We start from the raw sequence: 144,179 nt of genomic DNA, 5'->3' as shown, positions 1-144,179 counted from the left end.
AGCCGTCTGATTTTGCACAAGTCTTATCTGTAAAGTGGGTCTAGTAGTATCTATTTAATAGGGGTATTAAGAAGATTAAAAGCATTGAGATACACAAAGTGTTTTACACAACGCCTGGATTTTAGTAAACATCAGTTATTATTATTAGCATTCTTCCAAGATCTGCACACAAAGTGACTTACTGCTAATCCGTCAATAAACTCCTAGCAGAGCAGGTTATGTGTGTCGTGATGTTTAAGTGGTACTGGGAAACTTTGGTTGCCGTGACGTTCTGAAATTCTACTGTATCAGATGGGTTCCTCTAAACATTGCTCTCTCTACGGGTCCTGTTTTCAAAAGCATGCACCTTCTGGAGGGCATCTCTTCAGCCTTGTGTGGTTTAGTTTATCAGGTACTAGGTATTTTCCTCACGATGGCAGCCTGAGAACAGGGGACACCCAAGGGCTGGGATTTGTGTTCTCCAGAAGAAAACGGGGCATAGGATTGGGGCGTCTGAAAGAGGGCAAAAAGGCAAGGAAAAGGAGAAATGTTGCACAGTCTTATGGTCTCTCCCCGGCCATTCTGTTCCCCTGAGGTGTCAGAACAGCTTCTCTGTCTTCCCAGGGATGAGTTTACACAGACATTCCCTGTGGGCCCCGCCGCCCCGAGGCCTCCACCTTTGAAATCTGCAGAGCAGCCAGGGAACAAGCCCAGCCCATGGCGCCACCTGCTGCCTGCCTGGCTCTCTGCTCGTGCACCCTGGGCTGGGATGGAACTTCTGTTCGTCTGGCACTACTGCCCTTGCTCATTTACCGGCAGCCCTGGGCCCCTCCTTGCTCTTCTCCGTGACACTAGGACTCCCTTGGTCTTGAAGCCGGGTGAGATTATCGGGGTTTGTTTCCCAATGACTTTGAGGTTTGACAGCAGAGCACATTCTCTGGCAGATGAGGGGGCCTGAGGCTTAGTCTTATTCCTTGATTAAAAGCATTTCTTGTATGTTTGTGCTTCCCAGCCTGGAGTGGTGGGAATAAGGCCGCTATGTTGACTTAGTGGAAGGAAGGGCTGACTCACTGTACACCTTCCCTGTACGTTACTAGCTCGAGATCTCAGGATGCGTTGGACCCTATTTTGGTCTCCGGAATTTGTCATCATTCAGTGCTATTTTCCCCATTATGCAGAGGTGGAGAGGGATTGAGGCGGGGGCGGGCCCCTGTCTCCATGGAGACAGTGACGCTGCCCCGCTAGGGGTTATTTGGAAGTGGGGCAGACCTAGGAGGCTGAAGAAGGCCTCGGACTGAACTCCCCAGTCCCTAGTGTTAGGGCCTTTCTCTTTCTTGTGCTTGGGAACATTAGCCAGCTCCATTTTAGAGGGGAGAACTGAGGCTCAGAAGGGGCAGCGAATCCCCTTGGGTCACAATGCGCCCAAGGGAAGAGGCAGGATCAACTGAGCCTAAGATCTCGCGTCTTAGGCTTTCCCCCAGAACCTGGGAAGCCCTTCTTAGCTCCATTCTTCTTTGAGCTTACCGTCAAACAAATCCTAGGGCCCGTGGCCTTTTTGAGCGCTCCTAGAGTCGACTCTCCAAGACCTGCTCTCTAAGGTGCTCTTCCCCTTTAAGACTCACGGCTCTTCCCGTCAGGCTGCAACGCAGTCTTAAGGCCCCGCCTCTTCAGACAGCTTCCGCTGGGCCTGGGCCGCAGCAGGGCGGTCACGGCCCCTTTAAGTTTGAGCCCCGCCCCCTGACTCCCCGCCCCCCCTTCTCCCCTCCCCCAAGCCCGCACCTGGTGGCCCGGCGGGTCGTGCGGCGCGGCGCTCGGCGGTGAGCGCATGACCCGGAGGGGGCGCGGGACAGCGTCCCTGGGCCCTCCCCACCCTTGCGGTGGTCTCGCGGATCCCAGGGGCGGGGCTGGAGCGGCAGCAGGGCTGGGGAGATGGGCGGTGGGGAGCCGGGAGGGACCGGGCGGAGCCGGGGGAAGGGCTCCGGTGACTTAGGGGGAGGGAATGCCCCTCTGCTGTGCTCACCGTATGCTGGGGCTGCGGGGGCCTGGGTATGGTCGGGCTGTTTTCCCATTCTCCCTTGCCCGGGCAGTGTCCCCGTCCAGCCCGGTTGTTGAAGCGTCCCCGTAGTCCCCCGGGTTCCAGGCCCCTTTGTGGGGGCGGCTGCTGGCCCCCAGCCCATGAGACCGTAGTCGTGGAGGCCGCTGCAAAGGCACAGGCTGGAAGCGGTGGCTTTTGAGGGGGGCGGCAGGAGAGAGTACCGACCTCCCTCGAACTCCTGGCAGAGGTGGGGGTCACAGCAAAAGGCACTGGGGTGGAGGGCGGCCAGTGCGGGGCAGACGCCTGTGTGCCTTCCTCAGGTGCGGGCAGAGTTGTGGGTCTGGGAAGAGTCTGGCTTCGGTACTTCAGTTCCAAACCTCCTGTGTCCATCAGAGAGCTGGCGGTCACCATGGCAATGCGGGAGCTGGTGGAGGCCGAATGCGGGGGTGCCAACCCGCTCATGAAGCTAGCCGGGCACTTCACCCAGGACAAGGCCCTTCGGCAGGAGGGATTGAGGCCTGGCCCCTGGCCCCCTGGAGCCCCAGCCTCTGAGGCAGTGAGTGTTCTTGAGGTGGAAAGTCCAGGTGGTGGTCTGAGGTGGAGGGGCTGTTTGTACATGTTGGTATAACTGCTTTCTCTATTGTGTTGCAAATCATAGTAGTTACCACTTAATGAGCGTTTACTAAACACTAGAAAACCTTGTGCACCTTTAAATAAAGGCAACCATCTTATGGATGGACAAACCGAGGCTCAGATGCCTGTGGTCTTCATGAGCCCCTCATTTTAGAGGAACTGCACCATTTTGCGTCTCTGTCTTTCTTTCTTAGGCCTCCAAGCCTTTGGGAGTAGCTTCTGAAGATGAGGTAAATAGACCAGTCTCTTTTCTGTCCCATTTTTCTCTTGCCCATTGTGTTTTTACCTTTAAACTTAGTTCACCCATATTTCAATTTTTGGGCTTTCCTGACCAAATGAGAATGCCTGCTTGTTTTTAAATGTATTTTTTTGTGCTTCTAAATCTATGCAAAGACAATTTCTGTTGGTGTGTCTCCAGTTTCTGTGTTTTCCTTTCCTTGTATCTGACATTGGGATCCCCCTCCAGTAGGTCCTGTCTTTTGCTGGGGCCTCCTGACCCTATGGGTTCATTTCATCATTTCTCTTCTGGCAGTTGGTGGCTGAATTCCTGCAGGACCAGAATGCACCCCTTGTGTCCCGTGCCCCTCAGACCTTCAAGATGGATGACCTCCTGGCTGAGATGCAGCAGATTGAACAGTCAAACTTCCGCCAGGCTCCCCAGAGAGGTGAGTCCGGAGTCTAGTGGGAGGGGAGATTGTTTTCCATGTAGCCAGGGCCAAGGAAGGGGGTTCCATTGGATGCTGCTGGCATTGGGGAACTGAGATGCAGAAGGAGACAGAAAAAGTCACAGAGTGTTTTCACGTGTACTCAGGGTTCTTTAGGCATGATGGAATGGTATGTATTGCTTCTGTCTTAGTTTTCTTTCTCTCTTTCTCTTTTAAGCCCCTGGTGTGGCAGACTTGGCCTTGTCTGAGAACTGGGCCCAGGAGTTTCTTGCAGCTGGAGATGCTGTGGATGTAACTCAGGATTATAATGAGACTGACTGGTCCCAAGAATTCATCTCTGAAGTTACAGGTGAAGCTTGTTATGGGAAAATCTATACTGGCTTCTATGGGGCAGAATTCTATGCCCTTCCCCTGTTCAGGGTGTAGCGTGATTATGATTTTTCTGGCCTCATGACTCATTTCTAGAGGGTTAGGGTACTGAACTCAATTTCCCTTAGGTGATAACAGAATGAAATGTATATTAAACAGAGGACTGGGTTTGTACTAGATAAGAGCTTTTGGATAGAGAGAACGAAGAGGTAGGTTGTCCTTTTTGTTACCTGGAGCTTTATCACTGTGGTTTGGTGGAGAGGATCTGCAGATTGGATGGATGGCAGTGTTGCTGAAGAGGAGAGTATTCACTGCGGCACCTGGGATTCTGGCATTAAGTTATTTTGAACAGAACTGGGGCCTTCAGAGTATTGTGACGTTCAAGTGCCTGAAATATGTGGTTTTAGAAGGTAAAGACCATACCATGATGATCATAATAAAAATTAATAATGATAGTTATGTTCTAGGCCTTGTGTTACATGCTTTGAATGCATTGTCTCCTTACTCTCCTTGAGAGTAGTTACTGTTTTTAGACCTAGTTTAAAGATAAGAGAATTGAGGCTTAGAGGTGAAGTGTGCCCAAGGTTACACAGCTTTGTCAGTGGTAGAGTTGGGATTTGATCCTGGATTTGAATGATTCCTGACCCTGCGGCCTTAACTGTGATGCTATACTGCCAGGCCTGCAATTTATGCTCTTCTTGCTTTGCTACAGATTTAAAGGTCGCAGCCTAATTTTTCCTCTTTGAAAGCATCCATTGCTCCCTGCATCTTTTATGATTGATTCTTCTTGCCCTAAGCCTATCTAATCAGGGACATGGTGGGAAGGGCAGTCTCTTCAGCTTTCCTCTTCCTGCTTGCTCTCAAAAGTTAGCCTTTTTCCAGTTTAAGAAATCAAGAATAACAAGAGATACACATGGAGAAAGTTACAAAGTTCCAGGATCTCGGGGAGTCCCATCATCATGGTTCCTGAATTTTTCTGAGGTGATTAAAGGGACTGGATTGGTTTCTACCCCCACCATTTTAATTTATGTTCTGTCTTGCTTTGCTACAGATTTCAAGGTCTCAGCCTAATTTTCCTTGAGAGCATCCATTGCTCCTTGCATCCTTTAGGATTGATTCTTCTTACCTTAAGCCTATCTGATCAGGGACAAATGTGTGTGAAGGAGGCCCATGTTTAGGATGGGCTTCTCCGCACACAAGAGAAAAACCCCAAATCTAAAAACTAAAACTCATCTTTAATAAGATCTGTGGGTCTGTTTTATCATGTGTCTCTTTCCCACCCATAAGTTGGAGGTAAGGTAGAACAGTAGGTGCTCTTGGCTTTGTTAATAGTGCTGAGCATTTTATCTTCTTAAGCTCATTAGAACTTCACAGTAACACTTACAAGGTGGATATTTTCCGCTCATTTTATAGATGAGGAGACTGAGATTTGGAAAAAGTTAAATACTTTGTGCAAAATCATTGAATAATAGAGATGATACTCAAACTCATGTCTGTGTGACTCTTGAGATTCTTTTTTTTTTTTTTTTTTTTTTGTTGAGACAGGGTCTTGGCTCTGTCACCCAGGGTGGAGTGCAGTGGTGTGATCTCTACTCACTGCAACCTCTGCTTCCTGGGTTCAAGGAATTCTCCCATCTCAGCCTCCTGAGTAGCTGGGACTACAAGTGTGTTTCACTATGCCTGGCTAATTTTGGTATTTTTAGTAGAGACAGGGTTTCACCATGTTGTCCAGGCTAGTCTTGAACTCCTGACCTTAAGTAATCCACCTCAGCCTCCCAAAGTGCTGGGATTACAAGTGTGAACCACTGCACCCTCCCTCAAGTTGAGATTCTTTGTGAAATTGCCACAAGTTAAAAATCTGAACCTCTCCTAGACAGAAACTCAGTTTTTCACATAAACCATAGACTTAAGTGCTATCTCTTATCACAGAGGGGCTTCTGTTGTAATGTGGGCATTAGTCATTTTTGATAACTCAAAAAAATCATTGCTACTATGAGCATTGAGATGGATGAAATTTTTGTTATAATTGCCTGAATTGCGTGCAGCCGGTAAAATCTTCCTTAACTTGAAATGCAAAACAACTTTAGAAAAACATGTTGGATCTGTCTCACTATTAAATGCTCTTAGTAGAGCTCTTCTAGTATTTTGTATATTCTTTGGGAATTGTGCCTGTTTCACAGAGGCAGAGGCATGCACACCTTAGAACTGGAATTGAGCTGTTTGAAGTCTGCCTTCATAAAAATGTCTTCTTGCAGCAATATATTGCTTTGCATGTAGCAGGCCTCTGGTATTGAATGAATGAATGGAGGTCTGGGAGAAAAAGCTAAAGGAAAGGAGTTGGTTTTCTCATAACTGACTTTTTTTTATTATCCTTCATTTTTAATTATAGCATTTGTGGCTGATACATCAATTGTGTAGGTTAACTGTGGTTTTATAGATAAGTAGATTTTGAGATGAAAGAAGGCTATACTTTTTAAGTTCTTATTTTAAAATCTTCGTTGTTAAGAGTAAAAATCAACTTTAAAAAGAACTTTGCAGCTCAGTTATTTAAATTTAAATTTTTTATTTGGAAGTACTTAGTTTCCCTGGAAGTTGCAAAAAAAAAAAAAAGTATAGGAAGGTTCTGTGTACCCTTTACCCAATCTCCTCCAGTGGTAACATTTTACGTAACAGTTATGCAGAGATCAAAATCAAGAAATTGCCCTTGTTTCAATCATCAGAGTTCTTTAGGTTTTACCAGTTTCACATGCCCTTATTTGTGTGTGTGTTTTATGCAATTTTATTAAATGTGTAGATTTGTGTAAGCACCATCACGATCGAGATACAGAACTATTCTCTCACCACATGAAGCTCATTTTTTTAGCTTACCTTATTTTGTGATGGAATTCCCCTGTCTTAAGTCTCCTGGGCCAAAAAATCTTGTGTTTGCTCAGATCTGGAGATAAAACACATCTTTCAGGGTTCTTAAATTTAGACAGCTTCGGTTGACATGGTATATGAGGTTCATAGGATAATCGTGAGAGATAAACCTGCACTTTCATGGGAAAAGCCACAGATAGCAGTAGCAGAAGATAACTGGCAACAGATCTTTTCTGGATGGTGGAGGAGAGGCTTTGGAATAACAGTCTCATTGTGATGTTTTCTGTTTTTGGTACAAGTTTGCCATGAGCAGACTAATGATAATAGCTAACATTTGTTACTGTGTGCGTTGGTCTTCACAGCAGCCCCTACTGTTATCTCTGCTTTAACGATAAGGACATGGAAACTTAAGAAGGTTGAGTAACTCGTCTGAAGATGCACAGTGAATAAATGATGGAGTTAGGATTTAAATGTGGGTAGGCTGACCCTAGAACCTGTATTCTTCTCCACAGTGCTGCTATTTAGCAGACACAGAAACTTTCATGAGTAAGAGTAGTAGCAAGTTCTGAGTTTTTGAATTTTGAGCTTGGGAAAGATGTGCCTAGAAGGAATGAGTAAACAATGAGAAATTATATGAGGCGCACATTTTGAGTGGGATATTTGGTATCTAGGTTGTTCTCACTCTGCTAATCTATGACCTCAGGCAGGGGCGTCCCCTCTTTAGACCTTAGTTGCCTTGATCTCAGATGTATCCACGTGGATCTGATTTTCTGTAGAAATTTCTCAAAGGTTGTGAAGGCAATGTGTTACTCTTCTGATTCTTTTGGTTATTTGACTCTTTTGTTGGAGTAGGTTCCCAATGCCAAGAAATTCTGAGTCTTGTGGCTAATATGGCCAAATACCAAAATTTGAGGATGGCTTTTCTCAGCTCTGGGATTTTTTTCCCTAAACTGCCTCATATCTATTGTTAAGTCCTCATGTCTGTTGTAAAAATTCAAAGGTGCTTTGTATTTTTTCTGTTTTTTTTTTTTTTTGTCCTTGAGAGGACCATTTCATAGCAATTTGAAATATTTTCTGTGAATTTGAGGAGCACTTAGGACCAGAATATGCTTTTGTAAAATACTGTAGTTGAGAGTTAGGAGCGATTGGAGAGTTGAGGAGGGAGTAGTTATTTTTCAACAGAATGGAACTAAGAATTTCAACTAAGAATGGAACTAAGGAACTAGGAGATCTTAAAGTCTCTTTGAGTATTAAGCATCTCCTTTCTGTCTCCACACTTGAGGCAACAGTCTCATTGGGGCAAATGGAAGAGAAATGCTTCCTGTAAGAGCTAGTGAGCAGAATCTGCATTGAATTTTTGAGAGTCCTTGAAATTAAGAGACCGGATCTATGGTCAAAAAACGATTGCCAACCATATTTCTTATTACATTATACATTATATATTATATATAAGGTATATGTATAATGTATAATGATGTATGTGTATAATGTCTTATATACATTATAATATATAATGTAATAAGTAGTAATTATTTTTTATAATTAGGGGTATTCTGAGAATCTTGATCCTTTGTTTTTCACATTTGACATTTCATGCTCAGATTTTGAGACTACTTTGTTGACATTATTCAGGCAAAGTCTCAGTTAAAATGGAGTAAAAGTTTTTATACTTTAATACCAAAGGGGTAAGTTGACTTTCTCACTGTTAAAAGCAAGGGCAGTCAGATCTTGAAACTAGGGACAGACTGCTAGTATCAGCTAATACTTTCATAGCCCTGCCCAAATGTCCCTCTTTAATGCAAATTGGAGTTAGTAGGTTCTCAATAAGAGAATGGAGTTCCCCCTTGGGAACTGTCCTTGTCATGGGCCAGGAGGGGGGAATAGCTGGGGAAGATGGTGGCAGACTCACGAGTAAGATTAGTTCTGGACACAGGGCAGAAGGAAAGAACACTGCAGGCTTGTAGCTTCTCTTTGTTTCCTTGTTCTTTAGGGCCCGCAGTCAGTCTCCTTGTTTTTTTTCTGGCCTCAGGATATTAAGGGCAAAGTCCTGGAGGTTGAAAAACAGTTCAGCACCCTCATTGAGTTTGTTGCCTTGATAGGTTTATTCTGATGTTGCAGCAGTCCCCTTCGTCACTAGAGCTTCTGAGACAGTTTCTAGATTTAGACTGAAAAAACATAGCTACTCAAAGATAATCAAAAGTGAGAAAAGTCAGAATAGTGTTTACTTCTGCGGGCTGGGAGACTGAGGTAGCCTGTGAGGGAACTGTAAACATTCTGTGTCTTGATCCGGGTGGTGGTTATGTAAGTGTATTCATATGTGGACGTTAGTTTAGCTGTACACTTACGTTTGGTAGACATTGTATGGTTTCATATTTGTATGTTACATTTCAATTAAAAAATGAAAAAACCCACCAGACATCCATAGGGAAGAGCAGATCCATGTATCTTTCATTCTAGCCTAGCATTCCACTTCTCTGGTTCTCTTGGTAGGCAAATTACAATGAAATAAGGCTCCTTTGGCCGGGATTATGTGAACTCTGGGTAGAGGGAGAACAAACCAGAGGGTTGGTTAAGGAACAGGAGCCCTTCTGTGCTCCCTTCACTCCTTACTGGCTCTCTGCTGTACTTTTGAGGAAAGTGAAGGCCCTTCTGCTTCCTATTTCTTACTGAAATATCTTGTACTTCAAGCAAAAGAGTTTGGTTCTTAATCCTTTCCTGAGCTTCCTTATTTGATCTCCCGTTCCCAACTCTCGGTAAATTTCTGCCCCAGGCTCCTTGAGAATGGGTTGGATATTGAGTTTGTTGAAAATTTAGTAGTATATTCTTTTGACCAGGGGTTTCTGAGGGAGTCAACAGAGCTTTGTCTGCTTTGGTGTGGCTAAGAGGGTCAGTTGAATGTGGACATCTCTTTCCCTTTCCCTGAGCCCACACTGAATGAACCCGTGTGATTTCCCCACCTCTCTGCTCCTTGCAGACCCCTTGTCTGTGTCCCCCGCCCGCTGGGCTGAGGAATATTTGGAGCAATCAGAGGAGAAGCTGTGGCTGGGAGAACCTGAGGGAACAGCCACCGATCGCTGGTGAGTTCAGCTGCCCCTTTCCAAATCCTGTGAAAGGAGTATGGAGAGTTTTCCAGCCTCCTCTAACCTCCTCCATCCACGTTCTCAAACCAACTTACTTTATTACTTAAGATTTCCCGTTGGATTATTACTCTTGTGAATTTATGGTTCAAATGTAGTCAAGGACTGGGTGGTTGTGTGCCTGTACTCGGGAAACTGAGGTAGGAGGATTACTTGGGCCCAGGAGGTCAAGTCTAGCCCGAGCAACATAGTAAGACTTTGTCTTTAAAAAAAAAAAAAAAGCACATGCATGTGCACACACAGAGCCACACACACATACACATATGTATACATGCATACATATATACATGTATATGTACATGTGTATATATACACATACACGTATACATATATACACATGTAGATACATACACATGTATATATGCCTGCACATACACATATACATGCATACACATACATGTATATACATACATGCACATATGTATACACACATGTATATATACATATATACATATCAGCTGTATTTGGGAGGAAGGGAGTTTTCAGGTCATTTAAAAATATATGTATATATGTAAATATATATATTTTTCAAGAATCCTAACTATCCTATATGAAGTTCATAACTACATCTTAAAGCTCATAATTTTACCTTGTTCCCTTCTTAATTTTGAGCCTGCTACTATCCCATCTATATGCAAAGATATGTTTGGGAAAGGGAGAGGTAAAAGGATGTAGCTAGTACTTTCACACTTCTGCCCAAATGTCCTTCTATAATGCAAATTGGAGTTTGTAGGTTCTCAACAGAAGAATGGAGTTCCCCCATAGGAACTGTCATTGTCATGGGCTAGGAGTGGGGAGTCGCATGGGGACGGTGATGGCAGACTAATGTGTAAAATTAGTTCTTACCCGTTCCAGGTATGATGAATATCATTCTGAGGAGGATCTGCAGCACACGGCCAGTGACTTTGTGGCCAAAGTGGATGACCCCAAATTGGCTAATTCTGAGGTGAGCCACATCCCTCTGCTGCTTTGCCAGCAGAGCTGGTTTTGGAAGGCAAGAATCTTGCTTCCCTTACCCCAGTTTAAAGAGAAGGAGAAGAGATCCTGGGTCTCTTCCTTCCTGTCTGTAGAACAGAGACTTAAGATCCTGCCTCTTCCTTCTAGTGTTCATTCCCTCAACTCCTTGCCTACTAACTCTTTTTTCTGATGCCTTTTCACGTCTTTAGAGCCAGAAATCCCTTTCTTTTTGCTCTCTACTTCTTTTAGCGTCTTTAGCATATCTTGTCTGCAGCTAGAGATGGTCAGGGGAGGGGTGAGTACAGGCTCCTCTTGGGCATGATTGAGAGTGCACACCTGGAAGTCCTTTCCCAAGTGGCCTGTGTGTGTCTCTGTGCCCCAGTTCCTGAAATTCGTGCGGCAGATTGGCGAAGGGCAGGTGTCCCTGGAGTCCGGTGCAGGGTCGGGCCGAGCTCAGGCAGAACAGTGGGCAGCAGAGTTTATACAGCAGCAGGTAGGACATTGTCACTTTCCAGTCCCACTTCAGAGCCAGCTGATGGCCCAGGCCATGGGTTCAGTGGTCAGTGGTCCCCGATGGGGAAGGATGAGGCCAGCTTGTCTTGATAGCACCCAGGTCCCAAGTGGGTGGGAAAGAGATTCTGAGAATGGTTTTCTCAGAAGTACCCAGGTTGGTGGTGTTTAGTGGGTATTTAGTGTGTGTCTGAAGGGTGGAAAGTTGGTGGTAGTGGTACTGACCATCCTTTTTTGTCACAGGGCACATCAGATGCCTGGGTTGACCAGTTCACAAGACCAGTAAACACATCTGCCCTTGATATGGAGTTTGAACGAGCCAAGTCAGCTATAGAGGTGAGAGCAGATAGTGCAGGAGGAGGCAACCTGAAAGAAAACACTCCTTGGAGTGAGTGGGTGTCTTGGAGTGAGTGGGTGCCTTGGAGTGAGTGGGTGCCTTGGAGTGAGTGGGTGTATGAACATCAAAGATGGTGCAAACTGTCCTGGATCATCTGTGTCAGAGTTGCTTGGGGATGGGGTGGGTGCTGTTCAAAAATGCAGATTTCTGGGCCACACATGGTGGCTCATGCCTATAATCTCAGCACTTTGGGAGCCCGAGGTGGGTGGATGACCTGAGGTTAGGAGTTTGAGACCAGCCTCAACAACATGGAGAAACCCCATGTCTCTACTAAAAATACAAAATTTGCGTGGTGTGGTGGCGCATGCCTGTAATCCCAGCTACTTGGGAGGCTGAGGCAGGATAATCGCTTGAACCTGGGAGTTGGAGGTTGCAACGAGATGAGATCATGCCGTTGCACTCTAGCCTGGGCAACAAGAGCAGAACTCTGTCTCAAACAAAAAAGTAAACAAAACAAAACAAAACTAAACTACAGATTTCTGGCCATCACCCCAGACTACTAAATAAGTATCTGGGGATAGGATCCGGCCATCTGCATTTTTAAAAAGTTATTCACATGATTCTTAACCATGTTGAAATTCAAGAACTGCTGCCTTAGGGAATCAGTCCCAGCAGAGCTGAGAGTGGGGTGGGGTGGTCATGATGGATCTCCTTTTTCTATCCGCCTTCCCTTCCTTACAGTCTGATGTCGATTTCTGGGACAAGTTGCAGGCAGAGTTGGAGGAGATGGCAAAACGGGATGCTGAGGCTCACCCCTGGCTTTCTGACTATGATGACCTCACGTCAGCTACCTATGATAAGGTAAGGTAAAAACTCTTAGTTTTTCAGGTTCCAGAACTTCCTTCTTTTTAATATGTTTCCTTTAATCCTGAATTTGAAGGGTGCTTTTAAGTATTTTCTTGAGTCCCTTTCCATGAAAAGAAGTCTGAATCATTCCCTTGCCCTTCCTCTTCAGTGATTGAGTATATACTTTATTCTTGGGATATAGATGTTATTGAGACTACCTTTGTCAATAACGACGATCCAGTACACAACACCTGTGAAGGAGGTTTGCACTTGCTTGCCGCATTAAGAGCACAGAGGAAGTAGCTGTGCTTGGAGGTCAGATTGGGAGCTTTTTGAGAAGACTGCTGACTCCTTTGGTGGGGAGTGTTAGTGGGCAGACTATCCCTTTGCCTCCACATCTTACTATCTGTTTACTTTTTAAACTCACATGTTCATTTTAAGTTCTTATCTTTTATAGGTACTATCCACTTGCCCTAATTTAGGGTTTTCAAATAATTTATATTAAATAACTTAAATATTAGGGAAATTTCCTACTAGTATGAAAGATGATTGCATTTTGCATATGGTGCTGTTGACTTAGAAGCATATGTTACTTCTGGGGTCTTGCTAAAAAACAAATCTACCTGTGGGTTGTAGGATATTTGGGGATGTGTTTAATAACTGAACTCCTGAGTTAAAGCATGAAGAGGGGAAAGAATCCCTCGGTTTTAAAAAAAGGCAAAACAGGAACTGGGGAGGTGAGTAGTGATGTCTTTTTCTCAGTTCAGATATGGCTGGGAAAGTATTCTGGGGCTGGAACCAGGGCCTGAGATGCAAACTAGGGTGCTGGAGATGGATCTTGATGTAATAAGGGAGCTATGCAAAGACGGGAAGATGCAGTTCAGAAAAAGGCTAGGGTTTGAGAGCCAGTGAAGAACAGTATTAGGAAAAATATGATTGTGTTTATTATTCCAGTCTGATCTGGATTTTTCTAACTATCCTGTGTGATATAAGGGAAAAGATAGCTGGGACCTTACCATATATTTCACCAATCTATGAGTTAATTGTATATAATTTTGATAAGGAAGAACTGAAGGAAATGTAGATAACACTTTTGTTATTATTTTGTATTAACAATTTGATAAGTCATGTAGGCCCCATCAACTTATAAATGGAAATTTATATATTTATGTAAAAATGTCCATGCTTTTGATACATATAGACGTAATACTAGTTTTGTATGAGCAGCATTTTCTTTTATCATTTATTACTCTCATATTTATGACATGCTGGCGAGAATACATTTTGTAATTAAAAACTTTAAAAGTATGTTTGTGGATTCTTGAGCCCTACTTGATATCATTGATACTTTGGGATATTGCAAAATTAGGACAAAAACACTTGCGTCAATGTTCCTCAAAAAAGTGATGTAGTAAGCAATTCCGACAGTATCTGGCTTTAAGCTAATATTAAATTCCTTGTCAATAGCACTTTTTAAAAACAAAATGAATTTGACTCTTGATTGTTAGATAAATTCATGGGTCTCTTTGAATGTACTGTTTGTTTATTGATAGCCCTTAAATTTTCAGAGGCAATTGACATTGCAGCCCAGGCAGATACTAATATACTATTATGAGAAAAGAGAAGTATGTGATGGGACAAACTCTTTGTAGTGATCATTTGTGCAGTTTGATCCTATGATATTTTGGAGCAGACCAGACCATGTATCAGATAAAATTAATGACGTGGGTTTGGCTTTTCAGGATGTAACAGTGAAGCCAAGCTTATCCTGTGTTCTGTGGGTTTTTGATGTATCCTCCAGAGTACTCTTTTTCCATCATCTCTGCAAATATTCTAATTTTGGAAAATTCCTCTTTGATCAGCAATTGATGAGACTTCAACGAGGATAGATAATATGGATGAGAGGAAACTTAGAGAATCTTGTGGTTGCAAGATGGTGTCTTTGGGTTGTTGTGTTATCTAATGAAGACACCTGAAGAGCATTCACATCACTCCTGGCTGTCATATACAGGCCATTATATCTTAAGGAGGTAGCCAGAGCAGGATAATAGCTATTTACACATAGGAGCTTAATCTTTTTGGTAAGGCATTGGTGAAGATTCTCATTTGGTGTCCTCTGTAGCTCTGAGAGGCAGGAATTACTTTTATTAGGAAATTGCATTATAGATGACAGTAATCTCTGTTTTCTGTAGAGTGGCTTAAAACACACATAGTAATGATGAACAATAGTTGAGATTGAATGCGGAAGGATTTGTTTTATTGAACTGTAACAGTCTAGGGCAAGGGCCAGCAAACTGGCTTCTGGAATAAATCTTTATGTTTTTAATGATTCACTAGCTGAGGATGGTTTTAACATTTTTAAATGGTTGGAGAAAATCAAAAGAAGAGTAATACTTTGTGACAAGTGAAAATTATATAAAATTCAAATTTTAGTGTCCATAAATAAAATGTTATTGGAAGACAGCCGTGCTCATTTGTTTACTTATGTCTGGCTGCTTTCACACAACAACAGTAGAGTTGAGTAGTTGCAGCAGATCCACAAAGCCTGAAATATTTATTATCTGGCCCTTCGCAGAAAAAGTTTGCTGATCACTGAACTAGGGTCATTTTCTGCCTTCTGAGTTTTTATATTTTACAGACATGTCCAAAAACACACTTGTTTTCAATATAAATTACTTTCTATACATTTATCTCAAATCGACTGTAGCATCTCTCTCTTCTTAAACACAGGATAAATAATTTTGTGACAAATAATTTGCACCTGATCATGACTTAGAACTTTGCTGGTAAGATTTAAGTGTTTTTCATTCTTTATCATTTTCACAATAACAATGAAAAAGGGCCTCATGTCTTTATTTTGTACTGTTTTATCTGAATGTATTCTTAACTGCATTTAGAAAGACCTCCACCTGGCATTTTGCATCTTGTTTTCATTCTGGTGTATTATTCTGTGATGGTAACCATTTACTCTCCAAAAAGGGACTTTTTATTTGCATGTCCCAAATTTTGCAACTTACTAGTGACCTCCCCTTTACCTTATTTCTTCTCTGCCTAGTGTAAAATGCTAGTTGACAAAGCTTTGCAGATAGTATTGGAACTCTTCTCTAAAGTGAGAAATCCTCAGCTGGAGGAGAACGGTGTCTTTCTGAAGTATTCTCTGCCATCTAGATTTTGGGATCCAGGTTTTGCTTACTGTCAGACACAGATTCATATTCATAATTATTAAGAATGAAATTGGGGAGTAAATTAACAATTTCAAAATGCTTGAACATGTTTCATCTAGTGGACATGTGGAACGACTGTGAGCTAAGGAGGAGTTATATTTGAATGGCAGGGCTCCAAACGACATTTCCTTTATACACTAATTATTGAAGGATAACAAGAAACGCACTTTGAATAGCTAGAGACACTTTATCTCATTACTATAAGCAGATCCTGTTGAGATGTTCTGCCTGATGGTGAGAAATCAAGGTGTGGGAATGCAAGCCTGTGATGACTTCCTAAAATAAACTTATTTCCAGTGTGGATGAGTTTGTAGACTTGACTAGCTTCCCAGGTGTCATGAACAGGAGATGGCAGCATGAGCCTGATACCAAATGATTTTACTTTGTCATACATGATCTTTATAATATGGAGAATTTGCCAGCAATTAATTCAGGAACCTGTTTGGAGGCCCTCAGCTTCTCCGCCTGTTGGTTGTCATCCTCGCAACCCTGCTGTTCTGACTGTGCCAACTCTCAGTCCGTCTCTCACGTGCTTTTCTTGTAGGGGTACCAGTTTGAGGAGGAGAACCCCTTGCGTGATCACCCTCAGCCTTTTGAAGAAGGGCTGCGGCGCCTTCAGGAGGGGGACCTGCCAAATGCTGTGCTGCTTTTTGAGGCAGCTGTGCAGCAGGATCCTAAGCACATGGAAGTGAGTGACTCCATATTCTGATTTCTGACTAGAGACTGCTTCCTCCATCTTGAGAAAGGCCCCAAGGAGGGTAGTGCAGATGGGTTAGGGCCTGGGTGGTGGCCTAGGATAAGGGCTTGAGAGCGAGATGGTGAGTGGGAGAAGCCAGGGGGAAGGGCGAATGGAGAGGTGAATATGGGGTGATGGAATCTGTCAACTTCCCTCTAGGCTTGGCAGTATCTGGGTACCACCCAGGCAGAGAATGAGCAAGAACTATTAGCCATCAGTGCGTTGCGGAGGTGAGTACACCGAAAGGTGTGGGTGAGGTGCTTCCAAGTCTCTGCATATAACCTTTTGAATGACAGAAGTGCAGACCTGGATCCTTGTCTGCTTTCTGGGTGCTATCGAGAGTGTTTTCTCATGCTGAAACTGAGGGTTGGAGTGAATTCCATTCCTTCATCGGCTTTTGACTTTATTTGAAGGGCTCTGGTTGGTTCCTTGGCTGCTAAAACTTTCCCCTTAGATCTGTAACTTTTTTATTAACTCATGTCAGAGGAGTCACAGGTGAGGGAGGCCATTGTGACTCTGCAGTTCAAAGCTTGGCTTGGATCCCAGGGTGCTCACGTGTGCCAGTGTCATTGCGGATATCAAGTCTGCCCATCCCTGATCAAACAGGTGTCTGGAGCTAAAGCCAGATAACCAGACAGCACTGATGGCTCTGGCCGTGAGCTTCACCAATGAGTCCCTGCAGCGACAGGCCTGTGAAACCCTACGAGACTGGCTGCGGTACACACCAGCCTATGCCCATCTGGTGACACCTGCAGAAGAAGGGGCTGGTGGGGCAGGACTGGGCCCCAGCAAGCGTATCCTGGGGTCTCTGTTGTCTGAGTGAGTATGAGGGGTTCCTAGGATGAGGAATTACAGTAACCTAAGTCCCAGTAGGAGGGTGGAGGGTGACCTTGAGTTTGGAAGTTTGGATAGATTGAGACTGAAGGGTCCTGAGAGTGGGATAGGAAACCTAGGATCACCTTGAAGGAGGTCTGAATTCTACAGTTCAGTGCTAGGATGAAATAGAAAAACAGGCTTCTATATTGGACTTTGAGAGTAGAAGGGATGACTGATAGATTGATGAATGTTGGGGATATGATTGATCAATGAAGGAATTAATTTGGGGGGATGGGAATAGAGACATTCATCTACCTACTTTTTTTGTGCTTCTTTTCCTTTTCATCCAGCTCCCTGTTTCTTGAAGTGAAAGAGCTCTTCCTGGCAGCTGTGCGGCTGGACCCTACCTCCATTGACCCTGATGTGCAGTGTGGCTTGGGAGTCCTTTTCAACCTGAGTGGGGAGTATGACAAGGCCGTGGACTGCTTCACAGCTGCCCTCAGCGTTCGTCCCAATGTGAGCCCGGGGAGGAATGGAAATGGGACATGATTCTGTACCTTATTGAAGAGCCATTTGTTGGGAAGCTGAGTGTGATGGCGCATGCCTGTAGTCCCAGCTACTTGGGAGCCGAAGTGGGAGAATCAAGGCCCTGCCCACCCCCACAAAAAAAGAATAATTTGTTCAGACTTTTGGAGTCTTGGGGTATTTCATTCCAGTGTTCTATGTACTGACTGCCTTCGGAGGGTTGGGAAAAGAAGGGTGGGAGTGTAGAGTCATCTGGACATAAGAGAGTCTGCATAGGGTGAGAGGGGCTACATTGTAGCCACACAGTGAACTGTTCAGAATGGAATGGGATGAAACATGTTAGCTAAACAGAATAGTGAAACAGGTGGAGTGAAGGGCAGAATTTGATCTGAGTCAAGCTGTTCCCATCCCTTCTGCCTCTCTATTCCCAGGACTATTTGCTGTGGAATAAGCTAGGGGCCACCCTGGCCAATGGAAACCAGAGTGAAGAAGCAGTTGCTGCTTACCGCCGGGCCCTCGAGCTCCAGCCTGGCTATATCCGGTCCCGCTATAACCTGGGCATCAGCTGCATCAACCTTGGGGCTCACCGGTGAGAGTATCTATTGAGAAATGAATGAATGAGCTTTTTCTCCCTGCCTTTGGCCCTAGCTCCTTATTCTCAGATCCTGTTTGACTAACCAGCCCTAGCTGCTAGGTGACCTGCTTCCTTCCATTGTTGTTCAGCTTAATAGCTCTCATTCCTCTTCTTCCTTACAGGGAGGCTGTGGAGCACTTTCTGGAGGCCCTGAACATGCAGAGGAAAAGCCGCGGCCCCCGGGGTGAAGGAGGCGCCATGTCGGAGAACATCTGGAGCACCCTGCGTTTGGCATTGTCTATGTTAGGCCAGAGCGATGCCTATGGGGCAGCTGACGCACGGGATCTGTCCACCCTCCTAACTATGTTTGGCCTGCCCCAGTGACAGTGGGATGGGCTGCCCTGTGAGTGTCCACCTGGAGGGATCCCTGCTTTGGATGTGATTCCCTCTCCCCAAATGGGCCTACCAAGGGGGTGGGCTGATGACCATAAGCGGTACGGCCTTTCAGGAGCTGCCTCAACGTAGGGGTGGGTAGTCTGTGTTCTAGTTCCTACATAATTGTAGGGAAATGAGCTGTGTTATCTCTGAATCCCTTGGTAATTCAAGGGCTGTACATCCAGCTACAGATCTCTCTGCTCATCATGCCATTTCTTGGTGCTGCTTTTTGGGTAGGACCCAACGATTTAGGGTAACTGTTATCATCAGCTGCCATTTCTAATAGGGTCTACCAAATTTGTAATGTCTGTCCTTTCCCCGCTTTTACTGGGAATTGATAGTAGTCCAGCTTCCTTGGGCAGTGGAAGTAGGGGGTTCATCTGCTGTGCGCCTCTAATGTCTGTCTGGATGGGATGTGTTAGGAGTTGGCCTGTTTGGTTGAATTGTTGATTTGGTTGAGCAGAGCTGAGTTTTGGTGGGAGTGCTCATAGTTCTGTCATTCTGGGACCTCTCCTGGCTGAGCTCTGATTCCCTGTGAGCACGGTGCTGATGCAATAGTCCTGTGTCATCACTGCTGCGGTCCTCAGGAGCTGCCAGGGCCAGTTGCTACAGAGTGTCTGAGTGTGTGGTGTAGGAGGAAGGTTCCCTTGTGAAATGAGGCTGGGTGGGAGCGGGGAGGGACTAGATCAGAAGAGATCAAGAGCTCTGTTCTGGAACGTTGGTGGGAGGACAGAGCCAGTGGGAAGGGGGTGTGGTAAGTGCGGCAGTCCCTCCTCCTCTTAGAAGTACCTGTGAATGGGAATTGAGCTAACTCTTCTAGAAAGTTGGTTCAGAAATTGCGATCTTGCCAGATTTCTAGCAAAAAGGTTCAGTGTTACCATAAGCCTTTGCTGTACTTCTTGAAATGTTTCTAGGGGAGAGCATTGGAAAATCCCCTTCCCCCATCTTATCTCCGGAAGGTGAAGATTGAAGGAAGATGAGGGAGCAGCTTGGATTCTTCTCAATTGTCCCCTGCATGGGGAGATACACTAACCCCCGGAAATGACTGCTAAGCCTCTTGCCTTGTCTTCAGTAGCTAATGATCAGAGAGATTTTTTTTTTTAAAACTACCATGGTCCCAAGATTCCATCCTGAAATTTATTTTTCTTTGTATGAATATGTGTAAATGATTTAAAAATAAAACTGTAAAATATTTGTACGAAGAATAAATGGAACTGATGTGGGTATGAGTTCTGCTGGCCATGAAGTGGGGTGGCAGGAGGTGAGCTGGCGTTTGGAGGACTGGGATTCAATGGTTTTTGTCTTTGAAATTCTCATTGGTATATTGGTTACCCGCTCATCCCTCTAAAAGTGATAGAGCACAGGGGACAGGCTCCTGTTCTGTCGGCTAGCAGGAGAAAGAGATGTCGATAATCATGAATTTTTACTCCTGTTACTACTACAAAGGAAAGTGTGCAGTGCCATATGATTGTCAGGTCATTCTGTATGATGAATTACATGGAAGGATTTTGATAGTAGTTTTTCAACGCTTCGGGTTTCTAAAGGTTTTCATCTGGCTCTGCCTGCCTTTATCGGGAACTGTATCAAGTGCCATATCAAGATGGGTATTTATCCTGAGGAAAAATTTTAAAATATATACAAATATTTATACTTGGAGATAGATGTCTATGGCCACATTAGACATGGAAAAAAGTTTTTTTTTTTTTTTTTTGAGATGGAGTTTCACTCTTTTTGCCCGAGCTGGAGTGCAGTGGCGTGATCTCGGCTCACTGCAGCCTCTGCCTCCCAGGTTCAAGCAATTCTCCTACCTCAGCCTCCTAAGTAGATGGGATTACAGGCATGCACCACCACGCCCAGCTAATTTTGTATTTTTAGTAGAGATGGGGTTTCATCATGTTGGTCAGGCTGGTCTCGAACGCCTGTCCTCAGGCAATCCACCCACCTTGGCCTCCCAAAGTGCTGGGATTACAGACGTGAGCCACCGCGCCTGGCCAAAAAAGGTCTAACTTTTAAATTTATTTCAAAAGTTTTTCAAATACAGACTAGATCTCACTGTGTTGAACAGGCTGGTCTTGAACTCCTGGCCTCAAGGAATCCTCCTGCCTCAGCCTCCCAAAGTTCTGGGATCACAGGGATGAGCACCATACTTGACCAAAGTCTAATTTTTTTTTTCCAGTTGGCTCAAAAGCTGCCAAAAAAAAAAAAAAAAACCCAAAAACCCAAAAACAAAAGAAAACAGGTCTAAAACACAACTGGGTAAGTAAATTGTCCAGACAGTGAAATATAGCTATTGCTATTTAATCATTTATGGAATAATTTCCAGTGACAAATAGATGCTAACAATATAGTGAGAAAAATGGTTAGTCAATTATTTACAGATCGTCTCAAAAAAAAAATGCATTGAAAAGACAATAGGGAACTATCTCAATGTGCTAAAAGTGGGGAGATCATACTTCTCTGTAATTCTCAAATTTTCTTGGTGCATGTGGTACTTTTCTAGAGGAGAAAATTAAACACCTGGGGGAGGGGAGCAGGAAGCTGTGATGGCACCTGTAGCCACCTGGGTGATCATGAGGCAGCTGGTGTCTTGGGCTCTGCAGGGTGGTGGTGCAAAGACCCAGGCGGGAAGTGGGCTGGGCAGGTGGAGGAGCAGTTTCCACCCTACACAGGTGCAGGACATGACAAAGTCTGGCTGTGTAAATGACTTAAGAATTAAGCTAACACTTGGTTTAAGCCAAGTCTCCAGGTTTGTCTGTTTCACCTGATTTTGGTAGCATTAATGTGTCCAAGAGGATGCTTTTCTTGCATGGCTTGTGCCAGGTACATCTTTTGAATCCAGTAAAATTTAGCCAACATTTGCTGACCCCCTACCATATGCCAAGCACCAGTTCCAGGCACCAGGGCTATGATTCACAAAGCAGATGAGATCCCTGCTCTTGGGGCTAACATACTTGTTGGAGACGAGACAGTACACAAGTAAGACAATTTCAGTTCTAAGTGCTCTGAAGAAACAAAAATGTCACTGTGTACTAGAGAGTGAAGGGGAGGGTTAGTGGTGGCAACATTAGGGTGGTGAGGAAAGGCCTTTCACATGAGGTTATCTGCGTGATTGGTAGGAGCCAGCCCTGGAGAGTTTCGATGGAAAAGGAGTCCAGGTCCTGGGAGCAAAGGCTCTGATCTGTACATTCCAACAGCAAGCACAGAAGCTGCAGCAGACCTGAACACTCCCCCAGCCCACCCTCCCGCTCACAGCCAAGCCGCTTCAGCAAGTGGGCCGTGCACGCTGCCTCCACTCAAGGCCATTTCATTCACGTCTTCTCCCACGGTACCGTTCCCTGCACTCACCAATGCAACTGCTTTGCCAAGGTCACCTGACTTCACAGATAGCCAAAGCAGGTGGACACATTGATCTCTGATCTTGACCGTACTGTGAGCTCTGCCACACCTGGTCAGGCAGGTCGTGCACTGCGTATTACTATGCCGTTAATATCCATCTGCCGATCTGCAGTGTTGTACAGTTCACAATCTGTATGGCTGTACTCTGGTTCCGCATTGATGAACACCCTGCTTTAAGTCTTCTCCCCTGCTTCTGTTATTTCTTGTCTCATGGTTCTTCTTCTTCTCAGTCTCCCTTATGTGTCTCTATCTGCTGCTTAATGTTGATCTTCCTCAGGGCTGTTCTTGCCTTGCTTTCCTTGCTTTGCAGGATCCTGTGGTGCCCTCGTCCACACCTGTGGCATAACTACCATGTAAATGTTGATGACAGTCTCACCTAGATCTCACCCCAGGCCTTAGAAACGTGGCACAGCTCCTATGTTCTGTCTTCTCCACTTGGATGTTCCCTAGGTACCTTAAATTCAACAAATTCAAAATAGGAATTTCCTTCCAAAAATCTGCGCCTTGTTTTGTAGACTTGCAGGCACATGAGGAGAAAGTAGTGAGTGGATCTGGACTCCTTGTTCTCCCGTAATACTCCCTTAGTCCCCAGTCCTGCAGGGTCTACCTCCTCGGTATAGGTCACAGAGGTCCTCCCATCTCTGCGCCTTTGTTAGTACTTTTGTTCAGGGGTTCATCCTCTTTCTTGGTTTGCTGTGATAGCTTCTTTTTTTTTTTTTCTCATTTCATTTGCCATCCATTCCTCATCACTGAAAATAATGTTCTTAGACATGACGTGTTATCTCTTACCTCTGATGTCTCACTATCGTGCATGACAGGTAAAAGTTTAATCAGTGCTGCTGAGTGAACTGAATGCATTCTAGAACTGTGGGTGGAAGAATCAGGAAATGCCAAGGGAGCTGATCGGTGTGTGGAGATGTTTTGATTCTCTCCTAGTTGGAGAAGATGAATTGAAATTCTTGATCACTGTGCCTCCCCAAGGGGAAGTGCCCTGAGACAAAGGTACAGGTGGATACTTTTCTGGAGGGCTCCGCCTAGAGAGGGCACAGTTAAGGGGGTGCTCCCCTTCAGAACAAAGCCAAGGAATGAGCCAGGAACCCCATTCAACTGCTCTTGGTATGGAAGGGAGAACACTGCTCCTGGAGAGGGACTTCTGCAGGGGTGGGGGTGTGCGTCCTGCCCAGAGGCTCCTCAGTGCCCAGGGCCTGGGGTTCAGCAGTTACGTGGAGTGGGAAGGAGCTCTTTGCAAGGAAGCTGTGGCTTTGGAGACTAAGGCTATGCAGCTTGTAACAGAGCTTCTGAGTCCTTACTAAGAAGACTCATACTAGTGTCAGGAGAGAGCAGCATAATGAGAGTGATGGTGGGAGGGACCACCTTGGGTATGACTGATTAGTGATTGCCTTGACCACACTGGCATTGCAGAGGCCACAGACATCTGGATGAGCTGCTCTCTGGTGTCTGAGGTGCCACACCTTTGTTGGTCCTGCTTTCATTTGCACAGACTGGGAAGAAGGAGAGTATTGGAGCAGAACTCAACTATGGCCCATGGCCAATTAAGAGAATCAGAAGAGAACTTCAGCACACAACACCACCACCACCACCACACACACACACACACACACACACACACACACACACACACACACACACAGAGGAATTCTCAAGAAAATGCCAGTAGAGCACAAATGACTTCTTAGAATGAATAAATAGGATTTTCTAATTAAAAATGCAATAAGTAAGTAGAAAAAGAGAATGATCACTCTTGAGAACCAAATGAATGAGGTTGGGAGTGGTGGCTCATGCCTGTAATCCCAGCACTTTGGGAGACCGAGGTGGGTGGATCACCTGAGATCAGGAGTTCGAGACCAGCCTGACCAACGTGGTGAAAACCCGTCTCTATTAAAAAAACAAAAATTAGCTGGACGTGTTAGCGCGTGTCTGTAATCCCAGCTACTCGGGAGGCTGAGGCAGGAGAATTACTTGAACCCAGGAGGCGGCGGTTGCAGTGAGCCGAGATCGTGCCATTGCACTCCAGCCTGGGGGACAGGGCAAGACTCTGTCTCAAAAAAACAAAACAAGACAAAAACCCAGAAAATGCTCCTGAGCTCAAGCCTCCATTGAAAACCTGTACTGAATCCCATATAAACTAATAAGAGAAAGAGGGCTCCCTTGTGTCAGTGGGGATGATAGGGTTCTGGAATTGTAGAGGCTGTGTAGAGGCAGTTAATCCTCAGAGCAAGAGGAGCATTATTACCATAGTAGATGGTAAGGTTGGAATAGGAACGAGGGGCCCTTGATCCACGTGAACGTATTTGTCATGGCTAATCAACCCTGTTCTTCCTCAGAGCAAGAGAGATGAACAGCCAATGAAGGCATGGCAAAAGGCTAATGTCAGCCCCTACAATGGAATCACCTTTGCCCAGGTTCCAGATCTGAATTAGTTATTAATTGAAGAGAAGGGCAAGTCTCTTTCAAAAAGAACCATGTGATACCACATACAAGTATATTCAATACATATTCTCCAAATCTCTCAAAGGACCTACCGCCAAATACTAGAATTATCATGTACTAGGGAAGGGAGAATACCCAGATCTTCAAGGCATCTAATGACCCTCGGTCATAACTATGACCTAGTTTGACATAGTGCAGAGTGAATGGAGTCCAGGCCCAGGGGTTTCTCATAGTAGGTCTAATGTGGTCGTTTCTCTCCATATTTAGCCTTTCCTAATACAATTCGTTATTATTACTAATGGCAGCACCCTTTTTCCATTTCCCAGCCTGGAAACTCTAGTTCTGAAATTTTTCTTCACTCCCATATCCCATCAGTCACTGAATTATAACTAAGCCTTTTTATTCATTGTTTAAAACTATGTAACATTTAATAATACTGAGAATACACTTAACGTGTAATTTATAAAGCACAAAAATGAGGTTCTTTCAGCGTATGCTTCCCTATAACAATAATGCATTTGTTTTTGAGCTTTCTCAAAATGGTAACTTTTTGTTTTACATTCTTGGGACTTGCTTTTATTCATCTAGCATTACATTTCAAAGACTCATTCATATTTTAGTGCACAGCTGCTGTCCACTAAGATACCACAAATAATTTGTTCATTCTTCTGTTAACATTTAGGTTGTTTCCACTGTTCTCTGTAAAGAACAAATTGGGAATATTCATGTAATTGTCTCCTAGTGCACATATGCAAGCATTTTGGGGTATATACCAAGGAGTAGAATTGTTGAGTCGGGTGCATACCAATTGTTAGGTATATGCCAATGGGTAGAATTCTTGTGAATAATTTAGGGTAGGTACACTATTTAATACAGGGTAATGTTGAACTGTTTTTAAAGTGAGCGCCACTTTCCATCCGCATCATAAATGTATAAGAATTCCCACTGCTCTATATCTTTCCTGTGCTTAGTACTGTTGAACTCCAACTTGTTCTATAATTTGGAATTGTTAGACATTAATTTTTCCCTTCTAGTGACTTTAAAATGGTATTCCGTTGTGATTTTTCTTTGCATTTCTTTTCTTCTTCTTCTTATTTTTTGAGATGGAGTCTCGCTCTGTCGCCCAGGCTGGAGTGCAGTGGCGTGATCTCAGTTCACTGCAGCCTCTACCTCCCAGGTTCAAGCGATTCTCCTGCCTCAGCCTCCCGAGTAGCTGGGATTACAGGAGCCTGCCATCATGCCCGGCTAATTTTTGTATTTTTAGTAGATACGGGGTTTCACCATGTTGGCCAGGCTGGTCTTGAACTGACCTCAGGTGATCCACACACCTTGGCCTCCCAAAGTGCTGGGGTTACAGGCATGAGCCACCACACCTGGCCTGCATTTCTGATTAATAAAAACATAATAGAAACATTGAGCATCCTTTCATATTTATTGGCTATTCATATTTATTGGCTATTTATATGAATAAAATTTATATGAATAGCCAATAAATATGAAAGGATGCTCAATGTTTTTATTGTGAATTACTGTGAATTGCCTAATTTATGTCTATTGTCCATTTTTCTATTGGGTTGTTTTTATATTACTGATTTTTAGAAGATCCTCATGTATTTTGGATACTAATCCATATGTATTACAAATAAGTTCTGTCAGTTTGTGGCTTGTCTTTTCATGTACTGGCTTTTTTTTTTTTTTTTTTGACTAACAAAAGTTTGTTGTAGTTACATTTTTCACTTTAAAAAATATGATTATTGCTTTTTGTGTGTAGTTCAAAAGTCCTTGCCTACTTCAAAATCATAAAAATATTATTCTCTATATTGCTCTATAAATTTTAAAGCATTGACTTTCACATTTAAGACTTTAATCCATCCGAAATTGATTTTTATATATGGTATGAGGTAAGAATCCAACTTAATACTGTTTTTCATATGGATAGTTAGTTACTCCAGAAACATTCACGGAATGACTTCTCCTTTCTCCAGTGATCTACAGTGCCATCTCTTTCATTTCTATTTGGTTTCATTAATTTTTTTGTCTGTCCCTGTGCTGATACCACTCTATCTTAGTGATCTAACTTTTGTCATAGCCTTTGTGTCTTCCAGAGAAAGTTTCCTTCCCCAGTTATTCACTTTTGTGTTTTTTGAAAAATATTCTTGAGTCTTTGCTCCTTCATATATATTATGTAAGGAGTTTATAAATTTCTACAAAAAAGCCTATTGGGATTTTAGTTGGGATTACATTTAATCTGTAGATCAATTTGGAAAGAGCTGATATATTTACAATTATTTTTTTTCCATGAAATTTGTATAAATAAATAAATAAATATATATATATATATACGTGTGTGTGTGTGTGTATATATATATATATATTTTTTTTTTTTTTTTTTTGAGACAGAGTCTTGCTCTTATTGCCCAGGCTGGAGTGCAGTGACACAATCTCTGCTCACTGCTCCCTCCGCCTCCAGGGTTCAAGCAATTCTCCTGCCTCAGCCACCCGAGTAACTAGGACTACAAGCGTGCGCCACCACGCCCAGCTATTGTTTGGGTATATACCAACAGGTAGAATTCTTGTATTTTCGTATTTTCTTGTAGAATTTTGTATGTTTGGTAGAGACGGGGTTTTGCCGTGTTGGTCAGGCTGGTCTTGAACTCCTGACCTCAGGTGATCTGCCTGCCTTGACCTCCCAAAGTGCTAGGATTACAGGCATGAGCCACCATGCCTGGCCTAAATATCTTTTAATATACTTAAATGTTTGCTATTTTTTAAATATAAAGTTTAGTATATGTGCTGCCAGAGCAAGCACTTAGTGCGATGTTTTATAATTATTAAATTTATTTCTAGGTACTTAATATTATAAATTATGTCTTTATTAAATTATATGTAAAAATAGTTTATTTCTGGCAATCCTTTTTGAATATGAAAATGCAATTCTTTTTGTGTAATGATATATCCAATTGCCAGATTCTCTTACAGATTCAGTAGGTTTAATCAATCTGACAATAGATTCTTTTGGATTTTCTATAATCATACACAATCATACCATATAGAAATGATGACCTTTTTATTTATTCCTCTCCAATCGTTATAACTATTGTATCTTTAAAAAAATTATACTGCACTATCTAGACTCTCCAAGACAAAATTGAATAAAAGAGTTTATTCTTTCTTGTGTATACAATGCTTCTAAGTTTTCACCAATAAGAATGACTTTTGAGTCTTCTAAAAATGGTATCATTCTATTATAGTTTCCTGGGATTTACTTTTATTCATTATATTTCAAAGACTCATTTGTATTTTAGTATATAACTGCAGTTCGCAAATACATCACAAATAATTTGCTCATTCTTCTGTCAGTTAACATTTAGGTTGTTTTCACTTTTGACTGTAATGAACAAATTGTTGCTATGAATATTCTTGTAGTTATTTCCTAGTGCACACGTGCAAGAGATTTTTGGCTGTATATCAAGGAGCACTAATGGTAAAACAATTCATTAGTTTACAGAAACTTCTATTTTCCTTATTTGGTAAGAATTATTCTCTTAAAAAATTGTGAATGTTATATTATTCATGCTTTTGCATTAAAAACATGAATAGATTTTGAAATTACTTTAGAAATCTTCAGATATAGACGATTACCTATTAATATAATACTGATAATGATATCATTATCAGTATCTGTGGTGGTATTATATTAGTCAAAATTTCTAAATTCATCTTGGGATTTTAGAAATTATATTGAAGCTAGCATCAATGATTCATACAATTACTGTTGATAACCCAAATTTATCAGAGATATGCGGCATCTTAAAATTTTACTCAGATAATGCATTTGGGTGACTTTGTAGTCTGCAAAATTTGCAGTCACAGCTAAGGTTAAGAAAACCATTTTGTAAATGGGCAAAGGACATGAACAGACACTTTTCAAAATAAGACATTCATTTGGTCAACAAATATATGAAAAAATGCTCAACATTACTAATGAAATGCAAATCAAAACCACAATGAGATACCATCTTAACACCAGTCAGAATGGCTATTGTTAAAAAGTCAGAAAAGTAACATGTTAGTGAGGTTGCAGAGAGAAGGGGACTTACACTCTGTTGGTGGGAATGTAAATTAGTTCAGACACTGTGGAAAGCAGTTTGGAGGTTTCTCAAAGAACTTAAAACTACCATTTGACCCAGTAGTCCCATTACAGGGTATATACCCAAAGGAAAATAAATCACTCTACCCAAAAGACACATGCACTCATATGTTCATTGCAGCAGTATTCATGATAACAATGACGTGGAATCAACCTGGATGCCCATCAATGGTGGACCGGATAAAGAAAATGTGATACATATGCAATATAGAACACCATGCATCCACAAAAAAGAACAAAATCATGTCCTTTGCAGCAACATGGTTGCAGCTAGAGGCCATTATCCTAAGCAAATTAACACAGGAACAGAAAACCCAATACCACAGATTCTCACTTATAAGTGGGAGCTAAACATGTAGTACACATGAACATAAAGATAAGAACAATAGACACTGCAGCCTACCAGAGACGTGGGAGCGGGATTAAGGTTTGAAAAACGAATGGGTACTATGCTCACTCCTCTGGGTGATGGCATAATTTGTACACCAAACCTCAGCGACATGCAGTTTTTCCATGTAACAAACCTGCATGTGTACTTCCAGAACCTGGAATAAAAGTCAAAAACAAAACAAAAAAAACCCGTTTTACAAAGACACTATTTAAATTATTTGTAATCAATTTAAATATTAATTAAATCAAATTCTTTTTTTTTTTTTTTTGAGACGGAGTTTCACTCTTGTTGCCCAGGCTGGAGTGCAATGGCACGCTCTTGGCTCACTGCAACCTCCGCTTCCCGGGTTCAAGCGATTCTCCTGCCTCAGCCTCTCGAGTAGCTGGGATTACAGGTGTCCGCCACCACGCCTGGCTAATTTTTGTATTTTTAGTAGAGACAGGGTTTCACCACATTGGCCAGGCTGGTCTTGAACTCCTGATGTCAGGTGATCCACCTGCCTCGGCCTCCCAATGTGCTGGGATTACAGGCGTGAGCCACCGTGCCTGGCCCAAATTCCTTAAACACTCACACCCATATATACATTACCTACTCTTAAATAATGACAAAGGAAATAACAACTTACTTTATCTCCAGGGCAAGTGTAAGTGATTTAGATTTCATTTAATCTAGTGTTTTAGAAAGGAAAATCCAAACTCTTGCATAAGCTGTAATACCATGTTTGCATTTTTATTTTACACTGTGGGAAAGATGGGAGAGAATATTTATATAGAAATATTGTATGTCCAAAATTCACAAATTAATTTACTTTGGAGTAAAATTGAATTATATATATATGTAAAATATATATATATAAAAAAAAATATATATATATAATATATATTTTTTTTTTGAGATGGAGTCTCGCTCTGTCGCCCAGGCTGGAGTGCAGTGGCCGGATCTCAGCTCACTGCAAGCTCCACCTCCTGGGTTCACGCCATTCTTCTGCCTCAGCCTCCCGAGTAGCTGGGACTACAGGCGCCCGCCACCTCGCCCGGCTAGTTTTCTGTAGTTTTTTTTAGTAGAGACAGGGTTTCACCGTGTTAGCCAGGATGGTCTCGATCTGAATTATATTTATTTTACCATCATAACTTCTAGTTTTTGGTTTTAAGATCTTAGGACAAAAAGGTTTGTAAGTAAAATATCTTTCAATCTGTAACAATATATTTGAATGAAATTTAGACCCAGAACCTGCAATAAAAGTCAAAAAGAAAACAAATTTTAGAAACTTAGACCCAGAACTTTTTGTATTATTTTTATTTTCTCTTTAGTCTTTACGTGATGGTTAATCTTTAGCCTATTGCGCATTTGTATTTCTTTTGTATTTTTTCTTGTAATACAGCAAGGAACCTGAAGTCATTAAACCAAAGTAAGATTTCCTTTATTTCCATCCAACAACTTTTTAAAGGAGATAAAGTGTTTGTGTTAGAGAATAAGAATGTTTAATCTTTTGTTAATAAATTATTACTTTATACACACTAATTCTTATGTATTTATTTTTTCTTTCTTCACATCAGTGTAGTAGTTACTTTTAACCATGAATTTATAATTCAAAGTAATCCAATGTTTCATTTGAAAAAACCTTTCCCAGGTAGAAAATCTTCATTTTAAGATTTAGTTCTATGAACTATCAGCCCATGGGGAATATTAACATATTTAGTAGCTTTGGGTAAATTAAGGTGGTGACGATTAAGACTCTGTGTTCTCATTTTCCAAGCAGGAAAGTTTTTCGTAAAGGGCAAGTGAAGTGCGCCTAAAGCGTTCAGAGTTTGCTTTGGGATTTACATTTTCTTGGGAAGTGTATTAGTTATATCTTGCTGCATAAAAACCACTCCAAAATTTAGTGGCTTAAAACAACAATAATTATTTCTGACTATTCTGTGGATTGGCAATCAGGGCGTTTCTTTGCTGTACTTGCCGGGTAACATTCATGGGGCCACTTGCCGTCATCTGATGCCTCAACTAGGGCTGGAATGTTCCAAGGTGGAGGAGAATTCCTCAGTAGGCTAGACGGCCTCATCACAGCATGGTGGTCTCAGGTTGTCAAAGTGACACAGCAGGAACTGCAAGGCTCTCAAGACCAAGTCTCCGGATCTCATACAATCTCACTCCTGCCACCTTTCATTGGTCAAAGCAAATTACTGATTTTACAAGGCTCTGCCTTTGGTCCCACAGGCAGGAGGTCAGACTGCTGCGTCAGGCAGGCATAACTGGGGCTGCCTGTCCCTGTGGAGAATGACCCTTGGCAGCCCGGGCTGGCTGCAGGGGCTTTGCAGCCTCTACCCATACACCCAAGCTGGAAATGACTTAGGGGGCCAACAGGGACATGACAGGCCCTGCTGCATAGCGAGTGCCCTGCGTGTGCACCTGTACATTCCTCCTCTCCCCGAGTTGTATGGGGTGCACTGTGCCTTTACCCTAAGTCCCTTCTTGGTCAGTCCCTGGTTGTTGTCCCTTTGTGGTGGTCAGCAAGAAACGTGCAGTTTCAGTTCGATGTGGAGTGGGATGGCAACTTTAGGGAGGGGAGTTAGTTACTCTAATATCAGACGCTATTTTACAAACTTATAAGTTCAACCTTGAATCAAGGGTGTGAAGAAATAGACTCCATCTCTTGATGGGGAGAGAAGAAATGACACACTGCCAAGAGATGTGGATACAGGGAGGTATGATTTATTGGACTATTATGATAGTGACTTATCCCAGTGGCCTTTAAGAGTCCTTCCAGGATTCATATAGATGCTTAATGGTCTTTCTCATATCAACGAAAATAGGAATTCATTGCAATTGAGACACTTTCTGGTCTTCAAATTTAAGAATATTCTAGAGACGGGCAAAGTATTCTAGGTCAAAGTTTCCTCAAGTGCAAACTGTACAACTGGGTTTTATTCAATTTACTCATTTGTTTTTCTTTAGAAATGTACAGCCTCTGGAGACCCTGCTTCTGAATGAGCGGGCTGCAGTTTCCTTGGGATCCGGAACTCATATTGGATTCGCTACCTACCATCTTGGACAATTCATGTAGGAAAACAAATCCTCATTTGTTCAAACAATAGATGAAAATTATTAAAGTTCGAACACACATTACATGGCAGCCTTGTGTTTCAAAGAAAAGGAAAGAGATAGTTGAATCAGGGTAAAACAACCCACTCACAACCTTAGGCTAAGACACTTACATAGCTTGTCTTCTAGCAAACTGCGTATTTAATCTGCTAAGGCAATGGGTCCCTTGTCTGGAGATGCGACTGCCACTCAGGGTCATATCTTTTGTTCTCCTCTGAACTCTAGTCTAGTTGAAGTTTTCTAAAAATCCGGGAACTGTTATCCCCCAATCCCTGCAAAATGGCTTAATCTAACATGTCACAAAGAAGGAAACTTCATGTCTTAACTTGGGTTAAAAAATTTTTCTAACTTGACACAATTTTCAAAGGCTTCATCAGTTTAAAAAGATTCTTGTGCTGACTCCATTAGCAATATCTGGCAGCTGCTACTAGGCAACAAAATCTACCATGACTACCACTATTATATATTTGCAGTTCTCTTACTTTTTGTTTTTTTTTCTTGAAAAAAAATTATTTTTAATTTTTGTAGGTACATAGTAGGTATATATATATTTATGGGCTAAGTGAGATATTTTGATACAGGAATGCAATTTGTAAGAAACACAGAGTAAATGGGGTATCCATCATCTCAAGCATTTATCCTTTGTGTTACAGACACTCCAATGATATTCTTTTAGTTATTTAAAATGTATAATTATTTTTGACTATAGTCACCCTGTTGTGTTAGAGAATACTAGATATTATTCATTCTTTCTAATTATTCTTTTGTACTCATTAACCATCCCCACTCCCCCCACCCACCCCGCTACTCTTCCTAACCTCTGGTAACCATCCTTCTATTCTATCTCCATGAGTTCAATTGTTTTAATTTTTAGCTCCCTCAAATAAGTGAGAACATATGATGTTCGTCTTTCTTTGCCTAGTTTATTTCACTTAACGTAATGACCTGTAGTTCCAACCATGTTGTTGCAAATGACAGGATCTCATTCTTCTTTATGGTGTTCTCAAAGCCAAAATATCTTCAATTGTTTGGACCATACTAGAAGCAGGCACAAAGTCAAACAGCCTTCAACATTCAAACAGATGGACACCAACAGTCTTCTGGTCCATATTGGGCTCACTTAGGAAGTTAAAATGAGATCTATAATCTTTTTGTTTCAATAGACGACCTAACAGTGGAAGAAGAAAACATGATAGGCATATGTGTTCTAGTAAGAGAAAGAAAAAAACATCAATTATAGGAGTCCAAACTATTTGGAATTGCCAACTCTGGCACTAAACAGCAGATGGAGCCAAAGGACCTTAATAGCAAGCAACAGATTTGCTGCCCTCTCCCTTACTTTCTGCTTTCTCCTCCATCTACCCAAGATTGCTAGGCCTCAGGGTGTGGGTTAACAGCATAGGCTCGGGAGTCTGACTGCCCAGCTTCACAGCACCATGTTTGCTACTTGGGTAACCTTAGATGACTGACTTAACTTGGTTTTCCTCTTTGCAGAATAGGAATGTTAAGAAAAACCCTACTTCCCAGGGTTATTGGTAAGGTTAGAATAATTATTACTTATCATCATAAGCAATAGTTCCTGCCACATAAGTTTAAAAAATGTTAGCTATTACTTGCTGAAACGCATTACTTTTTATATTTTAACATCTTCAGTGGCATCTAATCCTGTTGCATTGTCACCTCTCCTTTAATCCACGCCTAGGCTCCATGGGGAACTTCCTATGACAAATTGACTAGGAAAAAAATTCAGGTCTGATTTACAGATGATTCTGATGATATGCTGCTACCTCCTAAAAGTGGATGACCACAGCATTATAGAATTCCCCAAGGGTGATCCTGAAAGGCGGTTAGGAAGAAATATCTTCTTGTCAGAACTTTGAGCAGTGCACTTAGTTGTCCATTTTACCTGGAAAGAGAAAGGCCAGAAGTTACAGATCTATACTGATTCATGGGTAGTGGCGGATGGTTTGGCTCTATGTTCAGGGACTTAGGGAGGACTGACAATGAGTTAGAGAAGAGGCATGTAGATCAATCTTTTGTAAGGGCACAGGTGTGGAGATATTCGTGTTCCATGTGAATACTCACTAAATGTCATCTGTTACAGAGGTGGTGCTCAAAAGTCATCTTGACAAGATGACATTTTGTGTGAATGACAACCAACTGATTTCCCAAGCCACTTCAGTGCTGCTCATTGGACCAATGAACAGGGTGATTATATCAGCTCTCTTCCATCATGGATAAGGACATGATTATTTTCCTCACTGGAATAGATACTTACTTGATACGGATTTGTCTTTCCTGTACATGATATTTCTGCTGGCACTATGATTCTTGGATGTATTGAATTCTTATCCACCATGATGATATCCTATGTAATACTGCTTCTGTACTAGGAATTCATTGTACAGCAAAAAACCCAGGCAATATGTTCATACCCATATTATTCACCAGTCTTACCACTATCATTTCATCACTCAGAAGTAACTGGTCTGATAGAATTATAAAATAGTTTGTTGACAACTCAATTATGGCATCAGCTGAGTGACAATGCCATGAGGGGTTAGGGTTCTGTCCTATAAGATGTAGTGTCTGATCAGAATCAATGACCAATATATGGTAATTTCTCTCCCATAGTCAGAAAATATAGGTCTAGGAACGGAGGGCTGGAAGGAGAAGTGGCCTTCCTCATTGTTATCTGTTATCCACACACAAAATTTGTGCTTCTTGTTCCTGCAACTTTGGAAACTTTGATTTAGATGCTTAGTTCTCAAGGGATGAATACGTCTACCAGGGTACATAATTATGATTCCGTTGAACTGGAAGTTGAGACATCACCTGATTATTTTGGGCTTCTTGTTTACTCTGTTGTCTCTACAGCATCCTTCAAGGTCAGCTCAGGAGGACTCTCCTTTCTCAATGGTGAAAGGCTAATTAAGCTGTTTTCCCAAGCAAAACAACTCTTTTTACACCCCATTGCTATCCTTATGTCATGTAGACAGTGCTGCAGTTCTTTTTTTCATAGCAATTTTTTCTTCCTGTTTTACTTCTATGTGGTTTTAATTGAAAAACAGCCAAATGATAAATACATATATAAACATCCTGCCTCCTCTGTTGTGTCTGATTAAGATTTAGTAAGAGGCCTCAGGGTCGCCACCTGTTAGTACGTTGTGGTTTGTCTTGTATCTTTGGAGACGGGAGAGATCTGCGGCCTGTATATGTTTGTTGGAAATAAACTGCTTCTGTTTTTGAAAATAGGAATTTGCTTTATTTATTGCTGAAAACTTATGCCTTTGAAGTGAAAGTATAAATTGCCTGAGTAATGTTCTCAAAACCAATTCTTACACAAGGTAATTTCTCTTAAATGTCTAGCACAGTGCCATTCAAGCATTCAATAAACATTAGTTGAGTATCGTTTAAGTTACAGACATTGGAAATACAGAGTCACTCCCCTCAAAATCTAGCCTGGAAGAGTAAGTGGCCATAAACACATAAGTTAATTTCAGGCACTAGGGCAGCAGTAGCTGAGAGGTAAAATGGGGGCATAAGGGAGGTAAGTAGGTACAGGCTTTTCCCCAATCTTGGGCCCTATCAGAGCCTCAGCAGATGCCTGTGGCCTGCAGAGGCCTTAGCATGCCCAGATGAGGAAGGATTCAATGATAAGGAAAGAAAGAATCTGTTTGCAGACTTGGAATCTCACTCTTTTTGCCCAGGCTGGAGTGCAGTGGCTTAATCTCAGCTTGCTGCAATCTCCGCCTCCCAGGTTCAAGCAATTCTCCTGCCTCAGCCTCCTGAGTAGCTGGGATTGCAGGTGCGTGCCACCATGCCCGGCTAATTTTTGTATTTTTAGCAGAGATGGGGTTTCACCATGTTGGCCAGGCTGGTCTCCAACTCCTGACCTCAAGTGATTTGCTTGCCTAGGCTCCCCAAAGTGCTGAGGTTATAGGCGTGAGCCACCACGCCTGGCCACAGGCAGGACTTTAAACTGCACCGAAGCTTCATGTGTAGGACAGATCACCTGTGTGGGAGCATGTGGCTTTGAACTCTGAGTACCAGCCATGGATGGACAATCTTGGATCGGCTCCCCAAATTCTGTTCCTCTTCTGTCTTCTGGCCTAGAGAGAGAACTGTGGTGTCACTAACCTTGGATTCAATTACCTTAAGAATCTCCACTCACAAGAACTCAAATTGCTTTGGAGTTGTTAATTACAGTAGTTTTTGAACAGAGGTGGATTAATCGTGAGCTAATGAAGTTTAAGCTTCAGGACCTAAATTTCACTGCACCAGCTACCTCCAAGGTTCTGGGAGGGGCCCTGACACTGTGTTTGCAAGGGTACATGCTTTTGTAAACTTCGCAAAAGTAAACTATTTTTAATGCAGTTAGTTAAATGGCTCTCTCTTTCCACTCCAACCCCCTCTCTGCCATACTTCTCCTTGCACTGGAGAGGGCTGAAGTAGGACCATGGAATTTCATATTGGTAATTTTGTATTCTTTTACTTATAGAGGGTTCCTTGAACTGCACAAGCTTCAGTCTCCTCCCTGGATCCATCCCTGGTTCTGATCCTGACTATGATTTCACCCAAGTCAATGTTTAGATTGTATTAATAATAAAATGAGATACAACAGTCCTTATTATTAAAAGTATGTACTGTATTTTTTAAGAAAAGAAGCAATTCAGTGAAATTATTATTATTATTATTTTTGAGATAGAGTCTCGCTCTGTCACCCAGGCCGGAGTGCAGTGGCGCGATCTCGACTCATTGCAACCTCCACCCTGCCAGGCTCAAGCAATTCTCCTGCTTCAGCGCCCCCCGTAGCTGGGACTACAGGCACATGCCACCATGCCTGGCTAATTTTTGTATTTGTGGTAGAGATGGGGTTTTGCTATCTTGACTAGGCTGGTCTACGAACTCCTGACTTCAGGTGATCCACCCGCCTCGGCCTCCCAGAATGCTGGGATTACAGGCTTGAGCCACTGTGCCGGGCCCAGTGAAATTACTTCTTACCCAAAGAAGGCAATTAAAGGAGCTTGTGTATGGAGCACTAAATCTGGGGATCAGATTTGCCAAAAAAAGTCAAGAAGAAACTGAAGAGGTTTAAAAGGCATATATTGCTTTTTCATTAGTATAGGAATGGTGGAAGAATAAAAATAAAATCAAAGATGATGGATTGATTAACCAGGAGGAAAGGAGAGATGATTGAGATTAAGGGTCATGGATCAGGGACAGAAGGGAAGAAATGGGAAGATGGCTGTCAGTAGACAGATATAAAAAGAAAAAGGAGATGAATGTGCCTAGGTCCAGCTGCTTTTAAAAAGAGTTTTAAATCTAGATGCCAGTAAATCAGAAATAAATTGTGACTGGAAGCCAACAAAGTCCAACAGAAGAAGCAAGGAGAGATCTAAGAGAGCTGCTTGGAAAGAATATGAAGAAGGAAGCCTGGATCCAGGAAACTACTGAGAAGCACCTTAATGGAAAAGATTCCATCTTCTTTTCAAGTATTCTTTCTGTATTATATTCATCAGAATAGGCTAGGTCATGCTGCTGGAATAAGTTAACCCCCAAATCTCCATAGGTCACACAAACACCATTTATTTATCACCATGCTATAAACCTGCTGTGGTTGGTGGAGGGCTTGGTTCCACATAGTAACTCAGGGACCCAGGTTGACCTAGGCTCCACCGTCTTGTAGATGCACCATCTGGAACATGTAGTTGCTAGGGCAGCGGAATAGAGAGGCTGGAGCATCTTACTTGGACTTTTCACTGCCTCCACTTGGAATTGACACACGTGGCATCCATTCATATTTCATTGGCCAGAACTAGTCATTGGGGATTTGGAAAATAAATATTTAATGAGTATTTCTGTGTATGCTGCATCCTGTCTGAATCTTGATAGTGGTGCTGTCAGTTTTTTCTTGCCTTGGAGAGGCTTCTGAGGTGCAGTTTCGTGCAGAAATTGGATGCAGTCTGAGCCTCCCCAGAGTGGGATTTGAAAACATTTTGTATTTGATTGCTTTGACCGGTAGGGTCTCCAGTTTAGTCTGTGCTGAGGATGATTACTTGAATTTTGTGTCTCCCCTCTTCCCTACCTCCAGTGTCCCCTGAGGGTCATTAACTTTAGAATTATTTTCATTCTACGTTCATGCATTCATTTCTTTATTTATTCAACATTTATTAACTTCTTACTGTATGTTATGGCTTTACTTGGCCCTGCAGATTCAATGAAGACTAAAACACAGTTCTTATTCTCAAGAAGCTCCCACTTTGGAGACAGTAAGCAAGTTAATACAGATGACATAGACTAGACATGGCAGCAATTTCTAGCTGGAAGGATCAGGAAGGACTCCATGTAGGTGACAGCTCAGTGTATTTATAAACTTGGGGAGATTTAGGAATTTATAATCTGTAGGAGGCTTAAAAATGTATACACAAGAACCCAGATATGCATAAATGTGGTGTTCTCTACTTTTTTTCTTTCTTTTTTTTTGTATATAGATATTTTTATTTTACATTTGAAAAAGACTCAGAGGTGTGAAGAAACTTGTCAAGATCCTTCCTATATATTGGTTTAGTTGAGGCCTGGTTTTAAACCCAACCCAACTTTGTATGGCTCTGAAAACTGGGCTCTTAGCCACCACATGATTCTGCTACCTAATCATCTATATGTTCCTATCTTTTCCTTTTTTTCCAGAATAAAAGAGAAAAAGTGGGGGGAAAAAACAATTTTTTCAGGCAAGGATTAATTTTTAATGACATCCTTTCCTGTGTTAAATGTGAAATCTCTTTTGTTGCAATGCCAGTCAAGTATTTAGTTTTCAGTTTCTTTATACTATTTGTATTCAAATTATACTTGATCTTAAAAAAGTAGGGGAATACTTAATTTGGTCTGTTTTCAGATTTCTGCCATTAATTTGGCACACATTCAAAATGGTCAGATGATTTAATTACTTATGATTTTTATGAGTTTAGTTATTCTAAAGTAGTTTCCAATCTATGGATCTTAGTTTTTAGGAGTCTTTTATTTTTTTATTATTATTTTATTATTAGTAGTATACTTTAAGCTCTAGGGTACATGTGCACAACGTGCAGGTTTGTTACATATGTATACATGTGCCATGTTGGTGTGCTGCACCGGTTAATTTGTCATTTACATTAGATATTTCCCCTAATGCTATCCCTTCCCACTTCCCCACCCTACAACAGGCCCCGGTGTGTGATGTTCCCCACCCTGTGTCCAAGTGTTCTCATTGTTCAATTCCCAACTATGAGTGAGAACATGTGGTGTTTGGTTTTCTGTCCTTTCGATAGTTTGCTCAGAATGATGGTTTCCAGCTTCATCCATGTCTCTACAAAGGACATGAACTCATCCTTTTTTATGGCTGCATAGTATTCCATGGTGTATATGTGCCACATTTTCTTAATCCAGTCTATCATTGATGGACATTTAGGTTGGTTCCAAGTCTTTGCAATTGTGAATAGTGCCACAGTAAACACACATGTGCATGTGTCTTTATAGCAGCATGATTTATAATCCTTTGGGTATATGTCCAGTAATGGGATGGCTGGGTCAAATGGTATTTCTAGTTCTAGATCCTTGAGGAATTGCCACACTGTCTTCTGCAATGGTTGAACCAGTTTACAGTCCCACCAACAGTGTAAAAGTGTTCCTATTTCTCCACATCCTCTCCAGCACCTGTTATTTCCTGACTTTTTAATGATCGCCATTCTAACTGGTGTGAGATGGTATCTCATTGTGGTTTTGATTTGCATTCCTCTGATGGCCAGTGATGATGAGCATTTTTTCACGTGTCTGTTGGCTGCATAAATGTCTTCTTTTGAGAAGTGTCTGTTCATATCCTTTGCCCACTTTTTGATGGGGTTGTTTGATTTTTTCTTGTAAATTTGTTTAAGTTCTTTGTAGATTCTGGATATTAGCCCTTTGTCAGATGGGTAGATTGTAAAAATTTTCTCCCATTCCGTAGATTGCCTGTTCACTCTGATGGTAGTTTCTTTTGCTGTGCAGAAGCTTTTTAGTTTAATTAGATCCCATTTGTCAATTTTGGCTTTTGTTGCCATTGCTTTTGGTGTTTTAGTCATGAAGTGCTTGCCCATGCCTATGTCCTGAATGGTATTGCCTAGGCTTTCTTCTAGGGTTTTTATGGTTTTAGGTCTAACATTTAAGTCTTTAATCCATCTTGAATTAATTTTTGTATAAGATGTAAGGAAAGGATCCAGTTTCAGCTTTCTACATATGGCTAGCCAGTTTTCCCAGCAACATTTATTAAATAGGGAATCCTTTCCCCATTTCTTGTTTTTATCAGGTTTGTCAAAGATCTGATGGTTGTAGATGTGTGGTATTATTTCTGAGGGCTCTATTCTGTTCCATTGGTCTATATCTCTGTTTTGGTCCCAGTACCATGCTGTTTTGGTAACTGTAGCCTTGTAGTATAGTTTGAAGTCAAGTAGCATGATGCCTCCAGCTTTGTTCTTTTGGCTTAGGATCGTCTTGGCAATGTGGGCTCTTTTTTGATTCCATATGAACTTTAAAGTAGTTTTTTCCAATTCTGTGAAGAAAGTCATTAGTAGTTTGATGGGGATGGCATTGAATCTATAAATTACCTTGCCCAGTATGGCCATTTTCACAATATTGGTTACTAGTAAGATTGACTTTCTCCTTATGTTTATTGGTCCTTTTCCCATTTTAAAATCTGAATGTTTGTCTTTCTCTATTTTTGTATTTTGTGTTAGATTTTTGTATTATTTTTCATTGATTTTTAAGAGCTTGGTACAAAGTAAAGATATTATTCTTTTAGCTATCAAATATGCTGAAAACTGTCCAGGTGCAGTGGCTCACGCCTGTAATCCCAGCACTCTGGGAGGCTGAGGCGGGTGGATCACTTAAAGCCAGGAGTTCAAGACCAGCCTGGCCAACATGGCTAAATCCTATCTCTACTAAAAATACAAAATAAAAATTAGCTGGGTGTGCTAGCAGGCGCCTGTAATCCCAGATACTCAGGAGGCTGAGGCAGGAGAATCGCTTGAACTCAGGAGGCAGAGGTTTCAGTGAGCTGAGATTGTGCTACTGCACTCCAGCCTGGGTGACAGAGTGAGACTCTGTCTCAAAAAAAAAAAAAAAAAAAAAAAAAAAAAATGCTGTAAACAGGAGCTGCTTTTTAAAACCCAAAACAGTGGATTTCATGTGACAGCTCTTTGGGGAAGAGGTAATATCATGGGGTGCTGTGTGAATTATGCAATAAAAAGTTCTCAGTATGCAGGCCTTCCATCTACTTGGTGTTGATTAAAACACCTGCCCCCCATTAGAGAACTTGAGTTAAGGTGTATTATTTTAACAGATCAAAACTCTGGGGAAATGTCTCATTAATCCAGTTTTTTGTATTATTTAATATTTAAAGGAAAACTCATTCCTCTCTATCAAGAAATCACTTATTAGATTTTCAGTAGTGCCCTGAGGCACCATGGAAAAATATAAGTTGGTTTTGATGGAAAAAGGAGATAGAGCATAAAGAACCAAAGTAAAAAGATGGTAAAACCCCCACAGAAGGGAAGGAGGCCCTAGAAGCTAGATAAATGGAGGTAATAAAGCAAGATAAATCCTCAAATCAGGAACTATTTCACCATTACAGACCAGAGCCCACAGCATACTTGCCTGGAACATACTCTATAAATGGAACCAGAAATAGAATAAGACAAAGGAAAAAGTAGTATTATGATTCCTCTCTGAGGGGACTGGGTGCCATGACTCACACCTGTAATCCTACCACTTTGGGAGGCTGAGGCAGGTGGATCACTTGAGGTCAGGAGTTTGAGACCAGCCTGGCCAACATAGTGAAATCACATCTCTACTGAAAATACGAAAAACTAGCTGGGCATGGTGGTACACACCTGTAATCCCAGCTACTCAAGAGGCTGAGGCAGGAGAATTGTTTGAACCTGGGAGGCAGAGGTTGCAGTGAGCGGAGATCACGCTGCTGCACTCCAGCGTGGGTACCAGAGGGAAACTCTATCTCAAATAATAATAATAATAATAAGAGGAAGAATTCCTCTCTGAGAGACTGTGATATGTAGCTGAAAGTAATTAAAAATACTACGTAAGAACCTCATAAAAGACACATTTGAGTAAAGGCAGGTAGTTTAACTGGAGTGTTGTGGCTCATGCCTGTAATTGCAACACTTCGGGAGGCTGAGGCAGGCAGATCACTTGAGTCCAGGAATTTGAGATCAGCCTAGGCAACACAGTGAGACCCTGTGTCTACAAAAAATAGAAAAAATTAGCCAGGTATGGTGGCATGCACCTGTAGCCCCAACTACTCAGGAGGCTGAGGTAGGAGGATTGCTGAAGCCCAGGAATTCAAGGCTGCAGTGAGCCATGATCACACCATGGCACTTCAGCCTAGGCAACAGAGTGAGAGTCCATCTCTAAATAAATAAATAAATAAATAAATAAATAAATAAATAAATAAAAATTTTAAAAAAGCAGATAGTTTCTGACCACCCCACTAGGTGGGAAGGAAGATGAGTCAGATCAACTGCAAAGTTTACCTTCTGTCTCAGAGAGGCATGCAAGTTTAGGGTCTGAGCAGAATTGCTTGAAATGTCAGGAAGAGGCTGAGCACTGTCCTCTGTGTCTTTCCTCTCTATTCCTCCCCTGTGGAGGGAAAGTTAAATGTTAAATTTGAACTCAGTTGAACATGAACACAGACAACAGTCACCAAGTCCCGGAGCAGGTTGCATGAGCCCCTTGAGGCATTCGTCCAGTACAGTTTAGGAGAAATCTGTTTCTGTACGTTAGTTACTGAAAAACAACAGACAATTGCAAAAACAAGTTAAACTTTCTGCGTTCCTTGAGGCCAGTCATGAAGGGCCCTCATGACTTGGCCCCATGCCAAACAACTCCTTACAGAAAGAGATAGGGTCCCAGACTGTACTGAAGCTTCATGAGACCTCTAGTTGTCTGTGCATGGATGAATGGCTGACTCTGGAGCCCAGGCTGTTGCTTCCCAGTCTGGTGATGAATCCTCCATAGTCTGGTGAGTGTAAAAAAAAAAAAAAATTATATATATATATATATATATATATATATATATATGTGTATGTATCTTTTCCCTTCTTCCCTTTCTATTGCAATTTGCTTATTATATGATTTGCTTATTATATTTGCACGGCCATTTACATGGGATAAAGGTTGTTTACCCTTAAAGGTATCTGTGTGTGTCTTTTCTTTCCCCCTCACACATTTCCCACACAGAACATCCCCTAGGCCGCAAACAGTCTTTTGTTCAAATAAATTTTGAAGAAGTGTATAAAAAATATTGTTTGAAAGGCTACTGGAGGGGCTACCTCTCTCAATCTCACCCTGGCTCCAGGGAGGTGGTGGGATGGGAAGTAGAGAAATACTGTAGTTTTCATGGGGCTCACTTTAATGCTCAAGTTTGCTCCCTCCTTCTTTCCTTACAAAAGAAAGAAAAAAAGAAAAGAAGGGTAAAAGTCAGAAGGTTTATTTGGTTAAAAACATATTCCTTTCCTTGCTTATAAAGCAAGGTTAATAGAAGCCCACTATCTCTTATCCACAATTCCATTTGATTTTCAGAGCTGAAAAGCTCTGACAATCAAAAGCGTTTTTCATATCTCATTTGGCAGCAAAGCCTGACCTGACAGGAGGTGAAACTAACTATAGCCTTTATCTTAAATAATGGGAAGACTAATATATTTTACTATAGAAATATTTATGTATATGATTTCAGGATGCTGCCCCAGGTCCTGCTAGGGGAGTAGAGATGGTTCTATGTACCATATGACCTTTCTAAAAACTGAAAAATTCTGACTTCTAAAACATTTTAACCATGTGGGGTTTAGATAAGGAATAATGTTCAAAGATTTGTCACAAGGTACAAGTAAAGAATGTTCACGAAGCATCCAGAACAGTGCCTGACACCTGGAAAACAGGAGCTTCATTTTCCTCTCCTTGTAGTTTTGCCTATGTGAATAAGGAGCCCTTTTTCAAAAGTTAGCTCCAGGCAGCTGAACCTGGGCCAGATATTACAAATAAAAAACTGGGTGAAAAAATATTTGCAATTTATTTAACAGGCAAAGAGTTAATATCCCTAATATGTAAGGAGTTCTTAAAGAAGAAAAAGCCAAATCTGGTAGGAAAGTAGGCAAAATACATGAATGAATAGTTCACAGGAAAAAATAAATGCTCCTTAAATATTAAAAAATATTTAAAAATAAAATGTTAAAATTTTAAAATTAAATTTTATTTGGAAATATCATTATAAACTCAATTTTTAAAAAATTATATTTCCTAGCTCTGTGTACCAGAAGTCCTGGAAGCAGTGGCATCTAATAGTAAGATGCCATTGCTTCTGGAGCCCAAATCTTGATTTCTAAACATCATTCTTGATATAAAGGGCTCCTTGGTAAAAATATCTCCACAGGTGGAGCACAAAAAATACCAGGCGAGCTTTTTTTTTGCCTTCTCTTTCCCTCTCCCAACATGGCAGCCTCAGCAAAAAAGAAGAATAAGAAGGGGAAGACTATCTCCCTAACAGACTTTCTGGCTGAGGATGGGGGTACTGGTGGAGGAAGCACCTATGTTTCCAAACCAGTCAGCTGGGCTGATGAAACGGATGATCTGGAAGGAGATGTTTCAACAACGTGGCACAGTAATGACGACGATGTGTACAGGGCGCCTCCAATTGACCGTTCCATCCTTCCCACTGCTCCAGGGGCTGCTCGGGAACCCAATATCGACCGGAGCCGTCTTCCCAAATCGCCACCCTACACTGCTTTTCTAGGGAAGCTACCCTATGATGTGACAGAAGAGTCAATTAAGGAATTCTTTAGAGGATTAAATATCAGTGCAGTGCGTTTACCACGTGAACCCAGCAATCCAGAGAGGTTGAAAGGTTTTGGTTATGCTGAATTTGAGGACCTGGATTCCCTGCTCAGTCCCCTGAGTCTCAATGAAGAGTCTCTAGGTAACAGGAGAATTCGAGTGGACGTTGCTGCTCAAGCACAGGATAAAGACAGGGATGATCGTTCTTTTGGCCGTGATAGAAATCGGGATTCTGACAAAACAGATACAGACTGGAGGGCTCGTCCTGCTACAGACAGCTTTGATGGCTACCCACCTAGAAGAGGTGATGATAGCTTTGGAGACACGTATCGAGATCGTTATGATTCAGACCGGTATCGGGATGGGTATCGGGATGGCCCATGCCGGGATATGGATCGATATGGTGGCCAGGATCGCTATGATGACCGAGGCAGCAGAGACTATGACAGAGGCTATGATTCCCGGATAGGCAGTGGCAGAAGAGCATTTGGCAGTGGGTATGGCAGGGATGATGACTACAGAGGAGGCGGGGACCGCTATGAAGACGGATACGACAGACGGGATGATCGGTGGTGGAGCTCCAGAGATGATTACTCTCGGGATGATTATAGGCGCGATGACAGAGGTCCCCCTCAAAGACCCAAACTGAATCTAAAGCCTCGGAGTACTCCTAAGGAAGATGATTCCTCTGCTAGTACCTCCCAGTCCAGTCGAGCTGCTTCTATCTTTGGAGGGGCAAAGCCTGTTGACACAGCTGCTAGAGAAAGAGAAGTAGAAGAACTGCTACAGAAGGAACAAGAGAAGTTGCAGCATCAGCTGGATGAGCCAAAACTAGAACGACGGCCTCGGGAGAGACACCCAAGCTGGCGAAGTGAAGAAACTCAGGAACGGACGGTCGAGGACAGGAAGTGAGTCATCACAGACTGGGACCTCCGCCACATCTGGCAGAAATGCACGAAGGAGAGAGAGTGAGAAGTCTCTAGAAAATGAAACACTCAATAAGGAGGAAGATTGTCACTCTCCAATTTCTAAACCTCCCAAACCTGATCAGCCCCTAAAGGTAATGCCAGCCCCTCCACCAAAGGAGAATGCTTGGGTGAAGCGAAGTTCTAACCCTCCAGCTCGATCTCAGAGCTCAGAGGCAGAGCAGCAATCCCCTACAAGTGGTGGGGGAAAAGTAGCTCCAGCTCAACCATCTGAGGAAGGACCAGCAAGGAAAGATGAAAATAAAGTAGATGGGATGAATGTCCCAAAAGGCCAAACTGAGACCTCTAGCCGTGGACCAGGAGAGGGAGGGAACAAAGACCACTGGAAGGAGTCAGATAGGAAAGATGGCAAAAAGGATCAAGACTCCAGATCTGCACCTGAGCCAAAGAAACCTGAGGAAAATCCAGCTTCGAAGTTCAGTTCTGCAAGCAAGTATGCTGCTCTCTCTGTTGATGGTGAAGATGAAAATGAGGGAGATTATGCCGAATAGACCTCTACATCCTGTGCTTTCTCCTAGTTTCTCTCCACCCTGGAACATTCGAGAGCAAATCAAAACCTCTATCCAGACAAGACAAAATAAAACTCACCATCTCCTGAAGACCTTTCTTACCTTTTTTTAAAAACAAAAAATGAAATTATTTTGCATGCTGCTGCAGCCTTTAAAGTATTGAAGTAACTGGAGAATCGCCAATATAGCCAGAGAGGAAGGGACTACAGCTTTTTAGAGGAAGAGTTGTGGTGCATTATGTCACCACACAGTTGCCAGTGTGATTAGTGCCTAGGGGCCTCCATTTAGCAGAAATGGTAATGACAGTGATAATAACATCTGGAACCTGGTTGGGCAGTAGGGGAGGGAGGTAGAAGGAAAATTGTGAGATTTCTACCTTTTAGTTTTTATCCTATTGTGGCATATATGAATTCTCAAAATATTATCTGAATAAATTTTCCACTCTTGGAAAGGTAGATTTAGCCTCAAGTTGTTTTAGTCTCCAGGAGGCTGCCAGCCCCTCCTCTTATTTAATTCTGAGTTTTGGGGGCCAGCCTAGGGGGAATTTTTTTTAACCCCCCAGGGGGGTAGCTGGGAGTGAGACTATAAGCCATAAAGAATAGGACTGCATTGGACCAAAATAAATGGGAAAATCGTGGTTTGAAAAGAAGCTTTTGGGAAGTGATGAGTCATTTTGTACCAGGTAATAGGGGAAAATTGTGTGACCTCCAGCAAACACATGAACGGTTATTTCCTGGAGCCGGAAGCACTTGGGGGTCGTGGTAATTCCCAGTGTTTTCTGTGTCCTAGTTTTACCCTTTCTAAACACTGTCCTTTTTGAAAGTTTGAATATATCCACATTCTGTTGAAACCTTGAAACTAAAAACTTAGACTCTTGTGGTCATCTTAAGTTCTTCGTGCTACTCTTAACCTCCCAAAAAGCAATCTCTTAAGTCACATAGATGATGTCTTGGGCATTTTCTCTCTCAGCCATGGAGAGCTGTGAAAGGAAGAATCGCTGCTTGTCTCAAGCAAATCGGTTTCTTGATGTCTTTTGGTTCTCACTCCTTGCCTGCTCCTGATGCTTTGACCCCTTTTATAGATCAGAGTGCTCTAGAATAATGGATGGTCTTGGATGGTGGATAAAAAGGGACAGGGACAGTTAAATTGGGAGCCTTTTTTACAACCTTGATGAGTTTTTTTCCCCCCACGTTTCCTTCTCCACTGAAATGCTACACCAATGCTTGTTGGATTCATGAGGTAGCCAGAACAATGTGTTGTTTTTCTTTATTATTTTTTTTAAAGCTTCCCTTGAGAGAATAAATGGTAATGGAGAGAACTATTTAACAAGGTCCTGGTTTCTCTTGCAACACAGTAGCTAAACTTGCCTGCTTGTATGTGCATTTTTGTAGGGATCGGCTTGGTAGACAGTATTAGCAGAGAAACGACACCTTGATCTTGGTTTGCAAGCCCGTCTCCCATCAGTCCTAGATTAGGCCCTGTTCATCCATGCAGGGGTGTTGGTTTATGCGTGCTGCAGCAGTGGGCATAATATAATTTACCCAGTTGACAAAGGTGTGTACCAAGTGAATTTAAATAATTGGTGTGGATTGGCCAGTAGCTAAGAAGTGGGCTTTTAAAGAGTGTTGAAGATTGAAAGGTTTATTTATTTATTTATTTATTTTTAAAAATTTTTTTTTAAAAAGGAAAAACCATTGATTGTAGATAATGAAAAGCTAGGGTTTGCCCTCTTCATGTCTACTCTCCTTCCAAATAGTTATATCCAAAACTGTTTTTCCCTCTCCCCTGCCTTGTCCCCCCTATTAAAATAGAAATGGGGATTAATGTCCCGCTCCTGAATACATGTAAAATTTGTACAAAAATATCTTCTATGAAAATGATTTGTAATCTGTAGACTTATTACCTGGGAGATGTCTTGATGTAAAATCCCATCCTTTGGGTTGTGGGTTTTTTGTTTTCTCCAAATAAATCTGATCTTTAAAGTTCAAACAAACAAACAAACAAACAAACAAACAAAATACCAGGCGAAACTGGGACTTCTTTCTGCATCAGAAAGTAAACAAGTGATCAAAAAATGATATTGATATGTCAAAAGGATACAAAAATCAACTAGAGAGAGCTCTCACTGGCCAAATTTGAGACAATTTATGTATCAAAAAGAATAATCAAGGCAATTGGTTAAAAAAAACAACATAGAATCTTTAACATTCCGAGTCTACAGTGATACTCAGGGTGGACTGGGGGATGAAAGGGTGGAGGGAGAAAAATTATTTTTAGAGGAAAACTCTGGTTAGTAAAAGTAGAAGGAGTAATAGAATTTAGAAATCAACATTTTGCAGTTTCCAATGATTGATTCAGGTAAGGATCATAATTGGATGCTATGTCCTCTAGGTGAAAGTTACACTTGTAAAATGTGGCTGACACCATCTGAACCAACTGAACAAATTTAACATCATCAATAGTGGGACAATCTGACATCATGTGCCTAGTAAGATGGTGCAATGCATTATACATGGATTATTTATGAAAAGTCCTGCTAAAAGTGTTTAGCCTGAATCTAATCTGGCTCCAGCTTAATTTAAACCTAAGTCTGTGAAAGTTTTAAAATATATTACCCATTTCCCTCCAGAAAGATGACCTCAATTTGCACTCTCAGCAAAGTAGTAGACTGCCAGTTTCCCTGAACAAGTTAATTGAGACCACGAGGACAAAAAAATACACATGCAATATGTGAGATCCTCATCAAGACAACTGACCTGGATTCTTCTCAAAGACAATGGGGAATAAAAGCAAGAGAATTTTTCTACATTGCAGGAGACCTACTTGAATCCTGGATTTTTAAAAAAGCTATAAAAGACATTTTGGGACAATTGACATTTTTAGTGTGGAATGGTTATAAATGATATTTAGGAATTATGAATGTCTTCGATGTGAAAATATCTAAGGTCATAATATTCTCCTATTATGGCTATGTGGGAGAATGTCCTCATGTTTTAAAGATGAATGCTGAAGAATTTAAAAAAGAAAATAATGTCTGCAACTTACTTTCAAATGGTTTAGAAAAATCATGTAAATAGGGCAAAAAGTGAAAATACCCCCAATTCTTCTGACTCCGAAGGTCCACAAAACATACTTGAAAAGCCACTGGGCTACGCAATGAACAATCTGGATTCCCCAAATGAGTACTTATGATGGTGGCTGGGTGGAGCTCCTGGAAACCTGACATCTATCCATTTGTGTATGTCTCTCCCAGTGCCTCAACACCTGGAGTTCCTTAAGGCAGTTTCATGAATGAATTTGTTCCCACCGGTTCTTTTTCTGACATGTGAAAGCTTTTATAATCTCAGATCCTGTCTCTTTATCTCAGAATAAAGAAAGCTCCCCTCAGCATCTATGTCAACACAGACAAAGGGTTCAATCTGCCAAAAATGCCGCAGCAAAGTCTGGCTCTTGACTACAATTGGGGTGTGGGACGAGGTGGCTTTTTCCTCTGATTTCACAACCTCTCAAGCAAATGGATTTTTATTGTTTCTTTTTCTTCTGTAAGCTAAAGGAACTAGGGCCCTAGGGTGGCTTCTACCACTAAGTTTCATCCTTTACCACCAACTGACTCAAGAAAAAACTGTGCAATAAGAGACCACAAACAACGTCCTGAAACATGAAAATAAAATGCATATATTTTCACCTGAATATTTAGAACAATAGGACTTAGCATTAGAAGACTGGGTTCAGATCCTGATTCTGCTTTTAACAAGTATTGGACGGGTTATGGACAACTCACACCCTGTTAAGTCTCAGTCATTTCACCTGTAAAACTGGGGGGCTAATGATAATAATAGCTATGAAAATAAAATGAAGAATAACCATGGAAATGAGTTAATGGCTATCAACGTGCTTTGTATTATGAAACGGCTATAAAATGATCCTAGCTAGTCTAGCTAACTGAATTAATAAATGAATAACCTGAAGTCCAACAAAGACATGACTTGATTGACATTATAGCACAAATTCAAATTAACAAATGAACAATCTGAGGTTCAACAAGGACATGACTTTATTGACATTACAAAGCAAATGTATTTATCTGTTCAAGAGTCTCTCTCCTGGGTTAGGACTTAACACTAAAATATGGAGATGAATGAGACTGTCCTCTCAATGCACGTAGATGTATTTGTAGAGATCCATATAGATACATAAGAAATACAGCTGTATTGCCAAATTTACTGAGTCATCACAGCACCATACTAAGAGTTTGGGTATACTACCTCACTGAAGCTTATGACTGTCCTATGAGATAGCGCCTATTATTATCCCCATCTTATGAATAAGAAAAATGATGATACAAATGAAGGAGAGATTATAAAGGCCTGAAAAATATCAGTGAGAATGTAGGAGAAGGAATGAACTTTAGATTGAGCAGGTTAAATATGCAGGACATAGGAAACCAATGGGATATAAGGATTAAGGAAAAAAGAGATGACAAGAAACTGTGTTGCTATAATTGGGCAAATGTTACTGCCATACAGAGGGAAGAATAGGTTGGTGGGGAAAATGTCCACTCATTTAACCAATATTAACTGAGCACTTAATATGTGTCTGACAATATTATAAGCTCTAGGGATACAGCAATAAACAATATTGGTAAGAATTCCTATCTTCCTGAACTTATATTCTAGGAACAAGAGAATATGTTCAAGAATTGTTATGTTCTTGATTTTCTGAGGTGCTCATTGAACATTTGGGTGAAGATGTCCAGCAAATACCAGGAAATAGTTGGAGAAATGGGTTTAAATCTCAAAAGAGTTGCTTAAATGAGAGATGAACTTGGGGAATCTTCAGTGTATAAATGGTGATTGAATTTATGAACATGAATGAGGTCACCCAGGCATAGAATATAGTTCCAGAAGAACAGCAGGCTAAAGGTGAAGCCCCCGCAATGCCAATATTTAAGAAGAGTCCAGGAAAGAGATGAAGAAGGAAGAGTTAGACAGGTAAAAGGAAACGCAGAAGAGAATGATATGATAAAAACCAAGGAAAGAGAAAGTTGTAAGAAGAATTGGTTAATAGTTTCAAATGCTGCTAAGAGATCAATATGTATAACGAAAAACTGAATGTGGCACCCAGAGGGTCCCTATGATTATGGCAAAAGCAGTTTCAGGAGAGAAGTTGGGGCAGGAGGCCAATGTAGTGTGTGGAGGGGTGTCTAGAAGAAAAGGCTGTAAAAGCCTCAATTAAAGTGAACTTTTCTGTTGAGAACTTAGCCCGCCAGCAGGGGCAACATAGTGATACGTCATCTTTACAAAAAATAAAAAATTAGCCAGGCATGGTGACACGCACCTGTGTTCCAGCTACTCTGGAGGCCAAGGCAGGAGGATTGTTTGAGCTCCGGAGTTTGAGGCTGCAGTGAGCTGTTATCAGGCTACTGCACTCCGGCGTAGGTGACAGAGCAAGACCCTGTCTCAAAACAACAACAACGACAAAAAAGAACTTAACCTGGAAAGAAACATTAATATAGCAACAGGCCTAGAGTGAGGTATTGGCTTTTAAGATAGAGGAACAATGTCAGCATGTTTGACTGCTTGTGAGAAAGGGTCAGTAAGAGAGAAGCTGGAGGAGAAAAGAGAGGGAAAAATGGGTGAGGCCACTGCAGAGACAAAGAGGAGGGATCCAGAGCACCCTCCTCCTGACCCTGCGCAGGGAAGATGGGATGTAGAGAGAAAAACTGAGTGAAAGGGAAAGATTGCAAGTTGAGGAACTTGCTGACGGCTTCTGCAAGGAGGAGATAATTTTACCTATATTTTCTCATTTTCTTTTACTACAGGTTTTTGAGACAGGAACTCAAAAAAATAGTTTTGTGAGAAACTATTAGTGTCCTCACTTCATTAATGAGGAAACTGAAGTTCAAAGAGGTTAAATGACCTGCTCTTGGAAATTGCAGGGTCAGAATTCAAACCCAGACATTTCATTTCAAGTTCCCTAGTCTTTCTTTTTCTTAATGATCGCTAGAGAGAAGTTTAAGGAAAAGAAACATCAATCCTTCAAACCCAAACCTTCAGAATGATGGTAACCAGTGAGAGAAAAGAACAAAATGGACAGGAAAACAGGATAGAGCAAAGGCCATAGGTACAATAATCATAATAAAAATAGGTATTTATCTATAGCGTTATCTCTTTTTTCTCCCTATAAAAAATAGTTAAACAATATAAACTATGTAAAGGGGCATAAGAAAATAGAAACTGCAAGACTTGCTTCTAAGGAAATGATTGTTTTGTAAATATATCGTAAGGACTCATCATTAAAATGACATTTTGTAATTATATTAGTTAACGGCGGACAAGAATGATTTATTCAACAAATACTTATTGAGTATCTACTATGTGCCAGATATTGTTCTAAACCCTGGACATATAATAGTGAATAAATCAGACAAGAGCTCTGCTTTTTTGGAGTCCACATTCTAATGAGGAGACAGGCAGGAAATAAGCAAATTAATCAGCAAATAGCTCATGTAAAACCAGATGAGGAGTGCTACTTTAGAATGGGCAGTGGAATGAAATTCTGAAGACATGACATTTGGGTTGAGACCTCATGAACAAGAATCAGTTATATGGAAATCTGAAGCAACACACTTAGGTTGAGGGAACAGTGAATGCCAAAGTCCTGAAGTAGGAACCACCTTGGCATGTTCAATGAACACAAAAAAAGCGTGGTGAGCAAGGGGAGGACAGTGGCAGGAGATGAGGCTGGAGATGTGGGCAAAAGCAGACACGTAGAGCAGCAGTTCTCAATCCTCACTGCTCACCAGAATCCCCAGAGGAGCCTTAAAAATATAGACGACTGGGTCCCCACTCCCAGAGAAGCTGATTTAATGGGTCTGAGGTGGGACTCAGGCATAGGTCTTTTGAAAAATGCCCTGGGGATTCTGATGGATAGCCAAGGTTGAGACTAATATTGAGACTTCCAGCACTTTGGGAGGTCATGGCAGGCAAATCAGTTGAGGCCGGGAGTTTGAGACCAGTCTGGCCAACATGGTGAAACCCCATCTCTACTAAAAATACAAAAATTATCCAGGCATGATTGGGCACACCTGCAATCCCAGCTATTCAGGAGGCTGAGGCATGAAAATTGCTTGAACCAGGGAGGCGGAGGTTGCATTGAGCTGAGATTTCACCACTGCACTTCGGCCTAGCCAACAGAGTGAGACTCTGTCTGAAAATAAAATTATATATATATATATATATGTGTGTGTGTGTGTGTGTGTGTGTGTGTGTGTGTGTATCAGAAAATTTTTTAAAAAGAAGAGACTTCCAGAGATTCTGTAGTAAAGAGAATATCAGTGAAAGAGTGTGTGTGGAAGAAGAGAATTAATATAAGTTGAAACTGGTAAGCCGAAGAATCATTTCAAAGAACATTCCCCCATGGAGAAATTTGAGCAATCTTAATTGCCAGACCTCCTGAGAACATAAAAGCTTTACTTGCCAAGAAAACTTGGCTCAAGAAGCACCAACTAATAAAATGTAAGACTTTTTATCTTCCAAGCTAACTCACATGTACTGAATTGGTAATACGTACCAGATATTGTATACTAAGCAATTCACTAGATGATCTAGTATCTTCACAACAATTTCATGTTATCTGTGAGTAAGACCCGATTTAGAGAGGACAGTACTCATCTTGGAGAGATGTAGTATCTTATGTAATGGCACACAACTATTAAGTAGCAGAGGTGCATCTCCCTGACTCGAAGTCTATGATCATTACTGCTGCAAGACCTAGTTTGCTGAGGTTACAAAATGGCCAGTCTAATTTTTCAACTACTGCTCTCTAGGAAAGTGCTCTCGGGTTCTGTTAGGAAAAACTACACCAGCCGGCCATGGAGGCACATGTCCTTAGTCCCAGACACTTGGGAGGACAATGTGAGAGGATCACTTGAGCTCTGGAGGTCGAGGCTGCAGTGAACCACAATAGCACCACTACACTCCAGCCTGGGCAATAGTGTGAGACTCCGTCTCAGAAAAAATAGTTATTTGCCAGAGATTGGGAAAGAAAGAAGAAAGAAAGAAAGAGAGAAAGAGAGAAAGAGAGAGAGAGAGAGAGAAAGAAAGAAAGAAAGAAAGAAAGAAAGAAAGGAAGAAAGGAAGGAAGGAAGGAAGGAAGGAAGGAAGGAAGGAACTTGGCAGAAATAAAATCAATCTAGAACACTGTGGTAAAACAACTGTGGTAGTTATTACCCAGTTATCCACCCCTGTATTAGTCTATTCTGTTATTGCTATAAAGAAATACCTGATTAAAAAAAAAGAAAAAAAAGAGGAATACCTGAGACTGGGCAACTGGGTAATTTATAGAGAAAAGAGGTTTAATTGGCTCATGGTTCTGCAGGCTGTACAGGAAGCATAGCAACTTCTTGCTGCTTGAGGGACCTCAGGAAACTTACAGTCATGGCAGAAGGCAAAGGGGCAGCCAGCACTTCACGTGGCTGGAGCAGGAGGAAGAGAGATGGGGGAAGGTGCTACATACTTTACACACTTTTAAATAACCAGATCTCAAAACTCACTATCAGCACCGATGGGATGGTACTAACCCATTCATGAGAACTCTGCCCCCATGATCCAATCACCTCCCAACAGGCCCTATCAGGCCCCATTTCCAACACTGAGAATTATAATACGACATGGAATTTGGTGAGGACACAGATCCAAAGCATATCAACCCCCTAGATAGTACTACAATTTCCACTTGGACCATGTGACAAGCTCTGGCCAATGAATTATGAGCTGGAATGATGTACACCATGTCTAGGCTGGAGCACATAATTGCTTCCTTTCCCACACTTATAATGGGCAATCCCACACTTATAATGGGTAGTCCCATCAGCCGGGTCATAGACGATCTCTCAGCTGACCCATGCTGGACAAGTAGTGAGAGCAAAAGATTGTGGTGTTATAGATCACCGAGATTTGGAGGATTATTTATTAGGTAGCATAGCCTAGTTCACCCTGACTGATACAAACTGCATCCTTTCTCTCTGAGTTTGTCTAGAGATGACAAATTACCAGCTCTACTTATGCATCACACATGCCCAAAAAGTGTATGTGTGTGTGTGTTTTGTGTATGTGTGTGTGCTTTATTTTGTTGCTAATAAATCTATCAGAAGTGGAAAACTCTAAGTCCATCAGCAGAAAACATTCCTGTAGATATTTCTTCAGTACAAAGGACTGTACTGTCAGCTGTTCAATCTGACAAGGCAATTAATGAATGAGAAACTCAAGAATACCCACATGCAGTCCACAAATACTTCCCTTGGAGAAAGATGCATACGTGGGCCAAGCAAGGGCAAAAGAAAGGTCCCTAAAGAGCCCACACAATGATGTTGCTCTGGGAGAAATGTATTAATTTATTTAACAAATAAAAAAAGCTACTATGTGCCAGGCATTGTCCAAAGTGATAAAAATAGAACAGTGAACAGAACAGACAAAAATCTCCCTTTTTATAGAGTTTATATTCCAGTGGAGTGAGGGAAGATAATGACATGGCTCTAAAAGCATTTAATTGTTCTAGTATAGACCTTCCCCATTTCTCATGATCTGCTCATCCAGCTGAATAAATGAGAAATGTGACAAGCCCATCACCCCCCACTAACTGACAGGGTAAAGTCTGAAGCAATATATGGTGGGGTAATCCAACCTACACCATCTGGGGCCCTGAAATGCAGATCATTAATTTGGCTTAAACTCTTAAATACTGGTTTCTGATTTCCATTCATAGGAAACAACAGCTCTTTCTTCTTCTGCCTGCACCTGGGGTTCTGCCCACTGGCCTAGAGGAAGAAATGAAATTCATGTTTTGATCACTACATCTGGCACCAGAATCCCTTCATCCACTTGAAAACCTCTGAAGATCTGAGTACTGTTTAAGAGAAGACTCCCTAGGGCAATTATCTTCTCAGGCCAGAAGTCTCAGGAGATAGAGGTTGGAGTCTATGGTAGCACCATCTCTGACTAACTGGTCTGTCTGCATAGAAAATACTGCAGCTCATGTTTAGTTATTGTCTAATGTATGTGCCATCAGCTCCTAAGAGGACAAAGACAGAGTGACAGCCCCTTCCAGTGACAGTTACTATGGGACTGAACGAAGGAGGATGAACACAGAAATGAAGACAAAGACAACGATCTGTCTTAAAAGAAGGGATTGGGGGCTCCTTGTTTCTAGTGAGCAAGGGCCCTGAGCTTCTACAGCCCTTTGTATTAGTAACATAGAATCAACAGGGAGGAAAGGTAACGGTTGGTCAGCTGCTTGATTTATCACAGGTTCACCTAATTGCTTTCTTTATACCATGGGCGTCAGGTGTTCCTATAGATAACCACAAGGAACATTGTGTTTGGGACGTGACTGCCCTCAGCATTCCTTCTGGCGGCAGATGCAGTTTGTTAGTTTGCCATCATCCTGCTTTTGTGAGAACAGTTTGCTGTTGGCTCATATAGCCTCCAGTGGTATACTGAGGTGGTCATGACCCTCATTCTTTTGGCCTCCAACACTTTCCCATTTCCTTTATTCCAATAACTGTGCTGTTGTGTGTCTGTACCTTGTGTACCTCTAAACTCTCCACTGAGTGTGATACAAAGTACATTAACTAGTAAATATTTGAGGAGTAAATAATCCTGGGTTTCAACCAAATATAGACTGATGCAGACACATAATGCTAAGTCACAAAAGAGGGGGTCTGTTCAGCTTCCTGTCTTGCCTCATGGCTCCTTTCTGATACTGTGCCCTGCAGGCCAATAATGTTAGTTACTAGTCTAAGACTATACTACAAGGCCTAACGTGGTTAGTCATTCTTGTATTAGTAAAGCTCAACAGCAAATAATGGTTGATTTACTGATTGTCAAATACTATTTCTCACTAAAGGAAACCAGAACTCTTTGGTGAAATGGCTGACTTCAGAACCCTGACAGGAAATGTACAAGATGAACCTGGGACATCTTTTTTGTGCCAGAAAGTAAGAAAGCTTTCAAAGACAACTAAGTCATGTCAAAAAAGGACACAGAAGCCAGCCTGAAGGGGGTCCCTCCTGAGTCACTTTGGGACAATTTGAGCATTAAAAAAAAAAAAAAAAATGACTGCATTGGGTAGAAACACTTTGTGTGTATATGCATATGTATATAACTATATATAATTGCGTATTTATGAGTTCACAATCATTCTTTAAAAACTCACCAGTCACCATTGCAGGTTGCTAGGATACCAACCTATTATGCTGAAAGTTGGTAATAATAATAAAGACAAAGAATCAAGCATGAAAATAAGGCTTGGTCCTAGACAGTTTACTTAACCTCTCAGAGCTTGTTTCCTCATTTATGAAATAATAGTACTGGTAGTGCCTACTTCACGGGATTTTTGTGAGGATTAGATAAAATAATAACATATGAGATCCCAGGAAATTACAATGTACTATACACATGTAAAGAATACCTGCTATTATTATGTGGACAGTTTTCAAGTGAAACAGATCTCTGATGATTTATAGGCACCTGGTTTTGGATTGATGTGATTATAAGACCTTGAGCAATTCAACATTCTCAGCCTCTGGTTCAAAGAGCTTACCTAAGGGGTAGATTCTCTGTTCTGTATGATTTGCCATTTTCCCTTTGAAATCCATGCGGGGCTAGAATTACTTTAGTTCCTCACTTGCCAGGGATGGAGTATACTCCCTAAAGGCCCAGCTGATGATTAAGCTGCATGTACATATGCTCCCTGGGCTCTCCTGCATCACAAGGTCCCTGGTGCTTATTACAACTGGAAGAAATCTTAGTCCTTCCAGAAGAACCATTAAAGGGCTGGTGGCAATCCAATGGTGGCTTGTTACCTGGCCTTCCTCATTTAAGCAAGTGAGTCCCACAGGACGCCTGTATAACCAAGAAAGAAAGCATGAAATACCTCCTGCTCCTTGTAGAAGGGAGAATCCAGCTCTTACAATCCTTTTGCAGCATTCAAAAACTTCAGAGATTCTCAAAGAGCCAAATGGATCCCAAATGAAAGGGTTGAATGACTTCAGCCCCAAATACTAGATGAAAGCAACTGAGAAGTTGAATTCAGGAGAAAGTTGTCCAGGAATTAGTGATTGTTTTTTTCATGACTTCTCAAAGAAGATGGGGCACTGCCTCACATCCCCAACTGCTGGAGCTGAACATCGTATAAAATCAGCATTAACTTAGTGGGGCAGAGAGCTAGGATTGTATGCCCAGCAATCAATTTCTTGGAAGAGCCAATCCTCTCAACTATATGGCCAACATGACTGCTCCCATGCTATTTCTTGACCCCATCCTCATCCTGGCTTCTGTGGATTGATCCTGTGGTTGGCAATTAACCCTATCCAAAGCTCTTCTCCAGAATTTCTCAAAGTATAAATAAAATAGCCAATCTCTTGAGTGGCAGGCTGCTTAAGATGAAAAATATAAGAATTGACAAAGTCCCGTGTTTACCTCCATGTGGAGAAAGTCAATCTTCGGAAAAAGAAATGCAATCAACCCACATAGAGAAACAGACAAGAAATGGAAAGACAGACTCCTGATGATGTTTGAGCCCCTCGTTTTTCTAAGGTCCAGCTGTACCTTGTTCTTCATATGGTTTGACTGATCAATACATTCTTGATTCAGCAAGCCAATAAATTCCCTCCCAATTCTCCACAAGTTGTATTGATTGGAATTCTGTCACTACAACCAAAAAGGTCCTGACCAATATAGTATTGGTTCCTCCCACTTTCACGGTGGGATAGAAACAGAATTCAGTAACCAACTGACCTTTCTATGGATCATCGCCCAACTCTTCTCTGCCTCTGGAATCTTCATTTACTACACATGCTCCAGATCATTGCCAGAGCGACCATCCTAAAATACCTCTTCTTTTTTTTTTTTTTGAGATGGGTTCTTACTCTGTCACCCAGGCTGAGTGCAGTGGTATGATCATGGCTCACTACAGCCTCAACGTCCCGGGCTCAAACAATCCTCCCACCTTGGTCTCCTGAGTAGCTGGGACTACAGACTCATACCACTACATCCGGCTAATTTTTTGTAGAGATGGGGTCTCCCTATGTCACTCAGGCTGGTCTCAAACTCCCGGACACAAGCAATCCTCCTGCTTCGGCCTTCCAAAGCACTGGATTTAGAGGCATGAGCCACTGTGCCCAGTCTAAAATACCTCTTCTTTATAAAACATTTCCTGGCTTCCACATTTCTTTCCTCACCACCATCAAGGTATAATCCAGTACTCCCTTCATAAACCTATTCACATGTTGATCATAATATAATCACATTTTCCTTATCCACTCATTGATTGATGAGCATGTGGATTGGTTCCACATTTTTGCAATTGCAAATTGTGCTGCTAAAAACACTTGTGTGCAAGTATCTTCTTCGAATAATGGCTTCTTTTCCTCTGGGTAGATACCCAGTAGGGGGATTGCTAGATCAAAAGGTAGTTCTACTTTTAGTTCTTTAAGGAATCTCCACACTGTTTTCCATAGTGGCTGTACTAGTTTACATTCCCACCAGCAGTGTAGAAGTATTCCCTGCATCCACACCAACATCTACTATTTTTTGACTTTTTGATTATGGCCATTCTTGCAGGAGTAAGTTGGTATCGCATTGTGGTTTTGATTTGCATTTCCCTGATTATTAGCGATGTTGAGCATTTTTTCATATGTTTTTTGGCCATTTGTATATCTTCTTCTGGGAACTGTCTATGCATGTCCTTAGCCCACTTTTTGATGGGATTGGTTTTTTCTTGCTCATTTGTCTGAGTTCTTTGGATATTCTGGATATTAGACCTTTGTCAGGTGTATAGATTGTGAAGATTTTCTCCTACTCTGTGGGTTGTCTGTTTACTCTGCTGGCTGTTCTTTTTGCCACGCAAAAGCTCTTTAGTTTAATTAAGTCCCAGCTATTTATCTTTGTTTTTATTGCATTTGCTTTTGGGTTATTGGTCATGAAATCCTTGCCTAAGCCAGTGTCTCGAAGGGTTTTCTCCAATGTTATCTTCTAGAATTTTTATAGTTTCAGATCTTAGATTTAACTCCTTAAACCATCTTGAGTTGATTTTGGTATAAGGTGATAGGTGAGGATCCAGTTTCATTGTCCTACATGTTACTAGCCAATTATCCCAGCACCTGGGGGTAAGGGTGTCCTTTCCCCACTTTATGTTTTTGTTTGCTTTGTCAAAGATCTATTGGCTCTAAGTATTTGAGTTTATTTTTTGGGTTGTCTATTCTGTTCCATTGGTCTATGTGCCTATTTTTATACCAGTACCATAATGTTTTGGGGACTATGGCCTTATATTATAGTTTTAAATAATGTAATGTAATGCCTCCAGATTTGTTCTTTTTGCTTAGTCTTGCTGTGGCAGTGTAGCTCTTTTTTGATTTCATATGAAATTTAGATTTTTTTCTAATTTTGTGAAGAAGGATGGTGGTATTTTGATGGAAACTGTATTGAATTTGTAGATTACTTTTGGGAGTATGGTCATTTTCACAATCTTGATTATACCCATCCGTGAGCATGAGATGTGTTTCTATTTCTGGGTGGCCATTTGGGCAGAAACTGAGCTAGCTGTAGGAGTTCCCTTTCATAGCCCAGTGGCACCTGGAAAGTCAGCAAGACACAACTGTTCACTCCCCTGGGAAGGGGGTTGAAGCCAGGGAGTCAAGTGGTCTAGTTCAGTGGATCCCACCCCAGAGAGCCCAGCAAACTAAGATCTACTGGCTTGAAATTCTCGGTGCCAGCACAGCAGTCTGAAGTCAACCTGGGACACTCCTGCTTGATGAGGAAAGGGGCATTCGCCATTGCTGGGGCTTCAGTAGGTGGTTTTATCCTCACAGTGTAAACAAAGCCACCAGGAAGTTCAAACTGGGCAGAGCCCACCACAGCTCAGCAAAGTCACTGTAGCCAGACTGCCTCTCTAGATTCCTCTTCTCTGGGCAGGACATCTCTGAAAAAAAAGAAAAAAAAGGCAGCATCCCCAGTCAGGGGCTTACAGATAAAACTCCCATCTCCCTGGGACAAAGCATCTGGGGGAGGGATGACTGTGGGTGCAGCTTCAGCAGACTTAAATGTTCCTGCCTGCCAGCTCTGAAGTGAATGATGGATCTCCCAGCACTGTGCTTGAGCTCTGCTAAAGGACAGACTGCCTCCTCAAGTGGGTTCCTGACCCCTGTGCCTCCTGGCTGGGAGAAACGTTCCAGCAGAAGTTGACAGACATCTCATACAAGAGAGATCTGGCTGGCATCTGGCAGGTGCCCCTCCGGGACAAAGCTTCCAGAGGAAGGAACAGGTGGCAAACTTTGCTGTTCTGCAACCTCTGCTGGTGATACCCAGGCAAACAGGGTCTGGAGTGGACCTCTAGCAAACTCCAGCAGACCTGAAGCAGAGAGGCCTGACTGTTAGAAGGAAAACTAAAGAAAGGAATAACATCAACATCAACAAAAAGGACATACACACCAAAACCCCATCTGGAGGTCACCAAAATCAAAGACCAAAAGTCAATAAATCCATGAGGAGAAACCAGCACAAAAAGGCTGAAAATTGCAAAAACCTAAAAGCCTTTTCTCCTCCAAAGGATCACAACTCCTCGCCAGCAAGGGAACAAAACTGGACGAAGAATGAGTTTGACAAATTGACAGAAAGAGGCTTCAAAAGGTGGGTAATAACAAATGCCTCTGAGCTAAAGGAGCGTGTTCTAACCCAATGTAAACAAGCTAAGAACATTGAAAAAAGGTTAGACAATGGCTAACTAGAACAACCAGTTTAGAGAAGAACATAAATGACCTGATGGAGCTGAAAAATACAGCACGAGAACTTCGTGAAGCATACACAAGTTTCAATAGCCGAATCGATCAAGCAGAAGAAAGGATATCAGTGACTGAAGATGAACTTAATGAAATAAAGCATGAAGACAAGATTAGAGAAAAAAGAATTAAAATGAATGAAAAAAGCCTCCAAGAAATATGGGACTATGTGAAAAGATCAAACCTACATTTGATTGGTGTATCTGAAAGTGATGGGGAGGATGGAACCGAGTTGGAAAACACTCTTCAGGATATCATCCAGGAGAACTTCCCCAACCTAGTAAGGCAGGCCAACATTCAAATTCAGGAAATACAGAGAACACCACAAAGATACTCCTTGAGAACAGCAATGCCAAGACACATAATTGTCAGATTCACCAAGGTTTAACTGAAGGAAAAAATGTTAAGGGTAGCCAGAGAGAAAGGTCAGGTTACCCACAAAGGAAAGCCCATCAGACTAACAGTGGATCTCTCTGCAGAAACCCTACAAGCCAGAAGAGAGTGGGGGCCAATATTCAACATTCTTAAAGAGAAGAATTTTCAACCCACAGTTTCATATCCAGCCAAACTAAGCTTCAAAAGTGAAGGAGAAATAAAATCCTTTACAGACAAGCAAACGCTGAGAGATTTTCTCACCATCAGATCTGCCTTACAAGAGTTCCTGAAGGAAGCACTAAACATGGAAAGAAACAACCGGTACTAGCAACTGCAAAAACATGCCAAATTGTAAAGACCATTGATACTATGAAGAAACTGCATCAACTAACGCACATAATACCAGCTAGCATCATAACGACAGGATCAAATTCACACATAATAATATTAACCTTAAATGTAAATGGGCTAAAAGCCCCAATGAAAAGACACAGACTGGCAAATTGGATAAAGAGTCAAGACCCATCAGTGTGCTTTATTCAGGAGACCCATCTCATGTGCAAAGACACACATAGGCTCAAAATGAAGGGATAGAAGAATATTTACCAAGCAAATGGAAAGAAAGAAAAAAAAAAAAAAGCAGGGGGTTGCAATCCTAATCTCTGATAAAACAAACTTTAAACAAACAAAGACCAAAAAGACAAAGGCATTACATAATGGTAAAGGGATCAATGTAATAAGAAGAGCTAACTATCCTAAATATATATGCACCCAATACAGAAGCACCCAGATTCATAAAGCAAGTTCTTAGAGATCTACAAAAAGACCTAGACTCCCACACAATAATAGTGGGAGATGTTAACACTCCACACTCAATATTAGACAGATCAATGAGACAGACAACTAATAAGGACATTCAGGACTTGAACTCAGCTCTGGACCAAGAGGACCTAATAGACATCTACAGAACTCTCCACCCCAAATCAACAGAATATACATTCTTTTCAGCACCTTATCAGACTTATTCTAAAATCAACCACATAATTGGAAGTAAAACACTCCTCAGCAAATGCAAAACAACAGAAATCATAACAAACAGTTCTCAGACCACAGTGCAATCAAATTAGAACTCAGGATTAAGAAACTCACTGAAAACCACACAACTACATGGAAACTGAACAACCTGCTCCTGAATAACTACTGGGTAAATAACGAAATTAAAGCAGAAATAAAGATGTTCTTTGAAACCAATGAGAACAAGGACACAACGTATCAGAATCTCTTGGACACAGCTAAAGCAGTGTTTAGAGGGAAATTTATAGTACAAAAATCCCCACAAAAGAAAGCAGGAAAGATCTAAAATCAACACCCAAACATCACAATTTAAAAACCTAGAGAAGCAAGAGCAAATAAATTCAAAAGCTAGCAGAAGGCAAGAAATAGCTAAGATCAGAGCAGAACTGAAGGAGATAAAGACACAAAAAACCCTTCAAAAAAATCAATGAATCCAGGAGCTGGTTTTTTGAAAAGATCAACCAAATAGATAGACCACTAGCCAGACTAACATAGAAGAAAAGAGAGAAGAATCAAATAGATGCAGTAAAAAATGATAAAGGCAATATTACCACTAATCTCACAGAAACACAAACTACTATCAGAGAATACTATAAACACCTCTATGCAAATAAACTAGAAAATCTAGAAGAAACAGATAAATTCCTGGATACATACACCCTCCCAAGTCTAAACCAGGAAGAAGTTGAATCCTTGAATAGAGCAATAACAAGTTCTGAAATGGAGGCAATAATTAATAGCATACCAACCAAAAAAAGCCCAGGACCAGACAGATTCACAGTCAAATTCTATCAGAGGTACAAAGAGGACTTGGTACTATTCCTTCTGAAACTATTCCAAACAATAGAAAAAGAAGGAATCCTCCCTAACTCATTTTATGAGGCCAGCATCATACTGACACCAAAACCTGGCAGAGATGCAACAAAAAAGGAAAATTTCAGTCCAATATTCCTGATGAATATTGATGCAAAAATCCTCAATAAAATACTGCCAAATCAAATCCAGCAGCATGTCAAAAAGCTTATCCACCATGATCATGTCAGCTTTATCACTGGAATGCAAGGCTGGTTCAACATATGCAAATCAAAAAATGTAATCCATCACATAAACAGAATCAATGACAAAAACCACACAATTGTCTCAAAAGATGCAGAAAAGGCCTTCGATAAAATTCATGCTAAAAACTCTCAGTAAACTAGGTATTGATGGAATGTACTTCAAAATAATAAGAGCTATTTATGACAAACCCACAGCCAATATCATAAGTAATAATTTTATTTTAATTCTATAGGAAAAAACCTCAAACTTGCCTTCCTTGTTGGAGGTGAGCTGAAACTCCAGAAAAGAGTCACCTGCTTTCCATCATTATGGAAGCTGGAAAACTCACCTTCCTTGTTGGAAGTGAGTAAAACCCCAGAAAAGGAGTTGTACAGCAAAAGAAATCTTAGATATCAACCAAATTTTGGGAGATCAGTGATTTTCTGGAGCAGGGATCTCCCCAGACCTGAGCAGATTGTCCTATTAGTTGGAGCAATAAAGATCGTTCAAGCTGGCACCAAGAACCAATAGGACATTTGTCAGTCAGGATCACCTCCACTTAGATTCCCTTCCACTGGTCGCCAATTTGTAAACCAAAAAGTATCTGAGACAGGTCTCAATCAATTTAGAAGTTTATTTTGCCAAGGTTAAGGGCAATGCCTAGGAGAAAAAAAGCACAGAATCACAGAAACAGTCTGTGGTCTGTGCCTTTCTCTGAAGATAATTTTGAGGGCTTCAATATTTAAGGGGAAAAGCAGGCTGGAGGGGGAAAGGAGAGGGTATGGTCACACTACAGAACCCACATATTGCAAGAGAAAAGGAGCAGGTAGGTGAATAGTCAATTATATATTCATCTCATGCTCAGTAAATTGGCACTTTACCTAAGTAGCTAGCTGTGCAGATAGGTAACATTTTATCAGTAGGAGCAAAAAGAAAATCAGCTTCTTGTATGACTCGGCCTTCAGCTTAATTTTTTTTCTTTCGGCATAATTAATTGAGGTCCCAAGTTTTTGTTTTCCTTCCACAGATCTGGAGTCAAAAGACCTGAGTTCCAGTTCTGCCAGCAACCTTCTGTGTATCCCATCAAATCACCTCTCCTCTTGGGGCCTTCCTATTAGTAAAATGAAAATATTGGTCTGTGTACTTTCAAAGACTCATCCAGCCTCAACAATCTAACAGTCTGCAGGTTTCATACCTGGGAAGAGGGAGTACCTGCTTTTAAACAGGCCATTACTTTAATAGCTGTTGAGCTCCTACTGTGTGCATGGCAGACATCCAGCAGTGGTCAGGATGTGTGCAGTCTCTGAGGGTATTAGTTTCCTATTGCTGCTGTAATAAATTACCACAAACTTAATCGTTTAAAACCACATAGTTTATCATCTTACAGTTCTGAAGGTCAGGATCCTGCCATCAGTTTCACTAAGCTAATCAAGGTGCCAGCAAGCTTGTGTTTATTCTGAAGGCTCAAGAGGAGAATGTATTTCCTTGCCTTTTCAAACTTCTAGAAGTCATCTGCATACCTTGGCTGGTGGGCTTTCCCTGCACCTTCAAACTAGCAGCACAGAGTCATCATGTCACCTTCACTGATGAACCTTCCTGCCTTTCTCTTATAAAGACCCTTGTGATTATATTAGACCCACTCAGATATACTAGGATAATCACCCTATTTCAAGGCCCTTAAGGTAATCAAATCTGTAATGTCCTTTTTCCTATTTAAAGAAATATAGCCGTAGGTTCTGAAGTTTAGTACGTAGATATCTTTAGCAGGGAGAGCCTTTATTCAGTCTACCATCCTGGGCTTAGCTTCATTTATTAAAAGACCAGGAAGCTCTCTTCATATGAGCCTATAAGAGATACTCTTCTCTGGATATTATAAGGGGTACCGATAAACTCTTAAAGTGAAAAGTGCCACCATCTGACCACTGTCACCATCACTGTCACCAACAAGCATAGACTTTGTGAAACCCAATTCCTGTTGCCAGCAACTGACATCCACAAGGGCATAGATAGGCAAAGTTTATGTTCAAACCCTTCAGCAACATTGTCTTAAGATAATTTCCAAATGAGATAACATCAGAACGGATATCCAGGAGCAGCCAGGCACACAGTAGATGCTCAACAAAAGCCAGGAGTTTGGAGGTTTTCTCATAATCTTCATTAATCAGTGAGTTGAGGGTTCTGATATGCTTTTTGGCTGTACTACTTTGGTAGGTTTGCCAGGCCAGATCCAGTTATGTCACAATAATCAAGCATGCCAATGCTTAGGCTGCTGGACAACAACGTTGAGAGGCTCTGATAAAGACCACTGGACAAGGGTCAATCTCTTTATCTTCAGCTCTGTGAATGAAAATAATCTGCTAATGCACTGGGGCTTAGCCATTGTTTGGCACTGACCTATGAGAGGAGGTTGCCCCTGCACTGCCTTTCTCTCCTCCCAGCTGTGTCTTATAAGCTGCTGTCACCTTAACCACAGGTTGTCCAGAGAAACGAAAACTCTCCTCCCAGGGGATTATGATCCTTCCACCTACACGCCAGAGACTTAGGGCTACAATGGCATAGATGCCACAAAAGAAAAGGAGGAAGGAACTGACTTTCTCGCAGATATAGAACTGAGTCTCTGTGAAGGAGTTAACAGCCTTTCTGGATCAATAATATCATTTTCTGGTAAGGAAACAATGCATTTGGTAACATGGAGGTGACTCTAGTAAATGAGAAGTTGGGAAAGTACCACAGTAGTAAGAGAAAAGGCACGTTGGCCGGGTGCACTGGCTCATGCCTATAATCCCAGCACTTTGGGAGGCCGAGGTGGGAAGATTGCTTGAGCCCGGGAGCTTGAGACCAGCCTGGGCAACATGGTGAGACAAAAAATTTAAAAATTGGCCAGGCATGATGGCACATGCCTGTGGTCCCAGCTATTCAGGAGGTGGAGGCGAGAGGACCACTTGAGCCTGGGAGGTCCAGGCTCCAGTGAGCTATGATCATCACTGTACTCCAGCCTGGGTGACAGAGTGAGACCCTGTCCCCCACCAAAAAAAAAAAAAAAAAAAAAAAAGAGAGAAAGAGGCATATTGTCTTGCCATAATTGTATAACTGCAGACCCAACCCTAAAAAACTGTCCTCTGACAGGAAAATAAAATGTTCTCCTACTTCATTAAGGCTGATAGAAATGTAGCAAAAACCTGGTAGTATTTCCTTGCACAGCTTTGGAGACAACAAAGGTGGGCTGGAATTTTTGCTGCTTGCTAGATGGATGGCTTTTTGATAAGTTGCTCACTTCTCAGTACCTCAGTGACCTTATGCATGAAATAATAAATTGCATATACAGAAAATAAAATGCCTGCCTCCTAGTGCTGTTGAAGTATTTAATACGACCACACACCAATTGGTCGATCATTTTTTTTCACTGTTAATGTTTCCCTTAACACTCTGGAAATCACTAAAACTTTAAAAATCCTCTAGTTTGAGCCTTAATTTTACAGATATTTTCTGGAGGTACTTTGTTACATTAATTTATATACAAATTTCAACGAAGATAATGTTTTGAGCTAAAATAGTCAGTGATTGTCATATTTGACCCTGGAATCATATGAGCTTTCTACAAAACCCTAAGTCAAGAAATGGTTCTGTTCAATGCAAAATGGCAGCTTTTCAGAGTTTTGTGATCTCCTTAAAGGTCTATTCACACCAAACCTAATCTGGAAATCAAAAGCAGATCAAAGAGATAAAAAAGAAGTAATGTTGTTGGCAAAAAGATTTTAAAGTTTAATTGAAAAATTCTACTTTATAATATCTTAATTTATATTTTATGACTAATCATTATGTTTGCATATGCAATATCTATTTCACTCTATATATATACAACACAGGAAATGCTGAAATGTATATTCAGAGCTGATCTGTTGACATTTAGTTTTAGATTTGTTGGTATGTTAATTGGGTGTTTTCTTACGATTTAGAAAATTTGTCCATAGAAGCAAGGAATAAAAGAGCAATTCATAAAAAATCATTTTTCAATTTAGAGGGGATGGAGAAGAGATTTGCATTAAAAACTATCCACTATATTCTCTGCACTATTTTCTTTTTTTTTTTTTTTTTGAGAAGGAGTCTCACGCTGTTGCCCAGGCTGAAGTGCAGTGGCGCGATCTCGGCTCACTGCAAGCTCCGCCTCCTGGGTTCACGCCATTCTCCTGCCTCAGCCTCCTGAGTAGCTAGGACTACAGGCGCCCGCCACCGTGCCCGGCTAATTTTTTGTATTTTTAGTAGAGACGGGGTTTCACTGTGGTCTCGATCTCCTGACCTTGTGATCCGCCCGCCTCGGCCTCCCAAAGTGCTGGGATTACAGGCTTGAGCCACCGCGCCCGGCCTGCACTATTTTCTTTAGGAAGCAAGAATGTTCCAGCTTCCCCCATCTTGGAAGTTTTTCCACTTCATCATTAAACAGACCAAGAAAGGACAAGATAATGGAAGTGAAAGTTAAACTGCTTCAGACTGATGGAGGCTCAGCTCAGCCCCAAGAGCTTGGAGCACAGTGAGAGTGTGCATTATAAGAGGCAGAAACAAGATAACTTAGCAGCTCCAATCCAATAGCTTTTCTTTGTTGTTGTTGTTGTTGTTTGAGATGGAGTCTCACTCTGTCACCCAGGCTGGAATGCATTGGTGCAATCTTGGTTCATTGCAACCTCTGCCTCCCACGTTCAAGTGAGTGTCCTGCTTCTGCTTTCTGAGTAGCTGGGATTAAAGGCAGGAGCCACCATGCCCAGCTAATTTTTGTATTTTTAGTAGAAATGGGGTTTCACCATGTTGGCAAAGCTGGTCTCAAACTCCTGACCTCAAGTGATCTGCCCACCTTGACCTGCCAAAGTGCTGGGATTATAGGCATGTGTAGAGGACTACGTGCTCGCAAACAAGACGTTCCCGATAAGTCCTGCTCTTGCAAACCAAGCAGGGCATTCCTTCCCTGTAAACAGGGAGGACAAAGGAGCCAGCTGCAAACAGCAGACCCTGGGGGCTTGTTTATGTGTAAACATCTTGAAAATCCAGAAAGTCAGGGAAAGGTCAGAAAAACAACTATGTATCTTGTGACTTGGCAACATTCCACAAACGACTGTATAAAATAAAGCAGAGCGTGCCATTCGAGGCGGCCGCCATGTTTGTCTTATCTTGTGTTGTCTTGTGTGTTCATTCCTTTGTTTAGGAAACACGCGGACCCCAACATCTGGCACAGTGAGCAGGGTCCATGGCTCCATGAGAGCAAGGAACCAGAGGGGGAACACCCCGGGCAGGTAAATAAAGAAAGGGGGACCCACGGGAAAATTATGGGGAATTCCACCTCTCTGGCCTCTGCATATTTGCAGTTACTCCAGGGACTGTTGATGTCTATAGGAGTAGAAGTTAGTTAAAGAATATAAGACTTGGAAGCGATTGTTTGCCCATGTTGAACAATATTGTTATTGGTTTCAATATCAAACCAAAGTGCAGTTAAATAGAAAGGAATGGTTACAAGTGGTTAAAGTCCTGCATCGAGCTCATCAGCGAGGGCAAACGATGCCTCTGACTTTGTGGATTTTGTGTAGTTCCATTACTCAGGCATTAGAGTTACTTGAAACTGACTCAGAGCATGGCGATACTGCCACAGAGGTGAGGCATCTGAAGCTTTAGAGAGGAATGATCCTAGAGGGGAACATATTTACTCCCCGGTTGTTGAGGACAAGGAATTGGAAAAAGAGCTAATGCCTCCTTCATCTGAAGGAAATTCTGATTTGCAGCGCATTTTAGAGATGTTACAACAGTTGTTAAAATTGCAAGGTACCGCTGCTCCTGTTTCTCCTCTCTCTCTGCCATGAGCCTTCCCTGTTACCTTCCCTTCTGTTCCTTTGGAAAAGGATTTCCCTTTGCCTCCACCTCCAACCTCTTTGCCTATGTCAGGTCAGGTTTTCTCTGTGCCTCTTCCTCCTGTAGGAGCAAAGAAGGAATCAAAGGAAAAGGATGACTTTGAGGAATTAGATTTATTCCCAATAACATGGGCTGCTTTTGGCCCCAATGCTCAGCTCCCAAACGGTGGCCAGAATGTGACTTTTACAGCCCTACAATTTAAATTTTTGAAAGAAATGAAAGCTGCAATTTCTAATTATGGACCTCAGTCACTATTTGTTCTTGGCCTTCTCGATTCCTTCTCTTTAGAACATATGATGATTCCTATTGACTGGGAAACGTTGGGACAGGCTGTCCTTGATCGTTCACAATGGCTTCAATTAAAAAGTTGGTGGTGGGAGGAAGCAAGAGTACAAGCTAAAAAAAATGCTACCCGAAATCCCCCAGGACCTACTGAAGAGCAGCTTACGGGTTCAGGACAATACGCCACTCTTAATGCTCAGGCAGGCCTAGATGATATTGCTCTCACTCAGATTAAAGCCTTGTTTATAAAAGCGTGGACTAAGGTTGAAATAGTGGGTAAAACTTCTTTATCTTTTGTAAAGATCCTACAAGGAGCCACTGAGCTGTATCCAGATTTTGTAGCCCGTCTTCAAGATGCTGTATTAAAGACTGTAGGTTTAGGCCCTGCTGCTAAAATTCTTTTGGATACTCTGGCTTTTGAGAGTGCTAATCCCGAGTGCCAAAAATTGCTGCGTCCTCTAAAAGCTAGTGGAGCTGATTTAGCTGAATACATTTGGGCTTGTGCAGGTGTTGGAGGAGCTATTTACAATGCTCAATTGTTTGCTGGGGCACTTTCTAAGGCTTTAAAAGGCAATTCTAAACAAGGTATATGCTATCAATGTGGGAAACCCGGTCATTTTAAAAAGGAATGCGAAAAAGCATTTCTTTTCTGCTCTAAAAGAAAAAAGGTTACCATCTGGTATGTGTAAATGATGTGGCAAGGGTCGACACTGGACCAATGAATGCCGTTCAAAAACTGATAAAAGTGGGAATGTATTGTCACCCCTCTCAGGAAACGGGAGCCGGGGCCCGCAGGCTTGGGGCCCCAACAACTACAATGCAGGCCTACCCCAGTACCCAGTGAGCAGTGGCTTACAACATCAAGGAATGACCTCGAGTCCTCCTTAAAGACATCTTACCCTACCCCAGTTTCTCAGCTTTATGCTGCCACTAAGCAGAGTGCCACTGCTGACCTAGCTATTGTCCAACCTTATACTTTATCTCCTAATGGAGGCATATATAAGTTGGTGACCAGAATGTGTGGTCCTTTGCCAAAGGGACATGTAGGACTTTTACTAGGTTGAAGCAGCAGCGCTATGCGGGGGTTAATGGTGGTCCCAGGAATTATTGATTCTGATTTTACTGATGAAATCCTTATTATGGTACAAGTCTCACAATTTATGCGCCTAGAGGCAGGGGAACGTATTGCACAAAGTTTGACGTCTTTGAACCCTATGAGTCCTGTAAAAACTTTGCTGACCTCTGTTTCTAGTAATGTATTGATTGTTGTTCTTGCCTTTGTCATTTTCACAGTCTGCTGGAGATGGTGCCAAAGGGCAAACACCGAATCCCAGTGAGCCCAACATGTAATGATGGTTTTAAAAGAAATTCACACTTGTAAATAAGGAAAGGGGAAATGTAGAGGACTACATGCTTGCAAACGTTCCGATAAGTCCCGATAAGTCCTGCTCTTGCAAACGAAGCAGGGCGTTCCCGATAAGTCCTGCTCTTGCAAACCAAGCAGGGCGTTCCCGATAAGTCCTGCTCTTGCAAACCAAACAGGGCATTCCTTCCCTGTAAACAGGGAGGACAAAGGAGCCAGCTGCAAACAGCAGACCCTGGGGGCTTGTTTATGTGTAAACATCTTGAAAATCCAGAAAGTCAGGGAAAGGTCAGAAAAACAACAATGTATCTTGTGACTTGGCAACATTCCACAAACGACTGTATAAAATAAAGCAGAGCACACCATTTGAGGCAGCCGCCACGTTTGTCTTATCTTGTGTTGTCTTGTGTGTTCATTCCTTTGTTTAGGAAACATGGGGACCCCAACAGGCGTGAGCCACTACACCCGGCCTTCCAAACCAATAGCTTTTCTAGGTTCCTTTATATATCAAGAGCTGAAGTCTTCTGCCACAAATGCTTCTGAGGTTTTATTTTTAATATGTAGCATTTATTCATTCCTAGCCACGAACCATGCACTGTGTTAAGGTACTCACTAAAACCTTGCAACTACCTAGTTAAGAAGGTATTATTACTGTCATTGTACAGATGAAAATGAGACATGGAGATGTTAAGCAACTTGGCAAAGGTCATCCAGAGAAGCAAGTTTGGATGCAAGTGTGGTGCAAGTGGTGTGTGTGTGTGTGTGTGTGTGTGTGTGTGTGCGTGCACATCTGGGTTTTAGGAGAGGGATGGGAGTCTCACTTTTGGCAGAATGCTAAACCATGAACATGGTCCACTCTGCTTCTCTTTTCTCCCTCTTCTTTACTCTTGATAATTGCACTATACTTCCAGAAAATTGCCAGGTAAGGCACTATCCCTCTTCGTTTTTACCTTGCCATAACAGAGAGTTTAACACTGAAACTAGGCCGCATAAAACTTAGAAACTAGGCCTCATATAAAAAAAATTAACACCAGGTGGCTCTGGATAGGGTCCCACCCTGCCTCGATAGGGTCCCACCCTGATAGGGTCCCACCCTGCCAATTCCGGGAAACAACCTCATGGGGTCCCACCCTGCCAATTCCGGGGGTCCCACCCTGCCTCGAAGTTCCCGGAATCAGCAACTCCAAGAAAAAACCTCATAAGGTCCTGCTCTAACCAATTAGCATAAGACACCTTGCTCAGGCCATAGACAGACCCAATTACCACGCGCCTAAAGCTTTGTTTGAATTTCACGCCCTAAGCTGTGTTTGAACTTGTGTTTGCCTATATAAACAGCCTGTAACAAGCAGTCGGGGTCCCAGGGCCAACTTAGAGCTTGGGACCCTAGCGCGCTAGTAATAAATAACTCTCTGCTGTGAATCTCGTGTCGGTGATCCTTCGCGGCGACCCCTGCCCAGGAGGGAATCGACAGTTCGGTTCCAACATTTGGTGCATTGGCCGGGAAGTGGGGTCGTCTGAGGACCCCCGACCCATCCGGCGGAGACCCATCTGGCCCGTGCCACGGACTGCTGACTGAACGGACCTACCAGGTACTTTTGTTTTGTTCTGTCTGTCTTGCCGGCTAACTCTGAACTCTGGGGAGTACTCCTTCTGAATTAAGTGGGGAAGGGGGACAGACGTGTCCGGCACCTTCCCACTTTTCGCCCTGGGGGACGCCCTGGCGGTAGTCTGGGAGAAGGCTAATGACTCGGTCAGCCTCCTCAAATCTGTAGGCAGGCCGCCCCTGCCGTCTGAATATTTTGTAATCTTGTGGCGCTACTCTCTGGCCGCGCGGCTTCTCCTTACTTGTCTGGTCTTTGTTTTTGTTACTTTTGTTTTGTCCTTGTTTGTTATACGTGGACGAAATAAGACAGACGTTGACGACTCCTTTGTCTCTGACCCTGACTCACTTCCCTGACGTTCGGGCTCGAGCCCACAACCTCTCCATAGAAGTCCGTAAGGGACGATGGCGAAAATTCTGCTCGTCCAAGTGGCCTACCCTCTATGTTGGGTGGCCCCGGGACGAAACATTTAACCTCCCAATTATCTTACAGGTTAAAGCAACAGTGATGGATCCTGGGCCACACGGACACCCAGACCAGGTGGCCTACATAATTACTTGGGAGGATCTGGTCCGAAACCCTCCCTCTTGGGTGAAACCCTTCCTCCATTCCCCTTCCCCATCCCAATCTACCCTCCTTGCCTTAGAAGCCCCAAAGAATCGGAATCTGGACCCGCATAAGCCAGTCCTCCCAGATAAACCCCAGAGGGACCTCCTCCTTCTCGAACCCCTGCCTCCTCCACCTCAGAACCCCCTTCTGGGACCTCCACCTTCACCCTTGCCCCCTGTCTTGTCCCCAGCTCTTTCCTCTACCGCCTCGACCCCTACCCTTTCTCCAACTTCTCCCTCGGCCCCTCCCTCCACCCCGTCTCCTCCTCCAGCCCCGCCCAAACTCACCCCTCGGATGCGCCGCCGACACCTCCTCGTCTCCGCTTGCGGCGGACTGAGGACCCAGAAGGCCCTTCCACTTAGCAATCCTCCCTTTTCCCCCTCCGTACTGTCAGTCTACAACTAAAAAACCCATAACCCTTCCTTTTCCCAAGACTCTCAGGCCCTAACCTCGTTAATAGAATCCATTCTCCTCACCCACCAGCCCACCTAGGATAATTGCCAGCAACTCCTGCAGGTCCTCTTAACCACTGAAAAAGGCAGCAAGTCCTCTTGGAGGCCCGGAAAAATGTGCCAGGACCAGGAGGCCTCCCAACCCAACTTCCCAATAAAATAGACGAGGGATTTCCCCTCACCCGCCCGGACTAGGACTATGAAACGGCACCAGGTAGGGAGAGTCTCCGAATCTATCGCCAGGCTCTGTTGGCGGGTCTCAAAGGGGCAGGAAAATGCCCCACAAATTTGGCCAAGATAAGAAAGAAACCCCTAAGGAAAAGGAAGCCAGGTTAGCGAAGGAACAGATAGAGCGAGAGGATCGTAAGAACCGAGTAAAGGATAAGCACTTAACAAAAATCCTGGCGGCAGTTGTGAGAGAGAAAGGACCAGGGAGAGAGGGAAAGAAGCGGAGACGGCCAAAAGTGGAAAAAGACCAGTGTGCCTACTGCAAAGAACAGGGGACTCGCGGAGGCGTTAAGGACGAAAGAGGGCGCAGCCAACTCCCGGAGGAACGGCAGGCCGAGAGCGCGGCGCCCGGGCCTGGCGCCAAGCCTAAGCCCGCCAGACGGGAGGCGGCCCCGCCGCGGGCTCGGCTCCGGCCCCGGAGCCACGCCAGCATGGCCGGCCGGACCGTACGGGCCGAGACCCGGAGCCGGGCCAAAGATAACATCAAGAAGGTAATGGCGACCATCGAGAAGGTCCGGAAATGGAAGAAGCAATGAGTGACTGTAGGCGACACTTCCCTTCGTATCTTCAAGTGAGTGCCAGTGGTGGACCCCCAGGAGGAGGAGCGAAGGCGGGCAGGTGGCGGGGCAAAGAAATCCCGTGGCCGGGAACGTCGGGGCAGGGGCGCCAGTCCCCGAGGGGGTGGCCCTCTCATCCTGCTGGATCTCAATGATGAGAACAGCAACCAGAGTTTCCATTCGGAAAGTTCCCTGCAAAAAGGCACAGAGCCCAGTCCTGAGGGCAGCCCCCAGCCCAGCCGCCCTGTGTCACCTGCCGGACCCCCAGAAGGGGTCCCTGAAGAGGCTCAGCCCCCACGGCTGGGCCAAGAGAAAAATCCCGGGGGCATAACTGCTGGCAGCACTGACGAACCCCCAATGCTGACCAAGGAAGCCCTGGCAATGATCCAGCAGATGCATGCCTGGACACACTTAAGTAATTGAAAGCTAAAATTACTGATTAAAAAACTGACTTTCTAATCCCAAAGACAAGTACCCTCGTAGAACAAGTGACATCTGCCTGTAAGGTCTGTCAGCAGGTAAACGCTGGGGCTACCCGAGTGCCAGAAAGGAAACGAACTCGTGATAATCGCCCAGGAGTCTATTGGGAAATAGACTTCACTGAAGTAAAACCTCACTATGCTGGATATAAGTACTTACTGGTGTTTGTAGATAACTTTTCAGGATGGGTAGAAGCCTACCCCACCCGGCAAGAAACGGCACACATAGTAGCCAAGAACATTTTGGAAGAAATCTTTCCTAGATTCGGACTTCCCAAGGTAATTGGGTCAGATAACGGGCCGGCCTTCGTTTCTCAGGTAAGTCAGGGGCTCGCCAGGATATTGGGGATTAATTGGAAATTACATTGTGCCTATAGACCCCAGAGCTCAGGACAGGTAGAAAGAATGAATAGAACAATAAAAGAGACCCTTACTAAATTGACCTTAGAGACTGGTTTAAAAGATTGGAGACGCCTCCTATCCTTAGCTCTGTTAAGGGCCCGGAATACACCTAACCGTTTTGGGCTCACTCCATATGAAATCCTCTACGGAGGACCTCCCCCTTTGTCAACCTTGCTTAATTCCTTCTCCCCCTCCGATCCTAAGACTGACCTACAGGCCCGGCTAAAAGGACTCCAAGCAGTACAGGCCCAAATCTGGGCCCCCTTGGCAGAACTGTACCAACCAAGACATCCACAGACCAGTCACCCCTTCCAGGTGGAAAACTCTGTCTACGTTAGACGGCATCGCACTCAAGGACTAGAGCCTCGGTGGAAAGAACCCTACATTGTTCTCCTGACCAGTCACCCCTTCCAGCCATAAAGGTTGACGGAATCTCCACTTAGATCCACGCATCCCACGCCAAGGCTGCTCCAGAGACGTCCAGACCAACACCACTTGAGACATGGAAACTCCGACGCTCCGCGGACCCGCTCAAGATAAGACTCTCTCATATCTAACTCCTTGCTTATTGTTTGCCCTTCTTCCCTGCGCCGTCTCTAGTATAGTTTTTGACGCTAACCCCCCACCGGCCATTTAGCCTGACCTGACAGATAATTAATTTTAGTAATCAAGAGGTCTTAAATAAGACCTCCGAAAATACTCCTATAAAGACTTAGTTTCCAGACCTCTATTTCAACCTAAAAAAAAAAAAAAAAAAAAATAGCAGAAAAGATAAAAGACACAGGCCCCCGGTTTACTGGTCCCACAGGAGTCCTATTAACGACTCCTCAGGATAGACAAGAATAAAAAGGACAGGCTAGAAAAATGTCCATCAGCCGGAACAGGTTTTATGCCTGTCCCGGATGCAAGACAGAACCAATTAAAAAAACTTATAGAAATCTGACTCACTTGTATTGCAAAAACTGGTCCTGTGTAACTACTAATAATAAAAAGTAAAATAAGCCACAAAACCTTAATATATAACTATGCCCTTTGTCCAGCCCTGTACCACAACCCGATATTCAGAAAATTGCAACCTGGTTCGCATCAAGTTTGAAGATGCGGCAAAATCTGATAACAGATAGATAACAACAAGGTTAATATAAGGTCTCTATTTATACCAGCACAACCCGCCTAAAATTCCCCTCCAAATCAGACTATTAGTCAATCCAGACACTGCCCCTGTTGCAGTAAGGCCAGACCAGGTTTTATTAGAAGCTAGAAAGCCCCCGGTTTCCATATCGGAGAAGCCCCAACTAAAAACTCCTCAAAGCACTTCCCCGCCCTTAATCTCCCTCACCCTCGCCGACATATTAAGAATTAAGGTAGCGGCTAAAGTTAAGACCAGGACAGCAGCCCTAGTGCATAGTAACCATCACCTGCAACAACTTAAAGTAGCCATAGAACAATCTATCACAAAACTTAAAGAGTCCTTGACTTCTCTGTCTGAAATTATATTACAAAACCAACAAGGACTAGAAATTGTCTTTCTAAAAAAGGGCGGGCTCTGTGCAGCCCTGAAAGAGCAATGTTGTTTTTATGCAGATCATTCAGAAATAGTTAAAAATTCTATGGCAAAACTAAAAAAAGATTAGACAAGAAAAAAAAAAAAAGAAAAAATCTCAACAAAGTTAGTTTAAAAATTAGTACAACCAATCCCCTTGGCTTAGCACCCTAATCTCCACCATCTTAAGACCCCTCATCCTGCTCACGCTCATCCTGACTTTCAGGCCATGCATACTCAACCACTTACTCACCCTTACTAAAAATAGATTACATGCTATGGTTCTGACCCAACAATACCAGACCCTCAGGACTGAAAAAGAGGCTCAAGATTGAGCCTCTGACACAAAAAGAGGAGGGAATGAAACTAGGCCGCATAAAACTTAGAAACTAGGCCTCATATAAAAAAAATTAACACCAGGTGGCTCTGGATAGGGTCCCACCCTGCCTCGATAGGGTCCCACCCTGATAGGGTCCCACCCTGCCAATTCCGGGAAACAACCTCATGGGGTCCCACCCTGCCAATTCCGGGGGTCCCACCCTGCCTCAAAGTTCCCGGAATCAGCAACTCCAAGAAAAAACCTCATAAGGTCCTGCTCTAACCAATTAGCATAAGACACCTTGCTCAGGCCATAGACAGACCCAATTACCACGCGCCTAAAGCTTTGTTTGAATTTCACGCCCTAAGCTGTGTTTGAACTTGTGTTTGCCTATATAAACAGCCTGTAACAAGCAGTCGGGGTCCCAGGGCCAACTTAGAGCTTGGGACCCTAGCGCGCTAGTAATAAATAACTCTCTGCTGTGAATCTCGTGTCGGTGATCCTTCGCGGCGACCCCTGCCCAGGAGGGAATCGACAGTTCGGTTCCAACAATACCAACAGTATTGCCAGAAATAGCTTTTCCTGAAATACAGCAAATTGTGTTTGCACCAAATGGACCTGCCACTTATCCAGAAGTCACTCTGAGCAGCACAGAGGACTTGGCAATAACAATGATGGACGGCACACCCTGCACCCTCCTTTCTATTGTTTATTTGTTATCACCATGCTGCAGACTCAGGTACTCTTTACATTTGCAGATTCTTCCACTCTGTTCATAACAACTACACAAGCCTGAAGGGCAAAAGGGTGAAGGCCTTCACCATCAACAAGAAACCTTTATTGAAGAAGGCAGCACAAAGGAGAATAAGTAGCAGAGAAGCTGAGTAGGTAAGCTTTGAAGTCAAACCAGAGAGGTTCAAACCTTGCCTCTGTCTGGTTGTGTCATTGAGCTCATGGTGGTAGAGGCAAGACATGGTTTGTCTTGAGCTGAATGACCGTGGATAAGTTCCTTGAGTGTACATAAGCCTCAGTGTCTTCATCTGTAAGATGGAGATAATAATAGCACCAACCTCACAAGCTTGTCATGAATATTTAATGACATTAGAAATGCAAAGTGCCTGCCTACCTCAAGAACCTAAAAGCTGCCTTTTATTATTGCAGATCTTCTTTGAGTCATGCTTAGTGCTAAGAACGTATTACGTCGCCTCAACCCATACCAGCTGGGTAGGGAGACAGGGCACATATATGAAAAACTATCATTGATAATACAAGGTAGACAACTGTCACACAAATAGCATAAATGCATAGAAAATCCAAGGAAGAAATAAACACCAAATTATAAAAAAAAGTAATTAGATTACAGATGGCAGTCCAGAAAGAGCAGGTAATTTTACCAATACTAAAAGCAATTTTTGAAAAAGAAATAAAATCCAAGTCTTCTGGTACATATTGTAGAATTTTTAAAAATAAAACTGTGCCACAATAATATTAAGGAAAATAATCTTAACAACAGCAGTAGCTGGCTGAGTGCAGTGGCTCATACCTATAATCCCAGCACTTTGGGAGGCAAAGGCAGGAAGATTACTTGAGGCTAGGAGTTGGAAACAAGCCAGCCTGGGGGACATAGTGAGGCCATATCTCTACAGAAAAAAAAAATTAGCTAAGCATGGTGGTGTGGCACTGTAGTCCTAGCTGCTCAGGACGCTTAGTCAGGGGGATTGCTTAAGCCCAGGAGTGTGAGGCTTCAGTAAGCTATGATTGCACCAGCCTGGGTGAAAGAGCAAGACCTTGTTTCTTAATAAGAACCAACCAACAAACAAAGAAACAAAAAAAAAACAGCAGTAGTAATTAACACTTGGAAGTCACCTTTTATGAGCGAGGCATTTTATACACATTATCTTATTAAATCCTCAAATTAACCCCAGGAGGGAAGTACTGTATTTTTCCCTATTTTACAGAAGAGAAAATTGAGGTACAGGAAGATAAGTAACTTGCCCAAAGTCCTACGGCCAGAAAGAGGCTGAACAAGGACTTAAACCCAGGTTTTCAAGCAATCACAATGGAACGTTGAAGGGGAGAGGAGAACAGGGTAAGCAGGAGCCAGGGAAATGACAGGCCAACTCTTAGTAGGGGAAACAGACATTCATGGCAAGTTAACGGGCCACCTCTACTGGAAGAGAAAGTTCAAGTAGAGGAGTTAGCAGACACAGAACAGTGTATAAAGCAGATGAAAGAAGGCTCTGAATGCCAATCCAGACAGCAGAGTTTCTCTTTGTTTGTTGTTTGGTTGGGGAGAAGACAGAACAGAAGACGGGAGTCTGACAATTCTGTAGTTAAGGGGCTTTTTTTAGACTCATCTGGTTACAGACAGAGTGAAGAGGAAGAGTCCAGTGGGAGGGAGACCAGTCATTGGCTAACAGCAGCAGCTCTGAGGAAGGATGAGGTGTTTTTCAGGTGTTCCCCAACTTGCCAGGGACACACAGCCACAAATCCACCTCCCAGTCTCACCACAGAGCATCGAGAAACTGATACTGTCTATCCATCTCTCCCTACAGGCTGTAGTACTCTGTGTCCACAGCAGTAGACAAAGTCCTTTGGGAATCATGAAGATTTTTTTCCGCTACCAGACATTTAGATTCATCTGGCTCACCAAGCCACCTGGCCGGCACTTTCACAAAGATCGCCAGCTTTGGACGCCTCTGACTCTTGCTGACTTTGAAGCCATAAATCGCTGTAACAGGCCATTGCCTGAAAACTTTAACTTTGCTGCGGATGTGCTGGACCAGTGGGCCCAAAAGGAGAAGGTATACGATGATGGGCTTCCAGTAGATGCTTGGTGTCCCCTTATCTCTCAGTCTTCCATTTCCTTGTTCTGTGGTCTACCACTTAATTCCAATGCACTCTTTCACCCTCTTGGTTTCCATTGTTTGTTTTCCAATTGTCCTCCCCTCTCCCCAGGGAAGATCTTAGATCCTCAGCTACAAATGGCTGGGTGGCCCTGGAGCCTTCTCTGTCCCCCATCCCCAGGGTGGTTCCTCACAGAGTTAGGCCTCTTTTCCTTCTCTTCTCCAAGCCCCACGCAACAGTGCTTTGTTTTTAAGTTGGTCACAGGCTTATCCAAAAAGTAGTAAATTGAGTTTGGTTTTATGAATACAGTTATCATTGGAGTAATTAGGAGAGAATTGGAGGTTGACAAGAATAAAGCAAGCAGCCCTTATGCAATGTTTACAGTGCAGCCTCAGGATGAGTTCTCTGTGTACTGATCCTCACCCCCTGCCAGGCACTGAGCTAAACACTTAACCTAGCAGTGCTTATCCAAATGCACTGCAGGCCCCATGGATGGGAACATGATGTTAGGTACTAGACAGACAAGGTATTAAATAACATTGAATCAATTCTTCCTGTTGAATACATGGAGAAAGCCTTCCTTGAAAACCATTGTGTCTTTAGCACCTAACACTTGCTAAACAGTCTCTTGAATAAAGACCACAGGTAGAAGCTAATCATCTCTAGATAAAATTTAAGGGCATAGTTTTTTTCTTAGCATATTTGTTTCTCAATAACCTATTTTTTAGCAAGTGGTAATAACTGTCCAATAATGGTGCTGATTAAATGTATATTCCTTCTTAGGTAAATGTATACACCTAAAAAGTGAGTCAACGTAGAGAAGTATACAAAATAAAGAATAGTGCAGGTGCAGACAGAGCTGACAGAAACAGTGATACTTAAATGACTAAAGATTGAGAAATACTGACCTATATTATTTCACCAAATCCCCATAACAACCTGGGAGGTTTGCAGATGAGGAACTTGACCTCATAGAAACTAAGCTACTTATCCAAGGCCACACAAAAGAACATAAACCGAGTCCCTGATCTTTACAGAGGTTACATCCATAGGAAAGAGACACATCTGTCATATAATGAATTGGAGTTGTCTGGAGTATGAGCACAACGATGAAGGAACACGGAGAAGTCAGTGGAGAAACAAAGAGAAGTCTAAGAAAAGCTCCTAGACTAATTGACCTGTCAACAGGGCTTTTAAGGATTTGCCAGCCAGAAAAGATAAAATAAGTTCTCCAGATACGGGAAAGAAGGGGGAGGAATTTTTTCTTTCCAAGTAATACATAAGGCAAACAGGTTTTGCAGTACAGATGACTCACTTTGTAGAATGAAGGGGAAGAAGTTTCCTCTAGAAGTCAATCAATTGATGCCTCCCTCGACCCTGCTTCTTGTGACTTGTGAAAACCACACCTCAGCCTTAGGGTACAAAGAGATGTTTGGTTCTCAATTAAACTTAGCAGATTCATTCAGGTTATTTGGATGGGACAGAATCTAATTTAAGCAAGAAAGAAATTTATTCAAGTACTATGGGAGAGATCACAAAATTAGGCTGGACGCTGGAGAGCCCATCTCGATGAGGACAGGAACCAGGACAGTTCTCTGAGGATGCATAAGCACCAACAACCCATAGACAAGTTTTGTACCAACCATTTTCTATCTTTTGATTCCTCTCAGAAAACCAAAAAGTCCAGAGAGAGAAGGTCTGATTGGCTCAACTTTGGTCAAATGCCCACCCACTGCTCAGGAAAGGGTAAAAGCACTCCGAGGGATTCTCTTTTCAAGGCTGTGTTCAATAGGAGAGGAGCAGTGCCCTCAAAGTCGAACTCAGGGTGCTGTTAGCAGAATGCACCAGAGCCGGTGCCAAAGTGGGAAAACAGCAGATGCCCCATGTAAGAGTAATCAGTCATGTAAACCTACTCCTCTCTTTCCTATGTGTCCCCGGTCAGACAGGGGAGAGACCAGCTAACCCAGCCCTGTGGTGGGTGAATGGCAAAGGGGATGAGGTAAAATGGAGCTTCAGAGAACTGGGCTCCTTGTCCCGAAAAGCTGCCAACGTGCTCACCAAGCCCTGTGGCCTGCAGAGGGGAGACTATGTGGCCGTGATTCTGCCGCGAATCCCTGAGTGGTGGCTGGTCAATGTGGCTTGCATACGAACAGGTCAGTGCCAATATTTAACATTCTAAATCACACAGAAACATAGAAAAACTGAAACTCAAGGGTTTTCTGAAATGTTAGCTCTGATTAAAGCTATGTGTACAGAAGACCAAAAAAAAAAAAAAAAAGAGTTAAGGTAATCATGATATAATGATAATAACAATAACACTAAGAGGGAGGTATTAGTGTGATAACCATTTTGCAGAAGAGGAAACCAAGGCTCGGGTTAAGAAGACTGCCAAGGTCAGCTGGGCATGGTGGCTCACGCCTGTAAGTTCAGCACTTTGGGAGGACAAGGCGGGTGGATTACGAGGTCAGGAGTTCGAGACCAGTACGGCCAACATGGTGAAACCCCATCTCTACTAAAAACACAAAAAATTACCCAGGTGTGGTGGTGTGCACCTGTAATCCCAGCTACTCGGGAGGCTGAGGCAGGAGAATTGCGTGAACCTGGGAGGTGGAGGTTGCAGTGAGCCGAGATCTTGCCATTGCACTCCAGCCTGGGCAACAGTGCAGGACTTTGTCTCAAAAACAAACAAACAAAAGCTTGCCAAAAGTCACAATTAGAAAGCCATTCTAGTCAGTCACAGCTAGAAAGCTATGCAATCGGAATTTAAAAACAAAAGCTCTATAAAAGCAAATTTGGGTACCAACATCTCTTTGCAGTGCTGGATTGTCCAGGACATGTTCATCCAGATCATCCAAAATTTACTTCTCTGGATATATTTGGATTCTCCCTAGCAAAAAAATTACAAGAAGAAGAAAAAGTATTTATACATCAGGACTTGTAAGAATATGATTGGCACTTCCCAGTTGAAAAATCTCTACCTTTTTTTCAGACTAACTAATGTATTCAATGACACACTTTCTCCCAAAGTAGTAATTTATAATTTACCCCAAATAAAAATTCCGACAGGATTTTTTCCACTCTAGGACAGGAGTTGACAAGCCATGGCCTGTTGGTCGGGCACCTATTTACATAAGTGATTTTAATAGAATACAGCCATGCTTATTTATTTATATACTGTCTATGGTTCCCTTTGTTTCACAACAGCAGAAATCCTCATTGAGATGGAGATACTACGGCCCCCAAAGCCTAAAATATTTGCTATCTGGGCCTTTATTGAAAAAGTTTTCCAATTCCTGCTCTAAAACATGACATAAATGTTTATAAGTCAATTAAAAATAAATAAGAATATCAAAGGATAGAATACTGTAAAGAACACAAAGATGTTTGTTGCAATGCTATTAATAATAAAAATTTGGAAACAACTGAATAGAAATGACTGAATTATAATAGGTGAGACTAAGTTTAGTTGAGGTGTGTGTGCATAAGTGATTAAAATTATGGTAACTCAACTTGAAATACTCCTAAAATGATAATTACAAAGATTTCATAATACTGTTGAAAATGATCTTTCTAGGCCGGGCGCGGTGGCTCAAGCCTGTAATCCCAGCACTTTGGGAGGCCGAGGCGGGCGGATCACAAGGTCAGGAGATCGAGACCACAGTGAAACCCCGTCTCTACTAAAAATACAAAAAATTAGCTGGGTGCGGTGGCGGGCGCCTGTAGTCCCAGCTACTCAGGAGGCTGAGGCAGGAGAATGGCGGGAACCCGGGAGGCGGAGCTTGCAGTGAGCCGAGATTGCGCCACTGCACTCCAGCATGGGCAACAGCGTGAGACTCCGTCTCAAAAAAAAAAAAAAAAAAAAAAAAAAAAAGAAAATGATCTTTCTGTCAATATTAAATAAAAACAGCATTATATAAAATTTGTTTATATAAAATTCTTTTTGCATTCACTAAAAAAACCTGCAAATGTTAAACCAATTGTGTGTTGAGAGTAGATTGAAGGTGATTTGTTATAAAAAAAATGTAATATTGCTTAACGTAAGTTATGAAATGTATAAAATAATAATGAAAACTAAACACATAGGTTGAATGGCTAACATAAAACACTAAATTAAATGCAAAGCAAGGAGGTGAGATTATATTTTCTAACTCAGAATTATTAAATCTTCAGTGAGAATATTGAAATTGTACTATACCACACAGCAAAATATTTTGGATTTTTGCTGTAAAGTGTATCCAGTAAAGCCTAAGATATTTGCTATCTGAAATCCACTAGAAGAAAACTTCTCCCAACCCTGAATTTAGCGGTCTACACATTGAGCACATTCACATCACCAGTCTACCAAGGGTACTAATTATTTGTGAGTCATTAAGAACAAGTGGTTTCTAAAATAAATAATCTTAAATTTTTACATTGAGCGAATATTCTAAGGTGTTTTCTTAATCAACTTCCTTATCCTTTTGCATTTATTCACTTTCTCAAGAAGGGATGATATTTAAAAGCTTTTAAAATATATTTATAAAATAAAATCTTTCTAGGAATTCAACTCCACATTTTTGTATTTAGCAAACTTCAGGGAACTCACCAAGAAATAAGTAGTTTGGCTTATAGCACAGGTCTTGGGAGTTTGGGAAATGTATCTTTGAATTTTTCTATCCTTTGCCACTTACTGACTTTGTGATCCTTGTGCAAGTTATTATTTATATACTGGGATTAATTTTAAGTGAGATACTGGGCACGTAATAAGTGCTCAATAAACAGTAGTGATTATCTGTAATACTTTATTTATATACACTCCACTTCTTCTTCCCAATAATTCACTTTAGAAAGTACAAACTTTTCTCTTTCATCTAATTTGTCCATGTATGTTCTTCCCAGAATGAACTGGTACTTTAAAATCAGACGTCTCCAGCCAGTGTTTAGGATGAAATGAAGAGGTGAGATAAACTAAGCATTGCTAAAGTAGTCTAGGCAAACCTTGATGATGCCAGACCACTGGAATCCATAGAGTTGAGGGCTGGCTCTGCCACTCACCAGTTATGACCAAATCTCATATTCCATCAATGGGCACAACCACATGGACCTACTAGGGTTGCTTAAAACAGTAGTCTCTAGGCATTTTTGATTGTATAATCTATCAATAAAAATATTTAGGATACACATCTTCCCATCTGGGTATAGCTATTTATTTGCTTCTACTGCACTAATAGACTATGCATATTATAAAACATACAAAAATGAGATAAAAGCATTAAAAGAATTGTAGTTTCTCAATAATTTCTAATTCTTTAAAATTTTTAATTTTAAAAATTAAACAAGAATGGAATCTCATTATGTTGCCCAGGCTGGTCTCAAACTCCTGGGCTCAAGTGGCCCTGCCTTGGCCACCCAATGCACTGGGATTACAGGTGTAAGCCACCATGCCCAGCCAATAATTTTTCAGATTTCTATTTTCATTTCTTAGTCCCAATGGATTGTTAAAAAACTCACTTTGGAGACCACTGTTTTTTTTCTTTCTTTTGTTTGTTTGTTTGAGACAGAGTCTCACTCTATCACTAAGGCTACAGTACAGTGGTATGATCTCAGCTCACCGCAACTTCCATCTCCAGGGTTCAAGTGATTCTCTAGGCCTCCTGTGTAGCTGGGACTATAGGTGTGCGCCACCACATCTGGCTAATTTGTGTATTTTTAGTACAGACAGGGTTTTGCCATGTTGCCTGGGGTGGTCTCGAACTCCTGAGCTTGATTAAGCAATCTACCGGCCTTGCCTCCCAAAATGCTGGGACTACAGGTGTGAGCCACCGCACCTGGCAGGAGACCATCGGTTTAGAGAATTGAATGAGAGAGTGCTCGTGAAATGTGTTATAAGCTGTAAAGTGCTAATTAAGTGATACATAATAATGATTCAAACGGACGTTAAAATGTTACATTGTAATGGCCCTCCATTATAATGTCTAGTATATTCCAGACACTTATTGTTGTTATTCCCATTTTACAGATAAGGAAAGAAAGGCACAGAGACATCAAGGTCACAAAGCTTGTAAATTGCAAGGTCAGGATTAGACCCATGGTCTGTCAAACTCTGAAGCTAGTGCTCTAAGGGATCTCTCAGGGATCAGGGTCCTGTGCAATATCCTTGGGGATCCAGGCAGAGGTAGCCGAGGTAACTGAAGAATGGATTGTGATGCTTCTCCTCACCGAGGCACAAAGCCCAAGTCTTCCACAATGGACAGCAGTTCCGTTCAGTGCAGGGCCCTCTGTCCTTCCCAGGGATCGTCTTCATGCCGGGAACAATCCAGCTGACAGCAAAAGACATCCTCTACCGGCTGCGAGCATCCAAGGCCAAGTGCATTGTGGCCAGTGAAGAGGTGGCGCCAGTGGTGGAGTCCATTGCATTGGAGTGTCCTGACCTTAAGACAAAACTCCTGGTGTCTCCACAAAGCCGGACTGGGTGGCTCAGCTTCCAGGAGTTATTTCAGTGAGTATTTTTCCCAGCCAATCTACTCTGCTGGCAACACCACAAATTATAGCTACATTGGGGAATCTCTTTGCCTCTAAGGACTCAGGAACACTGGAATTGATCTGGGCTCTTACTTAGAAAACAGTTACCTAATAGCTGGGTATGGTGGTTCACACCTGTAATCCCAGCACTTTGGGAGGCTGAGGTGGGCGAATCACTTGAGGTCAGGAGTTCAAGACCAGCCTGGCCAACATGGTGAAACCCTGTCTCTATTAAAAATACAAAAATTAGCTGGGCGTGGTGGTGCCCGCCTATAATCCTAATTACTCAGGGGGCTGAGGCATGAGAATCACTTCAACCTGGGAGGTGGAGGTTGTAGTAAGCCGAGTTTATGCCACTGCACTCCAGCCTAGGCAACAGAGTGAATCTTCGTCTCAAAAAAAAAAAAAAAAAAAGAAAAAGAAAAATATTACCTAATAAATGGATTTAAGGGCAGAAGAAAGGGACATAGCTCTGCCTCCACCCTCCTGCTTTCTACTGTGGTCTATGATGAGAATCTTGTGTGATTTGGCCCTTGCTTAAAGCTGGACCACATCTCCTACTACTCTCCCTTTTCTTCCTCAAACATGCCCTACCTCAGCTCCTATTATTTCTTCTGCCTGGAGGGCTCTTCTTATCCCTTTTCATGAGTGGCTCCTTCTTGTCATATTTTGACTCAATATTTTATCCTAAGAAGCTTCCCTTGACCACACTACCTAGAATAGAACTACAAGCCACTCTGTCACATCGTCCTCCTGTTCTCTTCATATCACTCATCATCATCTGAATTATCATGTCCATTTATCTGTTCCTTTATGTAGTCTTTTTGCTCCTCTAGAGTAGGGTTTGGTAAACTCAGGCCCAAAGGCCAAATCTGGCCTGCCACCCTTTTTGTTGCTGTTGTTTGCTTGTTTCCGTTTTTTTTTTTTTTTTTTGAGACAGGGTCTCACTTTGTCACCCAGGCTGGAGTACAGTGGTGTGATCTCGGCTCATTGCAACCTCCACCTCTGGGTTCAAGTGATCCTCCCACCTCAGCCTCCTGAGTAGCTGGGATTACAGGCACCGGCCACCATGCCTGGCTCATTTTTGTATTTTTAGTAGAGAGGGAGTTTCACCATGTTTGTCAGACTGGTTTCAAACTTCTGACCTCAAAGTGATCCACCTGCCTCAGCCTCCTAAAGTGCTGGGATTACAGGTATGAGCCACTAGGCCCGACTCTGTTTTTGTAAATAAAGTTTTATTGGACTGCATCCATGCTCATTTATTTACATATTGTCTATGTAACAACAGCACAGTGGAGCAGTTACAACAGAAACTGCATGGCCCACAACGCCTGAGATACTTGCTATCTGCTCCTTTACAGAAAAAGTTTGGTAACCCCTGCCCTAAACCATAAGTTGTAAGAAAGCAGAGACTTTGTTTGGTTCATCTTTCTATCTCTAGTTTCTTTTTTTTTTTTTTTTTTTTTTTTTTTTTTTTTTGAGACGGAGTCTCACGCTGTTGCCCAGGCTGGAGTGCAGTGGCGCGATCTCGGCTCACTGCAAGCTCCGCCTCCCGGGTTCCCGCCATTCTCCTGCCTCAGCCTCCGGAGTAGCTGGGACTACAGGCGCCCGCCACCGCGCCCGGCTAATTTTTTGTATTTTTAGTAGAGACGGGGTTTCACTGTGGTCTCGATCTCCTGACCTTGTGATCCGCCCGCCTCGGCCTCCCAAAGTGCTGGGATTACAGGCTTGAGCCACCGCGCCCGGCCTCTATCTCTAGTTTCTAATGCATAAATCGTGCTTAATATTTATAAGCGAATGAACAAAAGAGATCACAACTGCAGTTTTCCTCATAAGTAAAATGGCAATAATTATACTGTACTTATCTCAAGTGTTGTTTTGAGGATAAATTAAATGAATATGTGAGAAAGTGTTTTTTAAGCTGCAAAAAATGTGTAAAATGTTAATTAATGGTATTATCCTTCAAAGAGGTGTTGAATAGCTTATGTTTAAAAATAATTCTTCCAGAGAAGTTTATAGAAAGAGAAGACATGTAAACCCTGCTGAATAATAGCACAGTTTTTTTTGTTAGAATGAAATTTTATCTTACTAATTAATATAAACCAAATACTATTGGCCAATCCCAAAATTCTTTCCCAAGGGCCACACCAGTGAATACTACTTGTGTCTTTTATAAGCTGTGTAACCTTGGATAAGTCTAAGTCAAGTAATATTGCTGAAACTCTTTATCTTATCCATAAAGTGGAGACTATGATAGTATCTACCTCATGGGGTTGTAGATGGACCAAATGTGATAAAACATGTAAAATTCTTAGCTGAATGCCTGGCACAGAGTAATTACTCCATAAATATCATAGTAATTATAACAGCTATCATTCTTATTTTCTTTTTTTTTTTTTTTTTTTTTTTTGAGATGGAGTCTCGCTGTGTCACCCAGGCTGGGGTGCAGTGGCCGGATCTCAGCTCACTGCAAGCTCCGCCTCCTGGGTTTTTACACCATTCTCCTGCCTCAGCCTCCCAAGTAGCTGGGACTACAGGCGCCCGCCACCTCGCCCAGCTAGTTTTTTGTATTTTTAGTAGAGACGGGGTTTCACCGTGTTAGCCAGGATGGTCTCGATCTCCTGACCTCGTGATCCGCCTGTCTCGGCCTCCCAAAGTGCTGCGATTACAGGCTTGAGCCACCGCGCCCGGCTCATTCTTATTTTCAAGTTAACAAAGTCATTCAACAGTGTAGTGATTCCTAAGGTAATGGTATTTATATTATTTGAATATGCATCTCCATTAGTAACATACTTTTTTTAACATACCTCTAATACATGTATTTATTTATAAATTATATACATGTACTTTTATGCATTATACAAATAGCAAAAATAAAAATTTTAGAGGATGAGTAAAACAGTACTATTGTGCCACTGCACTCTAGCCTGAGTGACAGAGTGAGACTCTGTCTAAAAAACAAAAAACATATAATTTGCAATTCTTCTTTTTTCTTCTCTACCCCAGTTGCCTTGCACACTCTTTGAGCAGCAAGCACTTCCACTTCGGAGACTTCTGTCCTAAAAATCTTTGCAATAATCTGTTGAGTCCCCAAGAAACCTTAAAGATGCCACAAAATTTACAACAGATAAAGGACTTTAAATTCATGTGGATTTCAAATTGAAATTTGCACACTTTGGGAGTGGTTTTCAAGATGGAAAAAATCCTCATTTTAAACAAATGACTTTGGAGTGTCATACCTCCAAATGGCCATGGATTGTTTCTCTAAAAACTAGGGAAGGGATAGCCGTCTCATTGCCAACAGTTGGCTAGTTTTTCAGAAGACTACACATAGCAATAATGTGGGCTAATTTTACATTGCTAGAGTTGATCTTTTATTCAATAAGTACATTTTAAGCCTTCTTGCCATCCTTCTGCCTCCCAAGTATAGAAGTCCATTAACACTTTCCAGAATATTCATAATGGGATAAGGGAAAAGGTCAAAATTATAAGCCAGATTGATATGTCTCTTTTTCTGTCCTAGTACAAAGGACCCTGTCCTGTGGGGTCCAGGACTCTGGATTCTGACCACGACAGGGTCAAGATGGTGTTCCAAGCATGGGAACAGCATGACCAAAGATATGGAAGCAAAAAACCAAAAAATACCCTAAGTTGTGCAGGGAATGGACTACAAGCAGTTTGGTTTAGCTAGAGAATAAAATATGGAGTCTGAGTGAAGCCTGGAAGAGCAAACAGGCCAGATTATGGGAGATCTCACATGCCATACTAAATCTTAAACTTGACCCTGTAAACAAGGGAAGCCATTGATGGGTTTTAAGAAGGGAAGTGCCACGGTCAGGTATGGATTTTAAATAGATTTATCTGGCAGATATGTAGAGGATTAGTTTGAGGAGGAACAAACTGGAATCAGAGAGGCCATTCTGGAGCCTCATCTAGGGCAGAGATAATAAAAAATCTAAATCTGAGCTCTGATGAATAGGATGGAGGAAAGGAAACAAACTAAACAACTAGCAGGACTTGAAGAGTATTGGATGTGGAAGATGAAGGAAGAAGGAGTCAAGGCTGAGCTGCTTTTTGACTTAGGTGATTGGTGGGTAGGTACCATGAGTTGGAGAAAGAGCCAGTAGATGAGGTTAACATAACAAGTTTAGAGTTGGACATACAAGATTGAAGGGTCTGTGAACATTCAAATGTCTAGCAGGTAGTAGATACATGAGTCTCAGGGACAAGAGGCAAAGATACAAAGCAAGAAGTTATTAGTATATAATTAGCTCTGAAATCTGGAAAGGCATAACTCAGAACTCAGGTATTCAAGGAAAGGAAGTCAGATAATGAAATCACTGCTTGAAAATCTTCCTGTCACTCACAGGTTGTGATGCTTTTTCAGATAGATAGATAGATAGATAGATAGATAGATAGATAGATAGATGGATAGATGAAAGATGGATAAGTAGATAGGTAGGTAGGTAGATAGGTAGGTAGACAGATGGATGGAAGAATAGATAGATGAAAGATAGGTAGGTAGATAGATGATAGACAGAGATAGATAGATGATAGATAGATAAGATAGATAGATGCCTTCTATCAAAAGGTTCCGTACTGTCCATCTGAATTATCACCATCTGAATTATCATGTCCATTCATCTGTTCCCTTATGGATTGAGAAATGTTTAAACATAAGAGGTCTCCCCATAGATATTAGATTCTGTGAAGTAATGCCCCTCTCTAGGCCAACACATATCAACTTCACTCTATACATACACTGAAAAGAAAATCAATATAGTTGAATGAATGATCTTTTTCTATTTTAAGGGGAGGAAGCAAGTTACCAAGAAAACCATGTTAATATTTTATGAAACTATTTTTAAATAATCCTCACTGTTGGCTGGGGACGGTGGCTCATGCCTGTAATCCCAGCACTTTGGGATCCCAAGGCAGGCAGATCACATAAGGTCAGGAGTTCGAGACCAGTCTGGCCAACACGGTGAAACCTCATCTCTACTAAAAATACAAAAATATAGCTGGGCATGGTGGCACATGCCTGTAGTCTCAGCTAATAGGAGACTGAGGTGGGAAGATTGCTTGAACCTGGGAGGTGGAAGCTGCAGTGAGCCGAGATTATGCCACTGCACTCCAGCTTGCGTGACAGAGTAAAACTCTGTCTCAAAAAAAAAAAAATCCTCACTATTTTTACTGTTTCAATGACAATGTCACTTATTCACCATCAAGATGAACTAAAACAGCATCCTTAACCCTGTTCCCTTCAACCAGAGAAATTAAAAATATGATACACCAGCCAGATGTGGTGGCTCTCGCCTGTAATCCCAGCATTTTGAGAGGCTGAGGCGGGTGGATCACCTGAGATCAGGAGTTTGAGACCAGTCTGGCCAACATGGTGACACCCCATCTGTACTAAAAATATAAAAATTGGCTGGGTGTGGTGGTGCATTGTCTGTAGTCTCAGCTACTTGGGAGGCTGAGGCAGGAGAATTGCTTGAATCTGGGAGGTGGAGGTTGTAGTGAGGCGAGATCATGACACTGCACTCCAGCCTGGGCGACAGAGTGAAACTCCATTTCAAAATATAAATAAACAAATAAAATAAAAATATGATGCACCAGTCTCAAAAATTCTCGGATACTGTACCAGTTATCCATCACTGAGTAACAAATCATCCCAGCACTTAGTGGTGTAAACAGTAGTTATTTTATTTGCTCATGAGTCCATGGGTCAGAAATTCACATACGGCTCAGCAGAGGCAGCTGGTCTCTGCTCCAAATCAGCCTGACTGGGACTTGAGTATCCAAAGTGGGTTCACCTTTAAGTCAGGCTGGCTGCCAGCTGAAGCACCTCAGTTTTCCTGCACATAGCCTCTCCCTCCAGCAGGACAGTCTAAACATCTTTATATGGTGGCTAAGGTACCCCACAGGGAAAATGAAAACTATGAATCTTCTTGAGGCCTAAGCTGAGAAGTCCCAGAACCTGTGCCACAGTGTATTAATGAAAAAACGTCATGAGACCACCCCAGATTCAAAGAGAGAGGACATAAGCTCTGCCCTACAATGACGGAATGACATACAAGGATGATTTGTTACTCAGTGATGGATAACTAATACAATATCTAAGAATTTGTCTACAGGGATGGAAGGAATCATGGAGCTATCTTTGCAGACAATCTTACACAGAGATTGTTATCAGTTTGGTGAATTCAGTGGGTCAATGAAATTAACATGGACACAGATTTATTCATCTTCCTATCACGCCACTCTCAGTATAAATCCAAGATGGCCAGGGTAGCTCCAGACATCCTGTACTTGCACAACAATACCCAAAGGCCATAAAACAGGATGGGCTGGGGAAGAAGGCTGCATCTTTTCCTCATGACTCTTTTTAGAACAAGAAAACATATGCCATTAAAGCCTTACATCTCATTGTCCATAACTGCATCATGTGTCCAATCTTCAACCAAAGGAATGACTGTGACTGGCTTAGATTCATCAAGATTTGCCTGTAGGAGCTATATAGGGACAGTCTCCCCTGAAGCACTTAATTGCCTGATACTTGAACAGAATCAGTTCTATGAGTGCAAGGAAGAAGGAGACAGCTATTTGGTAAGCAACTAGCTGCATCTGCCACAGATATCAAAGATACTGAAAAAAAATTATTTAAAAGTTTGATCCAAATGCCAAAAGATCTTCTTTTAAATAATAAAACCCCCTGAAACATTAATAGCAATGTATGAAGATTCAATGCTGATTTTTAAAAACTCACAGACTTTTTAAAAACACACTTGGAAAAAAAAGTTACGATCCATAAAATGCACGTCTTTTGTTATTAATATTGAAAGTTATGTTGGCTATTTCTTTACCCTATAGGGAGATGAACCTTAAAAAAAGAACTGGGCTGTTAAATCTTAGCACTGATATTCAAAATCCCGCTAAGATTTCTTGAGGAATTCCTCTCAGGAAAGCTTTGGATTAGGTTCAGTTCTGTTAACTATCTTCTGGTAGCAAGAGGGCATAAGTAGTTGAGCAGAAGAAATATCAGAGTTAAACTGGTCTGCCATCTTCCACCACCATCTTGGGGTCCATATTTTGCAGATTCGCCTCTGAAGAGCACAGCTGTGTGGAAACACGAAGTCAAGAACCAATGACCATTTATTTCACCAGTGGGACCACAGGCTCTCCTAAAATGGCCCAGCACTCTCAGAGCAGCCTCGGCATTGGGTTAACCCTCTGTGGAAGGTAGGGAAGAAAATTCAGTTTGTTTTTGGTGAACTCCCCAAAGCTGCCAATATGTGTATCCAACTAACTGATACTTCTCCTTGAATTGCTGTAAGATATTGCCAATATAATAGCTACACAACAGATCTCTTGCTGGCCCTGCCCAACCTAGCTCAGTAAATGGCAGCATCTAACCAGCTGATCAAGCAAGAACTTAAGAATCGACCGCAATTAATCCTTTAACAGCATGTCTGGCTCCCTTTTCTCATTGCCAGGAAGGGCTACCCAGAAAGGCCTTCCTAAAAGAGAGGCTGTCCTACAATTGTCACATTATCCCATTTTATTTTCCTCATAGCATTTATACTACTTGAAATAATGATATTTATTAATACACTTAACTCACTTTATTGTATATTTATTCACTATCTGTCACCCTAAAATAAGAGCAGAGATTTGGTCTACCTTGCTCACTGCTGTAGAACAGCGCCTAGAACATTCCAGCTTAACAAGTATTTGTTGCATCAATGGACAAACTCAAAAAATCATGCCACACCCAGCCTCTCACTGTACTCTCAGACCACCTGGGATTCTGAAAATGCCCTTAAGAAGAGTAGAAGTAGAATCTATCACCTTGCCTGGGGCTTCTTTTGACCCTTCTCTATAGCCCTTAAGATTTTGGGGCAAAGTCACCCCTGAAAGATACCAGTTTGTAATTTTTGTTTCTTTACTTTTGGTCTGTTTTGTTGCTTCTTCATATCGTTTAGGTATTGGCTGGACTTGAAGTCCTCAGATATCATATGGAATATGTCTGACACGGGCTGGGTCAAGGCCGCCATTGGCAGTGTGTTTTCTTCCTGGCTGCGTGGAGCCTGTGTTTTTGTGCATCAAATGGCACAGTTTGACACTGACATCTTCCTAGACGTAAGTCAAGTCCTTCAGCTAGATAGATCTTTAGAGTTCCTCCTTGTTTCCCATAAAATCACGAAGAAATTATTCCTCAGAATACGAGGCTTCTTGGGCTTCTGGAAATCATTTCTTTATACAAAGCAAAGTCTCAAGGGTCTTGGCTTTTGAAATGTATTTGACAGAATGGAGGGGAAATAACTGCAGCACTCTTAGGCAGGAAATCCGGACTGCTGCTTCAAATAGCTTAGGATTACTGTGGCTCAATCTGTAGCTACTTAAGAAACTGGTTCTAAATAACAGATTAGGAGTCTGAAGTCCAAACAAATACTTCATTTCTGATTCAGTGAAATAAAGATAATAGCTGATAAACCGGAACTCTTGTGTGGAGTGGACATTAAAAGTGGGGGTGCCTTTCTCCCAGAGCAGCTCTTCTTATTCTCCCCCAGCCTATACTTCCCACTTTGTTAGTTCTCAGAACCCAGTACTCTGTTGGAAACCGGGCATGCATGCCCTGCCTTCTCAACCGGGCACAGCTAGATTGAGATATCAGATAATTCCAATTTCTTTAGACTTTAGAAAAATGTGATTAGGGCCAATTATTTTTCAACCATGACAAATTTATTAAGTTTAACAAAATACATATTATTACATACAAACTATACTTGTGTGTGAATAAAAGCTCTTCACCTGTTATTTTGCTAACTGGTCTGACAAGATGGTTTAAGGCAGCAGTCTGCAACCTTTTTGGTACCAGGGACTGGTTTCGTGGAAGACAATTTTTCCATGGAGACTGGGGGGAGTGGGGAGATAATTTCAGGATGATTCAAGTGCATTACATTTATTGTGTGCTTTATTTTTATTATTATTAAATTGTAATGTATAATGAAATAATTATACAAGTCACCATAATGTAGAATGAGTGGAAGCCCTTAGATTGTTTTCCTGCAACTAGACAGTCCCATCTGGGGGTGATTGGAGATAGTGACAGATCATCAGGCATTAGTTTCTCTTAAGGAGCACACAACTTAGATCCCTCACGTGCACAGTTCACAATAGGGTTCAGACTCCTATGAGAATCTAATGCCACTACTGACCTGACAGGAGGTGGAGCTCAGGCGCTAATGCGGGCAATGGGGAGTGGCTATAAATACAGATGAAGCAGGTGTAATTCCAGCACTTTGGGAGGCTGGGGCGGGGGGGGGGGTGGATCACGAGGTCAGGAGTTCAAGACCAGCCTGGCCAAGATAGTGAAACCCCTTCTCTACTAAAAACACAAATAATTAGCCAGGTGTGGTGGTGGGCGCCTGTAATCCCAGCTACTCGGGAGGCTGAGGCAGAGAATTGCTTGAACCCGGGAGGCAGAGGTTGCAGTGAGTTGAGATCATACTACTGCACTCCAGCCTGGGTGACAGAGCAAGATTCAGTCTCAAAGGAAAAGAAAAGAAAAAAAAAATACAGATGAAGCTTCGCTCTGTTGCCCTACCACTCACCTCCTGCTCTGTGGCCCAGTTCCTGATAGGCCACAAACAGAAACCAGTCTGTCCTGTGGGTTGGGGATCCCTGGTTAAAAGGTCTTAACATAAATGTATGCTAACATAAGAACTGGGATCTCTACATCAGGTTTACAAAGTGCCCTAAAGTTGGTAAGTTAACTTTGCAGTTTCAAAACCTATGTTTTTAAAATAAGAATATTTTTATTTTACAAAAATCATGTGTGTATTTTAAGTGCTATAAAAACCTTTATAGATGTATGCTATTTTTAGGTGTATATATTATACTTTATAAAAATAATTAGAATCTACGGAGCAGATAAACACAGTAGAAATGTTTACTTACTGATCAAACGTTATACTTTATCTGTGACAATCCAGGTAGCCCAGATATACATTTTGAGAGCCTTCTCCCAAATACTTAAGTTTAATGCAAATTGTCAATACATTGAGGGACATAGTGGAACTTCTCTAGAAGAAGGAGCTCTAAAACAGTATTTCTCTAGATTTAAGACGCCTAGGCCATATCTTATTTAAGAAACCAGAGGCATAATGAACTCAGCAAATTTTTAAAAATTAAGAAAAGGCCTAAAAAAATGCTTGTTTCTACATTTATTCAACTTACTCAAAAAGACTAATATATTTTATAGGAATGGAGCTGGAAAGGTCCCAGTAGGTTTGCTTATACATCCATAGTCAATACTATCTATGAATATATGGGCAGGAGGTTACAAGATTACACTATAAAAGGTAACTTGCAGCCCTGAGGAAGAATAAACCAGTTCATACTTTGGGTTGTTCTCAAATTCAGTAATTCACTTGTTGAATTAGATTGTGTATGTCTGTTACTGTAATATTAATATATATACATTCTTTTCAGTAATTGGAAATTCCCAACAGATATACACTCACTAGTGACAAGTAATAAATATTTGTTTTCTTATTCTTAGTAGTGACCATGGGATGGGCACATATTAATGGAGAAAAATAACAGGGTGTAGAATAACAGCTCTAGTCATGGCCTTTGATTGACCACTTCTGACATCTGTGTCTTTCTCCATCATCCAGACGCTTACCACTTATCCCATCACAACCCTGTGCAGTCCTCCCACTGTGTACCGGATGCTTGTGCGAAAAGACCTTAAGAGGTACTTGGGCAGAAATCTCCCTTTGAACCACAACCAATAGCTACCATCCAGGATCACAGATCTCCCTTTTTCAGCTTAGGATAGCTGAGGCTTTGTCAGTCTTACCACCACTGACATTGTGAACCGAATAATTCTATTGTTGGGAGACTGTCATATGCATTACAGAATATTGAGCAGCACCCCAAGACTCTATTTGATGCCAGTAGCACCTCGTCCTCCCCATTTGTGAAAATCAAAAATGTCCCTAGACACTGCCTAATGTCTCCTGGGGGGCAAAACTGTCCCCTAGTCTAAGAACCACTGGAATATCTTCTAGGACAACTGGACATTTTTCCAGGGACAATCAGACCTCTATAGTCCCAGAACTCCCACTCAAAAAAAATTATCCTCTAGTTCTACTCTTTTAGAAACACTGTGATTTAGAATCAGCCCTCAAAAAAGAAAGAAAGAAAAGTGCATTTATATTGCTTTGAAGAAAAGCTAACAAAGTTTATGACTTGAAGGTCATATTAAATTTAGCCAAACCATATGAACACCCAGCAGAGTTGCAATGTAGATTTGTTTAATTCAAACTCAATACATGAGGAGAGAAAGGAAGAGAGGAGCAAATTCAGTAGCATAGGCTTGTCCATCCTCCTTTGCCACCAAAGTGTGGTGGCCCAAGAGGGAAAGTGCTATGCGAGACAGAATAAAGCAAATATGAATCTTCTCTTTTCCTAATCAGTGTCAACTCCTTTGCTCCTATGTCACGGCCTTTGAAACATGAGCATCTTGTTCACGTTTCAGGAGTAATTCAGGGACTATTCAATGATTATTTTGAATGCATATGATTTGTATTCTACCCACACTCTCTGGCCCATTTGGGGCCTCAGCGTATGAGAAGCAGGCTGTTCCAGGCTTTCTCACTTGAGTCCAGTAAGGCTAGTGGTTAAAAGCTAAGCAGCAAAGTCAAAGAGGCAGCGCCCTGCTACTTACTAATCATGTGGCCTTGGACACTCAAGATAACCTTGCTAAGCCTCCATCAACTCCATCTTTAAGAGAGGATTAAGAGCCCCCTCATAAGGTAGTGGTGAGAATTTAATGTGACGTGCTTGGTGAGATCACCCTGAGAAGTGGAAGGTGCCTGGTAGAGTTTCATGAGTATCAACTCAGTCCTTTATTACATGGGAGGCTTTGGGCAAGTTCTTTAACCTCTCTGAGCCTCAATGTCCTCATGCGTAAATAGGGGTTGAGAGAAGTCTAAGAATGCTTCTAAAGCCCTTACGACATAGCGACTACTCAATCAATATTAGCTGTTATATCATGTGGCTCATAATAAACACTTAGTATCATTAATAGCATTTTCTCCTGCCATTTTACATCTTTAGTAGCTAAGTTCTCCTCCATCTGCTAAAATGAAAGCTCTCAGGAATTTTTGTTATAATCACTAATGTGCCCCCATATACCTAGAACAATGTCTGGCAATATGGCAGGTGTTAACAAGTATTTATTGAATGAACTTTCCTAAGACTTGCCTCTCCCAGCTGCTATGCTTGCTGCTTGAATGTCCTCATTGTCTTGCAGTGAAAGCACTCAGGTTCCTCTTGAAAAGACCCATGCAACTCTCTCTCTCCAGGTATAAATTCAAGAGTCTGCGGCACTGCTTGACGGGAGGGGAGCCACTCAACCCAGAAGTGCTGGAGCAGTGGAGGGCGCAAACTGGGCTGGAGCTCTATGAGGGCTATGGACAGACGGAAGTGGTATATCTAGCAGGCATCTATGTTTAGCATATGAGGGGGCCTTTCTGCCCCAGGTGTGTCAGCTGAGCCCCTGAAGTGCCTCCCTCCCACTCTAAATTTGTATGGAGTTTCCCAGGATACCTCACCTTGCCAGCAGTTACCAAAACTTGCAGATTGCTCAATTAGGTTTTGCTGAAGGGGAATGATGATTATTCCATCATTCCTGCCTCCCCCTTTTGCAGGAGAAACCTCAGAGGCATTGGGGGTGGGTGAGGTTCAGAATTGAGCAGCTCATCTTTCCATTGTGCTGGGAATAATCCTCTGAGAGCGTCCATGGGAAGCTGATTCTAAGGTGCACTTGATGGAGTCTAAGGAGTGGTTTTCAAAGTGTGGCCATCAAACCAAGCAACATCAACATCATCTGGGTAGATCTGGTAGAAATGCCAAATTCTTAGACCCCACTCCACACCTAATGAATCAGAAACTCTGAGATAAGGCCCATCAATCTGTGTTTCAACAATGCTCCAGAATCTCAAATTTGATTCTAATGCACACCCAAGTTTGAGAACTACTGGTCTCAAATAATATATTTCGGAAGGTGTGCCTGCATGCCAGGAAAATCAGTCAAAATCAAATCTTAATTTTCATTGCCATGATATAGTTTCAGAAAAGGAACTTTTGCATACTTATACAAAGCTTGTCCTCTCAATAGGGAATAATTTGTGCCAATCAGAAAGGCCAAGAAATCAAACCAGGTTCAATGGGGAAAGGAATGCTGCCCTATGATGTCCAGGTAGGTTGAGAAAATATCTGACTGGTTCAATAAAGGAGAGAGAACGTGTTCCTTTTCTGCTATTCATTGCACAACTATTCACAAGCTGCTTTCATTTTGTGAAAAGAAAATTTTAAGAACATCACTTGTTTATTTCATTCCAGATTATAGACGAAAACGGCAATGTTCTACCACCTGGCAAAGAAGGGGAAATTGCCCTCAGACTGAAGTCTACACGGCCCTTCTGTTTCTTCTCTGAATATGTGGTATGAGGACAGAAAGTGCTGGTCATGCCTTAAATACAGACTTGGGTTCAAATTTCATTTCCACCATGTCTTGCTATGTAACCTTGGGCAAGCAACAAAATCTTTCATCCACCGTAAAATGGGGAGGCTATCATCTATCACCCAAGAGTACTGTAAAGATGAAATTCCAAATGTAAGAAACTGGTTGCAGTGGTTATCCTCAGAAAGGAAAACTGGACAGGCTGGAATAAGGATGCAGTTGGGGGGTGCTAGAGGTAGAAGAGGGGCTTTTTATTATACTCTTTAGGACCCTTTGTATTTTACACTAGGAACTATCTTTTAAAAAAATTTATTTCCAGCCAGGCACAGTGGCTCATGGCTATAATTTCAGAACTTTAGGAGGCCAAGGTGGGAGGGTGGCTTGAGCCCAAGAGTTCAAGACCAGCCTGGGCAACATAGTGAGACCCCATCTCTACAAAAACATAATACAATTAGTCAGGTGTTGTGGCACATGCCTGTGGCCCCAGCTACTCAGGAGGCTGAGGTGAGAGGATCACTAGAGCCCAGGAGGTCGAGGCTGCAGTAAGCCACTGCACTCCAGCCTAGGCAATGGAGAGAGACTCTGTCTCAAAAAAAAAAAAAATTCCTTTAGAAGTAGGATGTGTAATGTACTAGTAACTTAATGAGTGCCATACCCATCTCTGTTCTGACCAGACTAATCCCCAAATGTCATCCTTGGTTCCTAGGACAATCCACAGAAAACTGCTGCCACGATAAGAGGAGATTTTTATGTTACTGGAGACAGAGGAGTGATGGACAGTGATGGGTATTTCTGGTTTGTCGGCAGAGCTGATGATGTCATTATATCCTCTGGGTTTGTACATTTTCCACTCTGAAGAGGTAACAATTTGACAGGGAGGGAGATCACTTACTTGGAGGATGTGGTGGTCAAAAACTTCTTTTCCTCTTCAGGTACCGTATTGGGCCATTTGAAGTGGAGAGTGCACTCATTGAGCACCCAGCAGTTGTTGAATCGGCTGTTGTCAGTAGTCCAGATCAAATCCGAAGAGAGGTAGATGAATGTCATTCATTAAAGAAGCAACTTCATGTTTTCAAGTTCTGTCCATTTGACCACTGTAAAGGCTGAACCAAGAGTGGTCAATCTATTAATTCTCATTATGAAGCATGCATTTGGCCAAAATATAAATCAGGCAACCAACTTTACAATAAGTTGTGTCCCAAAGAGGCGGCATTAGAATTCTTTTGATGGCAAGTGACAGAAACACAAATCAAACTGCCTTAAAAAAAAAAAAAAAAAAGGCATTTGGCTCATATAAGTGACAAGTACTTAAGTACAGCCACATCCAAGGGTTCACGTGAGGTTGGCAAGATTTAGCTTCTCTTCACTTTTGACTCTGCTGTTCTTTATTATGGCTCCATTTGATCAGATTCTTCCTACTTGGTATCAACCAACTCCAGATGTATACACCTTAGCAACCCTCCACCCCTTCAGGGAAGGATACAGCTCTGCTTTCAGTTGTTTCAAGTAACACTTAAGACTTCATTTGCCTACCTTAGATCATATCCCTAAACAATGTGGTTCAGAGACTGGTATATGCTAATTGGTCAGCCTTGGATCATATGTCTATCCTTGGAAGTAGGTGTTGGTGTCAGTCCCACCAGAAAGAAGTTAGGGTAACACTCCATAGGAAAATTAGTTACTAAAAAGGAGGAACAGATACTGCATAAGCAAAAGCCACAGATTTCACTGAATGGAAAGCTGTCATGGAATTCAGAATATATTTTCTCACAGAAACAAGACAAATAGAAAACTGTGGGCGCGGTGGCTCATGCCTGTAATCCCAGCACTTTGGGAGGCCGAGGTGGGTGGATCACTTGAGGTCAGGAGTTCGAGACCAGCCTGACCAACATGGTGAAACCCTGTCTCTACTAAAAATACAAAAATTAGCCAGGTGTGGTGGCAGGTACCTGTAATCTCAGCTACATAGGAGGCCGAGGCAGGAGAACTGCTTGAACCTGGGAGGCAATAGTTGCAGTGAGCCACGATTGCACCACTGTACTCTAGCCTGGGCAACAGAGAGAGACTCCGTCTCAAAAAAAACAGAAAGAAAGAGAAAATTGTGGCCAGGTTCCCAGACAATCTCATGAGCCTATTTAGGACCTAAGGAAATGGAACTCTGGCAATGACAGTAATAGCCTTAATTCTAGGAGGAAGCCTTATTTTCATAATTTGTTTTCCTCATGGAAATTTCCTACGGACATAGCAAGTGACAAAATTTCAAAACAGTTTGTCAGCATCAATCCACATCTGTACCTCCCTCTCACACACCAGTTAGCCTCTGTAGTGACACTGTGGATCCCATACTCTTACTTCCTGTACCCACTCTACTCTCCATCTATTCCATTCTCAAAAACAGTTTCTTCCTGCCACCATGTTCTTATTCTCTCAATATAAATGATTTCAGCTGAACCGAAGTAACCACGAATTAGAATCAATGTATGAACAATAAATAATATAAATTATGCTTACTAACCTCAGTAATTATCTAATTGGTGGGTTTTAAACAGTATTTCAAAGAGAAGCAAACAATATGAGTCAAAAAAGACCTCACAGAGATAGATCGATCCTTCCTGAGAGGTTTTGATTTTTGGCTTTGTTTTGTTTTTTGGAGATGGAGACTTGCTCTGTCACCCAAGCTGGAGTGCCGTGGTGCAGTTATAGCTCACTGTAACCTCTCAATCTGCTGGGCTTATTCGATCCTCCTGCCTCAGGCTCTTGAGTTGCTAGTACTACAGGTGTGCACCGCTGCACCCTGGCTAATTTTTTTTTTAAAGTCTTTGTAGAGATGGGGGTCTCACCATGTTGACCAGGCTGGTTTCAAACTCCGGGGCTGAAGCTATCCTTCTACCTCGGCCTCCCAAAGTCTTGGGGGTTATAGGTGTAAGCCACCATGCTCAGCCCCTTCCTGAGGTTTGATCTCCCAGGATACACAGCCCTTCCTCCACTGGGACCCTCCAAACTCCTTTGAAACCACATGTTCTCTAGGAGCTCCATTTGTCCCCCTCCTACATGCTTCTAATGGTACCGGTTTAATGGAGTAAGTGGTCATCCATAAACCAAGGACTGCCCGTAGAATAAATAGGATCAGTCTGATTGCAATGTTAAATACATGCGTGATCTGTAAATAGAACTTAACTTTCTTGAACCACTGCACTCCTCATACTCATGCACCATTTACCTGAAAATATTCTGAAAAACATCACTTTGCAATTGTATCCAAGCTTTGTTCAGAGGTAACCTCTGGCATTTGTAGTCATCACACGAACTGTTGTTAACAAGTAGTAAGCAATTGCATTCAGCATTGGCTGCAGATCCTTGACATGTCTGAAAAACAGATGAGCAAGATAAATTAACTTTTCTGTTGCAGGTGGTGAAAGCTTTTGTTGTCTTAGCTGCACCCTTTAAGTCCTACAACCCAGAGAAATTAACTCTTGAGCTTCAGGATCATGTGAAAAAATCAACTGCACCTTATAAATATCCAAGAAAGGCAAGTACTTTGCCCAAAAGTTAAGTTTGGATGTTACCAAACTAGGGTCTAAGCTAGAATTAGATTTTACTGGATTTTGACTTTATAGTAGCTCATTATATAGGTAGATGACGCTTTTCAATTTGTTTAACCATAAGAATTTTGCTTTAAAATGTTTTATATTAGAACGGTATAAGTGAATTATAAACCAGAACCTTTAATCAACTCTGCAATACTGAATCACTACTAAGAGTCTTTCTAGGACTAATTAGTCCCATTCTGTATGAGAACAACACAGCGGCAAAGAATTGCCAAGTGCCTTGTTTTTAGGGACAGCCCTTGATTCATCTATCTCACTACTCTTATCCCTAATACCCCTATAAATTCAAAGTACATGCCTTGAAGTATCAAGTAACCTCAGTTAATGTTCAGAAGATGGTATCCAAAGAAACTATGGAATCTTTCCTGAAACCTTCTTCAAAGAATGATTTAAGAACAATACTATGTAAATACATGAAGATGGCCCTGTAGTTTCCTTCTAACTGTAGAATTGGTTGATAATTACTGATCCGCTGCATGAGATTTCTATTTCATTTGGCATCATTTCAGTCAAAAAGCAGGTAAACCTAAAAACTACTCACATTTCCTCCATTAAATTCACTAAATCAGTAATCGTTGACTTTCAGAAAGACTATTTGGGGGCATTTTAAAATACAGTAGTCTTATTTTGAGAAAAGAGAACAAAAGGAGGATTTTTGTGGTCAAGTCAGGGCAGAAGGGAAAACTGTATATACTCCAAATTATATACTCCAAATTACCCCTAAAACTCTTCCTCAAACCCTCCAGGATCCAGCTCTGAAAAGACAAGAACTGTTCTTTTTGTGTTTAGCTGTGATCTCTGTTTCTTGGGAAGAGTGGAGGCCTAGGACTTATTTGAACTAGGGGAAAGAAATAGGGTAAAGGGACTATGACTTTCTTCTGGCAAAGCATTTCAGTGAATTTGCACTAAAAATCCATCAGATGGAGCTACACTGTCACCCTTCCTATATAAACAGACCAGTTTCTGGTGTCCATGAAATTCAATGAGCTTAGGCTAAGATAATCTCGACTTTAAAAATTCAGTCAGAGTTTCATGCAAGCTCTTTCCCATTGCACTGACAATTGGAAGGATAAGTGTCTCATAACGTTTTTTTTCTGTCAATTAGGTGGAATTTGTTGAAGAACTCCCAAAGACAATCACTGGGAAAATCAAACGCAACGTTTTAAGAGACCAAGAATGGGGACGAAGATAGCTTGATAAGAAAACTGAAAGGTTAAGTAGTAATATGGTTGCTTTCTTTTAGTATTTGTTCCTGATAATTCAGTGACTACTCTCTTAAAATGTTTAAGATCTTTCCTGCTTGAAAACTGAACTGTTGAGTTTTTGGTTTTTACTTAGCTTTTTAAATTTAAAAGTAAATAAAAGCCTAAAAAATATATGGATGCAAATTGTTATAATGACCAAACTGACAAAGGTAATGATGATGATTTGTAGTGTTGAAAATATCAGGAATCAAATGATTGCTTAGAACAAGAAAGTACACAATGAATCTGTATTTCATTTACCTTGTGCCTGATTGATTCAAAATAAAGATATATCCTGAGAGAAATGTTCAAGACAATTTCTTCTGCTTAACATCTTTATGAGACCAAACTTCAAGACATTAAAATAAGGAGTATAAATAATTAAAAAATTAGTGAGCTTACTGAAATTAAGTACTGTATTTTTGTGCCTCATTTTGAAGCAAATTAACTGTAAAATATCTGAATGTATATATACCTATATATACAGTATATATGTACTGTGTATACAGATACATATACATATACAGTACACATGTATCTGTATATATACACATATACTGTATATATAGACACATATATACGTGTGTATATATACCTATGTATATTATATATAGATATATCTGCATTAACTGCAATACTGAGCTATATCTGTATATATATATCTGAATGTATATATACACATATGTACATCTATATACATATATATACATCTGAATGTGTATGTGTGTATATATATACACAAAGCAAGAGATTTACTAAGAGGCTGAAAGAAAGAAAAAGTACAGAATACTAATCTTTAGGGAACAAATTTACTTTTATTTTTCTAAAAATATCAGAAACTATGAAAAACAAGCTTGATATTTGGCCATACCAAAAGCAAAATACAAGTAAAAATAACATTTGAAAACTATGTTTAACCTTAGAGAAACACATATTAAAATACAAAGCTTAACATTCTTTCCTCTATAAAGCAAAGCAACTTTTCTAAACCACAAGACTACAGTTTTTTTTTTTAAATTGACATAATTTTTTGAAAGAAAAAACTAAAGGGGGGCAAAAAGGCACTCGATTCCTACCCTGGAATCTCATCATTTACCAAATAACATGCTCAAATGTCAGTAAAAATAAATAGTTGATAAACCTGAAAACAAGTCTTTCAATGAGGATTTTATAGCTGGGAAAGAACAGCTTGTATAACAACCGAGCCTTACCAAATACAAATAAATATAAAAGCCAATTAAAAATAAACTATAAAATCAAAATCTTTTCACAGAGTAGCAGCTTTCACAAAGTGAAAACAACTCAGTTCCACAGAGCTGTATGTTCTGTAGGCAAACGGCCAATTTTATTCTGAGTCCTTTGGTCTTGTACTATCAAAAGAATCTTTGTCTTAGAGCAAGTCTACTGAAGAAGGCACCAAAATCCTATCCTCCCTATTTACCTAAACACTTTTAATAATCCTCTTATCAATCCTTTCAAGGTAACTACAACATTATTAAGAGTTAACACTCTAAAAATCTAAAGCTATGGAAGGAAGGTCCTGCCTATTCTCTTTGCCCCTCTCAAATCTTTCTAGTCTGGTTTACCAAGCAAAAGCACTAGCTAGGAGGGTACAAATTTATTCCTATGTTCACTAGCCATTAAATAAACATAGCCACCTGTGTGGGAAGCCTAACCTTTTTTGCTACTTTTTAAAATTTAAGAATAAGTCCATTTCCATAAGCTAACTTTACAGCCCCTCAATATTCTTAATCTGGACAGTTTACTTCACAGACTCTGTTGGTGTCTGTCTCTTCTAGCCTTTTTCAATTGTGTTACCCAGGAATAGTCCTTGAAAAAGCTTTCAAATTCAGGAAACCCCTCCAGGGAACCCTCATGGTATGTGAGTGTTAGCTTTAAGTTGAAGAAACTCCTATTTCACAGAAACCTAGAACTGTCTGACTAGGGCTGAGTTCACTCTCTTCCTTCAGAGACAAAATTTCAGGCTGAGCAAATTTAGACAAAGCTTTCCTCATCCGGTCATACACTAGCGCTGGGAAAAGGAGAGAAAATTCTATTTAATTTGATTTTGTGGTTCCTCCAGGTGGGTTATACAGCAAGATTTGAGAGTTGTACCCTTCATTCTGAAGTCCAAGTGGCTGCAAAAACATTTCAAGAGTTCCTCTGGCAAGGTGGCAAGTCAGTTTCCTTTTAGAACTAAGACTCTTGTCACTTGAGGAGGAAAAAAGTTTTTTTCTCCAGAACCTTTTAAAAACTTGTTCATTTGTTCATGTGACGAAAAATATCTGCTACACGGGCTAGTTTCTATAGCCATTCTTCATTTTTAAAGCACAGCACTCAGCAAAAGCTGACTTACTGTTTTCTTGTAAGTACTCTGGCAATTCACCTTTGAACTCAAATATCCTGTACAGAGCTCTTCCTCTAATAAAGCCACTGGATGTGGATGGTGCAGATTTGTGTGCTGTTTGTCCAGGTTTTTGTTTTGGGTTTTTAAAAAAATATTTTTAAATAAATGGGTCGTTGATACAGGTAAGTATTATTCAGAACTTCGCTGTATCTCCAAGTTTTTGATAACAGCATCTGTGTGAAGAAAGCAGTGTTATAACGTCAACGTCAGGATTTTTTTGTCATTGTTAATGAGGCAAACTTCTCATGGAGACAATCACCAACGGGGCACCAGGAGTACCGATGACAGGCTCTGGTTATAAGATAGGATGACACAACATTATAGATTGGCCTTTGTCTCGGGAGGCTCCTAGCAATAGAGAAAGTTTTCTTTGAATTTCATCATTTATAAATCTTACAAATGCTACAACATGACAAATACTAGTGAAACCCGTTGACTCATCAACCTGGATAGAGAAGCTGCTGCTTTTCAGTTAATGACACAAAACCTTTTTAGCATCATACGAGATATCTTCAGTAATTCAACTTATTGAGAATAAAGTCTTTTCAATTTTGTACTACATCATGCCCCAGCATTTTAATTTTATTATTAGGTTCTCACCAACCATGCAAATTTTTCTTTTCTAAGTTCTGCTACAAAATAATTTGCTTCCTAAACCTTTTGACTGAATGTGATTTTTGAACAAAAGCCTTACTGTTTTGATGTTCCAAAAGCCATTTAAAATAATAAATACTCTTTCTGGTCAAGTGGCTGTGATTTATAGTTACAACTGCAGTTTTGTAAGTTTCATGCCACAGAAAATGCACAATGGGATAGGACAGCTTGGACCACGTCCATATAAAACGCTTGAGAAGTAGCTTTCTTTATAAAGACATAATAAAGAGAATTTCTTTGTGTCCCTTGTTGCACTCGTATACTGAAGTATCCTCAGAAGACTGAAATTCTTCATCACCAACCTTATCAGAAATGTCTGTAGCTCTATGCCTAAAACACCTAAAACACCTAAAACAGGCCTCTTCTTTCTCACATCTTGCCTTCCAAAATTGTAGCAATGGACTGTCAGCTTGTTACACACAAATGTTAATAAAATATAAAAACAGACATAACCAAACAAGAAAATCACAATAGTTCACAAACTTCACTAAACAATTCACTTCTAACTTATATGATCCACATTTTTGCAATGTTTACAACAAAGTGGCAGGAGGAAAGCTGAGCTGTGGTGTGTAAAAACTCCTTCCTTAGAATGAAAATTTCCCTCTGATTTTCTACTTCACAGTCAGTTTACTCCCAGAAGTCAGCTGGCACCGCAGAAGAGGAGCCTAGGAGAGGCCAACGTCCCCCTCCTCCCATCCTCCTCTCTGTGCAAAAGTAGCATATGGGTCTGACTATACATACTACCATATGGGGCGGAAAGATCCCTCACACAACTGTTAATAGGCTACAAAATCATTGTTCGCTACTGTGAGAACAGCATTATGCAGCACACAAATAAAAACCAGTATTTTTAGTCACAATTTTAGGTGGAACCCCAGCAACATCTTGTAGAACCCCAGTTGAGAAACCCACCTCCAACACCAAATGACTTCCTAGGAGAGGTCATTTCCATTTGATTTGGATCCTTCTGTGACTTGACTTGCAAGTTCAGGTTTGGCTCCGCCCTCATTTACCAGCTGTGGATCAGACATCGGTTTTGTCTGCCCCAGCTCCTCGTTATTCTCTGGTATGACCTGCTGGTTGTTTTTTCCTTCTGCTGGGTTCTTTTGATCTGATTTGTCAACAGATTCCGATTTAGCTTCTTTCCCATTTCCCTGCTTTGGGTTAAATTTTGATGGATCCTTAGGGCTCTTCACCACCTCCTGGAGATTGTATTTTCCAAACATGTAATCTTTCAGAACACTCGGGCAACACACAGCTTTGATGATTTCTACTACCACCGTGTACTGTGGATTGGTGAGATGTACTTTATTTTCTGAGTTAAGGGTGCCCGCTATTCCTGTAATAAGAACAGAAAACCATGTAGCTGAGGAGGATACCATTAAGTTTGATAGATACAAAAAATCTTTCATCCCTGTTTCTCATTAAAACAAGATATATACTAATCCATTCTTCTAAGTGGACTTCAAATACTCTGAACCCTTGCAATAAATAAATACAAATGAAACCCTAAGACATTTAATAAAGTACTTTTCTCCAAAGAAAATTCAATTCTCAGTTAAAGATTTTATCCAACTACCAGCAAATCTCATATCCAACAAATTGAAATCAGTTAGATTTAATATTATTTTAAGAACATTTTAATATATTTGTCCTACACTCAAAAATGTAAGCCTTAAATGTTTAAAAAGAAAAAGTCCTTAAAAACAAGAACAAGTGGCCAGGTGTGGTGGCTCACACCTGTAATCCCAGCACTTTGGGAGGCCAAGGCAAGCAGATCACGAGGTCAGGAGATCGAGACCATCCTGGCTAACACAGTGAAACCCCGTCTCCACTAAAAATGCAAAAAAAAAATTAGCCAGGTGTGGTGGTGGGCGCCTGTAGAACCAGCTACTCGGGAGGCTGAGGCAGGAGAATGGCGTGAACCCGGGAGGTGGAGCTTGCAGTGAGTCGAAATCGCGCCACTGCACTCCAGCCTGGGGGACAGAGCGAGACTCTGTCTCAAAAAAAAAAAAACCAAAAAAACCCAAGAACAAGTGTTTACCATTGAACGTCTATGGAAAATCACTAAACGCCTACGGAAAACCATACCTGCCAATTCTTTGATAACATCTTCTCTATTCATGTGACTGTTATTTTGAGATTTGTACACAATCTGAAATGTCCCTTTGTTTGGAGCTTTAAACCAGGGTTCCAGCCATGTTTCTGCACATGTTTTCATATCTTCTAATAAAGTGCCTGAGATGGGTTAACATTCATAGAATAACTGAAGTCTTCTTCTTCTTGGTTTTGTACATATCCTGGGGAATATGATGCACCACTTTCTCACAAAATTAGCCAGGTGTGAGGGCAGGCGCCTGTAATCCCAGCTACCTGGGAGGCTGAGGCAGGAGAATTGCTTGAACCCAGGAGGCGGAGGTTGCAGTGAGCTGAGATCACGTCACAGCACTCCAGACTGGGCCACAGAGTGAGACTGCGTCCCCCCCGCAAAAAAAAAACTTGAACTCTAAAATGAATATTTACTGGCAATGACATAAGTTGACAGAAGAAGAAATTCTCATAATACATTTTAAATGAATCTACCTACTCATTTTTCTAACTAAGAGTAACGCCTTCACCAGATATCTCTGTGCCTGACACGACACTGTCCTTTTAGTGAGATTAGACCAAATACTTGTGGAATTAAAAACTCTTACTCTTGTTCTACTTAGGAACAAGGCACAGAAATATATTGTTCAATAATTTTGGCCAGGCATGGTGGCTCAGGCCTGTAATCCCAGCACTTTGGGAGGCAGAGGTGGGCGGATCTCTTGAGCCTAGGAATTTGAGACCATCCTGTGCAACATGGCCTGAGAACCTGTCTCTACAAAGAATTAGCTGAGCGTGTGGTGGCACACGCTGTAGTTGCAGCTACTCGGGGGCTGAGGCAGAAGGACGGCTTCAGCCCAGGAGGTGAAGGTTGCAAAATCAAGCCACTGCACTCCAGCCCCCAGCTTGGATGACAGAGCAAGACCATTTCTGCCAAGACCAGCTCGGCTGGGGAGAACCTAACCCAGCGGCGCTAGAGGAATTAAAGACTCACACACAGAAATATAGAGGTGTGAAGTGGGGAGCCCTGAACAGAGATTTACCCACATATTTATTAACAGCAAACCAGTCATTAGCATTGTTTCTATAGATATTATCTAAAAGTATCCCTTATGGGAAACGAAGGGATGGGCTGAATTAATTGCAACAGGAACATGCCCTTAAGACACAGATCGCTCATGCTTTTGTTGTGGCTTAAGAATGCCTTTAAGTGGTTTTCCACCCTTGGTGGACCAGGTCCTTGCCCTCATTCCCGTAAACCCACAACCTTCCAGCTTGGGCGTTAGGGCCATTATGGACATGTTACAGTGCTGCAGAGATTTTATTTATGGCCAGTTTTGGGGCCAGTTTATGGCCGGATTTTGGGGGGCTTGCTCCCAACATGTTTCCAAAAACAAAACAAAACAAAACAACAGGATTTGCTCAAAGTATCAGTGTAGACAGGACATGTACCTGTTGCTCAGTTTTCTGTCCCCCCGTGCCCAGTGGGATTCCCCATCAGGCACAGTAATAATTATACACATTTACAGAAACTTTATACCACTATGCACTTTATGTATATAAGGAACTCTCTAGCCAATCTTAAAAGTATTCTTTTTTATCAAGCTCAGCAGCATCAAGTAATGTGCCCATGTTCGAGTTCCCGAGCTAGTAAAGGATAAGCCTTGAATTCAAATTCCCTCTGTATTACCCTTCTTCATTTAGTCCCTCACTGTGCATGTGTGTAGTGGTCCAGATAAGCCAATAATCTGATTTCCATTGAGACCGGCCCAATTAAAGTCTTAATAACAATGAGACTTTAGGTGTTATTGGTAAACAAGTTTTTACTTTCTTTTTTCTTTGAGACAGAGTCTCGCTCTTGTGGCCCAGGCTGGAGTGCAATGATGCAATCTCGGCTCACTGCAATCTCCGCCCCGCCAGGCTCAACTGATTCTCCTGCCTCAGCCTCCCTAATAGCTGGGATTACAGGTGCGCGCCTGTAAACTAGCCAGCTAATTTTTGTATTTTTGGTAGGGACGGGGTTTCACCATGTTGGCCAGGTTGGTCTTGAACGCCTGACCTCAAATGATCCACCCGCCTCGGCCTCCCAAAGCGCTGGGATTACAGGTGTGAGCCACTGCGTCCGGCCTAAAATGTATCTTAAGTGCAATAACTAGCATTAGTACTAAACGTATTATTTCAGAGATATTATTGCTGCAGGCAAACACATTATTACTGGCAACTTCACAAAGCTGTCGTGAGAAGTGTGTTTCTAAAGGAGCTTCAGCACACCGCCTGGCACTCAATGAACAATCAAGAAGCAGGAGCTAGGCCGGGAGAGCGGCTCACGCCTGTAATGCCAGCACTTTGGGAGGCAGAAGCGGGAGGATCGCCTGAGTCTAGGATTTGAGACCAGCCTGGGCAACATAGTGAGACCACCTATCTACAAAAATACAAAAATCAGGCAAGAGTGGTGGCGCACACCTGTGGTCCCAGCTACTATGGAGGGTGAGGGAGGAGGATCGCTTGAGCCCGGGAAGTCAAGGTTGCCCTGAGCTATGATATCCTCCGGCCTGGGCAACAGAGCGAGACTCTGTCTCAAAAATAAAATAAATAAAATAAAATGAAATAAAATAAATAAAATTAAATTAAAAAAGTAAGTGGGAGCTACTGTGATTAATGATGGAAAGAAAATGTTAAAGTACTTCAAGCACAAAACCGATCCCCCCGGAGTCTGCGAGCGCCAGGGGTACGTGTGGAAACGCAGGCGAGGCCGCGCCCCTACAAGCTTCAGGCCAGAGACACAAGGCGCGTAAGCCTTCGCCCTCAGCCGGCCCTCCAGCCTTCCCTCCGCCCCTACCCCAAGGTCTGCCCGCCGCCCGCCCACCCAAGACCGGTACCTTTTCTGGCCCCTACATGTTGTCGTCTTACTCGCTGAGCAGGCTGTAGGCCTCCACGCACTTGCACTCATTCATTCTGCAGATGATGAGGATGCCCTGTAGCCCGTGCTCCAGCTGCCGAGGCCCACCAGAGTCGCGGCGGAGTTCGCTTGGCCAGCACATACTGAGCTTGCCTTTCTCTTCTCGCCGCCAGGCTGAGTAGGCTGCTGGGCCGGGGCCGCCATGGTGCGCGCAAGCTGAAAGGAACGAGAAGGGTGTTTCTCCGCGACTGTTGGCGTCCTCACCTCTACCAGAATGGATGGTGACGTCAGACATAAGCAAAGGCCTCCCCTAGCCGGCCTCCAAGCCTCCTTCCGTGCTGCTCGGTTCCTAAAGCCCTGGTTAACCACCAGAGAGAGGCGTGGAGCGAGATCGGCACAAGCCCCGCCTTCTCCCCCACCCCCACCCCTGCCCCGCCTCTGCCGGATCCTGAATCCGGTAGGGACAGCATAGCAACCATTCCGGAAGTGGTGGCAGTGGCTCTCTCTCCGGACCCTTGAAGCTGGCTCCATCGTCCTAGCTTCCTCCAACCTCCCTGTATTTCTGGTTACCCAAAACGCTTCCAATAAATTCCATTTCAGCCTCAATTTTCTAGGCTATGTTTCTAGTTGACTTATAACCCAGAATGTTGGCTGGTGTTAAGTGTTTCACACTGCTTTCTCTGCGGTTTTTTTTTTTTTTTTTGAGATGGAGTCTCCCCCAGGCTGAAGTGCAGTGGCATGATCTCGGCTCACTGCAACCACCGCCTCCCCAGTGCAAGCGATTCTCCTGCCTCAGCCTCCCAGTAGGTGGGATTACAGGCGCATGCCACCACACCTGGCTAATTTTTGTATTTTTAGTAGAGACTGGGTTTCACCATATTGGCCAGGCTTGTTTTGAACCCCTGACCTCAGACGATCCACCCACCTCATCTCCCAAAGTGCTGGGATTACAGGCGTGAGCCACAGCGCCCGGCCCTCTGTGGCCTTTTTAGCCATAGTTTTGGCAACTATCAAGTTACTATCTTTTTAAAAATCATTGAAAATATGCCACTTTTGAAGAATGTGTTTAAATGCAAGTGCTTCCCATACTGCTCTTCAGGCACTCAGGTACAAAGTTGTTACCAGATTTAAGTTCCTACAAAGTCCTAAAAGAGATTTTGATGGTTAATATTGAGTGTCAACTTGATTGGATTGAAGGGTACAAAAGTATTAATCCTGTATGTGTCTGTGTAGGTGTTGCCAAAAGAGATTAACATTTGAGTCAGAGGGCTGGGGAAGGCAGATACACCCCTAATCTTGTGGGCAAAATCTAATCAGCTTCGAGCAAATATAAAGCAGGCAGAAAATGAAAAGGAGAGACAAGCCTAGCTTCCCAGCCTACATCTTTCTCCTGAGCTGGATGCTTCCTGCCCTCAAACATCAGACTCCAAGTTCTTCAGTTTTGGGACTTGGGCTGGCTCTCCTTGCTCCTCAGCTTGCAGACAGCCTGTTGTGGGACATTGTGATTGTGTAAGTTAATAAAATCATACACACACACACACCCTGTTAGTTCTATCCCTCTAGAGAACACTTACTAATACAGATTTTGGTACTGCAACCACCGCCTCTCCGGTGCAAGTGATTGCACTCTAGAAGTGGTTCTAGAGGAACAGAATATTAAGGATGGAGTTCTTTGTTTGTTTTAGGTTTCTGGAGTTGGATGCCTAATATGATTAGACCCCAAAATGCCAAAGACTCTACTTCTAACACTATGGAGAACACTGACAGTCCTTGGCGGAAACTGTTTAGAGAGTTATGCAAAATAAATGCATTTGACACTCCTGATTCACCATTTGTGAGAGGCAAGGGGATTAGTGATTCTATACATAGTATCTTTGACCATTTGTGGAGGACCAAAGAACATAATGAGGCTGGTTGGTTACTCCTAAGTTCAGTGGAAAAAGTGATGAAAGAAAATGATGAGCTAAGGGATTCTGTCTCCCAGCTTCAGAAGCCGATACTGAGTCTTAAATCGACTAAAATTGCCCTGAATGAGAATCTTATTTCCTGTAGAGAAAGTGCTAAAATTGTGGAAAAACAGACACAAGCTCTTATCCTGTGAGTGGCTGACCTGCAACAAAAGATGCATGCACAGCCTCACCAGGTGTCTACTGTGAAAGTGAGGATATTGACTGGAAAAGAATGGGACCCTACAACTTGGAATGGGGATGTATGGGAGGACCCTGATGAAGTTGGGAACACTGAGTTTGTAAACTCTGATGAACCTTTCTTTCCAGAAGGAACAGCCTCCCCATCCCCAGTAGTGGCAACATCCCCTCCTGGACCCATGCTGCCATCAGCCTTTCCACCTTTGTCTGAGGAGATAAACCCTGTGCTGCCTGAGGAAACAGTGATGGCCTCCCCTGAGGCAGTTGCCAGGCAAGATAATGTTGATTCTCCTCAGAAGCTGCCCCCAACACCTCTGTTTGCTTCTAGACTTTAGACTGAAGTCCTGGTGGCCCCTAGCGGTGAAGTTGAGAGTGTGATCCATGAGGAGGTGTGCTACACTCAAAAACAACTGTTTGAGTTCTCTAATTTACATAAACAGCAATCTGGAGAACAGGCATGGGAATGGATATTAAGGGTACAGTATAATGGTGGAAGGAACATAGAGTTGGATCACGCTGAATTTATTGATTTAGGCCAACAAAGTAGGGACTCTGCATTTAATGTTGCAGCTCAGGAAGTTAAAGAAGGTTTTAATAATATATTTGCTTGGTTTGCTGAAATATGGGTTAAAAGATGGCGCCCTGTGAGTGAGCTGGAAATGCCTGATCTCCCGTGGTTTAATGTAGAGGAAGGGATCCAAAGGCTTAGGGAGATTGGGATGGTGGAGTGGATTAGTTATTTGATACCTACTCATCCCAGCTGAGAGGGTCCAGAAGATATACCTGTAAACTATGACTTGTGAAATAGATTTGTGAGGGCAGCACCTGCATTTTTGAAGAGCCCTGTAATTTCCCTTCTCTGTATGTCAGGTCTAATGGTGGGAATCACAGTCACTCAACTATGAAATTTAAATACAATGGAAATAATTGGGTCCTGAGGTGGCAAGGGTCAAGTGGCAGCACTCAACCATCAAAGGCAAGGTGGGCATAGCCACCATAATGGACACCAGAGGGAAAGCAGCAATCAGAATAGTCTGACTCGTATAGAGCTCTGGCATTGGCTAATTAATCATGGTTCTACTTGTATGTTCAGTACAAAATCTGGGTAGGAGACACTCTTAGACCCTCCTCCTGTTCTGACCTTACTCCCTACTCAGACTTCCTACCTTATTCTCTTGTTACCCAGCATCTTCAGGGAACAGATGTCCTAACACTGAAACTTGGTCTCCTGACTTGACTCCCAATGTCTGCTGCCTTCAGAGTATGTGTCATATGATTAAGACCCCAGGTTCAAAAGTCAAACCAAGTTCAAATCCTGGCTTTGCCATGACCTGGCTGTGGAACTCTAAGTAAGTTACCTAACCCAAGTTTTAGGTTCCCTGTAAGATTTTTAAAAATTAATGGAGATAATAATAATACATTATTGGTTATTGAAAATATCCAGTAAGATCAGGCATGACAAGTGTTTAGCTCACAGTCACTGTTCAGTTAATGTGTACTTAAAAACAGCTAGTTTCAGACTCATGGAAGCCTGTTTGCCTGTTTTTTCTTTTTGGTATGAGTATCCATCCCTCCATCTGATCACTTAACCTCATTATTTGTCTATCATTCTCTAATTTCAGTGGTTCTTTTATATTTCTGACTTACTGAAAGCTGTTTAATCCTTTTACTCAGAAGGTGAAAAGGGAACTTTATTTTATTTTCCCTTTTCATAGACCTCCTCTGTGGACAAGGGAATTTAAAAAAATATATAGTATAAACTAAACACAAAATGCATAAGACCTACATGCCTTCCCTCTGCCAACTGGTTTCTGCCTTACATTTGATTGAATGACATCCCATCTTTCACTGGCTTTGTAGCCTCACTGGCAGCTTTCATCACACCCACACACTGTGTAAGAAACTCACCCAACAGCCTGATCTTCCAGGCTGGAACCCAGCTTTGAACCGCTGTGAACTTGAGTCTGTCCCTGGAGGATTCACATTTAGCCTGGCCCCTGTACCTACTCAACCCTGCTGAGTGGGAAGAACTGATCCCCGCCACCTCTAATTCATTGCATCCCACCAGTGTCTGGGTCCCAGTTTTGACATACATGTTTCTCTAAGGCAAACTTGGCATTTTGTGAGCCTGTGTTCTTAAGGGCAAAAGTGAATGAATCTCTTTCCCTCCAATTTTCTCCTCCAATTTTATACTCTATACATACAAGTCTTTCTTTCTAAACTTTTTCTGGTGTTTTGTGGGTACTTCCTTCCCACTCCCTTGAAAATTGGTTGAATAATTTATGTCCCAATGTAATTGTTTTATGATTTAGTTCTCCTTCTTTGAGCACTTCTAGATCATTTGCCTGCTTCTTACTTTCACTTTAGTCAATGCTCCAAAGAATAAATCTCAGTTTGATAAGTTAGAGAGAAATACTTCCATTTACAGCTCAAGTCAAACTGTGGACTGCATACTCCACCAGTGCAGAACACTAGTCTCGAATAAAACACTAAGAAGTATAAATTTCAAGGTGGGTGTAGTGTACATGTAAGAGTCTCACCAAGCGTGGTGACTCATCCCTGTAGTCCTAGCACTTTGGGTGGCCAAGGCAGGTGGATGGCTTCAGCAAAAGAGTTTGAGACCAGCCTGGGCAACATGGCAAAGCCCCATCTCTACAAAAAATTCAGAAGTTAGTCAGACATGGTGGTTGGTGCATGCTTGTGGTCCCAGCTAATTGGGTGACTGGGGTGGGAAGATCACTTGGGCCTGGGAGGTCAAGGCTGCAGTGAGCCTGATGGCAACACTGCACTCCTGCCTGGGGGACAAAGTGAGACTCTGTCTCTAAAAACAAATAAATAAACACATAAATAAATACATAAATAAATAGTCTAGGATGACTGGGCTATAGACTCTCTTTCAGCACAAATGAGGCCTAACGAAGAATTACAGGAGAGGATTGCTGGCAAGATGGCCAAACAGGAAGAGCTCTGGCCTGCAGCTCCCAGCGAGACTGACGCAGAAGGCGGCTGATTTCTGCTTTTCCAACTGAGGTACCCGGTTCATCTCACTGGGACTGGTTGGACATTGGGTGCAGCCCAGGAGGGCGAGCCGAAGCAGGATGGGGCATCGCCTCACCCGGGAAGTGCAAGGGGTTGGGGAATTTTCTCCCCTACCCATGGGAAACTGTGAGGGTCTGAGGCTGAGGAACTCCGGCACAGATACTGGGCTTGTCCCACAGTCTTTGCAACCCACAAACCAGGAGATTCTGTCTGGTGCCTACCCCACCAGGTCCCTGGGTTTCAAGCACAAGACTGGGTGGCCATTTGGGCAGACACTGAGCTAGCTGGAGGAGTTCTTTTTTTCCATACGCCAGTGGCACCTGGAACACCAGCGAGATAGAACTGTTCACTCCCCTGGAAAGGGGTGCTGAAGCCGGGAGCCAAGTGGTCTGGCTTGGCGGGTCCCACCCCCACAGAGCCCAGCAAACTAAGATCCATTAGCTTGAAATTCTCGCTGCCAGCACAGCAGCAGTCTGAAATCAACCCAGGACGTCGGAGCTTGGAGGGAGGGAGGGGCATCCACCACTGCTGAGGCTTGAGGAGGCGGTTTTTATGCTTACAGTGTAACAAAGCCACTGGGAAGTTCGAACCGGGCAAAGCCCACTGCAGCTCAGCAAGGCCGCTACGGCCAGACTGTGTCTCTAGATTCCTCCTCTCTGGGCAGGGCATCTCTGAAAAAAAAAAGGCAGCAGTCCAAGTCAGGGACTTATAGATAAAGCCCCTATCTCCCTGGGACAGAGCACCTGGGGAAAGGGGTGACTGTGGATGATGCTTCAGCAGATATAAACTTTCCTGTCTGACAGCTCTGAAGAGAGCAGCGGACCTCCCAGCACAGCAGTCATGCTCTGCTAAGGGAAAGACTGCCTCCTCAAGTGGTCCCTGACCCCCGTGTATCCTGACTGGGAAACCCCTCCCCATAGGGGCTGACAGACACCTCATACAGAAGAGCTCTGGCTGGCATCTGGAAGGTGCCCCTCGGGGACAAAGCTTCCATAGGAAAGATCAGGCAGCAATCTTTGCTGTCCTGCAGGCTCTGCTGGTGAGACCCAGGCAAACAGGGTTGAGAGTGAACCTCCAGCAAACACTAGCAGACTGGCAGCAGAGGGGCCTGACTATCAGAAGGAAAAACTAACAAACAGAAAGGAATAGCACGTTCACTCAAAGACCCCATCTGAAGGTCACCAACATCAAACACCAAAGGTAGATAAATCCACAAAGATGGAGAGAAACCAGTGGAAAAAGGCTGAAAATTCCAAAAACCAGAACACTGCTTCTCCTCCAAAGAACCACAACACCTCACCAGCAAGGTAACAAAACTGGACGGAGAATGAGTTTGACTAATTGACAGAAGTAGGCTTCAGAAGGTGAGTAATAACAAACTCCTCCAAGCTAAACGAGCATGTTCTAACCCAATGCAAGGAAGCTAAGAACCTTGAAAAAAGGTTAGACAAATTGCTAACTAGAATAACCAGTGTAGAGAAGAACATAAATGACCTGATGGAGCTGAAAAACACAGCATGAGAACTTCATGAAGTATACACAACTTTCAATAGCCGAATTGATCAAGGAGAAGAAAGGATATCAGTGATTGAAGATCAACTTAATGAAATAAAGAAAGAAGACAAGATTAGAAAAAAAAAAAAAAAAAGAATAAAAAGGAGCAAACAAAGCCTCCAAGAAATATGGGACTATGTGCAAAGACCAAATCTACATTTGATTGGTGTACCTGAAAGTGACAACGAGAATGAAACCAAGTAGGAAAACACTTTTCAGGATATTATCTAAGAGAACTTCCCCAAATTAGCAAGACAGGACAACCTTCAAATTCAGGAAATACAGAGAATGCCATGAAGATACTGCTCGAGAAGAGGAAAACCAAGACACATAATCATCAGATTCACCCAGGTTGAAATGAAGGGAAAAATGTTATGGGCAGCCAGAAAGAAAGGTCAGATTGACCACAAAGGGAAGCCCTTTAGACTAACAGCAGATTACTCTGCAGAAACCCTACAAGCCAGAAGAGAGTGGGGGCCAAAATTCAACATTCTTAAAGAAAAGAATTTTCAACCCAGAATTTCATATCCAGCCAAACCAAGCTTCATAAGTGAAGGAGAAAAAAAATCCCTTACAAAGACAAGCAAATGCTGAGAGATTTTGTCACCACCAGGCCAGCCTTACAAGAGCTCCTCAAGGAAGCACTAAATGTGGAAAGGAACAACTGGTACCAGCCACTGCAAAAACATACCAAATTATAAAGAACATCAACACTATGAAGAAACTGCATCAACTAATGGGCAAAACAACCAGCCAGAGTCATAATGACAGGATCAAATTCACGCTTAACAATATTAACCTCGAATGTAAATGGACTAAATTCCCCAATTAAAAGACACAGACTGGCAAATTGGATAAGAATCAAGACCCATCAGTGTGCTGTATTCAGGAGATCCATCTCACATGCAAAGAAACACATAGGCTCAAAATAAAGGGATGGAGGAATATTTACCAAGCAAAAGGAAAGAAAAAAAATGAGGAGTTGCAATCCTAATCTCTGATAAAACAGACTTTAAACCAACAAAGATCAAAAGAGACAAAGAAGGGCATTACATAATGGTAAAGGGATCAATGCAACAAGAAGAGCTGACTACCCTAAATATATATGCACCCAATACAGGAGCACCCAGATTCATAAAGCAAGTTCTTAGAGACCTACAAAGAGACTTAGACTCCCATACAATAATAATGGAAGACTTTAACACCCCACTGTCAATATTATACAGATTAATGAGACAGAAAATTAACAAGGATATTCAGGACTTGAACTCAGCTCTGGACCAAGAGGACCTAATAGACATCTACAGAACTCTCCACCCCAAATCAACAGAATATACATTCTTCTCAGCACCTCATCAAAAATATTCTAAAATTGACCACTTAATTGGAAGTAAAACACTCCTCAGCAAATGCAAAGGAACGGAAATCATAACAAACAGTCTCTCAGACCACAGTGCAAACAAATTAGAACCCTGGATTAAGAAACTCACTAAAAACTGCACAACTACATGGAAACTGAACAACCTGCTCCTGAATGACTACTGGGTAAATAACGAAATTAAAGCAGAAATAAAGATGTTCTTTGAAACCAATAAGAACAAAGACACAATGTACCAGAATTTCTGGGACACATTTAAAACAGTGTGTAGAGGGAAATTTATAGCACTAAATGCCCATAAGAGAAAGCAGAAATGATCTAAAATTGACACTCTAACATCAAAATTAAAAGAACTAGAGAAGCAACAGCAAACAAATTCAAAATTCAACAGAAGATAAGAAATAACTAAGATCAGAGCAGAACTGAAGGAGATAGAGACAAAAAACTCCTCAAAAAATCAACGAATCCAGGAGCTGTTTTTGGAAAAGATCAACCAAGTAGATAGACCACTAGCCAGACTAATAAAGAAGAAAAGAGAGAAGAATCAAATAGACGCAATAAAAAATGATATAAAGGATATCACCACTGATCCCACAGTAATACAAACTACCATCAGAGAATACTGTAAACACCTCTATGCAAATAAACTAGAAAATCTAGAAGACATGGATAAATTCCTAGACACAAACACCCTCCCAAGTCTAAACCAGGAAGAAGTCGAATCCCTGAATAAACCAATAACAAGTTCTGAAATTGAGGCAGTAATTAATAGCCTACCAACCAAAAAAAGCCCAGGACGAGATGGATTCACAGCTGAATTCTACCAGAGGTACAAAGCGGAGCGGCTACCATTCTTTCGTAAACTATTCCAAGCGGTAGAAAAAGAAGGAATCCTCCCTAACTCATTTCATGAGGCCAGAATCATCCTGATACCAAAACCTGGCAGAGGTACAACAAAAAAAGAAAATTTCAAGCCAACACCGTTCATGAACATTGTTATGAAAATCCTCAATAAAATACTGGCAAACCGAATCCAGCAGCACATCAAAGAGCTTATCCACCACAATCGAGTCACCTTCATCCCTGGGATGCAAGGCTGTTTCAACATACACAAATCAATAAACGTAATCCATCACATAAACAGAACCAATAAGAAAAAGCACATGATTATCTCAATAGATGCAGAAAAGGCCTTTGACAAAATTCAACAGCCTTTCCTGCTAAAAGCTCTCAATAAACTAGAAATCGATGGAACATATCTCAAAATAATAAGATATATTTATGACAAACCCATAGCCAATATCATACTGAATGGACAAAAACTGGAAGCATTCCCTTTGAAAACCAGCACAAGATAAGGATGCCCTCTCTCACCATTCCTATTCAACATAAAATTGGAAGTTCTGGCCAGGGCAATCAGGCAAGATAAATAAACAAACGGTATTCAAATAGGAAGAGAGGAAGTTGAACTGTCCCTGTTCGCAGATGGCATGATTGTATATTTAGAAAACCCCAATGTCTCAGCCCAAAATCTCCTTAAGCTGATAAGCAACTTCAGCAAAGTCTCAAGATACAAAATGAATGTGCAAAAATCACAAGCATTCCTATACACCAATAACAGACAAACAGAGAGCCAAATCATGAGTGAACTCCCATTCACCATTGCTACACAGAGAATAAAATATGTAGGAACATAACTTACAAAGGATGTGAAGGACCTCTTCAAGGAGAACTACAAACCACTGTTCAAGGAAATAAGAGAGGACATAAACAAATGGAAATACATTCCATGCTCATAGATAGGAAGAATCTATATTGTGAAAATGGCAATACTGCCCAAAGTAATTTATAGATTGAATGCCATTGCCATCAAGCTACCATTGACTTTCTTCACAGAATTGGAAAAAACTACTTTAAAGTTCATATGGAACCAAAAAAGAGCCCGCATAGCTAAGACAATCCTAAGCAAAAAGAACAAAGCTGGAGGGATCGTGCCACCTGACTTGATCATGCCACCTGACTTCAAACTGTACTCCACCACTACAGTAAATAAAACAGCTTGATCCTGGTACCAAAACAGATATATTGACCAATGGAACAGAAGAGAGGCCTCAGAAATAGCACCACACATCTACAACCATCTGATATATATTTACAATTGTTATATCCTCTTGCTGAATTTTTCTATTTATTATTATACAATGTCCTTCTTCGTCTCTTTTTGCAGTTTTTTTTTTTACTTAAAGTGTGTTTTATTTGATGTAAGTTAGCTATTCCTGCTCATTTTTATTTGCATAGAAATTTTTTTTCATACTTTTGCTTTCAGTCCTGTTTAATTTTTTAATTTTTTTATTTTTTTAGAGATGAGGTCTTGCCTTATTGCCCAGCTGGTCTTAAACTCATGGACTCAAGCAATCCTCCTGCCTTGGCCTTCCAAAGTCTTGGGATTGCAGGCATGAGCCATGCACCCAGCCCTATTTCTACTTCTTTAAGTTGTAAATTTAGGATGTTGATTTTAGATCTTTCTCATTTTTTAATGTGTGCATTCATAGATATGAAGGTCCCCCTTAGTTTTGCTTTCACTGTGTTCCATATGTTTTTATAGTTTTTGTATGCTGTGCTTTCATTTTCGTTTGTCTCTAAGAATTGTCTAATTTTTTTTTCTGATCTCTCCATTGATCCATTTGTTAAGCGTGTGTTGCTTAATTTCCACAACTTTGTGAAGCTTCCAGTTTTTCCTCTGTTATTAATTTCTAACTTTCTCCTGTTGTGGTTGGAGAAGATACTTTGTACACATCTACCTTTCAAAATATATTGAGACTTAACTTGTGGTCTAACATATGGTTTATTCTAGAAAATGCCTCATGTGCCCTTGAGAAGAATATGCATACTGTTGTTGTTGGGTAGAGTGTTCTGTAAATGTCTGTTAGACCTAATTGGTTTATTGTGTTGTTTAAATCCTCTATTTCCTTACTTCTGTCTGGTTGTTCTATCCATTACTAACAGTGGAATACTAAAGCCTCCAACTATATTGTAGAACTGCCTATTTTATTTCTCCTTTCATAATTTTTATTTGAACATTGTACATCATGTATAGAACAGTAGAAAATGAGATAAATAACATTTACATCTAGAAATTTTAATTCCTCTTCTTTTACAAGTTTATAAGTATAGGGGCCGAGTTTGTCTAGCTAAAAATTCAGCTGTTTTGAAATGTTTTTGCTATCATTATCTTCAGTACACCACAAACTTTGTATTTCCCCAGAAGTGGGTTGCTGCCATCTTGTGCTTTGAGTTGGGACTACAGTACCAAAGCATTTTTTTTCAGTGTTCTTTATTCTCCCTCAATTCAGTGTTTCTGCAAATCTGTGCCCCAGAGATTTTTCTCCTCATTCATGCCTCACTCTTGTTACTTAGTGCCAAGTTCATTGTGAGAGAAGAGAGAGTTCTATCTTTTCCTTGTCCACTCCCAGTCTTAGAATACTTTATGCATTTGGACTTAAGTGGTGGATCTTTTCAGCATCTATTTTCTTCCTCCCCATAATGGCCAAATTCTAAAATGTATCATGGTTGATATTTGGTGGTTGTTTTTTACCTCTTTACCACTGGCTAGCAGAGCTCTGCTTGGTATTAGTGTTGGTTCCTGAGTCAAAGACAGTTTCTTACATCCAATCCAGAAGTAGAGAGTTTTTGCTTCAACACTCAACAGAAGCAATGAATCTTTTATTATTATTATTATTAATATTATTATTAATTTGTATCATGGAAGCAAGAGACAGACTGGTTTTGCTTCTACTGCTACCTCAGAAGCAATGGATTTTTTTTTTTGCCTATACCCTGAGGCAAAAGGGATTGCTGCCTCTTATCTGGTGATGCAAGGCTTTTCCTTTTTGTAAGAAAATGTTTTGAAGAAGACAGGGCTTTTTCTCCCCAGCAGTTGTTGATTACCTCTCACACTCTTGTAACATGGGAGGGTCTCTATGCAGTGTCCTATGCTGCTCTTAATCTTTTTTGTGAGGTCCCAGTAAAGGCCCATGAAGAAGAGATTGTGAAGAAGTATAAAATTCCCCTGTTTCTGGGTACCCCAATGATTCCAAACTGATGAAGTAGCCCACGCTTAACAACAATTCATTAGAACTTTACCTTATGTCCTATTTTTTGAAGGGGCTGTTTATCTTGGAATTTGAATTACTTGGATGGCTTATGGCTTCAGTTATCTAATGAGCTGAAGAAAAGGTATGATTCTGTAGTGCAACTTCTCATTTTTTGGGCAATAGAAATATTCTTTGTAGCTTCCACATTCTTTGAGCTACCACTTCAGTAGAGGTGGAAATCTCAATCATTATTATTTTAAAATCCTTGTATATTTATGTCAGACTCTTTCATGATCTGCAAATCTGTTTTTGTTGTCTATTTTATCTCACTCCTTCATTTTATCCCATTTTTTTTGGTCGTGTTTGGCAATGTTTGATTGAGTGTGAAATTTTTTAAATAAAGAATTTTATTCCAACTTGATTTTATTTTCCTACAGACAGGATTCCTTCTTGGAAACATGTAGCAGCCAAGAATACTATATCCAGCAAAGCTAACCTTCAGAACTTAAGGAGAAATAAAGTCTTTCCCAGACAATCAAAAAGTGAGGAAGTTCATCACCACTAGACTACCTTCAAAGAAATGTATAAGGGAGTTCTACATCTGGAAACAAAAGGAAAATAACTACCATCATAAAACACATGAAAGCAAAAAAACTGACTAATAGAGCAGATGTACAAATGAAAAAGAGAAATAAATTAAACCTTATCACTACAGAAAACCACCAAACCACAAAGACAAACAATAAGAGAGGAAGAAATGAACAAAGAAAATACAAAACAACCAGAAAACAACTAACAAAATGATAAGAGTTAGTCTTCATGTATCAGTAATAACCTTGAATGTAAACAAACTAAATTTCCCAATTAAAAAATATAGATTGGCTGAATGGATTTAAAAAATACTTTACATATTGCTTATAAGAAACTCACTTCACCTGTAAAGACACACACAGACTAAAAGCAAAAGTATGAAAAAAAAGATATTCTATGCAATGAGCAGGAATAGCTACACTTACATCAGATAAAATAGACTTTAAGTAAAAATTAAAAAAAAAAAAAACAAACTGCAAAAAAACCCAAAGAAGGTCATTGTATAATAATAAATGGATAAACTCAGCAAAAGGATATAACAATTATAAATATATATTCACTGAACACCAAAGTTCTCATATATATAAAGAAAATATTATTAGATTTCAAGGGAGAGACCCCAATACAATAATAGCTGGGTACTTCAATACCCCACTCTCAAAATTTGATGTATCATCTAGACAGAAAATCAACACAGAAACATCAGATTTAAACTGCACTATAGATCAAATGAACCTAACAGATATTTACAGGACATTTCATCCAACAGCTGTAGAATACACATTCTTCTTATCAGCACACAAAATATTCTCCAGGATAGATCATGTATTAGGTAACAAAACAAATCTCAACAAATTAAAAAAATAGGAATTATATCAAGTTTTTTTTTTTTTTTTACCTTAGTGGCATAAAACTAGAAATCAACAACAAGAATAAATGTCAGAAAGTATACAAATACATGAAAATTAAACAACATGCTCCTGAATGACAAGAAGTTAATGAATAAATTAATAAGAAAATTAAAGAAATTCTTAAAACAGATGGAAACAGAAACATGACATATGAAAACCAATGGGCCTTCATAGCTAAAGTAGTGCTAAGAGGGAATTGTATAACAATAAATGCTTACATCAAAAGGGTAGAAAGATTTCAAATAAACAACCCAATAGTGCATCTCAAGGAATTTTGAAAAGCAAGAACAAACCAAAAACAAAATTAGTAGAAGAAAATAAATAAAGATCAGAGCAGGACCGGGAGCGGTGGCTCACACCTGTAATTCCAATACTTTAGGAGGCCGAAGAGGGTGGATCATGAGATCAGGAGATCGAGACCATCCTGGCTAACACAGTGAAACCCCATCTCTACTAAAAATACAAAAAATTAGCCAGAAGCGATGGCATGGGCCTATAATCCCAGCTACTCGGGAGGCTGAGGCAGGAGAATCACTTGAACCTGGGAGGCAGAGGTTGCAGTAAGCCAAGATCATGCCACTGCACTCAAGCCTGAGCGACAGAGTGAGACTCTGTCTCAAAAAAAAAAAAAAAAAAATTCAGAGCAGATGAAATCAAGACAAAAAACAATATAAAAATCAACAAAATGAGAAGTTGTTTTTTGGAGAAGATAAACAATATTGACAAATCATTAGCTAGACTAATAAGAGAAAGAACGCAAGTAAATCAAACAAAAAGAGACGTTACAACTGATAACCACAGAAATACAAAGGATCGTAAGTTTTAAGAAAAACTATACACCAATGAATTGGAAAACCTAGAGGAAATGGATACATTCCTGGATACATAAAACCTACCAAGATTGAACTAAAAAGAAATAGAAAATCTGAACAAGACTAAGAACAAGTAATAAGATTGAAGCCATAATAAAAAGTCTCCCAGTAAAGAAAAGTCCAAGACTGGATGACTTCACTGCTGACTTCTATCAAACATTTAAATAAGTGTTAACACCAGTTCTTCTCAAACTATTCCAAAAAACTGAAGGGGACTCCAAACTCATTCTATAAGGATAGCATTAATCTGATACCAAAACCAGATGAAGACACAACAACAAAGAACTATAAGTCTATATCTGTGATGAACATATATGCAGAAGTCCTCAATAATATACTAGAAAACCAAATCCAACAGCACATCAAAATATTTTGTAGCGTGATCAAGTAAGATTTATCCCAGGGGTGCAAGGATGATTAAACACACATAAGTCAGTAAATATGATGCATCACATCAACAGAATGAAGGACAAAAGCCTTGTGATCATCTCAATAGATGCAAAAAAAGCACTGGATAAAACCCACTATCCCTTCATGAAAAAACTCTGTACGAATTAGATACGGAAGGAACATACCACAATAAAATGAAGATTATATATGAGAAAACAGGTAACATCACACTAAACAGGGAAAAATTGAAAGTTTTTTATGTATGAACTGGAACAAGGCAAGGATGGCCATTTTCACCACTCTTATTCAGCATAGTACTGGAAGTACTAGTCAGAGCAATTAGGCAAGAGAAAGAAAGAGCACTTAAATTGAAAAAGAAGCAGTGAAATTGTTACTGTTTGCAGAGGACATGCTCTTACATACATAAGACTCCACCAAAAACTTTTAAAATGGGCATACAAATTTAGTAAAGTTGCAGGATACAAAATTAACATATGAAAATCAGTAGTGTTTCTATACATCAATAATAAACTAGAGAAAGAAATCAAGAAAGTAATTTCTTTACAATAATTACCTAAAAATCAAATACCTAGGAATAAATTTAACAATCAAAACTACAAAACACTGATGAAGCAAATTGAAAATGACACACACAAAAATGAAAATACATCCCATGTTTATTGATTGGAAGAAATAATATTATTAAAATGAACATACTATACAAAATAATCTACAGATTTAGTGCAATCTCTATCAAATTATGTGTGCCATTCTCCACAGAAATAGAAAAAAAAATCCTAAAATTCTATGGAGCCATAAAAGACCCCAAATAGCCATGGAAATCCTGTGCAAAAAGAGAAAAGATGGCAGCATCACACTATCTGATGTCAAAATATACTACAAAACTGTAGTAAAGAAATCAGTATGGTACTGGAGTAAAAACAGACACATATGCCAATAGAACAGAACAGAGGGCCAAGACATAAATCCATGCATTTACAGCCAAATAATTCTTGACAAATATACAAAGGATATATTTTGGGGAAAGAACAGTCTCTTCAATAAAAGCACCATTAAAGACAAAAATTAACATATTATAATGATAAAGAGGTCAACTCATCAAAAATTAATTCTAAATCCATCAACACCTTTAAAATAATGAAAATTCATACACAAAAAAGAGAAATGAACAAATCTAAAATCACAGGTTCATAGAACAAACATAAAAAATGCATTAGGATATATATTATATATCACCTACTACACCTGGTAGATTGTATATATGATGAATTATGGTGATAGTGATAGTACTCACTTCATTAGCAATATGAGGGAGAGAGATAGCTTTTAATATGTCAGCATGTATCGTGTTTGCTGTAGGTTTTGTGTAGATGTTCTTTACCAGGTTGAAGAAGTTTCCTTCCATTCTTATTTTGCTAAGAATTTTTAACATTAATGAGTGTTGAATTTTATCAAATGCTTGTTTGATATGTATCAAAATAATTGTATAATTTTGGCCCTTTTTCAGTATCAAAGAGATATTACATTGATTGAATTTTTAAATGCTAAATCACCCTTGCATTCCTGGCATAAGCTTTACTTAGTCATAATATATTATTCTTCATATATGCTCCAGATTAATTTTGCTAATAATATGCTTAGTCTTATGCAACATGCTCATAAGAGGGATTTGTTGTATTTCTTTCTCATAAAGTTTTTCCCCCCAAGCTTTTGTATTAAGTTATGCTGGCTTAAAAAACATGTTCTATACCATAAAAGTATTTTTATGGCACACATAATTTGATAGATATTGCACTAAATCTGTAGATTATTTTGTATAGTATGATCATTTTAATAATATTATTTCTTCCAATCAATAAACATGGGATGTCTTTTCATTTTTGTGTGTGTCCTTTTCAATTTCTTTCATCTGTTGAAAAGTAGTGATATTTCTGATCTAAATACTTGGGAGAATCATTGGTGAAGTTATGTGATCCAGAAGTTTGCTTTCTGGGAATGTTTTCAATAATGCATTCAATTTTTGTAATACTTAGAAGACTACTGAGATTTCCTAATTCTTCCTTTGCCGGTTTTAAAAGAAATTATCTACGTTGGTACAAGGTGTATTATCATTTTAGCATCTGTAGAATTTATGGTAGCATATCCTTTATTCATTCCTAATAACAATTTGTATTATACTTTTTATATCCTTTATCAATCTTGGTGGAGGATTTTAACAATTTCATTTAGATTTTCACATAGTTTTTAGCTTTAATGATCTACTCTATTACAGGTTGATTTTCTATTGTATCATTTTCTAAGCTTGTTTCTGTATCTTTATGCATTCTATTACTATTTTTAGATTCATTTTGCTATAATCTAAGATTTAATATAATTATGTCTGTAACTTTTCCTCTAACTGTTACACTACTTTTTAAACTATTTTTTAAGAGATGAGATCTTGCTATGCTGTCTAGGCTGAACTCAAACTCCAGGGCTCAAGGAATCCTTCTGTCTCAGCCTCCCATATAACTGATATTATAGGTGCGTGTCACCACACCTGGATATAAGTACTACTTTATTTAATAAATTTTATATATTATATTTTCACTATTGTTCAGTTAAAATTATTTTCTAATTTTATCATTATTTCCCCACTTTGGTCAGATAATATATATGAATTATTACAAACTTTTGAAATCATTGAGGCTTTTTTATGATCCTAAAAATGAACCATACATATACCATAAGATCTAACTACTAGGTATTTATCCCAGAGAAAGGAAAACTTATATCCACACAAAAACTTGTATGTACTTTTTCATTGCAGCTTTATTTGTAATAGCCAAAATTGGAGCCAAGCAAATGTACTATTTTTGCAACTATGTGAATTTATGATTATTTCAAAATAAAGTTTAAAGATAGTTTTTGTTTAATGATATACTGGATAAATGTATTAAAGAATGTATATTATAAACCAATCTCTGGGGCCTAAATTCAGATTCAAGAAAGCCTAAGAATTCGATACACAGAAAATGTCTGGTTTATTCTCTTATGCCTACATAATTGCATAGCTGAACTTGGTGAATTTCCCAAACACTTAAAAGGATTCACCCTTATGCTAATAATGGCATAGACTAAAACTGTAAGAAACTTTCAACTGCCTTTCCCTTGATAAAAAAAAAAATTTATAAAAAGAATGATTTTCTTTTTTTTTTTTTTGAGACGGAATCTTGCTGTGTCTCTGAGGCTGGAGCATGGTGGCGCGATCTCAGCTCACTGCAAACTCCAGTAAAAAGAATAAATTTTTAAAAGAGATTCTAATAAATCACTTTTTAATTCTGCACTATTTTCCTGTACCATTTTAATAACTTTGTTCATATATAGTTATTTTAAAGTTACTTGTGTTTATATTTTGATTATTAAATTGACTTCAGGTTTAAGAGTCCCTCTGGTTTTGTTAAAAGGAAAAAGCAAATGTTATTTTTTATAAGCTACTTCACTTATGCTTATTTAAATGACATTTTCCCTTTCCTCACACGAGGGAACACAGATCATATACATAACAATAAAAATAATGAATCAAGTTCTACATAAAAAGGAATGAGCTTTCTAAGGGGAGAAGCATGTGCTAGAGTCAGAGTATTTTTGGTCTAAAATAAGAATCTGTCTGTATGAGATATGAACACACACAAAACAAAATAACACAGGGACTAGATAGAATTCTATGTAGTTATTAGTATTAATAATTATAAGAGTAAAACAGCATCAACAGTTTTTTGGTTTCAACTTCTAAATATTAATTATCTCAATAACTTAAAAATGAAATTTAGACTGAGAAGTGTTAAGTTTCTGAGAGTCTCCCAACATCATTTTTTCTCCCAAAAAGACAATAAAGGCATATACATGGTTGTCTTCATTCCCTGTTTCCATCCACGAAAGCCAAGAAGTCACTTTGAGCCTCAGGAGAACATTTCCTGTTAGTTCCCTTTGCCTAGCTGTCATTCCTTCTCTGTGCTGTTCCATAAAGAATTCCCCAAGTACCCCAGCCCATGATGACCTTTGACTTTCCTGCCTGGGATTTTATTTCCTCAGTTGGATCAGATGCTCGCAGAGGGAGCATTGGCACAGTTTAGATTCTTAGTCAGAGTCACAATGGTGGTGATTTCTCTTTGTTCTTTTGTGGGAACAAAAATAGGGAACTTGACCTTGAGAGAACGCACATACTCATGTCAGACAGAGACTAGGCATGAAGACTCCTGGAGCTGGTACATGAGAAGTCTTGAGAGCTAGCCAAGGCTACAGAGTCATGCAAACATCTTATCAGTGGGTCTCCACTGGGATTTTAGAGAAGGTTGTGTTTAGACCGAGATTGGGATCATCCTGTGCTGTGCGGCGTGAAACAAGGCAGAGCCATCGCTATGGCAGTGGGCTGGGACTCTCGGGAAAGGTACTTGAAGCATGAGACATCTTCTTGTAAGTGCTCTTATGAAAGGGGGAGAATGAATTGACCTAAATTCTTTGAAAACCATGAGATGGGTTTGCATAGTAGGTTAGGAATGCAGAGCCTCTCTCTCCTGTCTGGTTCCAGAATTGCTGCCAAGGATCGAGAAAGCATGTCATGGTGATAGTCAGAGTAACTATTGCTCGATATACTGTTTAGTTCACAAGACAATGTAATTTACATCTTGGAAAAAAAAACTGTTCCCTGGGGGTTCTGGGCAAGATGGCCAAATAGGAACAGCTCTTGTCTGCAGCTCCCAGTTAGACCAACGCAGAAGGTGGGCGATTTCTGTATTTCCAACTGAGGTACCTGGTTTGTCTCATTGGGACTGGTTAGAAAGTAGGTGCAGCCCACTGTGGGCGAGCCGAAGCAAGATGAGGCATTGCCTCACTCGAGAAGCACAAGGGGCAGGGGAACTCCCTCCCCTAGCCAAGAAAAGCGGTGAGGGATGGTGCTATCCAGCGCAGATACTATGCTTTTCCCATGGTTTTTGCAACCCACAGACCAGGAGATTCCCTCGGGTGCCTACACTACCAGGGCCGTGGGGTTCAAGCACAAAACTGGGTGGCCATTTGAGCAGACACGGGCTAGCTGCAGCAGATTCTTCTTTTTCTTTCTTTCCCCCCCCCCCCCAGCAGCGCCTGGAACCCCAGTGAGATAGAACCTTTCCCTCCCCTGGAAAGGGGGTTGAAGCCAGGGAGCCAAATGGTCTTGCTCAACAGGTCTCACCCCCATGAGTCCAGTAAGCTAAGATCTACTGGCTGGAAATTCTTGCTGCCAGCACAGCAGTCTGAAGTCGACCTGGGACACTTGAGCTTGGTGGGGGGAGAAGCGTCTGCCATTACTGAGGCTTGAGTAGGCAGCTTTCCCCTCACAGTGTAAAAATGCTGCAGGGAAGGTTGGACTGGGCAGAGACCACCTCAGCACAGGAAAGCCACTGTAGCTAGCCTGCCTCTCTGGATTCTTCCTCTCTGGGCAAGGCATGTCTGAAAGAAAGGCAGCAGCCCCAGTCAGGGGCTTATAGATAAAACTCCCATCTCCCCGGGACAGAGCACCTGGAGGAAGGGGCGGCTGTGGGTGCAGCTTCAGCAGACTTAAAAGTTTCTACCTGCCAGCACTGAAGAAAGCAGCAGATTTTCAAGCACAGGACTCGAGGTCTGCTAAGGGACACACTGCCTCATCAAGTTGGTCCCTGACCCCTGTGCCTCCTGACAGGGAGACAACCCCCAGAAGAGGCGACAGACACCTCAGAGAGGAGAGTGCCAGCTGGCATCCAGCAGGAGCCCTTCTGGGATGAAGCTTCCAGAGGAAGGAACAGGCAGCAATCTTAGCTGTTCTGCAACCTCCACTGGTGATACCCAGGCAAACAGGATCTGGAGTGGACCTCCAGCAAATTGCAGCAGACCTGCAAAAGAGAGGCCTGATGGTTGGAAGGAAAACTAACAAACAGAAAGCAATAATTTCAACATCAACAAAAAGGAAGCCGATGCAAAAACCCCATCTGAAGGTTACTAACATCAAAGCTCAAGGTAGAAAATTCCACCAAGATGGGGAAAAACCAGAGCAAAAATGCTGAAAATTCCAAAAACCAGAATGCCTCTTCTCCTCCAAAGGATTACAACTCATTGCCAGCAAGGGAACAAAAATGGTTGAAGAAGGAGTTTGATGAATTGACAGAGTAGGTTTCAGAAGGTGGGTCATAACCAACTCCTCCGAGCTAAAGGGGCATGTTCTAACCCAATGTAAGGAAGCTAAGAACCTTGATAAAAGGTTACAGGAACTGATAACGAGAATAACCAATTTAGAGAAGAACATAAATGACCTGATGGAGCTGAAAAACAGCAAGAGAACTTCGTGAAGCATACACAAGTATCAATAGCCAAATCAATCAACCAAAAGAGGGGATATCCGAGACTGAAGATCAACTTAATGAAATAAACCATGAAGACAAAGAGAAAAAAGAATGAATAAAAAATGAACAAAGCCTCCAAGAAATATGGGACTATATGAAAAGACCAAACTTAAAATTGATTAGTGTACCTGAAAGTGATGGGGAGAATGGAAGCAATTTGGAAAACACACTTCAGGATATTATCCATGAGTACTTCTAACCTAGCAAGACAGGACAACATTCAAATTCAGGAAATACAGAGAACACCACTAAGATACTCCTTGAGAAGAGCAACCCCAAGACACATAATAGGTTCACCAAAGTTGAAATGAAGGTAAACATGTTAAGGGCAGATAAAGGTCAGGATACCCACAAAGGGAAGCCTATCAGACTAACAGCAGATCTCTCTGCAGAAACCCTACAAGCCAGAAGAGAGTGGGACCAATATTCAACATTCTTAAAGAAAAGAATTTTCAATCCAGAATTACATATCCAGCCAAACTAAGCTTCATAAGTGAAAGAGAAATAAAATCCTTTACAGACAAGCAAATGCTGAGAGATTTTGTCACCTCCAGGCCTGCCTTACAAGAGCTCCTGAAGGAAACACTAAATATGAAAAGGAAAAACCAGTACCAGCCACTGCAGAAGCATATCAAATTGTAAAGACCAATGACACTATGAAGAAACTGCACCAACTAATGTGCAAAATAACCAGCTAGCATCATGATGACAGGATCAAATTCACACATAGCAATATTAATCTTAAGTATAAATGAGCTGAAAGCCCCAATTAAAAGACACAGATTGGCAAATTGGATAAAGAGTCAAGACTCATCAGTGTGCTGTACTCAGAAGACCCATTTCATGTACAAAGACACACATAGGCTCAAAATAAAGGGATGGAGGAATATTTACCAAGCAAATGGAAAGCAAAAAAAAAAAAAAAGTAGGGGCTGCAATCCAAGTCCCTCATAAAACAGACTTTAAACCAACAAAGATCAAAAGAGACAAAGAAGGGCATTACATAATGGTAAAGGGATCAATGCAGCAAGAAGAGCTAACTATCCTAAATATATATGCACCCAATACAAGGGCACCTGTATACATAAAGCAAGTTTTAGAGACCTACAAAGAGACTTAGACTCCCACACAATAATAGTGGGAGACTTTAACATCCCAACATCAATATTAAACAGATTAATGAGACAGAAAATTAACAAGGATATTCAGGACTTGAACTCAGCTCTGGACCACATGGACCTAATAGGCATCTACAGAACTCTCCACCCCAAATCAACAGAATATACACTCTTCTTAGCACCAAATAGCACTTATTCTAAAATTGACCATATAATTGGAAGTAAAACACTCCTCAGCAAATGTAAAGGAAGAGAAATCGTAACAAACAATTTCTCAGACCCCAGTGAAATCATTAGAACTCGAAATTAAGAAATGCACTCAAAATCACAAAACTACATGGAAGCTGAACAACCTGCTCCTGAATGACTATTGGGTAAATAACAAAATTAAGGCAGAAATAAATAAGTTCTTTGAAACCAACGAGAACAAAGAAACAACATACCAGAATCTCTGGGACATAGCTAAAGCAGCGTTTAGAGAAAAAAATTATAGCACTAAATGCCCACAGAAGAAAGCAGAAAAGATCTAAAATCGACATCCTAAGATCACAATTGAAATAACTAGAGAAGCAGGAGCAAACAAATTCAAAAGCTAGCAGAAGACAAAAAATAACTAAGATCAGAGCAGAACTGAAGGAGATAGAGACATGAAAGACTCTTCAAAGAAATCAATGAATCCAGAAGCTGATTTTTGAAAATATTAACAAAATAAATAGACTGCTAGCCAGACTAATAAAGAAGAAAAGAGAGAAGAATCAAATAGACACATTAAAAAATGACAATGAGGATATCACCACTGATCCCACAGAAATACAAACTACCATCAGATAATACTATAAACACCTCTATGCAAATAAACTAGAAAATCTAGAAAAAAAATGGATAAATTCCTGGACACATATACCCTCCCAAGACTAAACTAGGAAGAAGTCGAATCCCTGAAGAGACCAATAACAAGATCTGAAATTAAGGCAGTAATTAATAGTCTACCAACCAAAAAAAGCCCAGGTTCATATGGATTCACAGCTGAATTCTACCAGAGGTACAAAGAGAAGCTGGTACCATTCCTTCTGAAACTATTCCAAACAACAGAAAAACAAGGAATCCTTCCTAACTCATTTTATGAGGCCAGAATCATTCTCCTACCAAAACCTGGCAGAGACACACAAAAAAGGAAAATTTCAGGCCAATATCTCTGAACATCAACGTAAAAATCCTCAATAAAATATTGGCAAACGAGATCCTACAGCACATCAGAAAGCTTATCCACCACCATCAAGTCAGTTTCATCCCTCGGATGCAAGGCTGGTTCAGCATATGCAAATCACTAAATGTCATCCATCACATAAACAGAACCAATGACAAAAACCACATGATTATTTCAATAAAGCAGTAAAGGCCTTTGATAAAATTCAACACCCCTTCTTGCTAAAAGCACTCAAACTTGGTAATGATGGAACATATCTCAAAATAATAAGAGCTATTTATGACAAACCTACAGCCAATATCATACTGAATGGGCAAAAGCTGGAAGAATTCCCTTTGAAAACTGGCACAGGACAAAGATACCCTCTCTCACCACTCCTATTCAACTTAGTATTGGAAGTTCTGGTGAGGGCAATCAGGCAAGACAAAGAAATAAAAGGTATTCAAGTAGGAAGAGAGGAAGTCAAACTGTCTCTGTTTGCAGATGACATGATTGTATATTTAGAAAACCCCATCATCTAAGCCCCAAAACTCCTTAAGCTGATAAGCAACTTCAGCAAAGTCTCAGGATACAAAATCAGTATGCCAAAATTTCAAGCATTTCTAAACACCAATAATAGACCAAAAGAGAGTCCAATCATGAGTGAACTCCCATTCAAATTGTGACAAGGAGAATAAAATACCTAGAAATAAAACTTACAAGGGATGCGAAGGACCTCTTTAAGGAGAAGGACCTCTTCAAGGAAACCACTGCTCAAGGAAAGAAGAGAGTACATAAACAAATGGAAAACCATTCCATGCTTTTGGATAGGAAGAATCAATATCGTGAAAAATGGCCATACTGCCTAAGGTAATTTATAGATCCGATGCCATTCCCATCAGGCTACTATTGACTTTCTTCACGGAATTAGAAAAAAACTACTTTAAAGTTCATATGGAAGCAAAAAAGGGCCCGTATAGCCAAGACAACCCTAAGCAAAAAGAACAAAGCTGGAGGCATCATGCTACCTAACTTCAAACTATACTGCAAGGCTACAGTAACCAAAATAGCATGGTACTGGTACCAAAACAGATATATAGACCAATGGAACCGAACAGAGGCCTCAGAAATAACATCACACATCTACAACCCTCTGATCTTCGACAAACCCAACAAAAACAAGTAATGGGGAAAGGATTCCCTATTTAACAAAGATGTTGGGAAAACTGGCTAGCCATATGCAGAAACAAAAACTGGACCCCTTCCTTACACCTTAAACAAAAATTATCTCAAGGTGGATTGGATTAAAGACTTAAATGTAAGACCTAAAACCATAAAAACCCTAGAAGGAAACCTAGGCAATACCATTCAGGACACAAGCATGGGCAAAGACTTCATGACTAAAACACCAAAAGCAGTGGCAACCAAAGCCAAAATTGCCAAATGGAATCTAATTAAACTAAAGAGCTTCTGCACAGCAAAAGAAACTATCATCAGAGTGAACAGACACCCTACAGAATGGGAGAAAATTTTTGCAATCTATCCATCAGACAAAGGGCCAATATCCAGAATCTACAAGGAACTTAAACAAGTTTATGAGAGAAACACAAACAATCCCATCAAAAAGTGGGCAAAGGATTTTAGCAGACACTTCTCAAAACAAGACATCTGTGCAGCCAAACAAACATAACAAAAAAAGATCGTCACCGGTCATTAGAGAAAGGCAAATCAAAACCACAGTGAGATACCATCTAACTCCAGTTAGAATGTAAATCATTAAAAAGTCAAGAAACAACAGATGCTGGAGTGGATGTGGAGAAGTAGGAACGCTTTTACACTGTTGGTGGGAGTGTAAATTAGTTCAACCACTGTGGAAGACAGTGTGATTCTTCAAGGATCTACAACCGGAAATACCATTTGACCCAGCAATCCCATTACTGGTTTTATATCCAAAGGATTATAAATCATTCTACTCCAAAGTCACATACACACCATACACACGTAGGTTTGTTACAGCACTATTTACAATAGCAAAGACTTGGGGCCAACTCAAATGTCCATCAATGATAGACCAGATAAAGAAAATGTGGCACATATATACCATGGAATACTATGCAGCCATAAAGAAGGATGTGTTCATGTACTTTGCAGGGACATGGATGAAGCTGGAAACCTTCATTCTCAGCAAACTAACACAGGAACAGAAAACTGAACACTGCATGTTCTCACTCATAAGTGGGAGTTGAACAGTGAGAACACATGGACAACAGGGAGGGGAATGTCTCTCACTGGGGCTTGTCAGATGATGAAGGGCAAGGGGAGGAATAGCATTAGGAGAAATACTGAATGTAGATGATGGGATGATGGGTGCAGCAAACCACCATGGCACAGGTATACCTATGTAACAAACCTGCACATTCTGCACATGTGTCCCAAAACTTAAAGTATAATTTTAAAAAATAAATAAATAAAAAGAAAAATAAACTGTTCCCTTCATGTGGACACATGTTCTGGGGAGACAGTTTTATGATACACATGAGATATTCCTGACATGAATAAGCATGTTAAGACAGGGAATGCCAGGAATTCTAGGGAAAAACTTGAAGTCTTTCTTTGGGAAAATATGCTTTCCTTGGTGCTTCAACTTAGATGACACGTTGCTGAGTAAGATTGGCTCTAGGGCTGAGAAGTCTAGGGAAACAGGCCCTTCCCTGTAATACACAGATGTCGTTCTTTTGCAGTGAGATGCTTACTCTGAATATCTGTGTAGTAACCTACCTTCCTCCTGGTCTACCCTGCTGATCTAGTGTTTTAGGCTCAATAGACCTCTGGTGGAAGGGAAACTGCCTGAGATTTATCATTCCTATATGGCACATATGGGATGAGGCTTAGCCAATTTCCACCCAGATATTCATCACTCCCATTGTGTCTGAAGTTATGACTTCATCACTTTGATCACCAAGGAGACGACAGAGCTCGGCAGAGAATTCCATGTCCTCTCTCACATCCCAATGGCGGTGGTTGAACCAGGAGCCAGTTTACTCCCAAATGGTGTTCCTTGGCTCTATGTTGTGTTTGCTATGCTTTTTGTATTTTTTCTTTTTGCCATGTTTTCTCCCTTTTTACTTGAGATAGACCAGCACATAAAGAAATGTAAGTGTCATGGTGGGCCTGAGGACACAGGGAAACATAGTGAAATAATAAATGTATGAAGGGGGGCAAGATATTTATTATAATGTGAGAAACAAGAAAATAATGCTTGCTCTTCTCTGGTCTCCAAGGCTCCATGACCCAGGACTTAGAGTTCTTAGACATTATAATCTTATATATAATTAATATACTTGGAGGACACAGAACAAAACTAGACTAAGAAGTCCATTCCTGGTATCCTCATGGAGCATAAGACAGTATCTTGGGCCCTGACTGAGCCAATAGTAATACCCAGTATAAAAATATGGGACGTTGTTTGGAATCTGGGGATATTTGAGAGAGTTTTCAGATGATAGTCTCTGATGCAGTATGCTTTGTCTTAGTTTTGATCAGATGCAGGTATTCTCTGCATAACACTGTGCATAAGGACAAAAAAAACAGGGAGATAAAGATGGACCATCTAGAAAGGACAGGTAAGTATTCTTTGCCCTTTGCCTCTGGGTTCTTTTGGCCAAAACCTGGCAACTCCACTCAGTTCCGTAGTCTATGTGCCAGATAGCTAACCCCATGCTCAATTCTGGTCTCAGTGAAACAGACTCTTCAAAGTGTGCACATGACCTCTCTTCCTCTAAGCTTAGTCTAAAACCACTGAGATTTCTCTCTAGAGAGAATATTTTTCAGGCAGAGGTTTGATTCTGAGCCCTGTTAACTCTTGTTGGTTGAAAAGTTTCTTTTGCAATCTATACTTGTGATATTTCTCTTCCTACTAGAGAGGTTCCCTCTTACGTGACTCAGTGACTTAGATATCATTTTTTTCATGCTAGACAATGAAAAGAAAGGTGGCTGGTCTCCAGGAAGTGGTTGTAAATTTGCTTTTGTGATAGGATAAGGGCAAAGGGACTTTGTAGGTATGAGATCATCGTAGAAATGGCCTGAGGAGACTGAAAGTCCACTTTTTTGGGTGACATTATGACCATGTGTTAATCATAGTTCCTGCAGGTTGTGTATATTATGGAACTTGCCTCTCCAGTCAAGGTCAGCTCTAATTTGCTTTTTTGCTGTTTTTAGGCTCCCTCATCACATCACAGAGAGGGAACACACTAAATTCTAGAGTTCTTTGTGCCCACTGCTGCACAACCATTTTATGAATATGTCCTATAGATACTCTGAACAGCTTTCCCTCATACAAAATTAAAATGCCTAGTCTGTAAAAGGTTCTTGTGTTGCTTTGAGATAAGTAAAACAGGGTGAAAATACATTTCTGTCTGAGTACATATTTGGATTTGGGAACATTTTTGCTTATTAACTCAAGGGAAGAATGGTACCACATTTTTGGGTTGTTGCATCCCCACCGTAATAAAAGTATATGATGATTTCAATTGTAGACCATCAGAATGTCTCTCCAAACACTGCAATTACATAAATTAGAATATGTAATTTATAGTGAGAATATATAACTTAACACTTATAGTTGGAAATGTGTATTACCACAAAGTTCACATGAAGTCACTGTAACTCCCAGTTGTTTGTACAAATGTCTTTGATTCCTCACTTCAATTCATGTACCACTTCCTCACCTGCTATTGTTCTTGAGACTGTTGTTTGCCCTTAGAACCCATAGGCAGAAGAGCAATACTCCAAGAGCTGCTTTCAAAGGGGTCAAATGGGTGGCTTTTTCTGAAGCTTTCCATTCCAGCAATGAGTGAGAGGAGTATCTCCCCCAGGAAGGGTAGAGATACCCAGGCTTATTATCCAGGGCTTCTTGTAAATGACCAAGAGCCTTTCAGAGAGTTCAAAATCTGAATGGGCTCCTATCTCTCTTACACATCAACTTCCACTTTTCTGCAAGTTGGTGTATGAGACAGAAGCCTACTCAGAATCTGAATATGCCTCCTGCAACCCCACTCCCATTCACTGATGCATACAAGTTATGCCATTATGACCACATTTTCCAAATTCAAATGTTAGTTCTTTGGACCATCAAATGATTTTTGTGCTAATTCTGTATATGTCCAAAGTGTGGGAAGTTGCTAAAATACGGACATATTTTTGACATTTTCCTACCTTATGGTGACCATTGCTCCTAATATAATAGATTAATTTTCTTTACTTAGTTTCTTGGGTTGGATGAGAAGAACATTATTCCAGATTTAAAAAATAAAGTCAGAGAACATTAGATCTAGAAGCAGTAGAGCTGATGTAGAAAATATCGATTTATTTTCTGTTTCTTATGTAAGATGAAAGTTGTGGGACATTTGGTGACTTTCAGAGTTTAGGTAACATTCATTTATGGACAATCTATACAGGTTGGGATTATCTGCATAGATGTGGGAATCAGGACATAGTTGCAAAGAAAGAGTTGACTTGTCATTGAGGAACAAATGTTCTGGAACTGTGGTTTCCTCTTTTCCATTTTTTTTGTGTATTCAGCTTGAGAAATAATCATCTCTTGTAACAAATATTTTCCAGACTATGGGTCAAGAGTTACATAGTCCTGCCCTAACATGATAGCTCCAAGCATTTTATGTACAGAAACTTTTATGATCTGTATCTCTTGCATTGTTTCTGCGTCTAAAATGTGTGTGGTCATTCTGCTATGTCACAGATATAACCAAGCAATTTTCTTGTTGTTTCAGGTTGTCCTCTGGAGTCCCCAAGGAGAGGAGTTCTGGAAGGGAAGAAAGATGGGGTAGGAAAAGACCCCTTACTACTTGTGAAAGTGACAAGAGAGCCCAGGGATTCTGAGGCTGAAATCTCTACCCCTGGGCCTTCAGTATGAGAGTCACTTAGCCTGTAAAGAATTACCTGTGACATTATATTCTAGAGAGACGAGAATTTTTGAGACCCTTATTATCAATGTTTATATTGAAAAAATGGTAATAAATATTTTGAGACTCTCAGAAAAGTTCTGTGTTACCAAGAAATTTGTTGAACTTCTAACTTCTTCCACACAATTGATTTTAGTCAATTCAAATCTCACACAGATTTCCCACTTTCAGGTGAAATCTTAGGTAAATGA

General features: G+C 41.3%; 2 protein-coding genes, 3 long non-coding RNA genes and 2 pseudogenes across 30 annotated transcripts in view; 5 read left to right on the top strand and 2 right to left on the bottom strand.

Moving 5' to 3' along the window:
* The window catches only part of LOC112427150 (uncharacterized), a 21,357-nt gene extending 20,191 nt beyond the window's left edge, over window positions 1-1,166 (bottom strand). For 2 of the 7 annotated variants that reach the window (XR_003018617.2, XR_011609423.1), the window contains exons 1-2: window positions 793-1,166; window positions 183-492 (exon numbers count right to left, since the gene is read on the bottom strand). This is a non-coding gene — a long non-coding RNA (uncharacterized lncRNA). Of the gene's footprint in view, window positions 1-115; window positions 493-792 lie in introns of those variants that run through there. The other 5 variants (XR_011609424.1, XR_011609422.1, XR_011609420.1 and 2 more) reach the window with 4 other exon arrangements.
* Window positions 697-32,149, top strand: LOC105484227 (peroxisomal biogenesis factor 5). Of its 17 annotated transcripts, XM_011745686.3 has the most exons (17): window positions 1,997-2,261; window positions 2,408-2,570; window positions 2,842-2,877; window positions 3,180-3,312; window positions 3,530-3,661; window positions 9,515-9,617; window positions 10,533-10,623; window positions 11,017-11,127; window positions 11,388-11,480; window positions 12,223-12,342; window positions 16,096-16,239; window positions 16,447-16,517; window positions 16,894-17,106; window positions 17,454-17,619; window positions 18,060-18,217; window positions 18,385-18,605; window positions 31,978-32,149. In XM_011745686.3, the coding sequence occupies exons 2-16, from the start codon at window positions 2,424-2,426 to the stop codon at window positions 18,584-18,586; spliced, it is 1,920 nt and encodes a 639-aa protein (XP_011743988.2). In that variant the 5' UTR covers window positions 1,997-2,261; window positions 2,408-2,423; the 3' UTR covers window positions 18,587-18,605; window positions 31,978-32,149. The 17 variants fall into 17 exon arrangements, with proteins under 17 accessions (XP_011743991.2, XP_011743984.2, XP_011743983.2 ...); XM_011745682.2 differs by lacking the exons at window positions 1,997-2,261; window positions 31,978-32,149 and adding an exon at window positions 758-857 and having other exon boundaries at window positions 18,385-19,861; XM_011745681.3 differs by lacking the exons at window positions 1,997-2,261; window positions 31,978-32,149 and adding an exon at window positions 1,438-1,577 and having other exon boundaries at window positions 18,385-19,861.
* Window positions 32,150-44,627: 12,478 nt separating this feature from the next.
* On the top strand, window positions 44,628-46,564 carry LOC105484230 (eukaryotic translation initiation factor 4B pseudogene; annotated as a pseudogene).
* Window positions 46,565-73,312: 26,748 nt separating this feature from the next.
* On the top strand, window positions 73,313-106,560 carry LOC105484229 (acyl-CoA synthetase medium chain family member 4). 4 transcript variants are annotated; one of them, XM_071072279.1, is made up of 15 exons: window positions 73,313-73,922; window positions 79,282-79,411; window positions 81,079-81,327; window positions 83,313-83,523; window positions 87,641-87,848; window positions 94,970-95,113; window positions 95,857-96,013; window positions 98,557-98,636; window positions 100,252-100,375; window positions 101,067-101,147; window positions 101,291-101,392; window positions 102,118-102,245; window positions 102,344-102,443; window positions 104,821-104,940; window positions 106,125-106,560. In XM_071072279.1, the coding sequence occupies exons 3-15, from the start codon at window positions 81,127-81,129 to the stop codon at window positions 106,209-106,211; spliced, it is 1,743 nt and encodes a 580-aa protein (XP_070928380.1). In that variant the 5' UTR covers window positions 73,313-73,922; window positions 79,282-79,411; window positions 81,079-81,126; the 3' UTR covers window positions 106,212-106,560. The 4 variants fall into 4 exon arrangements, with proteins under 4 accessions (XP_070928380.1, XP_070928381.1, XP_011743999.2 ...); XM_071072280.1 differs by lacking the exon at window positions 73,313-73,922 and adding an exon at window positions 73,956-75,209; XM_011745696.2 differs by lacking the exon at window positions 73,313-73,922 and having other exon boundaries at window positions 78,952-79,411.
* A 494-nt stretch (window positions 106,561-107,054) lies between these two features.
* On the bottom strand, window positions 107,055-113,469 carry LOC105484228 (THUMP domain-containing protein 1-like; annotated as a pseudogene).
* Window positions 113,470-115,285: 1,816 nt separating this feature from the next.
* LOC139356899 (uncharacterized) lies at window positions 115,286-127,195 on the top strand. The gene is made up of 4 exons (XR_011609425.1): window positions 115,286-115,421; window positions 116,591-116,732; window positions 117,648-117,810; window positions 126,964-127,195. It is a non-coding gene; the product is annotated as an uncharacterized lncRNA (long non-coding RNA).
* A 13,828-nt stretch (window positions 127,196-141,023) lies between these two features.
* LOC139356897 (uncharacterized) lies at window positions 141,024-143,932 on the top strand. The gene is made up of 3 exons (XR_011609419.1): window positions 141,024-141,163; window positions 141,544-141,633; window positions 143,797-143,932. It is a non-coding gene; the product is annotated as an uncharacterized lncRNA (long non-coding RNA).
* The last annotated feature ends 247 nt before the right edge of the window (window positions 143,933-144,179 follow it).

The sequence above is a fragment of the Macaca nemestrina genome, chromosome 10 (genome assembly GCF_043159975.1).
Source record: "Macaca nemestrina isolate mMacNem1 chromosome 10, mMacNem.hap1, whole genome shotgun sequence".
NCBI classification, from domain to species: Eukaryota; Metazoa; Chordata; class Mammalia; order Primates; family Cercopithecidae; genus Macaca; species Macaca nemestrina.
This window is presented reverse-complemented; position numbering and strand designations above follow the sequence as displayed.

Coding starts and splice junctions, on each gene's coding strand:
- LOC105484227 (XM_011745686.3), top strand. CDS start 2,424: ATGGCAATGCGGGAGCTGGTGGAGGCCGAATGCGGGGGTGCCAACCCG. Junction 2,878..3,179: donor GAGTAGCTTCTGAAGATGAG/GTAAATAGACCA, acceptor CTCTTCTGGCAG/TTGGTGGCTGAATTCCTGCA. Junction 16,518..16,893: donor GCCATCAGTGCGTTGCGGAG/GTGAGTACACCG, acceptor CTGATCAAACAG/GTGTCTGGAGCTAAAGCCAG.
- LOC105484229 (XM_071072279.1), top strand. CDS start 81,127: ATGAAGATTTTTTTCCGCTACCAGACATTTAGATTCATCTGGCTCACC. Junction 87,849..94,969: donor AGCTTCCAGGAGTTATTTCA/GTGAGTATTTTT, acceptor CATATTTTGCAG/ATTCGCCTCTGAAGAGCACA. Junction 104,941..106,124: donor CTTATAAATATCCAAGAAAG/GCAAGTACTTTG, acceptor TCTGTCAATTAG/GTGGAATTTGTTGAAGAACT.